The 130,000-nt window shown below is 40.1% G+C and overlaps 1 long non-coding RNA gene across 6 annotated transcripts; it reads right to left on the bottom strand.

The window, feature by feature from the left end:
* Positions 1-11,592: 11,592 nt before the first annotated feature.
* LOC128699366 (uncharacterized) lies at positions 11,593-110,242 on the bottom strand. 6 transcript variants are annotated; one of them, XR_011393701.1, is made up of 7 exons: positions 109,959-110,242; positions 104,618-104,772; positions 103,153-103,315; positions 49,673-49,785; positions 35,408-35,501; positions 14,090-14,178; positions 11,593-12,297 (listed from the first exon to the last, which is right to left on the bottom strand). It is a non-coding gene; the product is annotated as an uncharacterized lncRNA (long non-coding RNA). The 6 variants fall into 6 exon arrangements; XR_008408589.2 differs by lacking the exons at positions 35,408-35,501; positions 49,673-49,785 and having other exon boundaries at positions 103,153-103,362; positions 109,959-110,237; XR_008408590.2 differs by lacking the exons at positions 35,408-35,501; positions 49,673-49,785 and having other exon boundaries at positions 109,959-110,233.
* Between the last annotated feature and the right edge of the window lie 19,758 nt (positions 110,243-130,000).

Raw genomic sequence — 130,000 nt, forward strand, 5'->3', positions numbered from 1 at the left:
TATATTTTATTTTATATATTTTAATATATATATTATATAATATTTTATATGATATATATATTATATATAATATTTGATAATAATTAATAAAATATTTTAAAAATTTTAATAATTATATAATACATTTTTTAATTTACAAAAATTAATTATTACAATATAATTATAATTATTAATATTTACAAATTTTAAATTTTAATTAAATAATAAATTAAAATTAATTAATGATTAATTATTATAAAATAATAAAATTTATATATTATTAAAATTTTAAGATAAAAATAAAAGGGAGAAAACAGATATATAAAGGTTTTAAGAGATATTTTTACGGGAAATTTTTATTATTATATATATACATTATAAAGATTATTAAAGGGAAGAAAATGAGAAAAGGTAGTAAAGGGAATAATGATGAATTAATGATAGGGATAATATAATGGAATGGATACATAGCAAAAATGGATAAATTTATAAATATTGTAATAAAATTTTTATATGTGTTACATTATATATATATATGGGGTTTATAAGTATATTTTTATTATGTGATATATGTATATATTTTTATGTATATACATATATATATATGTGTATTTTGTAATTTATAATGTAAAAATGTATATATAATTTAATATATTGTATATATATATATGTTTTATATATGTATATATAATATGTATAAAATGTATATAATATTAGTATAAAATATGATATAATATTTTAATATATATGTATATATATATGTGTATATGTATTATATATATATGTGTATATATTTTAATATATATAAAAATTGTGTATATATATGTATATATATATATTGTATATATTTTGTATATATATATTTTGTGTTATATTGTATTATATATATAGGGAATATATATAAGGATATATATTTTAATTATTTTTAATATGGGATATATATGTATATATTTTTGTGTATATATAAATATATATGTGTATATATATGTATATAATATGTGTATATATATGTATATATATATATATATATAATGTTATATTTTGTGTATATATATGTATATATATATATATTTATATATATGTTTATATATATATTTATATTTTAATAAAGTATATATATATATATTGTGTATATATAGGGTTATATATATATATGTTTTTAAGTATGTATATATATATTGTATATATATGTATATATATATTTTGGTTATAATGTATATATATATATTATATATTGTTTATATATATATATGTGTATTATATATTATGTATAAAAGGTATATATATGTATATAATATAAATGTATATATTATATATATATATATGTGTATATAATATGTTTTGGATATATGTGTATATATAGGGTATATAATATAAAATGTGTATATATATGATATATATTTTGTGTATATATATTTTATATTTTATATGTGTATATATGTAAAATATATGAGTATTTTTAAAATTTAATTTTAATAATATATATATTGTATATATATTGTATATTTTGTATATATTTTGTATAATTTTATATAGTGTATATAATATGATATATATGTGTATATATATATATGTATATTTTGTGTATATATATTTTAAATATATGTAATATAAAATTTAAATTAATATGTATATATATTGAATATATATATGTTATTATAAAATGTATATATATATTATTTTTGTTTTATATATATGTGAAAATTTTATGTATGTATATGTTAAAATATATTGTATTTTTATGTATATATATATATTGTATAATATATATATATTATGATATATATATATATATATAAGGATATTATTTTATAAAGGGTATAATATATGTATATATATGTGTATATATATTTTGTATATGTGATATATATATGTATGTTAAAATATGTGTAAATAAAAGGGAAAAATTATATATGTATATATATGTGTATATATATGTGATAATAAGGTGGATATATATGTGTATATATATGTTATATTTTATTATGTATATATATGTAAAAAAAAATTTTAAAAGGGTAAATTACATTTTATATAATATGTATATTAGGCATATTACTATTTTGTAATATAATAATATGCAAAAACATGAGGGCATAAAATGATAAAATATGATGTAATAAAATTTGTATATATATATATATATATTTTGTTTTGTATATAATTTATATATATATGTATAAAATTTTATATATATTTTTATTTATATATATGTTAAAATAAAAATATTTTATATATATTTGTTTTATATAAAAAATGTATTTATATGGTATTTTTATATGTATGTATATATATGTGTATATATTTTATGAAAATGGTATTTTTATATTGTATGTAAAAAATTAGGGTTTTGGTATATATATGTGTATGTATATATGTATGTAATATAGTGTATGATATATGTATAAAATTGGGATATGTGTTTTAATATTGAAATGTATTATTTATGCAAACATTTTAAAATTATGTATATATATGGTATATTTTGGCTGTATTTTACATGTATGTATAAAAGTATGATATATATGTGATGTAATATGTATGTATAAAATTGATGAATATGTATGTATAATATATGTGGGGTTAAAATTTTTATGATGATATTATTTATGATGATAGTAGTATTTTTAAGGGTAGATGGGTAGGTTTTTAAGGGGGAGGGATGTAATATAGTGGTATGCATGTGTATGATATTATTGGTATGCATGTGAATATTTTGGTAGTAGAGATAAGAAAAAGGCTGTGGGGGGTATATATGGGGTTGTATGTATGATATTTTTAGGTAGCAGATATGTATGTTTTGTAGTTTTACATTTTGGTTTTTGATGTTTTAATATTTTATATATGATATAAAGGGAAGGGAATGAATACGTGTATATTTTAATTTTAATTATTTTTTAAAATTGTATAAAAAGTATCAAAATGTGTTTTAATGTATGATTTTATACGGATAATGTAGATATATTTTGTTATTTTGGTATTTTTACATATGATATATGCATGATATAATGTGGGAAAATATGTGTATATATGGTAGTAATATAGGGGTTATATAGGGGAAAAGTGTATAATTATGAATATATTGTATATAAAAAAGTTAATGTATAAAAGGAAATGAAATATAATGTATATATGTTTTAATACTTTGGTTATATTGAAAGATATATATGGGTATGTATATATGTTTTGATATATATTTTATGTAATAAAGGTATATATGTTTTTATTATGTATAATATATGTGAAATTTATATGTATATATATTTTATGTATATATGTATATATATGTTTTATATATTTTTTATGTATATAATGTTATATATATGTATATATATGTTATATATTTTATGTTGTAATATATGTGTATATAAAATTTTGTTTAAAATATGGGGTTATATAATGTATGTATATATATGTTATATATATTTAGTATATATATTTTAATATAATGTATGTATATATATGGGTATGTATATATGTGTATATATGTATGTATATATATGTGAAAAAAAATTATATATTTTTGTGTATATATATATGTATATTTTGTTATAAATGTTATAATGTTGATAAAAGTGATATTAGTATAATAGTGATATAGTGTAAAATTTGGATATAGTATTATACGTGTATATATGATAAATGGATAATATGATAATGGTTTTTATTTATTTTTATTAGTTTAATATATTTATATATTTGTATATATATTGTGTATATTTTGTTATATATATTGTATATATATGATATATATATGTATATATAGGTTGTATAATATTTTTGGGTATATATAGGGGTGTATATATTTTTTATATATGATATATATATTGTATATATTTGTATATATATTTAATTTTTAATATAAAATATTTATGTATATATATTTATATATAAAAATATGTAAAATTAAAGGGAACAATTGATATTTTTTAAATAATGAAATTGTGAATATATTTATATATATGTGTGTAAATAATGTGTAATATATTTATTTTTGTTTTTATATAAGGTTATTTTATATTTATATATATTTTATATATATGTGTAAAAACAAAAAGGGAAAATATATGTGTATATAAAATTTTTGTATATATATGTGTATATATTTTTATATATTTTGTTAATATGTTTATATATTGTATAATGTGTTTATATATTTTAAATAATGTATTTTAAATGGTAATATGATGTATAATAGTGATAATTTTTATTAATGTTTAATGATATATAGTGATAATGAAATAGTTAATATGTATAAATAGTGTTTTAAGATATATATGGTAATCAAAATTTGGATATAGTAATAAATGAAAAATGTGTAAATAGTGAAAATTTTAAATGAATGTGAAAAAGATAGATAATGGTAATATAGATGTATAAGGGTATATAATTGTATGTGATATAGTGTATAAGTATGATAAATATTAAGCATATTGTATATTATAGAATATGATATATTGGGGATATGGTAAAAAATGTGGGATTGGAATATGTTAATAAGGTATAAATATAAAGGGAAATGGAATATATGTGAAAAATTTTTAAATATATTGTGAAATATATATGTTAAAATTATTTTAATTTATAGTTTTTTTATATAAATAGGAAAAAAATGATAAATTTAAAATTTAAAATGTTTTTAAATATTTATATATAGAAATGTTTAAAAATATATATATATATATATATATATATATATATATATATATATATATATGTAATAAATTTTCAGCTGTATATATTTACATGCGGAAAGCTGTAAGAGAAAAATCTGTGTACATTTGTATGACTTAATGCTTTTTGTAAATACTTGTTAGCTCAATTATTGTTGGGAACTGACAAACACTTCAGTTCCCTGGGCTCCCTGGGAGAGTAAACAATAGTTTATGGTAGAGCTGAGGAGGAAGAGAAATTCTGTCTAGACTCGAGGAAGAACAGGGAATAAGAGGAAGCAAGAGGCAGTGTTGTGGCAGGAGACAGAAGCGAGCGGTACACAAAGGAGACGAAGTGAAAAAACAAAGCAGAAACTCGGCCCATATTAAAAAGCAAAAAAAAGAAGAAAATGAGATAGAGAATGAGCTTTTTCATCAACATTGCTATTGTAGTCGAATTTTGAAACATTTCTGGCTTTTGCGACCAAGGAGAGGATTTCCACTTTTTGTTGTAAAGAAATCTCAGATTATAATTTTCGTTTTGTCGAGCGAATAAACTTCACGTGTGTTACGTGTAATGAAACAAGTGAACAGGATTATAATGTTGGATAAAATCCCACGACAAAGATTTAACGTGTAATAGTAAAACAACGAATAGTATAAATAACGACGCATTACTGTAATAACGAGAAAAACATGGTGATAAAAACATCTTTACAGGTCACTGGAAATAGTTTTTTTTCAACTTTAATGAGATAGAAAGCGAATGAGAGATACTGCTAATGAAAGTAAACGACCTGGGTCTCGTGACCCGTGTGAGCAGCACGATATTACAAAATATAGGTAGGTGAAATAAGGTCTGAAAGTAAATTTATAAACTACATCTGGAGTCTGAGGTATTCTTGGAGACTAAGGTACGCACGGGGTCTGGGCAGAACCATCGAAAACCATCTCGTAGATAGGAAAGCCATTCAATTTTAACTCCTAACTAGTTTCATTTGCGCAGGCGAAAGTTCGAGGAAGGAACGAACCAAAACAAAGCCATTATCATTACTACGACGTTTGTGTGGGGTATTTCCTTTTTTCTTTTTTTCTTTCACTTCCTCTCTACATTCATAAATTTTAAATTTTACTTATGACACTGAATACTGAAGAATCCATGGCGATTTTCTCTCTCTCACACGCACGCGAGTTGTGAATCGACCCCTGCAGCAACACACAGGTGAGTAAACACACAAGGAATCTGGCAAAGTTCATTTCATTAGTCTCATTTCTAGCTGTTAGCGCCACATATTACCACTGTAACTTGCTCAGCTTTCAAAACTTTGCTGCCCAGTCCTTGAACGTTTTGTAATCTTTTGACTCCCACCCACAGGCTGGGTATGGGGTGCATAAAAATATATTAAACTCAAGACACACACGTGTGGCAGCGAATTATCAATTAAGGATTATGCAAGACAAGCCACGGGGGATGGAAATCTATATAATTGTAAACTCGTAGCTTTTGCAACATAAAACTTAAACTTGCATAGCACGTGGCGAGGGGGATACACGGTCATGTATTGCGTTCCAGATAGATGAGCAACCCTAGTCTAAGCTGCTCGAGATGCACCCAAAACGTGTATTATTAATTACCTTCTAATTTGCGTCCCGTCATATTCCAGGGCATGCACCATGTGTTCTGTAAATCCCTTGGGTGTACCTTATGAGTGTACCATAATATGCTCTGTACGCTGTTTAGGGTCATGTTTGTAGAGCGTGCTCAGCATGCTCTGCAGGATGTGAGGAAGGTAAGACACATAGGCAACAGTTAGGCAACTTTATTCCGAAACGTTTCGCCTACACAGTAGGCTTCTTCAGTCGAATACAGAAAGTAGGTAGGAACAGTAGAGATGTGAAGACGATGTAATCAGTCCATCACCCTTGAAGTCGTAGAATTTGAGGTCAGTCCCTCAGCCTGGAGAGGTTCAGTTCCATAGTCAGGAACTATCTGAAGATCAAGCGACAGTGCGGAGACTTAAATACTGTCGGAAGGAGAGGTGCAGAGTAGTAGTAGTAGTGAGAATGCCTAACTGTTGCCTATGTGTCTTACCTACCAACCTGCCGGTATTGTATACCATTTTGATGTTCATCTTGTCAGACACTGCAACACATGGCCTCTTGGTACAGAAAACACCTTGGACAACCCTTTCAAGTGAGAACTGTTGGATCTGAGAGGGACCTGACCTCTCAGTGGCTACATTCTCACTACTACTGCTACTATGCACCTCTCCTTCCGACAGTATTTAAGTCTCTGCACTGTCGCTTGATCTTCAGATAGTTCCTGACTATGGAACTGAACTTCTCCAGGCTGAGGGACTGACAACCTCAAATTCTACGACTTCAAGGGTGATGGACTGATTACATCGTCTTCACATCTCTACTGTTCCTGCCTACTCTCTGTATTAGACTGAAGAAGCCTACTGTGTAGGCGAAACGTTTCGGAATAAAGTTGCTTAACTGTTGCCTGTGTGTCTTACCTACCAACCTGTCGGTATTGTATACCATTTTGATGTTCAGGATGTGAGGAAGTTGAAGTGTGAGTGCCATAAACTTCAAACTGCTGAAGAGACTATCAGCACCCTCTGCACGACTTGAAAAATTGCTGCCAGTGTGCTTTAGGCAGATCGTGCGAGTCGCTCATACTTGTACTCAAGGTAGCGTAGATAAATTAGACACATGTGCAACTCTTGGGTATCTTTATTGAGGAAACGTTTCGCCACAGTGGCTTCATCAGTCCATACAAAGGAGAATCTTGAACAGGATGAGAATGAGGTAATCAGTCCCTCAACCTTGAGTCGATGTGGTCAGTCCATCAATCTTGAATAGAATACGGCATATGTGCAGAGAAGCAGCTTATAAAGCGTAGGCAGGAGAGATGCAGCAGTCGTGGGTGGTGTCACATTTACCCAATGTGGAAGTAGGTCGTGCCTGGTCATGGACCGGGCCGCGGGGGCGTTGATCTCCGGAATAACCTCCAGGCAAGGGCTAGGCAAGCGAAGAATTCCTAAGTATTAAGATCCCAAGAAGTTGCAGTGTCTGACAGGACTATAGATGAATGGTTCAGAGAACCGACACGTTGATAAATTAGACACATGTGCAAGAGTTGCACATGTGTCTAATTTATCAACGTGTCGGTTCTCTGAACCATTCATCTACAATCAAGGTAGCGTAAACGAGCTCTTCTAGTTCACTACTTCCTCCCACTCGCATCCACAACTACGTCCACACACTCAACCAAACCAAAGGTCATGGAAAAGATAACTGCGAGGGTAGACATTTGATTTTAAAATCTGAAGTTTAACAAGGAATACATCTTGTATGCTAGCTTTGAGGCAAAAAATTTTTATTATTGATAGTGTTAATCCATTTGTTAACCTTGAAATGTAGTTACGCTATGTATCTCATCTTAATAATGTTTGTTGATAAAAGATCTACATTATTTTTATATTAGATTGATAACATTTGTCAAGTAGAATTGTAAGGTCTCAGCGTAAGGCGCACCTTGTATGACAGATACGAGGCCTTGTCACTTTTGTATAAGAGTTAGCCGTTGTACGAGAGAATGTGTTATGAAGTACGTGTGACAAGTCGAAAACGGTTATTAGTACCTGTGTCAACAGGTATTTGCCTATTAGATAAAATGTGAATTAGATGCCACCCCCCGTGTGACTCGTCGAATTTGAATATACAGCCGTATGACAGGTCGTATCCGTATGGTAGGCTGCACACTGCAAGTCTAGATTAAATGAAAAGTCGCTCTCCTATAGAAGGCCGTTCCGGTATTGTGCATACCAAAAGCACCTTTTGAGAGTCACTCAACCCTAACATTACATATCTCTTCAAAGAGAATACATTAACTCCCAGATGACACTACCAGTGGCTGTTTCGGATCCTGTTACACCTACTCTCCTTCTCTTCCCGTTTCTCCTCTCCCTTCTCTTCCTCTACCTGCTCGGAAGCACTGGTTGGAGCCCGCTGGCAGCTCTCATGAGCTACTTTGTGTTGTGTAATTTAAGTAACTTGTATAGTGCATGCTCTTTTTAAATGTTTTTGTGTTGAAGGATCGAAGTTAGTAGTGGTCCATTACACCATAAAATTCATTGGCCCAGTCGGACAAGTGATTCAGTAGATCGGCTGTTACAGCTGGTACACTGAACAAGTCGATCCACTGACTTATTCAGCCCGCCGGGCTGGACTACTCACTCGGCTAGCTGGTCTACTGGGCCGAACGGTTCACTAACCATGTCAGCAGTCGGCCAATCAGGCGCGGCTTTACTGTTTGTGTACATTATACAAACACAACCGCCTCCTTGTTCCGTATGGAATCCATATTAAAGCATAATGTATATACAAGACCAGTAATTTATATATATATATATAAATTACAAGCTTCAATCTTATATAAATGGCTAACAATGTATATAAAACACTTAAGAATGGTTTGCATCGGAACTGTACTCTTGCAATTAACAAATTCCTTGAACATTTTCAGACATAAATTTCTATATCAAGTTCTCGGCTGTGTTGTAGCACAGACATCCTTAGGTTGATCTTGCTGATATAAGTAAATGCATATATGATATATATTTATATATGCACATATGTATTATATAAACATAGATAATAGTTGTGTGGAGGACGCTTGATGAGGACAATTGAAAGTCTTAAATCTGTAAATGAAGGGTAGGGAACTGATGTACTGCAGTGTCTGTGGTTATTAGCCAGTGTAGTGAGGACTGAACAATGGGTACAAGACCACTGGAGAGCTGTAAATGTAATCTTACTGAGTGTACTCTAAAAACCACCGGCAATCAGAAGTGTAAAACCAGAGATTAGATGTTAAAAGCCACAGGAGTCCAATATATGTAGTGGAAAAATCCACTGGAGATTGTGCAAATGTAGAGCCTAGTTCGAGGTTCTTTAAGAATTTTAACCTGTCCTCTCCTTGAGTCATATCTTAATGCCTGCAGTTCCCCTAGGCGTGGTATGAGCCCTTCGGGCTTGGCTCTCCAATGAATATCATGCATGTTTTGAAAACTACACTGTACCAGCATTTGTTTGTAGCTTGTATATTGAACCCCTGTGGATTTTATACGTGTGAAAACAGGAGCATCAGGTGTTAAAAAAAAAGTGACCAACATACGTTGGCCTCTGCTGTTTTACATATGTAATTGATCGCAGGTTGTGTAATAACGTACCAATCCAGTTTTGTAAAAAAAAAAAAAAAGTTCGAAACGTCCAGTAGACGTCACAGGTACAGTGAAGTTGTACGGTACGTGGTTATTGTACAACACTGACGAGCCCAGCAAAGCCTCATCTGCCTCGCCATCAGCTCGTAACCTCCAGTTTTTTTTTATGCACAGGACATTTAGAGGTTGAGTCTCACCCTGAACATTACACTAATATCTACGTGTTTTATGTGAAGTGTCATATATTTATATGTATTTTGACAATAAAACATGAAAAAGTGAGTGACATACTCATTTGTCCTAGATGTATATAATTTAACTGACATTTTGGAACCAGTGTTGCCTTTGTGATTAAAAATAATAGTTCCCCTTCAATTTTGTGCAAAAATCCCATTTTCTATAAGGTAAGTGCTGTATAGCCCTTGTGGCTTAGCGCTTTTTTTTTTTTTTATTATAATAATATGAGGTAAGTATTAGTTTCTCCTCCAAATATATTCGTTTTCTCTAATGCAAATTTTCCCATTTTCTGTTACAGAATACTAATATATTTGGAGGAGAAACTATAATATTTTTATCATAAAAAATGGGAAAAAAATGAAGGAACTATTATAATCATAGAAAATAGGAAAAATTTACATTACAGAAAACGAATATATTTCGAGGACAAACTAATATTTTTGATCACAGAAAATGGGAAATTTTTGCATCATAGAAAATGGGAAAAAATTGAAGGGGAACTATTATAATTTTAATCATAGAAAATGGGAAAATTTACATTACAGAAAACGAATATATTTCGAGGACAAACTAATATTTTTAATCACAGAAAATGGGAAATTTTTGCATCATAGAAAATGGGAAAATTTTCATTACAGAAAACGAATATATTTCGAGGACAAACTAATATTTTTAATCACAGAAAATGGGAAATTTTTGCATCATAGAAAATGGGAAAAAATTGAAGGGGAACAACTATAATTTTAATCATAGAAAATGGGAAAATTTTCATTACAGAAAACGAATATATTTCGAGGACAAACTAATATTTTTAATCACAGAAAATGGGAAAATTTTGCATCATAGAAAATGGGAAAAAATTGAAGGGGAACTATTATAATTTTAATCATAGAAAATGGGAAAATTTTCATTACAGAAAACGAATATATTTCGAGGACAAACTAATATTTTTAATCACAGAAAATGGGAAATTTTTGCATCATAGAAAATGGGAAAAAAATTGAAGGGGAACTATTATAATTTTAATCATAGAAAATGGGAAAATTTTCATTACAAAGGACAAACTTTTATTATAATTTTAATCATAGCATCATATATTTCGAAAAACTAATATTTTTAATCACAGAAAATGGGAAAATCATAGAAAATTGAAGGGGAACTATTATAATTTTAATCATAGAAAATGGGAAAATTTTCATTACAGAAAACGAATATATTTCGAGGACAAACTAATATTTTTAATCACAGAAAATGGGAAATTTTTGCATCATAGAAAATGGGAAAAAATTGAAGGGGAACTATTATAATTTTAATCATAGAAAATGGGAAAATTTTCATTACAGAAAACGAATATATTTCGAGGACAAACTAATATTTTTAATCACAGAAAATGGGAAATTTTTGCATCATAGAAAATGGGAAAAAATTGAAGGGGAACTATTATAATTTTAATCATAGAAAATGGATATTTTGCATCACAGACAATAAACAAATTTGCAAGGACATTCTTTTTAATCACAGAATATGGAAAATTCACAGAAAACCATCTGGAGGAGGAATTATTTTTATTGATAGAAATAGGAATTATTTGTATCAAAATTTTTATATTTGGATGATTATAATTAACTAAATACTTGGAGGAGGAACTAGCTTTCTCAGAAAATGGGGAACTTTTGCCTAACACTTACAAAAAGGAACTATTATATTTTCATAGAAAACGGTCCTTTTCACACGCTATCATGGAAAAAATTAAATAGGATTATATTTTGAACCTGAAAATTGGAACTTTTTAGAATTACAGAAAACATCGAGGGATAATTTTCTCTAGATTATAATTAAAATCAAGCAGTACACCCATAAGGGTACATATCAAATATTTTTTCATATTACAGAAAATGAAAAAAAACTGTATATACTTAAAGCATAACTACCGTATTAATAGAAATGGAAAAATAACTCTTCTTGAATCACAGAAAAATGCCAAAGATTTCAGCGTGAAATATAAATTTTAGTTTAAGGACTTGTAAGTCCGCTAGGTCCACCAGTTTCTTGGATCACCTTTAAGCCAGCAACATCCACCATTTATGGGACGAGGAATTCTATCAACAGCAGGAATTGACTCCAAACTTTCCAGTATTGTGTTGGAGCAGAGCTGCATTCTCGTGGAAGCTGGAACTTGTGTGATAGCTCATGTATGCCTGGAATATAGCGGAAGATGGTATAATGTCCTTGGGTAACCCATCCTAATTGTCAGTTTCACAGAGTTTGCTGCTCCTTTATTAGTTGGGCTAAGACGAAAAACTATAAATATAAGAGATAAAAAAAAAATCTGCCGAGCGAACTGAAAATTGCGACCAATCTCTGCGTGACTTATTTAACACAGTCATATTTCAACTGTGCGAGGCGCTATCAACAGCCACCCATTTGACAGTTTTCACAATGTCATGTCTGCCCCTACCCAGCCTAGTGACTTGTCCTACCTCATAACCATAATTTTTGAGGGGTGAACTGGTGCTAGGGAAGAGCTTCGGTCAGACTGACCATAAACTCCAGAAGCGGGTCATCATATGTTTAAGACCAGCGTCCTGTTTCCTGATAAATCTTACCTAACCGTAATAGCCAGTTCTCAGAACTATTCAGAAAACCTTATAAAAGTTCCCTTACACTTCATTAACGCTACCTTCCTTCCCATAGTCAGACACCATCCTATAACAATTTGCCCTCCCTCTCCACAACCAGTGATGCAACCACCCTTTACATTCTCCCTCCCCCCCAGTTTCCACAGAAAATTATCCACTTACGCTAATTAGCAACTGAGGTTACAACACCCCTCAGAACTGGCTGTTAGGACTGTGTTCCCGTCCGAGTGCCGTCACACAGTCTATATATATTCGCAGTTATACATATATGAAGCCTAGAACACAACTTTGCGAATATTTCTGGCATGGGAAAATTCTGTCTGTGCAAGCTACGAGCTGCTAATTAAGCTCCGAGTTCATTCATTTTGAAATATATCAATATATATATATATATATATATATATATATATATATATATATATAATATATATATATATTTCTTTTGGTTTATATAAATTGGATTCCTTATAATTAATAAAATTTGAGAAGAATTTGATACATTAGACAAGTAAAACATCTTAATGCTTGGGTAGAGTATCTGTTGTGTTTCACAGAGTCGAGTGTTGTAACGTGACTGAGGTGTAGTCTTGCCCTTTTATGCCTTCCTGTTGACGTTTTATTTGTATAGTTCCTTGATAATGTAAGAAGTCACGAAAACGCTCGGAATTTCACTATTTTATCACCTGTTTACTGTGATCTTTATATATATATATATATATATATATATATATATATATATATATATATATATATATATATATATATAATTAGTACTGCACGAGTATCAACGTTTCGGTGAAAATTCAGTTACCTTCAGGAATTCTCGGGAAACAAATACTAGCAACTTAAAGAAGATAAAGCAATTTACACTGACAGATTAAAATAAAAAATAGGCTTACCTCTCATAAGGTACCTGCTTTTACTAGGAGGAAAAATATAACAGTGAATTGTGCACCAGAACGTCAGGGGATGGAAGAACTATTTTAAGGCGAAGAAGATTGAAGGCAATAACACTGTCATGAAGTTCAGATTTAAATTTCCAGTTCCCTAAGAATCTCTCTAGAATGTCCTAGCTGTAATTTTTAAATTCCTCTTCCCCTATATTATGACTGATTTCTAAGAAATAAAGTGATTTTACTAGAGGCGAGAATGTTCTCGATACGAGTTCTCCAAGTTTACAAATTTTCAAATTTTAGCTCTAAAACTTAGGAGAGTTTTCCTGAGATTTTTTAAAGTTTTTTTTTAAAGTATGTGAACTAATATGCTATTAAAAACAGTGGAGATGCAATTGTATCTTAAAACCGGAAGTGATTACCTATCTAAAGTATTGTTTGCAAGTTTTATAACTTACGTAAACGTGAAAAGCAAGTGTGATGCGAAGGATGTCCTTAGGGACTGTAACCAGAGGTACTTGGTTTCTCATCTGAAGGAATTCAGCATCTGAAAGGCAACGGATAGAAATTTTAACATTTCCAGGAATTTTCACATTAAATAAACACCAATTAGGCCAAAATAAATAGAACCTATCTTTATGGTATTCCCCATTAATATACTTACAAAGAGAAAAAATGTAGACCTATTCCGGTGAATAAGAGTTTACGGAATACTGTACTAATAAACCTTTTAAATGTTCAATATTGACATCAATAACCCGTTTTCCCTTCCTACATTGAATACATTTTGTGCTTGAAATTTAAATATTCCATAATTCTCAAAACGCAGAATAAAGAACATTTTTTTTTTAATAATTAAAGACTTCGTCATCCAACCAGATTTCAAAGAGAAGCCCAGTTTATGCATTGTGAAAAAGTGAAAGATGAAGGGGGTATACTAATTCCTGACTGGTGTCCAGTTACAGTTTACTCGCATAACAGTAGCTGAGAGTTGCCTCAAAATCCAATTTGAGGTGAATGCGTGTCATGAAGTAATAATGCAGACGCTGCTGCTGTATTCTTCAGAGGAGCCTTGCCAGGAACTGCAGTTCGAGCTTCAATAATGCTCACTAGATAACCTGCCTCGCCTCTGGGGAAAGATTTCTTCTGAAAGAAATGTTTTAAAGAGTTAAAAAATCTGAATTTATTATGAAAATTCACAAATAACCCTCGCTTAGGAAACTTTTGACGACGTTTCGCACCGACTTAGACCCTCCAGGACCTGACAATGGTCCAGGGTGGAGTGAAACGTCGTAAAAAATTTCTCTCCTTGGCACGGGTTATTGGTGAATTGTTTCAGTCATGGTATTCTGACTTTCCTTCATTAAAATATTTAATCGAATTTCACATGCAGAATAAAATCCTCCATTAAGAATTCTTGCTAAACGTCTGTACAAGAGCTGAGCCCGTTAAGTGTCACATACAGCTTGGAAAGCACCCAAGTCCTGTCCAAAGGGAGGACAGGTTCAACTCCTTGGATGAAGAGCCTCTCACTGGCATGAAGGAAACTCCCTAGACGGTAATCCTCGCAAACGACATTGATAAACCGAGAAAATATATTGAAACATTGATCTATATTATATAATTACGAGATATATGCAAGATAAGCCACGGGGGGTGAAAAATCTTTAGCTCAAGTACCTTCGCACTTCTCAGTGCGTCATCAGGAGCTATGCAATGTTGCAAGGCAGCAACAGAAGGAAGGGAAGTTCTCAGAGTAGCGCAGTGCGGGTGTGTCACCGGCCGTAGTCTCTCACTCTCAGAATTCTGAGAGGCTGCGGCCGGTGACATACCCGCACTGCGCTACTCTGAGAACTTCCCCTCGTCCTGTTGCTGCCTTGCAACATAGCATAGCTCCTGATGGCGCACTGAGAAGTGCGAAAGTACTGGAGCTAAAGATTTCCACCCCCGTGGCTTGTCTTGCATAGTTAAGATCGCCTGTCTGCAATTGTTTGCATTTATATATATATATATATATATATATATATATATATATATATATCCTCCATGGGGAAGTGGAACAGAATTCTTCCTCCGTAAGCCATGCGTGTTGTAAGAGGCAACTAAAATGCCAGGGGCAAGGGGCTAGTAACCCCTTCTCCTGTATATATTACTAAATGTAAAAGGAGAAACTTTCGTTTTTCCTTTTGGGCCACCCTGCCTTGGTGGGATACGGCCGATGTGTTGAAAGAAAGATATATATATATATATATATATATATATATATATATATTATATATAATTGGTCAGTTAACAAGAACTCGTTTAAAATTAAGTCATTTCTAAAATTTTGTCTTATACGTTTAAAGATATATTTTTTCATTCATGTTAATGTAAAAATTAATAATTTTGTATCAAAAGAAGCTTAGAAAACTTAACCTTATTTTAACAAGCGCAATTTAATTTAGCCTAATCCAATTAAATATATTGTAGATAAGTTTACAATAATTTAATAAACACAATGAAATATTTTTTTTTTCACTAGGATCAGAATGATTAAAGAAATTATTGCATACACAAATTTTCGCTAGCCTTATTCGCCAACAAAAGCGTTGCTATTTAAGCCTATTCGGCACGACATGTGTGTGCGCGCGTGTGTGTGTGTGTTTGTTTCTCCCCTCTCCTATTTGCGTTTGCTATGGTCAAGTCTTGGCTCCAGACACAGCTTTCTTAACATTCTAACCTCTAAACTTGTGTCGTATCTCTTAGAACTATGCTATTTTTTTTTTTACTTTTATATCTAGTATATTTCACTGCCCTACTGCTCTTATAAAAAAAAGTACTTCGTAATGTCCCTTCGGGTCATTGTACGTTTGCGCGCTCTATTTGTACTCGCCTGTTTGTGGTTGATGTTGAGTCTCTGTTCCTTGCTCCGCTTGTCCGTTACTGGGCATACTGGTGTTGATCTGAGGATCATGTTTACTTTCTTAACGAGTTTTGCTTCCTTGATTAATTTTTGCTCGCTTCAGCTTGTCTCGTTAGTGTGGTTACTTTTATCTTCAATACTTTTGCTAGATCATTTTCGTTTCTCTGGACGTGTTTGGATTCACAAAATTTTTGACTGACTACTTTTACTCATCTTGGTATGTTGATCAACTGGACGTCTGAGTTCATTTCATTTTCTATTGTTTTAAGTTCAATTTCTGTATTTTTTCTCTGCCAGTTTGTCTCTCTAGATATCTATATTTTTCCTTCTCCACATTTTGATTTTAAATCCTCCTTCCCTTTCTATCTCTCTCTCTCTCTCTCTCTCTCCCTCTCAGCCAACGCATCTAAAGTGGCTTGTGACATTTCTCCACGATTTGATTCACTATAATTTAATTTGAGCGCTTCCAGCTACAAATGATTGGATTATCCGTCTGAGCTTCTAGTGTTCCATGGGCTGTTATGTAGGGAGGACGGAGAAACTGCTGCTGCTCATTATAGTCATTAAGAACCGAGTAAAATTGCAGGGGTCAAACAGCGCCTTGTGAAAGTGTAATGACTACGTTTGACGAAGAAGAGGTAGCTCCATTTTCTTGCATCAAGAGCCTTTAACCATTACTCAGACACCCCTCTTCAAGGGTACTCGTGCTCAGGTGATCTGCCTCAAGCGTTGCCAGTTTTCCCAATTAGTGGTTGTATACTTCACTTACTTATTGGGTTAAGACGCTGTATTAATTCTACAGATTCGGCGCTTTCTCTTTTTAATAAATGAAGACTAGAAACCACCTATTTGTTGCTATAGGAACATAACATATTCCACTTCGTACCAATAGGTTTTTACAAATGCGTAGATATACGAGCACAAACGCGAACGCATATGCACACGTGCGTAACACACACACACACACACACACACACACACACACACACACACCCTCCCACTAATGCGAAAATCCGTTAGGCAAGTCGCGGCTGAAGAATTTTTTCGAGCATTAGTGAGGTAACGACCTGAAACGACCTGTTGCTGGTCGTTATGTCCAATTACGATCTTTTGCTGGCCACTGTATTTATGGAACGACCTCTTATTGGCCGTTATATGAAGGCTATGTCTGTGTTGGACATTATATATAGTGTATCACAGAATGTAGTTTGCTAAAGTGTTTGAAGTCGATGTATTGTAGTCAGGTGAACCTTGACTCATGCTTCACTATATACCTCACTATGTACCTCACTATAACCTTAACCACACCCATCAATAAAGCCTTCACCACACCCCTTACTACACCCCATCACACCTAATTACAGGCCTGACCACACCCCTCACTATAGCCATCATACCCCTCACAAAACCCCTTCACGCCCCCTCACTATAGCCCTCATCACACCACTCCTAAAACCCCCTCACCACACCCCTCACTGTAGCCCTCATCACACCCCTCCCAAAACCCCTCACCACGCCCCTCACTATAGCCTTCATCACACCCCTCACTATAGCCCTCATCACACCCCTTCCAAAACCCCTCACCACACCCTCACTATAGCCCTCATCACACCCCTCCCAAAACCCCCTCACCACACCCTCACTATACCCCTCATCACACCCCTCACTATAGCCATCACACCCCTCCCAAACCCCCTCACCACACCCTCACGATAGCCCTCATCACACCCCTCCCAAAACCCCCTCACCACACCCTCACGATAGCCCTCATCACAGCCCTCATCACACCCCTCCCAAAAACCCCTCACCACACCCTCACTATACCCCTCATCACACCCCTCCCAAACCCCCTCACCACACCCCTCACTATAGCCCTCATCACACCCCTCCCAAACCCCCTCACCACACCCTCACGATAGCCCTCATCACACCCCTCCCAAAACCCCCTCACCACACCCTCACTATAGCCCTCATCACACCCCTCCCAAAACCCCCTCACCACACCCCTCACTATAGCCCTCATCACACCCCTCCCAAAACCCCCTCACCACACCCTCACTATACCCCTCATCACACCCCTCACTATAGCCATCACACCCCTCCCAAAACCCCCACACCACACCCTCACGATAGCCCTCATCACACCCCTCCCAAAACCCCCTCTCCACGCCCTCACGATAGCCCTCATCACACCCCTCCCAAAACCCCCTCACCACACCCTCACTATAGCCCTCATCACACCCCTCCCAAAACCCCCTCACCACACCCTCACTATACCCCTCATCACACCCCTCACTATAGCCATCACATCCCACCCAAAACCCCCTCACCACACCCTCACTACACCCCTCCCAAAACCCCCTCACCACACCCCACACTATAACCCACAACACACCCCTCCCAAAACCCCCTCACCACACCCCTCACTATAGCCCTCATCACACCCCTCCCAAAACTCCCTCACCACACCCTCACTATACCCCTCATCACACCCCTCACTATAGCCATCACACCCCTCCCAAAACCCCCTCACCACACCCTCACTATAGCCCTCATCACACCCCTCCCAAAACCCCCTCACCACACCCCTCACTATAGCCCTCATCACACCCCTCCCAAAACCCCCTCACCACACCCCTCCCAAAACCCCCTCACCACACCCTCACTATACCCCTCATCACACCCCTCACTATAGCCATCACACCCCACCCAAAACCCCCTCACCACACCCTCACAATAGCCCACATCACACCCCTCCCAAAACCCCCTCACCACACCCCTCACTATTGCCCTCATCACACCCCTCCCAAAACCCCCTCACCCCACCTTCGCTGTGGTGGGAGAGGCTTGACTGCACTAATGAACCTGTCTGTCTTGTCATCCCTGAGCACTCAAGATATTTCCTCTAAATGACACCTTCCTAACTCGCCTTCTCTCCATAACTTGTATATATGTCGTGCCGAATAAGTAAAACTGGTCAATCAGCAAGATTATATAATCATGGGGGAGCGCTAAACCCATAGGATTATATAGCGCATATGGGGGGGGGGGATGGAAGGTATTCAGACTCAATTCAGGTAACCGGAGCACAAATCCAATTCCCTTGATCAAGAGCCCCTCACCAGCGTCAAGGAACCCCCCTTGAGGGGTTAATTAGCAAAACTCATTTAAAATTAAGCCCTTTCTAAAATTCTCTAATTTTTTCATTTATGTTAATGTAAAAATTAATTTGTACCAAAAGAACCTTAGAAAACTTACCTAATTATAACAAGCGCAATTTAATTTAGCCTACTCCAACTAAATATTAAAGCCAAAATAGCAACTTTTGCCTATTCAGCACGACACACACACACAGACATATAATGTGTAAGGGACATATCTTTGATAGGTTGTATATAGAGATCTTAATGTGAATCTAGAACACAAAATATTTTGGGCTATGCAGAACTCAATAGGAGCACTGTTAGGCAGATTATTATTATAATCAAAGGAGAAGCGCTAAACCCGGAGGATTATACAGCGCCTGGGGGGGGGGATGTGGAAGGCATTCAGGCTTAATTCGGGGAACTGGAGCACAGATCCAATTCCCTAAATCAAGAGCCCCTCACCAACATCAAGGAACCTTCCATGAGGGGACTGTAAGGCTTTTAGCTCCCAGCGGGCGAAATGTAGCCTCAATATTTTAACGATGCAAATGTATTTACCTAAAGTGATTGTCTCTATATTTTTGTCATTTATGCTCTCAACCGACAGAAATCCAGACGACACACACTTTCGTTGTATACATAACATATATCTGTATTAAATTCTATACATTTGCCAAGATATTTACGACTATGGATTAAAAGCCAATTCTGGTAAAGTCAGGGTCCAGTGCTTATCTTTCCCCTCCAATGGACGTGGAATTTAAGGTCTGCAGTGCCAACTCGCTTGGTTATACTGCAGCTTATGCTAGACTCATACACATTGACTAAATATTAGTTTCCCCATTTACTGTTTCTGCCAAAATGCTTTACTTCTAAATTTTTCACAATAGGAATATGGAGAAGCACATCCTGACCAACAGTCGTTCAGCATCCCTTAGCTTACGTAGGTCACACAAGAAAAATAATAACCTGCTATACATGACAGTGAAAAACAAGAATGCACATATGTGAACTCCTTCGTTACTCTTCAGAGAATTGTTAAAAATGTACGAATACGTTGAAGCATTCTTTTCACAGTTTTTCTCTGTATATATATATATATATATATATATATACATTATATATATATATATACATTATATATATATATATACATTATATATATATATATACATTATATATATATATATATATACATTATATATATATATATACATTATATATATATATATACATTATATATATATATATACATTATATATATATATATATACATTATATATATATATATATACATTATATATATATATATATACATTATATATATATATATATACATTATATATATATATATATACATTATATATATATATATATATATATATATATATACATTATATATATATATATATATATATATATATATCGAGCCAAATAGGTAAAACATAGGATTTTGGCTTAAATAGCAATGGTCTTCTTGCCGAATAAGGTAAGCGAAAATTAATTTCGCAAAAATCATTCTGAACCTAACAAAAAAATTTATTTCATTGTTTATTAAATTATTGTAAACTTACTTTAAATATATTTGGATGGATTAGGCTAAATTAAACTGCGCTTGTTATAAGGCTAAGTATGTTTTCTAAGGTTCTTTTGGTACAAGATTATTAATTTTTGCATTAACATTAATGAAAAAATATCTTTAAATGTATAAGAGAAATCTTTAGAAAACTTAATTTTAAATGAGTTCATGCTAACTGACCAATTTTACCTATTCGGCACGATATATATATATATATATATATATATATATATATATATATATATATATATATATATATATATATATATATATGTCGTGCCGAATAGGCAGAACTTGCGATCTTGGCTTAAATAGCAACGCTCATCTTGCCATATAGGACAAGTGAAAATTTGTGTATGCAATAATTTCGCCAAAATCACTCTGAACCTAACGAAAGAAATATATTTCAGTGTGTTTTAGTATTAAATTACTGTAAACAAATCTAAAATATATTTAGTTGGGTTAGGCTAAAATAAATTGTTGTTATAATAAGGTTAGGTAAGTTTTCTAAGATTCTTTTGGTGCAAAATTAAATTTTTTTACATTAACATTAATGAAAAAAATACATCTTTGAACGTATAAGAGAAAATTTTAGAAAAGACTTAATTTTAAATGAGTTCTTGCTAATTGACCAGTTTTACATATTCGGCACTACATATATATATATATTTATATATATATATATATATATATATATATATATATATATATAGAATAGTTTGTGGGGTGAGTTGTGCCAAGGACCTTTCCAAGTTGGCTCGCCGCGCGTCACGTGTTTAAACAGTTGTGGGATCTGATAGTGAGGTGCCGACCAGACCCCTTATATAGCTTCCTTGGATGCTTTACTTTCATAGTTCCTTGATAATGTGAGTAGTCACGAAAGCGCTTGGAATTTTTCTATTCTTTCAGAGTGGTTGTTTTGCATATTCTGAAATCACCTGTTTACTGTGATCTTATTGCATATATATATATATATATATATATATATATACACAACAGAAGCAAATCAATCATTAAACTTACCCCTGTGGCTATTTGTGCGCGCGCGTACATGTATACACATACATACGTATACGTATATATTCTAGGATAGATCTTGTCTGGATGAGGGTGTATAACGCAGGTAAGATAAGAGACAACACAAGTCTCTGGTTCGATGCAATCTGCGGAGAGTACGAGAGTTTGTGTCCAGCGGCGGGGAAGACAGAGACAAGAACGAGGAGGGTGAAGGACGTACGAGGGAAAGATTGTGACAGATGAAGACAATATAATAAAGAAAGAATATCCAAGGGTGACTGGGTGATACCAGGAAACACTTTAATGAGCTAAGGACAATCGTTCATTCCCGGCATGTCACGTAATAAAGAACTAGTATCATTAGCAGTTAGTAATAGTAGAAATAGTAATAGAAATGTTAGTAACAAATAGTAATAGAAATAGTAATAATAGTAATAGTAGTAGTAATAATAGTAATAACAATAGTAATAATAATAGTAATAACGGAAGTAGTAATAGTAATAACAGTAATAACAGTAATAATAGCAGTAATAATAATAGTAATAGCAGTAGTAATAATAGTAATAGCAGTAGTAATAATAATAGTAAAATAGTTTCGAAAAACACAAATTTTAAACGGAAGGGAATGGAATGTAATTAGGTTGGAGCAAAAGATAGGGCAGCGCCCATTACTCAGATCAAGAGCACTTGACAACTTTCAACGAGCTCCTGTTAGAAGAGAAAAATTTAATAAAGGATCTGTGAAGATAATCTTTTAAAACGCGCCTAACACACGCCTCATACTCTCCAGTTAAACTTGTGAACACCTGAAGACTTCTTTCTAAGACCTCTTTGGTTTACTTCGCCCCCCCCCCAACCTTTCCTATGAGTGACCTCTATAACATTTGCAGTCCAAATGTGGGGGAGAAAAATAGAAAATCACGAAACAAGAATGTAGGGATTAAACTACAGTTCTTACATACGATACGAGCAAGGCATCATAATTATGTACAGCTCCCGAACGAGGACAAGGCATGCGAAATCGTATTAAATTTAATACATGTATCTTGGTGACGAACTGGTGAAGAAAAGACAGGTTGCAACACGAGCCTTTGCTTGAACAACTTTAATTTTGTGTCTTGCCTATGAATTAAGGCAAAAGTTGTCCCGGTGAAAGCTTATTCCGCAACCTGCGTCTTTTTTTCAATATTACTCAATACTAGGAACAAGAAGAAAAATTAAGCGTATAACGCTCCTTGAAGAGAGAACGGGAAAGTGGAAGGCAAGACCTGAGGGATCAATAACAGATGTCTCAGAGTCCCATGACCAAGTGATAAGCAGCAGAGAAACGGGAGACATATATGCCAGAGATGAAAGAAGCATCCATCGCATCCAAGTGTCTAGACAGACACAAAACATGGCAGGGTTTACAAACTCGTTTAGAAAATCTAAGACGGCACACACAAAGGAAACAAACAAATGTTCTAGGACTTAGACGCATACCGCACCAGTAGCAACAATCTCTCTCTCTCTCTCTTTCACACACACACACACACACACACACACACACACACACACAGTTCTTAAGCAAGCAGTGACGTAGGCTGAATAATCTTGTGGTTACATACGCTGGATGAAACTGCATTGGAAGAGACTCAAAGGCAAAAAATTCCTGTAAAAAAAGTAAAACACGAAAGGACTCGAGCAGTTTGTAATTAACAAACATAATTAAAGGTTTATATGAGAGGTATAACACAGTCACCACTAACACATTTAATTAAGAATTATTTTCAGGAAAATGAAATTTGAACTAGTGTTACATTGCTGGATTTGTTGCATTTTTTGTAATCAGAGAGAAATGCTACACCTGTAAAATGGAAGGGAATCACGTATTTCGCAGAGAGGACATTTCTAATTCCCTGAAACAATAGCCTTTTACCGATATCAGTGAATCCTCCATTAAGTGAGTGATACATATTTAATATAACTACAGAAGATATCGCCTGTTCATGATATATAATGGAAGAAATCACAATAAAACGCGAAATTGCAAATATGTAAAAATACAACAGTGAAAACAGTAAATAAAGCATGAGCGCTTTCATGTGCTTGCACATACGTCTTCAGCAATGTGTGTAAGCACATGAAATATATGAAGTGTGTCTCAGCACATGAAAGCGTTCAGGTTTTATTTCCTGTCGCTCTTTAAAAAGGTACATAAATGCTTGCGGTAAAAGAGACTACCACTCAGCTGCTCTTTGATGCACAAGCAACACAATCACTCCTTCAAAAAAAAAAAAAACGGCAGTGAGAATCATACAACAACAACAACAAAAATAAAACGTAACGTATCATATCCGGCCAAGAAGATACGAACAAGCATCACTTTGAATACAAATCCCTACGAGAGTTTATAAGAACAGCAAAAGAACCAGAGCAGAAGCATCGTTGAAAATAATGAGTGTGGGAGAGACTGAAAGGCTGGGCAGGGTGAAGAGAGGAGATGGGAAGGTGAGGAGTGGAGATGGGAGGGTTTAGAGAGGAGATGGGAAGGTGAGGAGTGGAGATGGGAGGGTTTAGAGAGGAGATGGGAAGGTAGAAAGGAGGAGGCACAAGGAGAAAATTGGGTATACCTAAACCCTTATCGCAGAGAAAATTTACATTTTTTGATTCATAACAGTAAATACAGTTTAACGAGAAAAAGTAAAAAATCTTAATGTAAAGAATAAAGCCAATAATAATAACAATTGCGTGATAGTTTCTCCTCCAAAACATCCAAAAAGACAAATTTCGAAATGTAAATATTATACAACAGTATAACGAGTATAAGTAAAAAAAAAAATTCATCAAGGCACTTCAAACCAGATTCTCATTTCATTACGCAATTATCAGTCATTGCGGGATTTGAAAAACTGACAAAACTAACAATAATTGGGCAAATTAAAATCGGAATAGGCTTTTGTTGCAGTAAAGAACTTAATAGACAGTAAAGAATCGCTTGAATCAACACTATTTTTGCTGTTGTTTGAAGTTACCACAACAGACCTCGCTCAATTAATGATCGTGTAGTTCATGTATTTTTTTTCCACTTGTCGCCTAATATTGCAATTATGAAAATAGGAGAGCTAGCAGAATAATTCTGATTATTGCTAGCAATGTTATAATACATAAACTCGCCAGACATGAATCATTTTAAGGAAAACATTTATATGGTGTAATGCTGGCAATAACGATGAAGCCTCATTGTAGGATACGTTTTTATTGGGACAACGTTTCGCTCTTTGTAGAGATTGATCATGTTCCACTCAACAAAGCTTTTATGCAATAAAAGCTTTCGCAGCGTGGGTCTTTCCTATAAAGTATGCCGGTAATACTCATAAAACACGCATTAAATTTCACCACAAAAGGCTTTGAAAGGTAAGTCCGGTATCAAAGAGGAGCTGAGAGGGCATTTTAAATAATCGCACCTCCAAATATCCTGAGGAAGCCAAGTGACACCCCTTGGTGATGATCACATACCACTTAGCAGAGGAACCCAATGATTTAAGTAACCTGAAATACACAGAGGAAACTGGTCTTCCCACGTCCATTCATTCAGAGAACTGGTATTCTCCGACGTCCTCCATTTCCGGTACCCAGAGGAAGCTGGCATTCTCTGATGTCCTCTCATCTCAGTATCAAGAGGGAGCTCAGTACACATTCTGCTGTTCTCACCCTCCAGATTCCCATGGAGAGACGGATAACACTCTTTCGTGTTCTCCCCTCCATAAAATTCTATTCATACAGAAATTCAGGTTCCGAATATGCCATGGAAAGAGCTCTTACGCTGGATACATTGCGAAAATGGAATAATGATTTCTACGATGTATATTTATATAACTAGGATATATATTTTTTTAAATTTCACAATGTTTTCATGTAGAATATCAACATATCAATAACCGCTTGTTCAAAAAAAAAAAAAAAAAAATCCATTTATTTGCGCAACCAAATAAATTATTTAAATTCAGAGCTTTATATATTATAAATATTACACACACACACACACACACACACACACACACACACACACACACACACACACACACACACACAACGTTCCAGAATTGATTTGCCTTTCATAGTGACCCAGATATTGTACATAAAATTTCAAATATGACTAAAAATAAAACGCCTCTAACATCTGAAACATCTCAATATTCAGTAAAAACAAGTCATTTGGTAATGTTGAATCTACTCTTCCCAAGCAGGAAGAAAAAGTTACTCACTTGCATAAAGGTCATCCCATGACACTGGGCTGTGAAATACGATGTGGATTGTAAGCAAAATGATGGTAAATACTGTATGTAGTAATGTCCGCAGTTAACTTAGTACAAAATGGCAACAATAAAATGCTACAGTAACATGGCCTGGGAAATATAAAGACCCGATACATACTTAATATTCGTGTATATCTGTAAAAATAAAAGCCTGGATAGAATATAGACGTCCGTGAACACCTGTATTTTAAGCATATTCCACATTCACAAAAGTTTCGAAGAACGTAAGTCTAAAAATACTGATCACATTTCTTTTTCACAGCAGAGAAGACAGTGATAATGTCCAAGACGTCTGCATGTGGGGACACAAGCTCGCGAGGTTTCCCAAAAGAAGGCTGCTTGAAATTGAGGCGTGAGGTGCGCATCTTGAATTTCTATTTTGATACAAAGATCTGGACAAGGAAGAGCTCGTGTGTTCGTACGATAGATGTTTGTAAAGCTGGCGTTGTGTCTAAGTTTCTTTACTATCATTTCCAAGGTTTGTGTTAAGACATTGCCCACAAAAGCCATTCTGTGACTTAGCACCCTCCAACATGACACATTCTGACAACAGTTATCTCAAATGTGAAGAGTCATTCTACAATACAGGCTGAAATTAAGACATGTGCAACATCTGAGTATCTTTATTGTAGACGTTTGGCTATCCAGTGGCTTTATCAATACAAATTCCAGGACATGAAAACAGTAGGACTATATACAGAAGATGAGGTAATCAGTCCCTCAACCTAGGAGTAGGTTCGAAGAGCACCGTAGTCGTGGAGATTCTGAAGCAGAAGCAAGGCGCTATTATTATTATTATAATCAAAAAGAAGCGCTAAGCCACAAGGGCTATACAGCGCTGCAGGGTAGGGAAGGAAGCAAGGGAATTGGATGGCAGAAGGGAGGGGGGATGATCAGCAGGTTACAGAAAACAGCGGGGCAGGGGATAGTACGGGGGTAGAGGGTAGCAAGAGATTCAAGTAGAAAGGGCTGAAAGTATCAGAATTTGTGAAGTAAGTCAGTCGTTGTCAAAAAGTCAATGAGAGAGTCCGGATGAAAGGTGGGTCCATCAGCGAGAAGGGAAGGTAAAGAGAGAGCAGCGGGGCGAAGACGACGACAGAGGTAAATTCTGCGTGCTCGTTGATAAAGTGGGCAGTCCAACAGAATGTGGCTGACTGATAATGGAGCTTGGCAATTCTCACAGAGAGGAGCAAGACGCCTCTCCATGAGATATCCATGAGTAAGACGAGTATGGCCAATGCGAAGACGGGAGAGAGTAGTCTCCCAACCTCGACACTGGTGATAAGAAGACGGCCAGTAACCTATACTCGGTTTAATAGACTGAAGTTTGTTGCCGAGCATAGTAGACCAACGTTGTTGCCAACGGGTGTGAAGGTGGGAAGATATTACAGCAAAATAGTCCGTACATGGAATACCTCTATAAGAAACTGGTAGGTCATGTACTGCTGACCGCGCAGCAGTGTCTGCCTGTTCATTGCCCTGTACGTCAACATGACCAGGGACCCAACAAAAAACAATATCTTTATGCTTAGTAAAGATGCGGCGTAGCCAAAGTTGGATACGGAGGACTAAGGGGTGAGGTGTATCAAATTTTTGTATAGCCTGTAAAGCACTAAGGGAGTCTGAGACAACCACAAATGATGACACAGGCATAGATGCAATACGGATAAGTGCTGTAAGGATGGCATATAATTCAGCAGTAAAAATACTAGCTGAAGATAGTAAATGCCCTTGTACGACGCTGTCCGGAAACACTGCTGCGAATCCTACGCCGTCAGAAGACTTAGAGCCATCTGTGTACACAGCAATGGCATGAGAATGAGAGTGAAAGTGGTCAAGAAAAAGAGAGCGGGAAGCGACCGTAGACAGTTGGGCTTTCGAGCAAGGGAGGGAGAAAGAACAGACTCGAACAGCTGGAACTTCCCAGGGGGGTAGGGAAAAGTGAGATGCTACATGTACATAGAAAGGTGGTAGTTGAAGAGAAGACAAGAGCGAATGAAGGCGAAGAGAGAAGGGACGGAGTAAGCAGGGGCGGCGAACAAATAAAGAATGTCTACTAATATCAGTGACCATTCTATAAATGGAAGGATTGCGGAGATCATGAGAGCGTACATAGTAGCGCAGGCAATGGGCATCACGGCGATCGGATAAGGATGGAACGTTCGCTTCTGCATAGAGGCTTTCGACAGGGGAAGAGCGAAAAGCACCAAGGCATAAACGTAATCCTTGGTGATGAATGGGGTTAAGGCTAGAGAGAGTAGCAGGAGATGCCGCTGAATAGATCTGGTCACCATAATCAAGTTTCGATAAAATAAGGGTGGAATGTAGGTGAAGGAGGGTTCGACGATCAGCTCCCCACGAAAGATGAGCAAGGGTTTTAAGAAGGTTCAGCCGGCTGTGACAAGTTGCCTTCAGAGAGGTAATGTGAGGTTTCCAGGATAACCTACGATCAAAGAGGAGGCCCAGAAACTTGACTGTATCACGTTCAGGGATACGTGAGCCATAGAGGTACAAAGGATGATCGGAGATGACAGAGCGTCTAGTGAAAGTGATTTGGTGGGTTTTAGTGCTGGAAAATTTAAACCCATGTGTGGTGGCCCAATTGGAAACACGGTCGACTGCATGCTGGAGAGAAACTGTAAGGAGGTGACAGTCAGCGCCTGCACAGGCAATAGCGAAGTCATCAACATAGAGTGATGACCAAATATTTGATGGAAGACTAGAGGCCAAATCATTAATAGCAAGGAGAAAAAGTGTTGTGCTCAGAACACATCCCTGGGGGACACCTTCAGCTTGGATAAAGTCCGGGGAGAGCACATTATTAACCCGAACACGGAAATGCCTGTCAGTTAAAAAGTTCTTAAGGAAGGATGGTAGATTGCCTCGAAGGCCTAAGGAGTGGGCTTGGGCTAAAATATTATACCTCCAAGTTGTGTCATATGCCTTCTCAAGGTCAAAAAATATGGCAATAACTGAGTGGTTATTCGCAAAGGCATTACGAACATACGTATCCAAGCGCAGTAAGGGGTCTATGGTAGAACGTCCCTTACGAAAGCCATATTGACGAGTGGAGAGACTGTTGTGTGTCTCTAAATACCACACTAAACGTCTATTTACTAGACGTTCCATTACTTTGCAAACTGCACTGGTAAGAGCAATGGGACGATAGTGGGAGGTTTCATGTCCCGTAGTGCCTGGTTTGCGGAAAGGGAGAACAATGGCGGATTTCCACAGCTGTGGAAGAACTCCTTGTGACCAAATAAGATTGTAAAGGCGTAATAGGACTGCAAGGGCTGACTGATGTAAATGTTGTAGCATACGAATATGAATGTCGTCGGGCCCAGCTGCCGATGATCGACAAGCTGAGAGTGTTGCCTCCAGTTCTTGAAGTGTAAAAGGCACATTATACTGTTCTTCTCTGAGAGAAGAAAAGTCCAAGGGTGCTAACTCTCTGGCAGACTTTGAGGAAAGAAATGAGGGGCATAGATGGAGTCCCTGAGAAATACGGACCAGATGATTGCCAATTTCATTGGCAACATCTAGTGGGTTTGCTATATCAACACCGGCAACCCGCAGAACAGGAGCCGGGTCAGGAGAATATTTACCACTCAGTTTTCGTACTTTTTTCCAGACTGCACTCATAGAGGAAGCAGAGGTGATGGTGGAGACATAATCTCGCCAGCAAGTGCGTTTAGCGTCACGGATGACACGGCGAGCGATCGCACGCTTCTGTTTAAAATCAAGGAGTCGCTCTGTGGTTCTATTGTACCGGTACCTGCCCCATGCAGCGCGTTTCAAACGTACTGCACGAGCACAAGCAGGAGACCACCAAGGCACGCATTTCTGAGAATGCCTGCCCGAAGTTTGGGGTATAGAATGAGAAGCTGCGGTGAAAACGGAGGACGAGAAGAGGTGTAAAAGCTCATCGATGGAGGACGAAGAAGGAACCTCTTTAAAAACAGTCAGGTGTGAGTAAAGGTTCCAATTTGCCCGATTAAATTGCCAGCGTGGGGTGCGAAGAGGTGGCGAATATGAAGGGGAAGTAAGAATGATTGGGAAATGATCACTGTCATGTAAGTCCGGGAGAACAGACCAAGTAAAGTCTAATGCGGCGGAGGAAGAGCAAACTGAGAGATCGATGCAAGAGAGAGTATGAGTCCGAGGATCAAAATGGGTGTGAGTACCTGTATTTAAAACATGGAGGGGGTGGGTGGCAAGAAAAGCCTCTAACTGAATTCCACGGGAATCACAGTGAGACCCTCCCCAGAGGAAATGGTGGGCATTAAAATCACCAAGTAACAGAATCGGTGGCGGTAATGACGAAACAAGGAAGGCAAAATCCGGAATAGATAATGCCCGAGAAGGAGAGAGATATAAAGAACAGAGCGTATACCACCTATGTAAGTGGATACGGGCTGCTGTGTAATGCAGCGAAGTATGAACAAATAGCTGATGGTACGGAATATCAGTGCGGAGAAGAAGGGCACTTTCATTAAAGGTCCCATCAGGAAAAGGATCTGAAGAATACAATAAATTATAGCCTGAGATGTGAGAAATAACAGCAGAGTGTAATTTTGGTTCCTGTAAGCAAACACCAACAGGGGCAAACTGGGAGAGTAACATCTGAAGCTCACCCCGATTACCCCTGAGGCCGCGTATATTCCACTGTAAAAAGGCCATGATTGGCAATGATAAAGATACTTGAAATCCGCAGGTAAGGGTTCCTACGGACTAGAAGGGTTAGAAAAGTCCACATGCGGAGGCAGTGGAAAATGTTCAAGCAGCGAAGGAACGGTGCGCTGTGAAGAAAGGAGTTGCGCAGATGGAGCAGAGGAGAGAGAAAGAGCGGAAGGTGGATCAGTGTCCATTGATGGTTTGGTCTCTGCAATATATTCAGAGATTGCTTCAAGTGTTTCGGAATTCAGAGATGTCGTATGGGAGACAATATTGGGAATGGTAGGGGGAGGATGAGTAAAGATTGGAACTGTATTGGACTGTACCAAGGTAGGGGGGGGCGAAAGGGTGGAGGGAACTGGAGAAGCGTGGCAGGGGACAGAAGAGACAGGAACCTGGGAGGTGGCAGAAGAGGAAGAAACTTGGGAGGGAACAGGGGAGGAAGGTACATTACGAGGAGGAGGGTGAACCTCTGCACTTGTAACTGAGCCAGTGAGAGGGGAAGAACTAGGGACAGAGACAGGGAGGGTAAAATGAGGAGGTGGAAGATGGGTAGGAGGTGTTACCGGACCTTTTTTTGACTTTTGAGAAGTAGAGGGACGATTGGGAAGAGGTGTCGTACGAGGTCTCGTCGATACTGAGGCTTGTAAGAGAGAACTCGAAGAAGCGAGATTAGACTGAGGCGTTGAAGTAGGGACGTCTGAGCCGAGGACAGCAAAAGGATTAGATACAGGAGTGATTATGGGAGAGGTAACCACAGAGGTGGGTGTAGAAGATGGGATACCAGAAGTGGGGGGACGTTTTGAAACACGGGAATAAGAAACACGTGGGAGTCTCCCTTGGAGGCGGAGATGAGAAACTGCCATGGCATAAGGGAGACCTTCTGTCTCTTTGAGGTAACGGATTTCCCGCTCGTTTAAATAGACCTGACAACGGCGAGAGTACGAAGGGTGAGCCTCATGACAGTTAAGGCAAGAGGGAGATCGATTGCAAGACGTATTAGAATGGTCATCGGCACCACAGACTGGGCATTCGGCGATAGATCTGCAATATTTCGCTGGATGGCCAAATCGCCAGCAATTTCTACACTGTTGTGGTGTAGGGATCACCTTTCGAACTTGTAACCGATGTCCTGCTATATAAACTGAGGATGGGAGTTCTCGGCTGTCAAAAGTTAAACGAGCCACATTGCTAGGGTATCGTCTCCGCCCACGGGCAGGAAGAACGTAAGTGTCTACCTTGAGGATTGGGAGATCTTGGAGTTCCAGCTGTTCTAGAATGTCGGTGCCACATGTCTGGAAATTTTGTTGAACTATGGTATGGGGCAGAATAACGGTACCACTACAAGAATTGAGGGAATGATGTTTTTCAAGGGTGACAGGAACAGTATCTATATGGGAAAGACGAGAGAGCTCACGAGCCTGGGTAGCATTCTGTACGGTAATGATGCGCGTACCGCTCTTAAGAGCATGAAAAGAAATATCTTTACCAACATGGCGTAGGAGTGCCTTGCCAATACTATGGTCAGAAAGATAGGCAGTAGAGGAAGTTGGTCGTAAAGTGAAGAATTTAGTCCACTGTTCAGTCTGAAACTGAGCGTGGAAAGGTAGTGAAGGACGTGTCGATCGTTTCTGAGAAGAACGAGAAGGTGAAGGTGGAGAAGTATCATCAGCAGGTAATTGTCGTTGACGTTTAGGCGTGGGACCAGAGTTGGTCCGACGTGGAACGGGTCGGCGATTTGAAAATTGCCGCACCGTAGAGGGAGAGGCCGGAAGCATAGTCAGAGGAGAGCGAAGGTCTGATAAATCGAAGGAGTCAGTCGAGGCCTCAGTACCTGAAGCAGGTGAGGAAACAGCACCGGCAATAGGTACAGAGGCATGAGGAATGTCTGAAGAGTGGTCCAAAGACGAGGCGGGGTCAGAACGGGGTGCGGTATCAAGAAGGGGCCCGGGGGTACCAGGTTCATGGACTAGGGCTGCCATGGTTAGGTTACTTCTTTCTTTTTGTTTTTAAGAAAAAAAAAGAAAGAAGAAAAGAAAATAAAAATAAAAAAAAGAAAAAAAAAAGGGGGGACCGGGGAGGGATAGTTCCTAGGAGGAATGAAAGGGCCAGAAATCTCCCTCCGCGCCCAAGAGGACTCGACACCGCTAGTAGCGCAGATGCAGCATGGAACCCGTGCCATACCCTACCCTTCATGCCAGTAAACCAGCAATCTGGGATAGCAACCTCACATCTGCCGAGCTACCTCGGTGGACAAAAGAGAGGGCGGCCGGATATCCGCCACAAAGCATACCTCCTTCAGCCACCACCCCCGGAATCCGAAAGGTGGCTTCCAGAGATACACCCGTCGCCCAAAAGACACCCAAAGCTACTCCGGGATACCGGAGAGGGATCGGGACATCCCTAGGCAATCCAGATTCCACGGCAAACTACGCCACCGCCAAGAAACCTCAACGGAATGGGATGGACCCCGGTGTCCTTTCCTCTACCTAGGAACTAGCGCGCCTGTGGGAGAAATCCCAAAGGACAAAAAGAGGAAGGGCAAAAGGGAGGAGTGGGGAGGAGGAGGAGGAAAGGAAAAAGGGGAGGATGGGGAGGATGGGATAGGGGAGGGGAGATTGGGGGGTAATTAGGTTCGGTCTGAGGAAGAAGACCGATAGGTCTAATTCCTCAGACCAAGAGCCTCTTCACCACGCCAAGGAGCCCCCCTTGAAGAGGAGTACGGAAATGCGAGGTAATCAGATTAGACTTAAGGGAAAGGTAACTAATTGTATGGATCAAAAAACCATCAACGGCACCTCTTGAAGGGTAAACGTTTAGGGAGTGAATGTATGTGGGGAAGAGGACGTCTTTATTACACCATCAATAGTTTTGCATTATTTACAGCGAGATTAAGTGAAACATGAATAGTCACGTCCGTAGTACGACTCATAGTATGATAGACAACTAACAGAGTTGTAAACAATGGCGACAGTGTTATGGGATATAAGTATAACGTAAATTTCTTTAATCAAATGTCCTTTGCTAACATAAATGCATCCCCTTAAAAGAAGGAAATTGAGAGATCACTTTGACCTGTGGCATCACTCGGCACTCTTAGAAATAAACAAATATCAAACAAATACCGTTACACCAAAGGTAAAGTACATAGATTTCCTTGAAGGATATAGCTGCGATATTACTTTGACCTATACGGGACTTAAGTATCAAGAGAGTGTTTCCATTATATTTCCTCTTGTCTGACGGTCTGGTGCCACAGTTGCAACGAAATAACGTCACTTATTACGCTAATACTATCAAAATATGTTTCCCAGATGTGCTTGATCTTCCCGGTGTGATGGAGCACACCAGGACCTCAGCAGTCCCATGGTAGATTAGATGATGGCTATACAGTCTCAGTGTTGGACTTGCAGCAGTGTTGCGTGTGAAGGAAAAAGTCAACAGAGTCAAGGTTACTGCCAAACAGAATAAGACGATTTAGAGCGGCAATGGTGCGTCTCGAGTTTCTGGTCAGGCGGTGAAATAATATTCATATTCATTCTCTCTCTTGCTTTTCTATATTGCAAAATTTTAGTTTATCTGAATATTCAAGTGTCTAATTTTCTCATCATTCATCTTCTCCCCGTTTCTGCAATCTCTTTTAGTCTGTTTCTCTCTATCACCGTCGGAGCAGTGAATGAGAAGGATTTACAGTGAAACCTCAGCACAGTTCTCCATTATTCCCCTTTCACTGGTTGAATCACAATTGTCTACGTTTTCATAGTTATTTTATTCGAAGTGGAAGCTGTAAACCCGTAAGGAGTCATATTATTAATCAAAAAGAAGCGCTAAATCTGCCAGGGTCATACAGTGCTGGTAAGGCGTCATAGAGCACCTGAGGAACAGTAGGTAATATGGTTTGATCAAAGGAAGGGATTGATTACCTCATCTCCTTGGATCAAGAGCCCTACATCCCCCTAGAAGGGCAGAGAGACTGTTTCCTCTCATAATAAACAAAATAGTATCCGACACAATTTGAATTCATATTAAATATATATAAATATATATAATATATATACTAATTTTTAATACATTTTGTAGATGTGGTAAATATATGCCATGAAAATTAACGCAGCAAATTTGTAGATTAAAAAATATTAGAAGCGAAGTATATTTACCCGGGATGTTGGTGCTCGTGATGCGTGAAGATCATTACATGCTCTGACAAATTCACATTTTTCCTCTTAATATTATGGTAACAGAGCAAAATATCTGAAATGGAGGAATGTTGAAGACAGGAAACGAACTCTTCATGGTGATACCCTCCTGTTATGAGCAATATAAAATATCTGTATATTGTACCAATGTATTCATGTTCGTGTGTTCTGTCAATGTATTCTATTAATAAAATTTCATATTGAATATAAAATATAGGGGGTGGTAGGAGAAGAAAATATTCAAACAGCTCCGGGGAGAACCTAGAGTTTTCCCTGAGGTACGTTTATTGTCTTCCCTGTGGATGAGGCTCCCCAGTAAAGTTCTAGAGGTGGTACTTCCCTATATTTTATTCATTATATATATATTATATATATATATATATATATATATATATATATATATATATATATATATAATTTGTGACGGTAACAATAAAAATCAGTGAAAGCGACTGGCCTCATCTCCATACAAATGACACACGCTATCACTATGGCATGACCAGGTATAATTATTGCAACTTCATGTTCTACTCATCCAACTCTAGTTTACGATAGCGCTGATGGATTTACAAAGTTTTTTAACCTATAGCATTATACCGCAGTCAAAAAATAGGAAATCACAATATATACGAAAATTAAGTCAAACAAAAAATCAGTAAAGCACCGACTAAAAATTAAAAGCACTACATTAACACAACTTCCAATTAGATCGTCATAGAATATCTTATTTTGTGCATAATTTTTTTAGTCAGCGATCTTTATTGTTCATGAACCTGGTAAGGATTTGTTGCGTGTGATTTATTGTTCATGAACCTGGTAAGGATTTGTTGCGTGTGATTTATTGTTCATGAACCTGGTAAGGATTTGTTGCGTGTGATTTATTGTTCATGAACCTGGTAAGGATTTGTTGCGTGAGATTTATTGTTCATGAACCTGGTAAGGATTTGTTGCGTGTGATTTATTGTTCATGAACCTGGTAAGGATTTGTTGCGTGTGATTTATTGTTCATGAACCTGGTAAGGATTTGTTGCGTGTGATTTATTGTTCATGAACCTGGTAAGGATTTGTTGCGTGTGATTTATTGTTCATGAACCTGGTAAGGATTTGTTGCGTGTGATTTATTGTTCATGAACATGGCAAGTATTTGTTGCGTGTGATTTATTGTTCATGAACCTGGTAAGGATTTGTTGCGTGTAATTTATTGTTCATGAACCTGGTAAGGATTTGTTGCGTGTGATTTATTGTTCATGAACCTGGTAAGGATTTGTTGCGTGTGATTTATTGTTCATGAACCTGGTAAGGATTTGTTGCGTGTGATTTATTGTTCATGAACCTGGTAAGGATTTGTTGCGTGAGATTTATTGTTCATGAACCTGGTAAGGATTTGTTGCGTGTGATTTATTGTTCATGAACCTGGTAAGGATTTGTTGCGTGTGATTTATTGTTCATGAACCTGGTAAGGATTTGTTGCGTGTGATTTATTGTTCATGAACCTGGTAAGGATTTGTTGCGTGTGATTTATTGTTCATGAACATGGCAAGTATTTGTTGCGTGTGATTTATTGTTCATGAACCTGGTAAGGATTTGTTGCGTGTAATTTATTGTTCATGAACCTGGTAAGGATTTGTTGCGTGTGATTTATTGTTCATGAACCTGGTAAGGATTTGTTGCGTGTGATTTATTGTTCATGAACCTGGTAAGGATTTGTTGCGTGAGATTTATTGTTCATGAACCTGGTAAGGATTTGTTGCGTGAGATTTATTGTTCATGAACCTGGTAAGGATTTGTTGCGTGTGATTTATTGTTCATGAACCTGGTAAGGATTTGTTGCGTGTGATTTATTGTTCATGAACCTGGTAAGGATTTGTTGCGTGTGATTTATTGTTCATGAACCTGGTAAGGATTTGTTGCGTGTGATTTATTGTTCATGAACCTGGTAAGGATTTGTTGCGTGTGATTTATTGTTCATGAACCTGGTAAGGATTTGTTGCGTGAGATTTATTGTTCATGAACCTGGTAAGGATTTGTTGCGTGTGATTTATTGTTCTTGAACCTGGTAAGGATTTGTTGCGTGTGATTTGTTCATGAACCTGGCAAGAATTTGTTGCGTGTGGTTTTTCCCCAAGTAAACCGTACCTGCAGTAATATTCCAGCATAAGTAAATATTAATTTACATTAGAAATTTAGCACGTAAAAAAAACAGAAAATAAAATTCAAATAAAAATCGCAATACTGTTTTTAATAACAGGACTTTTTTCATATTTTAAATTACATTAAAAATTTACAGCAGTTTGAAGGTGCGAACTGCAATGTAAAAAGTATATAAAATATTCTCAAACCGATAATTTACATTGCTAAAATATATTTCTAGAATTACAAGTCTTGAAATAAGGCAGATAATTACGGGTTAAAAAGAGCTTCTTCCTTCCTCGAGCAGAAATGAAGCAAGAAATAAACGTGGTTTGGAAAATATCAGCTTTAGAGAAAAGGAGAATTAGAGAAGGAAAGAAGAGAAACAGAGCAAGGATAAACACAAGCAGAATTAATCAACATCTACTTCCATCTCAGTTATCATAACTATCATGAATATTACACTCAACAATTACAGACACATACACACAAATATATATATATATATATATATATTATATATATATATCAAACAATTTCAGTCGATTTTCTGAGCTTTTAGTCGTATTCTCAAGGAACAGTAAAAGTGCTTCAGGGTTTCTTATATAAATTCGTGTTGCACTGTACGTAAGTACGTGATGCATCGAAGTTATATAACAAACCCTCATCTTATTTACTTTAGGATTTCTTAACAATGTGACAGAGATCACTGAATCCCTTGAAATTTTAGTACCATTTACTGTGGTTAGATTGTATATATTTTGTCAGGCGTTTCATGTGATTTGAGTTAAAAAGTATTAATCGGAAGGCAGAGGCGAGATTTCAGGCGGTGTTTTGGATACAGTGAAAAAATATAGGAGATCGTATAAATGTGGGGACCTGAGTCAAGCTTTTTTTATGATTAAACGTGCTGTTCGAGTGTGAGCAAAGTAATATTTACGAAGGAATTCAGGGAAGCTGATTAGCTGGACTTGAGTCCTGGAGGCGGGAAGTACAGGGCCTGCCCTCTGAGGGAGAGGTGGAGATGATGATGATGGAGAGTCATCTGAACTGTTATGTCAGCGGCAGAGAGAGAGAGAAATGTTCAACTTTTTATATAAGCAAAAGTAATGAATCAATGACAACGAAGTCAAAGAATGATGACAAGGAGAAGGATAGTTCAGTGACGAGATCCCTCGAGTTAATTTTCAGTCCAGAAACCATGAAATAAATTCAATATCACTCTTCCAATTCTGTACTTTACTCCAGTCCTGCTTTACATCATCTTTCTGCTGTCCTTTATTTCCTGTTACCCTTCCTCCCTCCCTCCCTCCCTCTCTGTCTCTCTCTCTCTCTCTCTCTCTCTCTCTCTCTCTCTCTCTCTCTCTCTGCATACAAGTCAATCCCGTGCGAATGTATTTCGATAATTAAATCGCATAACATTTCATCATTTTTACTTTAACAAAAAAGCCCAGTCAAGCGTGTATCCCCCATGAAACTAATCCTTGCTTCCTCAATTAACTTTTTTTTACACGTAGATAAAGTTTGGACGAGTACATTACGGGATTCACTGAACACAGCCAACCAATCCTGCAAACAAAAAAATATGGCTCGAAGCAAACATATTGTTGATTGCTGTAGCGAGGCAGATCATTCATGTGTTGCTAAATAGGACTTATCATTTTTTCAATTACGTATGAAAAATATTTTTAACTGCATGAATGCATATATATATATATATATATATATTTTTTTTTTTTTCAACAAGTCGGCCGTCTCCCACCGAGGCAGGGTGACCCAAAAAAGAAAGAAAATCCCCAAAAAGAAAATACTTTCATCATCATTCAACACTTTCACCACACTCGCACATTATCACTGTTTTTGCAGAGGTGCTCAGAATACAACAGTCTAGAAGCATACACATATGAAGATACACAACATATCCCTCCAAACTGCCAATATCCCAAAACCCCTCCTTTAAAGTGCAATCATTGTACTTCCCATTTCCAGGACTCAAGTCCGACTATATGAAAATAACCGGTTTCCCTGAATCCCTTCACTAAATATTACCCTGCTCACACTCCAACAGATCGTCAGGTCCCAAGTACCATTCGTCTCCATTCACTCCTATCTAACACGCTCACGCACGCTTGCTGGAAGTCCAAGCCCCTTGCCCACAAAACCTCCTTTACCCCCTCTCTCCAACCCTTTCGAGGACGACCCCTACCCCGCCTTCCTTCCCCTATAGATTTATATGCTTTCCATGTCATTCTACTTTGATCCATTCTCTCTAAATGACCAAACCACCTCAACAACCCCTCTTCTGCCCTCTGACTAATACTTTTATTAACTCCACACCTTCTCCTAATTTCCACACTCCGAATTTTCTGTAAAATATTTACACCACACATTGCCCTTAAACAGGACATCTCCACTGCCTCCAACCGTCTCCTCGCTACTGCATTTACCACCCAAGCTTCACACCCATATAAGAGTGTTGGTACTACTATACTTTCATACATTCCCTTCTTTGCCTCCATAGATAACGTTTTTTGACTCCACATATACCTCAAAGCACCACTCACCTTTTTTCCCTCATCAATTCTATGATTAACCTCATCCTTCATAAATCCATCCGCCGACACGTCAACTCCCAAGTATCTGAAAACATTCACTTCTTCCATACTCCTCCTCCCCAATTTGATATCCAATTTTTCTTTATCTAAATCATTTGACACCCTCATCACCTTACTCTTTTCTATGTTCACTTTCAACTTTCTACCTTTACACACATTCCCAAACTCATCCACTAACCTTTGCAATTTTTCTTTAGAATCTCCCATAAGCACAGTATCATCAGCAAAAAGTAACTGTGTCAATTCCCATTTTGAATTTGATTCCCCAAAATTTAATCCCACCCCTCTCCCGAACACCCTAGCATTTACTTCCTTTACAACCCCATCTATAAATATATTAAACAACCATGGTGACATTACACATCCCTGTCTAAGACCTACTTTTACCGAGAAGTAGTCTCCCTCTCTTCTACACACCCTAACCTGAGCCTCACTATCCTCATAAAAACTCTTTACAGCATTTAATAACTTACCACCTATTCCATATACTTGCAACATCTGCCACATTGCTCCTCTATCCACTCTATCATATGCCTTTTCTAAATCCATAAATGCAATAAAAACTTCCCTACCTTTATCTAAATACTGTTCACATATATGCTTCAATGTAAACACTTGATCTACACATCCCCTACCCACTCTGAAACCTCCTTGCTCATCCGCAATTCTACATTCTGTCTTACCTCTAATTCTTTCAATTATAACCCTACCATACACTTTTCCTGGTATACTCAATAAGCTTATTCCTCTATAATTTTTACAGTCTCTTTTGTCCCCTTTCCCTTTATATAAAGGGACTATACATGCTCTCCGCCAATCCCTAGGTACCTTCCCCTCTTTCATACATTTATTAAACAAAAGTACCAACCACTCCAACACTATATCCCCCCCTGCTTTTAACATTTCTGTCATGATCCCATCAGTTCCAGCTGCTTTACCCCCTTTCATTTTACGTAATGCCTCACGTACCTCCCCCACACTTACATTCTGCTCTTCTTCACTCCTAAAAGATGGTATACCTCCCTGACCAGTGCATGAAATTACTGCCTCTGTTTCTTCCTTAACATTTAAAAGTTCCTCAAAATATTCTCGCCATCTACCCAATACCTCCATCTCCCCATCTACTAACTCCCCTACTCTGTTTTTAACTGACAAATCCATATTTTCCCTTGGCTTTCTTAACTTGTTTAACTCACTCCAAAATTTTTTCTTATTTTCATTAAAATTTCTTGACAGTGCCTCTCCCACTCTATCATCTGCTCTCCTTTTGCACTCTCTCACCACTCTCTTTACCTTTCTTTTACTCTCCATATACTCTGCTCTTCTTATAACACTTCTGCTTTGTAAAAACCTCTCATAAGCTACCTTTTTCTCTTTTATCACACCCTTTACTTCATCATTCCACCAATCACTCCTCTTTCCTCCTGCGCCCACCCTCCTATAACCACAAACTTCTGCCCCACATTCTAATACTGCATTTTTAAAACTATTCCAACCCTCTTCAACCCCCCCACTACTCATCTTTGCACTAGCCCACCTTTCTGCCAATAGTCGCTTATATCTCACCCGAACTTCCTCCTCCCTTAGTTTATACACTTTCACCTCCCTCTTACTTGTTGTTGCCACCTTCCTCTTTTCCCATCTACCTCTTACTCTAACTGTAGCTACAACTAAATAATGATCCGATATATCAGTTGCCCCTCTATAAACATGTACATCCTGGAGCCTACCCATCAACCTTTTATCCACCAATACATAATCTAATAAACTACTTTCATTACGTGCTACATCATACCTTGTATATTTATTTATCCTCTTTTTCATAAAATATGTATTACTTATTACCAAATTTCTTTCTACACATAGCTCAATTAAAGGCTCCCCATTTACATTTACCCCTGGCACCCCAAATTTACCTACTACTCCCTCCATAACATTTTTACCCACTTTAGCATTGAAATCCCCAACCACCATTACTCTCACACTTGATTCAAAACTCCCCACGCATTCACTCAACATTTCCCAAAATCTCTCTCTCTCCTCTACACTTCTCTCTTCTCCAGGTGCATACACACTTATTATAACCCACTTTTCACATCCAATCTTTATTTTACTCCACATAATCCTTGAATTTATACATTTGTAGTCCCTCTTTTCCTGCCATAGCTTATCCTTCAACATTATTGCTACTCCTTCTTTAGCTCTAACTCTATTTGAAACCCCTGACCTAATCCCATTTATTCCTCTCCACTGAAACTCTCCCACCCCCTTCAGCTTTGTTTCACTTAAAGCCAGGACATCCAGCTTCTTCTCATTCATAACATCCACAATCATCTCTTTCTTATCATCTGCACAACATCCACGCACATTCAGACTTCCCACTTTGACAATTTTCTTCTTCTTATTCTTTTTAGTAATCTTTACAGGAAAAGGGGTTACTAGCCCATTGTTCCCGGCATTTTAGTTGACTTTTACAACACGCATGGCTTACGGAGGAAAGATTCTTATTCCACTTCCCCATGGATATAAAAGGAAAATTAATAAGACCAAGAACTATTAAGATAAAAATCAAAGAAAACTCAGATGAGTGTGTATAAATAAATGTGTACATGTATGTATAGTGTGACCTAAGTGTAAGTAGAAGTATATATATATATATATATATATATATATATATGTATATATATATATATATATATTCTTTCTTTCTTTCAACACACCAGCCGTATCCCACCGAGGCGGGGTGGCCCAAAAGAAAAAACCAAAGTTTCTCCTTTCAAATTTAGTAATATATACAGGAGAAGGGGTTACTAGCCCCTTGCTCCCGGCATTTTAGTCGCCTCTTACAACACGCATGGCCTACGGAGGAAGAATTCTGTTCCACTTCCCCATGGAGATATATATATATATATAATATATATACATACGTGTGTGCGCGCGCGCGCGTGCGTGCGTGCATACATGCATTTATGAATGTGTATATATATATTACAGAATGAACGCAAATGCGCTGGAAAATATACAGAGAAAGAACGTTGATCTCATGTTTCAGAAAATTTTCGTACGATAAGCTAAATGTACTGAATTGTGTGTCAATGGAACGACGCAGAATTAGGGGAAAGAATATGACTAAGGTGTACAAATGAAAGCAGGAATAAAATAAATATAAATAACCATCAAATTTAACCAAGATTGGACTCGCAGTAATGGATTCGAGTTGGAAAAAATTCAGATTTAGAAACGTTATCGTTAAGTACTGGTTTGGTGACGGTTGTCGATGAGTAGAATACACATAAATTGCATCAGTGGACGGGTTTTCCAGAGTGGGTGTGGTTGAGTGAGTTGGCCTTGCGTATCATGGCCCAATAGGCCTACTGCAGTGTTCATTCGTGCATTCTTGTGTACTTATTTATGTATGAATGTATGCATGTTCGTGCACACAGTTGTAAATTTATGTTTTAATGTATGCAGTAAACAAATATATTTTTTCTATATTATTATAATCAAGGGGGAAGCGCTAAACCCGGAGGATTATACAGCTCCTCGGGGGGGGGGATGTGGAAGGCATTCAGGCTTAATTCGGGGAACTGGAGCACAGATCCAATTCCCTAAATCAAGAGCCCCTCACCAACATCAAGGAACCTTCCTTGAGGGGATTTTTTCTATAGATCTTTCACATTGGACCTCTGTCAAAAGTTTTCGCGATATCAAGTAAACTACTGAGATCAAAACCCAGTTTTGGGTATGAAGACAGAATATACACGATGAACTTTTATTGGGACGACGATTCACGCAGGGCAGAGTTTTATGAAGTTTTGACCTGACTAGTTAATGACTTTATGAAGCTTTTTCCCCTCAGAGGGCTAAAGCCCCACTGAAATCTTATTCAGACAGAACCCTGTTAACCATTTTCTTACAAATAATCCCTTGACTCGTAAAAGAATGAGGTATTATTTTATAGTCAATGTATACTTGTCATTTTCTAAGGCCATTTTCATGTACCCGATGTAGCGTGTGGGTTTTTTAAAGGTTAAATTTGAATTAGACTCCCTGATCATACTCTATGGATAACACTGATTTACATAAACAGTGAAAACAAGAAATAATTTCTACGAATGTACAAGGAATAAATCTCATAAAAAACACGTATCTTAATTTCAGTGAGACATTTCAAATGAATTTTTATAACGATAATATTTAATATTTATTTACTCAAAATAATTTCCGATATTAAGTTATTAGATTACATGAATTTTAACAAATGAATACATTATCAGGGATATTGTAACAATGAGAATTTAGTTTGCATATTAATGGGTAATCTGCATAATTGTTGATAATTCGATGGAAAAAAAACTGGCTCACCCACTTTAGTTTTGTCTAAAAGACATTCGACTTCAGTTCACCCAACAGAACCTTTCCCTCCTCTTTATTCTGCAACATATTTCACAAAGAACTAAACTTCAGCGAGAGCAGTGATGGAGGCTCGTTCCTAAGTATGATAATTTGATCTCTGGCCAGTTATGTTTTTAGGGATGCAGAACCTGTTTCCACTTAGAGAAGTTGTCTCCCACAGCTCTCTGAAGCCTTCAAGGTGTTTTATTGACTTCGGAAGAACCGTATCAAGGTTGCGCTTAGTAGACGGTGGATCGAGCCTCCAACACTTCTAGCGAAGAATGGCCCACATGGGTTTTGCGATTCTCAGAAATATAGTAAAAGTAATGAACACTTCAAGCATCTTCAGACTCTTCAGTCTCCTTCAAATTCAACTGTTATACAGATGGACCCAACTTACAAACGCCCCACTTACAGGCCATTTTAAAATGGGGCACTTTTAAACAAAGCACTTACAAGTGGGGGCACTTACAAGGTAGGCGATTCACAAAGGCACTTACAAAGCCGGGCATCTTTTCACTAAAGCTTTACAACTGATGAGCAGCAGCACAAGAAAGTGTGAAATATAACCGTTGCTTACATACTATTATTTTCAATACAAATAACTTGTTTGTAAGACCTTGTGAAGTTCATGTCTGAATGAAATATCAAAAATAAAAGCTTCCACTGCATTACGTGTCGATAATTAAAACAATAAGCACCTGGAGAAGTGTAAATTTGTAGGAAAAACCTGTATACTCTCCACGGTAATGCTAAGTTGACATAATCCAATAACACAGAACTCAGTTCTAGCTAAGAAGGAAGTTTAAGTCACTAAATCCTTTTAAACTCATTTCCTGAGTTTAATCCAATTCCTAGAAGCGTATAGAAGTTCAACAGGTTTTTAATTATACAACCAATTTAGAAAGACATATTTGCCTCTTTCAACTGCCCAGTAGCAGTGTTTCCAAACCCCATCAAAGGAAGGACTTGGTAATAACGGAGACCGACAATAATTCATGGTTACATTTCACGAACGTGGGATTAAATTTTAAGCAAGTGCAACAAAGATCTAAGCTTGGTAAAACAAAATTAAACTCATAATTTTTATTTTGCGCAAATCTTTATTTTTACTACGAAAGGAGTTGATATAGCTGGAAAAATATATTGTTCTGTCACGCAAATTTTTTTTTTTTAAACGCAAGTAGACAGCTGAAAAAATTTGCGTTATTAGCTCTATAATTTCCGTCCACTAATTAGTTGCATTATAAATATATTTAATTAGAAGCAAAATACCCAATTTGTCACGCATGACTGCCGATGGCAGATTTATATTTGAATTTTTTTTTTTTTTTACCAGCTTGATATCCTATAAGCGACACAAAAAATGCTTTATGACAAATTTTCATTTAAGATTTTTATATATTTTCATTAAAAAACTTGCGAGCGATTAACAGAGTTATAATAAGGTGTTAATTGTAATTATCATAATTAGTGATCTCAACATAATAGTAGGTTCGCCAGGGCGTGATAAGTATATTGTTAAATTTCTAAGTTAACGTTGATCGATAAGTTGTATATAACTCTTGAGATTTGGGAAGTATGGTGGTTTTTATCTGGGGGGGGGGGAGAGTAGCTCCATGGCCTTGGATCAACACTCCATCAGTATCGAGGCCTTTGTTCATGGGATTGATAAATAGTGCGTGTTCATGTGGGATCACACGAAACATCTTGATATTCACTTTTTTTTATATTCTTTGGAAAAAAAAGCAGTTTGAAAAAGCTGTAAATTTTTATTCTTTTTATTATTCAGTGGCGCGACACTTTACTCTGATTTGACAGTGGTTAGGATGACCCGAAACGTCTTTGGTGAATTGTTCCAGCCACGGTATTGTAAATTTTTATTCTCTTATAAGAAGACCCTGATGGGCGAAACTTATCTTTAATGCCTTAATATCCTCATACGTGTATTTCTCGTAGAGAAACATCAATTTTCTTAACGTGAATCTTAGACTTACTGGTTAAATTTGATGTCTGTTCCATCTACTACCGTCGGTAATTACTGTTTATTCTCTTGCATCCGAGGGATTGCCTTGATGCTGGTGAGAGAGACTGATGTAAGAAATTGGAATCATACTCCCCTTCGTCAGATTAAACCTCACTGCCTCCCAGACTCCGCTTGCTGAATGAACCATGTGCGTTTAGCGTTTCCAATGAATGTGATGTGTGTTCCCTTCCATTGGCTCATCCCAAAACCATCTTTTTTTTTTATCATTCCATCCGTTATCTAAATACCTAATCCATGCGTTAACTTCACATCCACAATCTACTTTCCTACCCACTGTTATTCTTGTGTCGTTCATGGTTGAATTCTCGTCTACTGTTCTGCCAGTCATAGCATACAGTAACCAACACAAAACGAATATCAAAAACTTACGGTCATAACAATCCACATTTCACTTACCTGGAAGTTAGTCGACTGGTGTGGGTCACATCCTAGGACAAAACTGACCTAATTTGCCCGAAATTCTCTGCACAAGAAGCGGCTTCCTGTACAGTAGTATGTCATTGATGTCAGCCAGGCCTGTATACCTTGTTCATGTACTTGTAGAAATAAAGATATATAAAACAAAAAACATCAAGCAACCATTCTGTCATCACTACCCACATTTCACTTATCTCTACATAAAGCAAGGAAATTCAGAGAGGTGGGGGGGGGGGGAAGAGGTTCTAAAACAATCTTACCAGACGTATTCCACATCATTTATACAGCAACCCTCAACACAACAATACTCGCCCGAGGTAGCATCAGCGTCGCCACCACCATTAGTGACGCCATCCAAAACCTCGCCTAAACTAAAAATCTCTCACCCAGAAATAGTTCATGTAGTTATTTATGCCATATCCTGGAGGATGGTATAGGGAAAGCTATGTGAGAAACAAACTTCTCAACGAACGCATTTATGGCAGGAGATTTGACAGACTAAACAACGATTATTCAGCATTGGAGCGCCACTAATCACCTTCAGATGGCACATTGCTTGTCTGTCTGTACCAGAACAGAGGCGTAAATACTTAGAGTCAGCAATGATATGTTACATGAAACTATGGCAGTGATATAATATTTGTTACTGATATAATATTTGTGATGCATGAGAATGCGAAAATAGGTGACCAGTGAAGTGTTGAGTAATTTTCCAGGGTAGCTATAATTAATGGGTCGCATGCAATTACTACACTGGTGACTAATGAGGTGTAGGGTAATGTGGCACCCGAGATAACATGTCGCTCAGTGCGTTCAGAATGTCGCCCGGAGAAATAAATCCGCTATTAAAAAATATTTTGTGTTTGAATAATTTATTCAATGTAATATGTCTTCTTTCGTACACCCAACGAAGCATCTACTGTCCATTTTCAATCGAGGTCTTTGCGTGAGCCCGATTTACCTCTCACACGCGCGCACTCCAATATCAGAGTAGTGATCTATAACAGCATTATAAACAAACTCGTTGGCAAATATATTATGCATGTGGAAATCTAGAATTTATACACAGGCGTATTATATTTTAACAGTTTCGGTATCTACAGAAAATTCTCTTTCCATATGTTGTATTATAAAGGATTTAATAATAATAATTATATATATATATATATATATATATATATATATATATATATATATATATATATATATAAAGTAAAATCATAATATACTTTTAGGATTTTCTTAGTATGTTTGTCTTTCATTTTCGTAAATGCTTACGTTAATTAAATTGTCTCTCCAACAGTTTTCACGAGATCTGAATAAACAAGGGTGCAGCTATGCATGTCTTGCATCAGTGTAGCGTGAGGCACAGGTACACACGATTACAAAGACGTTTCATACAGCTGTGTACCAGTTACAAGACATGCAGACGTTCAGCAGCAGCAGAGGGTAGTTTACGATTATTAATTATTATTAGGGAAGCACGAAACTAGTAGTGGGGATAATCAGGCTTTATCCGAGTTAGACGAGAAAAGCCACAATTTCGTGGAGAGAGAACTCATCACTACACAAACACGCGCGCGCGCGCGCACACACTCGTTTTAACCTAAAACAGAAAGGGTTAAATTCCGAGAAACTAAAACGTGCATGAGTAACAAAAATTCCACGCAAAATTATGGAAACAATAGTTGCTCTGCCAACTTTTTCTCGTGTCCCCTGTAAATTACATTGACGATTTAATAAAATACAAATCTGATAGTCATTTTTGAGGCCTCTTTCTAGGAGGCGACTGGACTCCGCATATACATCTCCCGATATAATTTATAATTTGAAATGGGTTATCCAACGTCTGGAAATGGGGGGTAATCATGGGTGATCCAGAGCCCCTAATTTCTTGCTTAAAAGGCTCTTCACCAGCATGAATGCTTCTGTTACCTTCAAAGGAGGTTGATAATAAAACCTCTATACCTTTGGGGGTCTGTGGTACATCAAGACATTTTTCCTTCCCTTCGCGTTTGTATCAATACATCCTTCAAAGAGTGTTTGGATGCTGGTGAAAGGTGTGTGATCCAGTGAACTATCTCCTCTCCTACTTGATTTGTATCAAGCCTCATTAACTACCCATCTCCAAGTGATTTATGATCCTAAAAAGACTGGGGCCTTCCCTTGATAATAATTACCCAGTACACTAACTCCCACAGTACACTTCTATCAGGTTTAACCTAACCTTATGGTACTGGATCCTGTTTTTTGTCCTTGAGATGCTCCTGTTTTTCCAAGTGTAATACTGAGGCGCCGATGGCGTCCACATACCAGTTGTGTAGTTTATGTTAGGAGCGTGATCTTAATTTATGTTACAGCTTTGGAAAGGGACTCGCTTAAGCGATATTGCCTCCAACAGTGCTAATCTTCATAGTGTAATACCATAAACTGCTTTGCAATTTGAGAGCCGAACGCAGTTGGACTCTAGTACGTTATCAGAGTACAGATGCTTGTTGCGCTCTATGACACTACATAATAACATAACACATAACAGAATAACTTAAATAATGAACACACTGTGTATGTGTATTTGTGCTGGTATTTATAAAGCCTCATAATGTTATAAAACAATGAATATACCTTGATGTCGTGCCGAATAGGAAACATTTGCTGGTTTGGCTTAAATAGTTACGCTCTTCTTGCCGAATAAGCCTAGCGAAAATTTTTGTATGCAATATTTCGCAAAAGTCATTCTGAAAGTAACGAAAAATATATATATTTCATTGTGTTTATTATTAAATTAGAATAAACTTATCTAAAATGTATTACGAAGGATTAGGCTAAATTAAATTGTTATATTAAGGTTAGGCAAGTTCTCTAATGTTCCTTTGGTACAAAATTATTAATTTTTACATTAACAAATAAAAGAAAACATATCTTTAAGCGTACAAGACAATTTTATTAAGTACTTAATCTTAAAAGAGTTCTTGCTAATTGCCATTTTACCTATTTGTCACGGCATATATATATATATATATATATATATATATATATATATATATATATATATATATATATATATATATATATATATATATATATATATATATATATATATATATATATATGGAGGGGTGCTAATGTTGCAGTTTAAAAACTGTAGTGTAAAGCACCCTTCTGGCAAGACAGTGATGGAGTGAATGATGGTGAAAGTTTCTCTTTTTTGGGCCACCCTGCCTTGGTGGGAATCGGCCAGTGTGATAATAATAATAATAAATAATATATATATATATATATATATATATATATATATATATATATATGTGTGTGTGTGTGTGTGTGTGTGTGTGTGTGTGTGTGTGTGTGTGTGTGTGTGTGTGTGTGTGTGTGTGTTTGTTTGCGTGTATGTGTACGAAATGTCATTAATGGATTAACTATCAAACGATACAATAATGATTAATAAATGAGATGATAAACTTATTGATCATAACACGATCCATTAATAGAATATGGTCAAGTATAGATAATCATAAGATTAAATCATCCATGAATAGACTAAATAATTTATTAATATTAAATGATTCACTAACAAATTATATGATCCATTAATAAATTATATGGTAGATTAAATAATCCAAAGTGGATTATATGAGCCTTTGACGGAATGAGCCATTAATTGATCTTATGTATTTAAAAAAATATACGATTCTTGAACTTATCACATTGTCTATTAACATATTTAATTATGGTCCACTGAGATAATACAATAAAAACTTCAATGATTTGTCATTGTAAGTGACTGGCGACAAAGTAGTTCCAAAAATGAACGCAAATTGTTTAAAACAAAAAATAAAAATGTGTGAGACAATCACCATAAGATGTTATAGCCTATAAAATAAGAGGAAAATGAGCAGAGTCGTGATTTATTCCTAATATACGAGAATGAGTAATTTGGGGAAAAGGCAGGAGAAGATTAACGTACCAGTGATGCAGTTATTTTTAGGGATTAAGTTTTAGTCCTATCACCTGAAAACTATGGTAATTATGTTTTTAATAAAATTAAAATTTGCTTAAGTAACTTTTTAATTTCTACACTAAATGGTTAATGAGATTTGTCTAATATATATATATATATATATATATATATATATATATATATATATATATATATATATATATTACTCTCAATATAACATCTTGGAATATAATATAAAAAAAATCATGAAATATGAAAAAAACATTAGGTAGTAGATTGGCAGACAGCAACCGCCCAGGGAGGTACTACCGTCCTGCCAAGTGAATGTAAAACGAAAGCCTGTAATTGTTTTACATGATGGTAGGATTGCTGGTGTCCATTTTTCTGTCTCATAAATATGCAAGGTTTCAGATACGTCTTGCTACTTCTACTTACACTTAGGTCACACTACACATACATGTACAGGCATATATATATATACACACATCCCTCTGGGTTTTCTTTTATTTTCTTTCTAGTTCTTATTCTTGTTTATTTCCTCTTATCTCCATGGGGAAGTGGAATAGAATTCTTCCTCCGTAAGCCATGCGTATTGTAAGAGGCGACTAAAATGCCGGGAGCAAGGGGCTAGTAACCTCTTCTCCTGTATGTATTACTAAATGTAAAAGGAGGAACTTTCGTTTTTCCTTTTGGGCCACCCCGCCTCGGTGGGATACGGCCGGTGTGTTGAAAGAAAGAAAGATATATATATATATATATATTACTCTCAATATAACATCTTGGAATATAATATAAAAAAAATCATGAAATATGAAAAAAACATTAGTAATCTAAAAAACATCCATATAAACCAATTTATTTCTTTATCGGATAGGAAAAATACAGTTACGAAATGTCTTTGTACAGCTTGAACGCTATTAAGAAAAATAACTGGAAGACCAGGCTTGGTTTTTCCAGCTACACCTATTCAGTATTTAAATCACTTAAGTGTCTTAGCTACACAAATCGTCGGTATTTAATACCTCTTTATGCCTTTTAATCTCTAAGAATTAATACACCACTACAGCAGAAGAATTATACAGTTTGATAAATAAATCTCTACAAATTAACGATTACATTTGCACTCAAGGGAAAATAATAAGTTTGCAAGAGCCATAAAGCATTTGAGAAATGTGAGGTAATCATGTGTTAGGTAAAGTGACACATGTGAAACCAATGCGACATTTTCTTGTGGCAACGCTTCGCTCTCCTGAAGCTTTGTTAAGCTGGTAATCATGTTTAAAAGGGACGGCAGCTCTAATTCCATGAATCAAGAGCCTGACGCTTGCATCAAGGCACCCCCCCCACCCTCTCTTGCAAGGGTTTAGAATTATAAAATATGTCTAGAAAAGGGATAAAATGAAGACACGATAGGAAAGAACACACTAGTGCAATAGTAATGACAATGTTTCGCCCGCACAGGACTTATCAAGTCATAGGTCACAGTATGGGCGAAACGCTCTCAATAAAGGACCATATTATAGTGCATTTGTATCATCAAAGTGGTAACCATCAGCTAGCCAGCTAGTGCTGGCTTGTAGGAAGATGCACACACTTTACAGATGCACTTTATCAGAACAGCTTTACGACCTGCGTTTTTATGAAGAGTCGATAAAACTTTACGAGGACTCAATAAGCTCTGAGGTGGTCAAAACATTGTCTCAACAAAAGCTTGTGTGCAAATTCTCCCTTTTCATCCCTGTTCTCAAGACCACTCCAACCAAATGCAACCAGAGTTGTCTTAAACAGGATCTCGTTTTATTTTAGTGATGCCATATCTTCCCCATTTTCCTCCTGTTTTGAGAATCTACAATCACTCGCGATACAGAAAAAAAAAACAGGTCTGTATATGATTTACGTTTGTCCCTAGATGACAAAGTAGAATAAATTTTAATAACCATGTTTAAAGTGTAAATGTCATACATGAAAATGGACACGTTTTATGTTTAAAAATATGTTTATACACGCTAATGTCTTTTCCTTGGTATATTCAGTTATGTAAACGTGCACGGGTTTTTTTTACTTAAGTAAATATAAACATTATTCAAACAAATTGCAGCCATGGGTATGTTTTCCCTGCAAATATGTACACATTAGAATCCATAATGTGTTCTCCATTGCAGGCGAGCTCTCATCTACGAGAGCAATCTTCATAACAATGTTTTTTCATTATTTTAACGTAAAAATAAGTATAAATCTTCGAACTCGTTAATGGAATTTTTTTTTTGGCTGTAACAAGGCCTGAAACACCAATACAAGAGCTTGTATTAAAGCGCCATGAGCAATGATGGGCGAGGAAATTTAAACAAGGTGTGAACAGGTGTGAAAAAGACAAAATGAATAAAAAAAACGTCACAGTTTCGAGGGTGGAACATTAAACAAACAACCCGCACCTAGGAGACAAACTTAGACGACTTTTCGGTTCGACCTGGACCATTAACAGGTCAAAGTCTTGTAATGTCTGGAAGGTTTACAGAAGAACCTCTAGCATGATGTGGGTAAAAAGAGCCGATAAGATGACAAGGTCATATGAAGCAGCCTTTATTATAACGTTTCGACTCCTTGAGCGAAAAGTTCCGATAATGGAACGTTGTCATCCAGCATAAATATATTTACGTCATGGACCTCAAGTATTCCCCCTCTATTATCAAACACAAACTAATGAAGCAATTGGGGAGAAAAATGAAGAAATTAAAGAAGCCTGGATCGTGCACACACTTCCTTACACTGGAGTAAACACTTCGTTGAACACTGTTACACCATAACACCCGGTGATCCTCACACGCTAAGGCATAACACACACACACACACACACAGCTACCCTTGCTAACCTCTCCATAACACGTACGCTAGATAAAGGAAAAACAGAACGAAGCATTTTAACAGTTTCATTTCTTAAGTACGAGGGAGATATTAGCGACCTTTCTGTCTGCCTTCCCCAGCCTAATTCCACCACGTTATGTCCACTCTCGTTATGAAGCAAGCTTTGCAGCAATTAAATTCATTATTATTATTGATTACTGTTATATTAATGATATTATATTATTGATACTATTATATTGATACTATTATATTGATACTATTACTGGTATTATTATTATACTTATGAAGTTAACCTGTAGGGGTAATAGAGCACCTAGGAAATAGGACAGTCAGGGCTTATCCGAGGTTCGAAGGTCAGCTTCTGTTTCTTACATTAAGAACCCTTCGTCGACATCACAGTGCTCCCCTTTGAAGGGAAATCTGTGTATTTACCAGACATATTATTCATGACAAAGTTACGATCGTGAGAGTGACAATATCCCTTCGCCACAATTCATCAGTATAGTGCGCTTTGATGACAGTGAAGGGCTCTTGATCGAAGGAAGGTCAGTTATCCCTTTCCCTGCCGAATTAAATCTCATTACCTCCCATTTCTCCCTGATGTTGCACGAGACTACGCGTCTACCAGTTTTCAATGAATGTAATATTTAATCAGCAAAACGGAAATAGTTTGCGATAAGGTACCTGAAGGTGGTTTTCGGGGATTAACGCCACCCGCGACCCGGACCAAGAACAACAAAACTAAAGGATAAAATGAGTTGTCTGAACTAACGCCTAACTACCAAGTGATAATTACAATATACGACAACCTCAGTAACGAGATTCTAGAGCTCCACAATCAAGAATCCATTTTCCTAGATACGTTTCCTAGAGAGGTAGACAAAACGAGAGACAAAGACAAAGAAAGAAATAATAAAACCGAGTGTGTTGCAGGAAAAATATTTAGCTTCCATGGCGTTTCGGAAGAATATTAGCGAAGAATGACGGGAACTTTCTAATAAAATCGTCAGGGGATTTTTTTCAAAATCACATAAGTTATCCGAGGGAAGTCTGGAGGAAAGTCAGAATCTAATTAGAAAGTTAGGCTGCTAAGGCCCAGCCGGATGACCTTCAACCTTGTAAACTCTCACTTATGTGTCTTAAAGTCGGCGCGCACGCACGCACACACACACACACACACACACACACACACACACACACACACACACACACACACACACACACACACACACAGTAACAGAAGACACGAGAGACAGGGGTGGGTTGATAGCATCTTCTTGGACTGCAAGAAGGCCTTTGACAGTTCCTCACAGGAGACTGGTGCAGAAACTAGAGGATCAGGCGCGTATAACAGGAAGGGCACTACACTGGATCAGAGAATACCTGACAGGGAGGCAACAACGAGTCATGGTACGTGATGAGGTATCACAGTGGACACCTGTAACGAGCGTGGTCCCACAAGGGTCGGTCCTAGGACCAGTGCTATTTCTGGTATATGTGAATGACATGATGGAAGGGATAGACTCAGAAGTGTCCCTGTTCGCAGACGATGTGAAGTTAATGAGGAGAATTAAATCAAATGAGGATCAGGTAGGACTTCAAAGAGACCTGGACTTCTTGGACACCTGGTCCAGCAACTGGCTTCTCGAATTTAACCCCGCCAAATGCAAAGTCATGCAGATCGGGGAAGGGCAAAGAAGACCGCAGACGGAGTATAGGCTAGGTGGCCAAAGACTGCAAACATCGCTCAAGGAGAAAGATCTTGGGGTGAATATAACACCGAGCACGTCTCCTGAAGCACACATCAACCAGATAACTGCTGCAGCATATGGGCGTCTGGCAAACCTGAGAATAGCGTTCCGATACCTTAGTAAGGAATCACTCATGACATTGTACACCGTGTACGTCAGGCCCATACCGGAGTATGCAGCACCAGTTTGGAACCCACACTTGATCAAGCACGTCAAGAAATTCGAGAAAGTGCAAAGGTTTGCGACAAGGTTAGTTCCACAGCTAATGGGAATGTCCTACGAAGAAAGGTTAAGGGAAATTGGCCTGATGACACTGAAGGACAGGAGGGTTAGGGGAGACATGATTACGACATACAAAATACTGCGTGGAATGGACAAGGTGGACAGAGCAGGATGTTCCAGAGAGGGGACACAAACATGGCGTCACAATTGGAAGCTGAAGACCCAGATGAGTCAAAGGGATGTTAGGAAGTATTTCTTCAGTCAGAGTAGTCCGGAAGTGGAAGAGACTAGCAAGCGAGATAGTGGAGGCAGAAACCATACATAGCTTTAAGATGGGGTATGATAAACTACTACTCTCCTTACACCTTTCTACTTTGTATTGGACTGATGAAGCCACTGTGTGGCGAAACGTTTCCTAAACAAAGATTCCCATATATTGCATAAGTGTCTCAATCTTCAACTTGTCGGTTTTCACAACCATTCATCATATGATAAAACTCATGGAGCAGGGAGGACCTAGTAGCACTAAGTGAAGAGGCGGGGCCAGGAGCAGTCTCTCGACCCCTGCAACCACAATTAGGTGAGTACAATTAGGTGAGTATACACACAACACACACGCCAGGCCCCCACCCTAGACTGTAAATTAAGAAAAGAGAAGACGTGGCCTACCAAGCCTACTGGGCCGAATACTCTAAATTATGAGGCAGTGTTCCAAGATAATGGACAACAGTTTAACAAATTTAGATGCAAATGTATAAAGTTTTTTCTTGAAATATCTTTGCCTTTTTTTTTAATACTAGTGATGACCAAGGATACTGTCTGCAATTTATAATTCTATGAAAAAAATACCACAGTGAAAACAGAAAATAAAACCTGAGCGATTTCATGTACTTACAGACATCTTCAGTGGAATATTCCCCTGAAAATGTGTTTAAGCACATGAAAGCGCTAAGATTTTATTTTTCATTTTCACTGGTATTTTTTTCATATTTGTAATCACACGTTTTATTATTTCTTCCATAATTATATGACATTTTTCATCCTTCATTCACACACAATTGTGTGTGATGACGGACCGATGCTAAAGGTAACAAGTCTCAAGGGTGAATATTTCCCAAATCTTCATCATTTAACAATAAGGTCAGGCTAGCACAAGACTAGAGTTTCCCAGTGTAGCATCGCTATTAAGCACGAAAGACTGACCAATGCCTTTGGTTTCCACGTGACAATGGTCGACAATTTTTGGTTTCCCCGTGACAATGGTCGACAATTCCTGGCAAAGGTTCCGGAAATTGGCTGTGGGTCCTCGCCTGCCTGATTACGTATTGTGGGGAGACGGTTTTGTCTGCTCATCGGCTTTTTCTAACAAGCAGGTGTAGCAATTTTATTTTTAACATTATGTAATTTATCAAAGGGAACGTATTTCACATTATCTTTTATTAAGGTAACAGTGAAGTAACTATGGATCAGAATACGGTTTGTACACTGTGGGTCACAATCGGGATTAAACAGTACGGGTCAGTTTGTGCAATACGGGTCACATTACTTTCAACGATTCTGCAATGCTATATATGTCTTGTATTAAAGATTAATACGAAATAAGATGAGATACAGGATATAATCGTTTGAAATACAAGCTTAGTGAGGGCCTGTGCACTGTCAAAGAAGAGTTTCGATTTGTATAGAGAAAATTAGTAGAAAGGTTCAATTCGCACAGAGGTTCAAATGCACGATAACGTTGAACGAGTGCAGAGGTCTTACCCGTGTTGGTTCAGTTCATACCTACGTTAAATTCGAACAGATACTTAATTTACACGGGTTTGGTTCCTGCTGAGATTCAATTCGAACATTGTTTCAACTCGTAAAAAGGCTAAATTCTGGCAAAAATAGTTCAGCTCGTACAAATGTTCAATTCTTACGGAGATTTATCTCGTACAACCCAAATAAAGTATTTACCTTTAGTATCGTAACTAGCAGCTTCGTCGTTTATTGCAGTACATAATATTGCACAGTATCTATACACTAGTGTGTTGTGTAAATGTAGCAATACATACAATTTACAGGCGTTTTTAATTGAAAAGTATCCTCACAATATAATGCTTCACTTCTTGTTACTATGGCCATTATAATTGATTTCTGGATTAATTTTATGTTCACTGGATAAACGCTAAAGCTGTACCTGAAGGGAAGGCGAAGTCAATTCCGGGGAGGTCATCATCCTCGCAATTTCCCTACATAGGTACCACAGCCTGGCTGATCAGGAACCTGAAGAAATTATCAAGCTCCCTCTTGAAGACTACCAGGGCCTGTCGGTAATTTACCTTGTGGACGAAAGGAGAGTGCCAAGTCTTGGGCCCCTTACACTTTACTATCTCTTGGTGTGCTCATTGCGCGATTAAGTTTTCGTTTGATGTATTTTGTCGTCGTTTTCCAAGCCTCTTGCTCTTGTAGGGAATAATTTCAGTGTGTATATTTGGGATTAACTCCTCAAAAACTTTTAAGGTTAAAATTATGACGTATCTCTCTCTCTCTCTCTCTCTCTCTCTCTCTCTCTCTCTCTCTCTCTCTCTCTCTCTCTCTCTCTCTCTCCTACGTTCCCTTTACCTCCCATTTCTAGGGAATTGGAGGTAAACAGGTTCGATCTATTGAAGAGACAGCTCGAATTCCCTGGCGTCAAATCGCATTTATACCAGTGATGGAACACCAACTGACTCAAAAAGTGTAATTCCAATGGCATAAGGGACGTAGTACGAAAAATGTCAAGGAAGGAGGGTTCAATAACACCAGGAGTTGAGCAATGATACAAGCTGCGGAACACCAATACGAGCAGGAGTGGAGTACCAATGGTACCTGGGGGAAGGGAAGCGGTCCAAGTGGTGGAACACCAATACAATCAAGGGCTGGAATTTCAATAAGGCCAGGGATGAAGTTCCAATGTCATGCAGACTTGCAAACCATGTACATGACAGTGGCGGCACTGCTCCACAGATTCAAACCCATCGTACATCTACGGTAACGAACCCAGCGTACCATCCACACATCTACGGTAACGAACCCAGCGTACCATCCACACATGTACGGTAACGAACCCAGCGTACCATCCACACATCTACGGTAACGAACCCAGCGTACCATCCACACATCTACAGGTACAGGATATATAATGTGGCTCTCTCAGTGCCCCGATCCAGATGACGTTTGTCATCACTGACATGATCCCCACACATTACTACGAGACGGTGAAACACAAAATACCGTGATGGGGGGTCACATGACTCATGGGGAAAAGGAAGGGAATAAGGATTCGATCCCCGGGAAAGGTGACAGTGAGAGATGGTTGTCAGAGCTGTTTCATGCATACAGTTACAGAGTTTGCTGCCTCGCCATCAGTAATCACTTTTTTTTTTTACACTTCGGAGACACGATAAATATTTCATGATATATACGTGCTTAATTAATTCATGGAATATACATACGTTACATGGTGTATATATTTTTAATCACTTGCCAGAACACGTATACTTCATTATGTATGCATACAAGCTCACTTCAATACATCAGAGAGAGAGAGAGAGAGAGAGAGAGAGAGAGAGAGAGAGAGAGAGAGAGAGAGAGAGAGAGAGAGAGAGAGAGAGAGAGAGAGAGAGAGAGAGAGAGAGAATGAATTACATATGCGTGCGAAGTAAAAGAAAACTATTGTTTTTGGACCAGGTTGGAATCGCTATGAAGAATTTTTTTTCAGCATTTGTAGCAGAAGAAAGTGTGAAACTTGATCCAAAGTAGATACTTGGTATTTGAAGATTTGGGAGATATTAGACCAGCCTGAATTAAAATGTATTATGTGACGTACCATATCGACTACTGGAGAGTAAATGCAAATAAAAGATAGGTAACGTTATATATTTTAGCTGCCCGTTGGAGCTTCAGATGTTCGTTCAGCAAACAACTGCAGTTACTCATCAATACGATTCTTCAGTTTCGGAGTATTTGTTTCTGTCAGTGTCAGTCTTTGTATCTGTTAGACTGTGTCTGACAGACAATCTGTCTACCTGTCCGTCCCACCATCACTGATTCTCTTTGTACTCTTTTCTCTCTCCGAATCCCTTTCAAGTGATAACTGAAGATTCCATACACCTAAGATTAGGCCCGAGGACCCAGGAGCAGTGAATGACAGTTCCTGGGAGAGGGAGGGAGGGTGGGGAAAAGAGAGAGAGAGAAAGAGAGAGAGAGAAAGAAAGAGAAAGAGAGAAAGAAAGAAAGAGAGAAAGAAAGAAAGAGAGAGAAAGAAAGAGAGAGAGAGAGAGAAAGAGAGAAAGAGAAAGTGAGAAAGAAAGAGAAAGAGAAAGAGAGAAAGAGAGAGAGAAAGAGAGAGAGAGAAAGAGAAAGGTAGATTGGAGCGGTCAGGAGCAGAGACTCGACCTACCTCAGCCACAACTAAGAGACAGGGGTGCGAACAGAGGTGCTCACAAGGGTACTCACAGAGTTTTCGACCGACATAAACAGTCATCATTAACAATTTATATTCTTTAAAAAATTTATGCATAAAAAATAACTCGTCCCATATTGAATCTGGCGTTTATTTTCTGAATACTTAATTTTAAAATATGAAACTTGCTACATTTTCAATAAGGACACACATATATATATATATATATATATATATATATATATATATATATATATATATATATATATATATATATATATATATATATATAACGAATATTTAGTTAAGCATGGAATTAAATTAATGGATAGTAAATGAGCAAAATACGTTTCTCTCAAATTAACTCTATTCACAGTTCCAGCCTCATTTTAGACATGAAGAGGGAATCATCTTACATACGACTGAACTATCAAAGCTGACATGATTATCTCTACTCCCTGGAGTAGCTTTCTACACATCAGAAACATATCTAACAGTCTTTCTTGATTTATGCTAGTTACATTGTCGGTAGTACAGTACTTGTGTACAACCACAATGAGCTTGTAATGCAAAGAGGTTACTTTATTAGCAAGCTAACGCAAAGTGGCTGGAAGTCTGCCAAGACCCTGGGTCCCAGAAGTGGAAATCGGAGTCAGCCGTCACTTCGTAATGTAGCTTCGTCTTATTTCAGAGTCCGGGAAATAATATTTCACGGCAAAGGAGATACGTTAAAACCACCTGTCTAGGGGGTAAGGAAAAATACCACCTACTATATAAACCCTCAGGGAAGATTTCTGGAAACAGTCATACTAAGTAAGATCTTCCCCAAAGTCTCGTGGTTTTACGAATACATCGTAAGACTTGCCCTTCTAATTCAAGGTCCATTTTCTTTCCCCTTTATTTGTGATAATACTTCCCTCTGGGCCCAGGGCATCGAATTTTATAAATGGTGGTTGATCCAAAAGAGCTGATTTTGTACATGTATTGCTGCCCCAGTTAGTAGATTAATACGAAGATTGTTGCTTCTGGAGCGCTGATTTATGCAAGTATTGTAGTTCCAGAGCGCCGATTTGTACATGCATTGTTGCTTCCAGAGCGCTGCTTCATGCAAGTATTGTCTCCAGAGCGCTAATTTGTAGAAAGCGATGGTCAGAAAAGTTTTAGGAGCGCCTGTCTTGTACTTAGCTCTCTCGCCGTCATGTCTCAACAACATGGCTAACTATAGCCTAAGGTTGTTCATTATCATAACTTTAGTCAACATACTAACGAGCTGGGCGGACGAACCTAGTTGGAAAGTTCCATTTTTTCCGACGCCATTTTTACGTCTCCGCAATATCGCTTGGCTCTAATATTGTGTAGTTTCCTGCCTTTTAGAATTTAGACCCTGAAGAAGGCACCTGCCAAAATCGAAAGGGCTTATTGCCCCCACATCCTTGTGGCTGATTACGTATTGTTAGTTGACAGTGCAGTATGACTTAACTACAGTGAAATGGTAGATTATTATTATTATAATCAAGGGGGAAGCGCTAAACCCGGAGGATTATACAGCGCCTGGGGGGGGATGTGGAAGGCATTCAGGCTTAATTCGGGGAACTGGAGCACAGATCCAATTCCCTAAATCAAGAGCCCCTCACCAACATCAAGGAAGTGAAATGGTAGAGCGATGCGATACATTGTAGGAAAGCTGCGAAATGAATATAATTTGGTGACCAAGAGAGTAATATGATGTGCGTTGTGCTTATGTAGGTTTAAGTAGAGGAGGTTGGGGGTTAAGGAACATGGGTTAAACCTTTCTTGGATTGCCCAGCAACCGAAGGTAATATTTTTCTCTCTTTTCCTTCCCTCCTTCCTTTCTACGGAGAATTTTATGTCAAAGTCAATTGTGAAGACGAAGGCGGATGAAAAATTTCTTCTCATAAGTAGAAACGATAAAGAAATTCATCTGTTTCAAGAGGGAGGAGGGGCGCCTTGATGCCAATGAAAGGCTTTTCATCCAAGGAATTGGAACTACCCTACCCTATCATGGATCAAACTTGGTTACTTCCCATTCCTCAACTGCTGAATGACCCCTTCTCTATGTGCATAATTTGCTTCAAAAAGAGCATCAGCTAGTCGACTATTTTCCTGTATTCATTCCATGCGCCTCGGACACAACAGCTGACACAGCTGGCACCAGACACCAGTGTGATGCTGCAGTGTTGATATGACATGATAGGACAACAAACTGGCTCTGTCACAAGCAGCCTTTGAGGGAAACACGGGAACACTGTTAGTAGGGACAGTCAGCGGGTACACCATATATATATATATATATATATATATATATATATAATATATATATATATATATATATATATATATATATATATATATATATATATATATATATATATATATATATATATATATATATATATATATATATATACATTTCTTCATTGGAGGTGATTTATTCGTCACGATATACTCGTTACCTGACGGCCTTTAATTCAATAACCCTAATCTGGTATAACATTCCATGACTTACCTTAGGTGGGTTTTACATAGCATTTAATAACAAGGATCCTTACCCACAAGTGCCTTAAGATGTCTGTTGTAGGCGTCATCGTCTGCTGGACGATGACGCCTACACAGTTCAGCAACCTCTTACTGACCGCTGTGTTCATAATTATTTACCAGCTGGTGTACAGGAGCTATCGCCTTTCCCCATTTACTATGAAAACCGTTTGTGTCTTCTGTAACATATAGCATTGTAGAGTTTGTATGCATCGTCATTTATGTAAAATAATAAGAGAAGAATGTGTAGATTTCTTATTTATTGGATAGAGTCATCCTGTAGGAGTCTAACAACGTCTGGGGAACTGGAGGAAGATTCATTCTACAATGGTGAAATAAGTTCCAAACCCTTTTATCACAAGTCAGTCACCGACAGCAAAGAAAATCCCCCCCACGAAAACAGCTTACGTATTTTAAACACAAAGAAATTAATCATTTTTTTATGGGAAACAATTTTTTCAGTATTTTCTCTAGTGTCTTCGCACCTAACACTCTCAGAGCTGTTAGTAAGAACGAAGTCTGGCGAACCAGACTAAATTCATTCAACCCAATTTTCAATACAGTTTTCTCCGCACTATCTGTAATCACATTTGCTGGCTCATTGATTTTAAATTTTCGGAAGATGATCAGAATCTTACTTCAGATTTGTTCTTTTTATCTCTGCCTCGCAGGAACTACAGGTTTCTTGAAATTTTGGCGAATTATAATACAAATCAGTTGAAGCTCAAAAACTATTTCTATAAACAATATTCCGTAATTTATCTTTAAAATGAATTACTGTATTTATTCTTACTTTGGCTACATTCATTTTTTTCCATAGTTTTGTTCCTTTAAATTATTTTCCCTTTCTTTTATGGGAATTATCATTACGACAATCAAAACCAGGCGTTAAACTCACAAGGGTCAGAGCGCTGCAGGACAGGATGTGCTAAGGATGTGATGTACTAGATCGGAGATCAGCGAGGGTGAAGAGTACGTCAGAGGCAGTCAGTCAGAGGCAGTCAGTCAGAGGCAGTCAGTCAGGGCGGTATAATGCGCTAAAGGAAAAGTTTAATCATAGTCGGTATAGTAGTTTGTGGCAATGGTCTTAGTACAACATGCATTGTTACGCTGCTGTTTCTAATCTTAGTAATTCCTTAAGCAAAGTACCTCTGTATCATGTAAATGTTGAGAATGAAATACTTAAGCAACATTTTTTAATGTTTATTGAGGAAACGTTTCGTCAGCCAGATTCTTCTTCAGTTCAACAGAGTGAAAACCGGTGAAAGATGAGGAGAATGACGTAATCGATTCCAGGCTGAGGGAGTGATTACCTCACTCTCATCATTCACCATTCTTCTCTATACTGGACTGAAGAAACCACTGGCTGGCGAAACGTTTCCGCAGTGAAGATTCCCAAATGTTGCTCAAGTGCCTCGTTCTTCAACTTGTAAAGTAAAAAGACACAAGTGCAACTAATGTGACATTTTATTGTGGCAACGTTTCGCTCTCCAGGAGCTTTGTCAAGCCATTACAGACAATACATGGACACAGAGGGTAATGACCTGATAAAGCTCCTGGAGAGCGAAACGTTGCCACAATAAAATTTCACACTAGTTGCACTTGTGTCCTTTTACTTTACATATTGTCGGTAATTCTACCAACTTTATTACGTTCTTCAACTTGGCGGTTTTATAACCTATCACACTATGTAAATATAAATGACTATAAAGCATCTTGCTAATGGGTGGTTGGTCAACCTTGTAAAATGCTGGAGATTAACTTGATGGGTTGCTGGTTGCCCATGTGATATCCCTTCCTAAAGTGAATGCTGTTATTTGCTGGTTGTGACACGGTCAACCTACAATAATGAATAATAATAATGAATTTGACTTTAAAAAATGGGTTTAGAAAAAACACTTTCATTAAAAGAAATCGCTCTCTTAACATATTTAAATTAATGGCTTCATGAGGGTAATACTGTTAGATCGTACCTTTTCCCATGTTCCTATTAAAAATATTAATTTATTTTGCTCAAATTGCAAGGATCATAAACATTTTTGGCATTAACAAGAAGTGTATATTAATATTAATCCGAGTATCAAAATAATGCCATAAACCTTGAGAGAGACAGATGCAGTACGAACGAGGGTAAGGGATTTTGACCAACGAAATCATGGAATACTGAAAGACGCTAACCTCCAATAATTTAAATGAAAAAAAATACAGTACAGTACTTTAAAAAAAAATGAAAAAGCACTTTGTACACGAGCCAAATGTGATAATTTTCATATTTCTTTCAAAAGTTGATGAAATATTAGCATGCATGCATATATATATATATATATATATATATATATATATATATATATATATATATATATATATATATATATATATATATATATATATAGGGAGGTACCACCTTTAGAACTGTAATAGGGACCCTCATCCTCAGAGAAAAGAATAAACTTGCTTCCATTCGTATTTCGACTTTTTTCAGCGTGATTTGCAGCGTTTTTAGCCATGCTGAGCATATTCCCATTGCAATTTTCACAGTGGTCACACAAAATAATTCATGATGAGTTAGTTCAATGGGTATAAAGCCACAAAGGCCATTAAGGATTAAAATATACTTTCGACATTGTATGTGTGTGTGTATATATATATATATATATATGTATATATATATATATATATATATATATATATATATATATATATATATATATATATATATATATATATACACACACATCATTGTATATATAGACACTGGATTCCATGTATTACCTGAAGTAACTGTTGAGCCTATATAACTGTCTGCTTGTTTATCATGGGTCATGGGTTAGATGGTGGGATCTCCTATGATGGTAGATGGCTGAGAGTGTTTCTATTTATACTTGCCAGTGGGAGGGAATCTGACTACCATCTTGACCACGGTGATCATGACGCTGAACTAGAGACTGCGCATCAGAATAGTCTCAGAATTAGTATTTTCAAGATGAACACGTGAATAGGTAGAACAGTATATGAAGAAGCAGAAAACAGTAGCAACAGAAGTAGCAGGAGCATCAGTAACTTCAACAGAAGCAGCAGCAGAAACATGTTACGGATAAACGCCAAAAACCTCCGTGTTACTGATAATATACTCAGGAAACTTCCACGTTACTGATGGCGAACACTACAGAAGTGTTTAGCTTCACTCCTCTGAGCAAGAAAAGTATTCCCAGCCATATTTGTTTGATGAAGGACGCAGGCTATCCGATATACGTTCCTTGTGGACCTCTGGGCTCCTGCATCAAGGTGCTCTTTCGAATGGCATTCATTTTAATAATAATGCAGAACTATCGCACTTGTAACTAATGCGGAAGGGCCTTTGACCAATCAACAGACTGACTGGTCAAAAACCCTGCCGCGTTAGCGGATGGAAACCAAACCTACACCAATCCTCACGGCGAAGTACGAGGAAAAACTAACTGTACTGGCACGCCTGGGAAACACCAAATCTGACACACGGAAAGTGTGAACATCAACCCACTTCAAGGCCCATAATGATCAATAGGGGAGAGCAATGAATGAACACTGTGTTAATTCTGGGAGTAAACTGGTGGTAGGGAAGTGTTATCACGCACTTCACTGTTAATTCAACGCGTAATCTAGCCAGGCAATACAACCATCGCCACCAACCTCAATATAAAAGTTTTGGGCTTTATTTAATTTAATTTTAATTGTTCAATGTTTTACCTTTCTCTTGAGTGTGTGTGGGGGGTTCTGTGTGTGGGTGATTTTGCATGTATGAGGTGGTTGTGTGTGAGGGGGTTGTGTGTGTGTGTGTGAGGGGGTTGTGTGTGTGTGAGAGGTCGTTGTGTGTGGGAGGAGGTCGTGTGTGTGGGAGGAGGTCGTGTGTGGGGGTGAGGAGGTCGTGTGTGGGGGAGGAGGTCGTGTGTGGGGGAGGAGGTCGTGTGTGGGGGAGGAGGTCGTGTGTGGGGGAGGAGGTCGTGTGTGGGGGAGGAGGTCGTGTGTGGGGGAGGAGGTCGTGTGTGGGGGAGGAGGTCGTGTGTGGGGGAGGAGGTCGTGTGTGGGGGAGGAGGTCGTGTGGGGGGTTGCGTGTGTGGGGGGAATGGTTGTGGGGGTTGTGTGTAAGGGAGTTGTGTGGGGGCATGTGTGTGGGGGCATGTGTGTGGGGGCATGTGTGTGGGGGCATGTGTGGGGGGACGTGTGGGGGGACACGTGTGGGGGGACATGTGTGTGGGGGCATGTGTGGGGGCATGTGTGTGGGGGCATGTGTGGGGGGACGTGTGGGGGGACATGTGTGGGGGCATGTGGGGGCATGTGGGGGGGCATGTGGGGGGGCATGTGTGTGGGGCATGTGTGTGGGGCCTGTGTGTGGGGCATGTGTGTGGGGCATGTGTGTGGGGCATGTGTGTGGGGCATGTGTGTGGGGCATGTGTGTGGGGCATGTGTGTGGGGCATGTGTGTGGGGCATGTGTAGGGGGCATGTGTAGGGGGCATGTGTGTGGGGCATGTGTAGGGGGCATGTGTAGGGGGGGTTGCGTGTGGCACGCGCGTTTCAGAAAAAATCAAGTTTTCTAAACGTTTCGCTCTGTAAATACTGTCGTAGCAACATGTCTTGCCTCTCAAGGATGTTGATCCCTAACTTGCTGGAGTCAGCAAGACCTACTTCGTCAGAGTTCTTTACAGCAGTTAACAATAGAACGGCCAGTTTCACCGATATATCACAGATCGTCAGGGAACAGACAAATACCTAGTATCAGTGACACGAAGATAACGTATGAACAACTTCGTACTTCACTAACACACACAAGCATTAGTGTCACTAATACATATTGAATTTTGGTAACGATCGGAGCGCGAGCACTCACACCCACCTCCAATACCTGCGATCGATTAATGCCGGAAGCAGGGATTAAGTGGGGCCTCCACAAACTGCCACTTACCCTGGGTGGAGGTTCACTTCTCTCATTCCCTTAGGCGATGTGTGAGCGCCCCTCTGATGTAGTATATGTTGTGTAGCAGTGAATAGGGGAGTGACTCGTTGTCGAGAAATGGTGAAATGAATAGTGAATTGATTCGTCCAGTGAAGCTGTCGATTCACTGATGGATTGACCCGCTGTCCAGTGACGATGATGTACTGACTGGCTGCATGGATTTTTTTTTTCAGTGTATTTTCTGGAAAATATCCCCTTTAGCGTCTATAATGCAGTAGTTCCATGTTTCTTTTCCCGCATCTAATATATATGTAGGAATGCGAAGAGCAGCTGCCTCCACGAAGTAAGTTTGGAACACTCTGGGTGACTGTAGCTTATCTGACTACATCTCTCTCTTCAGAGGATCTGGATGATCCAGATGAGGTTTACCTCTCAATGGAATATAATAATAAAGGTATTATACGTTACTGTCAGTCTAACGTGATTACTTGGTACAAGTTGGTCGAGTTAGGCTTTGTTGACTTGGCATTTACGCGAAGTCAGATAATTACGTTCATTCAAGTTTCATTTATATACTGATGCTTAAAAATCTGTCAATTACGTTCCAGAATTCTGACCTTTTATTATATCAATTCCATCCTCGTAGGCTGCCCAGTATAGTTTTTTTATAGTTAAAATGACCAATTACATTAACTTTCTTAGTATCTTAGTCATTTTTTAATAATTACATTATTACGCAAGCTCTCTTTCATCTCATCAAATTCATTCCTCTTAAATTTAGATTGTTGCCACTGAAGTTTCACCCTTAATTTAATTTAAATTGCAAATCATGTATAGTTTCTTTTACCAATATTGCCTCTCTTCTTTCTTCGTATCTTTTCCATACTGGAGAAGTTTCTATCAAATGCAACTTCATTCTAAATTTTTTTCAGTTTAGCTTCAGCTAGACTATGTTAATGTCAGGTTTCTTCTCATGTACACTGTCCCCAGCTCTAGTTTTTTTTCTGAATTTACTCATTCTGTTAGTTACGTTTTACAAGTATTCTGAGAACTTCTTAAATCTACTCAAATTTTTAGTTTCTTAATTTATTTGATAAGGAGTTCTTCCTACCCTGCTGAAGGTAGAAACTTTAATAATAAGTAGATAAAGATAATATGCTTAGCGACCCTCAACCTCGTCCTCACCCTAATGTCTGTTTCCTTAAATGATTCTCTGTTACAATGTATAACACTATCCTTATGATATCTTGAGAAAATGTATCGCATCAACATTGTCAATATTTCCTGCAGAGTACAACTCTCACGCTAACTAGAACTATGTAACGAAATAAAGCTATGTAAACAAACTATGCATAATTCTCAAAATCTTAATAAAACTATTGCAAAACAAATCACAGAACATATGGGTTATATAAATATGTCTAGCTAAAATAATGTTAGATTAGAGCCAGCTGGCTTCGCACTTAGCACATTGGGGGTGTGAGTTTTAAGACTACTGTTACTGGTTCGAGCCCCACATGTTTCATCTTATTTTTTATCTATGCATGTAATTATATCACCTTAGGTATGTAGCGAGTATCAGCTATGAAGCGAGACCCCACTTATGTATTTTATTGGAATCGTGATAGGCTATAAATAAATAAATAAATAAATAAAATAAATAAATATATAAATATATCTTGCAAATAGTAAAGGCATATTATATTAGTGTTCAATAGTACATTAGTTTCCATTTGAAGTACTTTTTTTCCCATTATACTCTGCAACCCGCCCAGTGATGTAGTACTGGAGAGTTGGGCAGTTGCCCAGCTGCTATTTTAACATTATAAGCATTTTACAGCGGTGCAACCCAGGGCAGAATCAAGCTCTCGTCCCTCCACTTATGTATGAAGCAAAATTGAACCGTTAAAAAAAGTTGTGAAAAATAGCTTCTTGACCCCAAGCACCCAGTCACCCATTTAGTTCAATGGAAGAAGAATAAAGCTTGCTGAAGAATATATCATACGGAAGCAGGAATTACGAGCAATTAACGCATAGTCTTCGTAGTTAGGGAGACGGAAGGCTGTTAGAACAACCACTGAATAAACAAAGGAATGCGATTTTAAACGTCTGATATTTTAATTTAATTAAATCCCAAGAAAGGTTTTTTTTTTAATTAGGAATGTGCGTTTCTTTTACAATAATGTGTGTGCTGTTTCTTGTACTTACACCTACACGAGTATGGTGTGATAATTCCATGTGCTTTTCTTATATATACTGATAGGAAGCTTGAGTGATATATAGTGCGCTTGATGCTCTTTTCTTTTTTTTGTTCTTGTCTGTGACGGGTTGCTTCTCCTGTGTCCAACAACGTGTGCGTGTGATAATTAATGTATATACTTATTGTTCTCCACAGTGTTATACTATATATATATGTATTTTGTCTGTACAAGATGTGCTCTCAATAAAATATAAAATTCCTTTGATATCGAGCGCCTCTTGATGCCTTTTATATTAGGTTCGAACTCACGACCATGATATACCAGAGACGTCTCGTCTCCACGATGAACCCCGAGTAGTGTGTTTTGATAGGTAGAGACATCTACCTGGAGTCTACGTGGAGATGTTCCGGGGGTCAACGCCTCCACGGCCTAGTCCTTAAGCAGGCCTCCCGGTGGATGAGGGCCTGATCAACCAGGCTATTTACTACTGGCCGCAAGTAGTCCAACGAAAGACTCACAGCCCGGCTGATCGAGTAATATTATATAATACAGCCACTTATAGCACAAGCTCTTGCTTACACAACGTAAAATGTGTACGCGCACAAACAGTAAATCCGCGTGAGCGATAACAGTGTACAAATAAAGGCTTTCTGCTCTATATTTAACTTTTTTAACTAAATTGCTCTCGTCATATTTAACACTTAATTATTTTTTTTCTTTCTTTCTTTATCATTGATGACTGGTTCTAAAAGAATATTTTGTGAAGTGAAAACAAAATGCTGGCATAAGAGAGACGAATACTTAATGAATATACATCTGTTTCCAATATCCGATGCGGGGACCTCAAAGGCTAGTGGAGGTGCCACAGCCGCCCAGCACAAACCCGATAAGACTGTTCTTTCTCTATAAACTGTTCACGTTTGAGTGTGTGGGCTTCTATCAGTTACCTAACTATATCTATTCCAGTGTGTACCTGGCGGCCAGCTACAAAACTTCCAGTGTGAGTACGTACTGGGCCACCATAAACAAAATTATACATATAGGTATCTAGAATTGCTAAGCGAACTAGATACCTATATGTATAATTTTGTTTATGGTGGCCCAGTACGCGCTCACATAGGAACTTTTGTAGCTGGCCGCCAGATACACACTGGAATAGATATAGTTAGGTAACTGATAGAAGCCCACACACTCAAACGTGAACAGTTTATAAAGAACAGTCTTATCGGGTTTGTGCAGTATATCCAGCACTTGTTGGTGTACCCTGCCATCCCAGTTTGCTTGAAGCTTTCTTGTCTTCACTGAAAATATCTCCCTAAATCTCGTGTTGAGCTGTCCAGCGTGTGCTGGGCTACTTACCAGGGTGCTGCTGAGACATTATGTATATGGGGTGCGCGAGCGTTCGCACGTCCCCAAAATTATGACAGTAATATTACGTTATACTTTGATGTGAAATGTGCAACTGTGCTGAAAAAAAAGGACTAATGTGATACCTGCAACTTTGCCACAAAATACTTTGATGAGATACATGTAACTATTCCAGTAAAAAGTCCTTGTGTGACAGGAGTAGCTACGTTTGCTTGGGGAGTCGCAACATTTGCTTGCATGTTGATACGAGCAAATGGAAAATCAACACAGGTGGAGAAAGGCGGCAAAAGTAGGTGTTATTCATGAGCTTGTTAGAATTATTATGGTTGGTAGCTCTGTCTGTGTGTGTATTCACCTATTTGTGGTTGCAGGGGTTAAATCGTAGCTCCTGGCCCCGCCTCTTCGCTGGTCTCCACTATGTCCACTCTCCCTGCTCCATGAGTTTTATCGAACCTCTTCTTAAAGTTATGTGTGAATCCTGCCTCCACTACATCACTTTAGATTGTTGCACTTCCTGACAACTCTATGACTGAAGAAATACTTCCTAACATCCCAGTGACTCATCCGAGTCTTCATCTTCCAGTTGGGACCCATAGTTGCTGTGTCACATCTCTGAAAAATCCTGCCTCTATCCACCTTGACAATTCCTCTCAGTAGTTTATATGTCGTTATCATGTCGTCCCTATCCCTCCTGTCCTCCAGTGTCGTCAGGTCGATTTTCCTTAACCTCTCTTCGTAGGACCCTTAGCTCCGTGACTAGTCTTGTTGCAAACGCGTTCTCTATTTTCTTGACGTGCTTGATCATGTGTGGGTTCCAAATTGGTGCTGGGAGATTTTGTGAATGAAAGCATGAAACAATCGTAAGTTACACTGATAAACTATAAAAAAAGGAAGCCTTCAGATAAATGAACGAGGAAATATAAAACCACTGAAGGCGCATATTTCTTTTTCCAAAATCACAACATTCACAAGTAGTGTGGTGTCACCTAAAAGCAACACGTAGACAAGTACTATAGAAAACGGCGGAGTTAACCATGAAAACGTTTTCCTACGACGAACAGCTAAAGACACGAAGGAAGTTCTCGGTGTCTGACAGGAGGAAGAGAGATGATGCCCACATAATCGTGAGATTTTAAACGATTCGACAAAAAAGGTTTTTATAGCTCCTCCGACAGGGTGAATAGACGGCCCTAGTTGTAAATTGAGAAAGAAAATTAGTACTGAAAGATACTAATTTTTTTTGTCACAGTATGGTAGAACGATGGAATGGGTTGCAAGAGGAGGCAAGCCAAACAAAAACCAAATTTAGAAATTGGAAAAAAAGTTGTTTGACAGATTAATTACTGATTGGTAAGCCAGTGGTTGATCGAAAGCTCTAGCTGTAGGTCATCATACAACTAAGGCCCGCGTCAGGAAACACTTGCGTTGTTTCCTGACAAACCTAATACCTACCTACCTACTGCTCGTGTGCAACAATATACAATTATACACAGCAATTTAACCTAGATGAGAACTCGCTCGCGCACACAGCCTTACATGTCGCTCCTAATCTTGCTACGTCAGGAGCTACAGACAAATTAAATATGTCGGGTTGAAATCTCATGTGTCAGTAGAGGGTGAGTAAGCCGGCTGGTGGCTTCACCTCTCCAGGCGCTGTAGTTGAATTTCCACAAGGGCTTTCAAGTGTCTGGCTCATGGGCTTCGAGTGCCATCCGGCTCTCTAGTTACAATGAGAAGCTTTAGTTCATGGCTCGCAGTGCCAGCAGGCTCCATCGTTACAATGGGACCTTTCCGACGAAGGACGAGTTTATAGTGCAGAGTCCAAACATATCTGGGTGTTATTATTCTCGTATTAACCTTCAACACTTAACACTTCCTAGGCATTGTATGACCCGTGAGAGTTTAACTCTTCCCCATGAGTGTAATAAAGCTGAACTGAACGCACAACATCGAGCTTTACTTCCTTCTTCAGGCTTTACAGTAAAGCTGATCATTTTACTCTGAAAAGCATACGAAGACGATTAAATAACATCCTGGAGTTGTCACATCCATCATTAAATGTCGACTGAGCTTCGGTACTTCAAAGTTTACACTAATAAACTCACTTTGGGGAGGAAACATCAGGAGACGTTTCGGTCTTTTCTGAACCATTATCAAAACAAAATTCTCAGAGCTGTGACTTCATAATGGGCCAGAAAAGACCGAAACCTCGTTTTATGGTGACAAATCCGAAGTGTGGTCAATTTACCCATTGTTCCAGACACAGAATTGTAAATCTCTCTCTACTTCCGTATTTTCCGGCATATAAGGCGCACATTTTACATCATAAAAAGTCTTGGAAGAATCACCCTGCGTCTTACATGCTCACGGGTAGGCTTTGGGTTACGCTTGAGCAGTTGCTCACTAACGTTACGTTAAAAATGCTTCAAAACATCGTTTTATCTGTCTTGTATGCGCCTTATATGACGGAAAATACGGTAATTAAGATTACCTTCATAAAATATTTCGAAGATTTTTGCAAATTTTCTCAGCTACGCCACGAGAGCTTCAATAATAAAAAAAATAATATACATATGACAAAAGCTGACTAATGAAAGGTTATATTTCATATAATTACGTGAATTAATGAATACATTGCCTCCCCTAGGGGGAGGGGAGGACTTTCAAGCCAGTGGAAGGCCTCGGTCGTGTTACCAACAGCTCCGCTGGCGGGAGCCACTGGATAGGTCGTGGTATCTAGTCGTCCGACTAGCGGCGGGTCATGTGACAGACGCTAAGTTGAGAAACATTTGTCCTTTATTCCTGACGACTCTCTCCTGATCAAACCTAACCACTCCGGGATGTAACAGAAAATGGTTCAACAAGAGTTTTCCCATAGCACAAAATTTTGAGAGTAATCTAAAAAGAGCATTGATCCCATATGTTGTTCTATGTATTGTTGATCATGGAACCATATAAACATTCACGGGGATGAAGGTGTTTTTTTCGTGAGATACACAAGTTTTCGCAAGTCATCTCTGGCTAAGCGTTACATCACGTCCGTAAATCATACAGCGCCTAGAGAATGCCATGTAATCAAGTTTGATACTTTGAAAAGGAGCATTAGCTCCAATTATTTGGATCAAGAGCCCTTCATCGAGGCAATTCCTTTGAAAGCATTTACAAGAGCTATCTTTGATATGCCTTTCGGAACGAAATATACAGAATGTTCATCAACTTCAGCTAGTGTGTGAGATAGCAAGAGAGATAGCTAGAGGGAGATATAGCAAGAGCGAGAGCAAGAGAGAGAGAGCGAGAGAGAAATTGTACGCGTGAAGCTAAAGTTAAAAATGTGAAATATCCAAAATAAAATCTAATATATTCATGGGAAAGCGCTACACCCATAGGGGATCATACAGAGCTTGAGGTATGGTTGGTTATCAGGGTTCGATCTAAGCAAAGGGAGGATGCCTTCAATGGCCTCAAGATACTATCCCTTCGATGGTAAAAGGCCTGAGTATAAGCCTCCACTAACCTCTTTCAAAGGCCTGAATATTAATCTTCCCCCTTTAAAAGGCCTGAATTCAAGCCTCCTCCAATCCCTTTAACAGTAAAAGGCCCGAAAATTAAACCTTTTAAATGCAGGACGATACGAAATGAATTTGTCGGGGAAGATTATGCAAGATAAGAATATATTTTTTTTTCAGTAATAGTGAAAGCAGAGTCAAGAAGCCAGAGGCACTATCACGGGAGTCAAATAATAGTAGTAGTATTGTGAACATGTTTGACACACGAAGGAGACTGGATGTGTCCTGAAGTAGGCGCTTGTAAATTGTACACAAGATGAGTTGTTGGCAGGTAGGTTGAGGAGGGCGAATTGCCTGTATACATAGCGCTCGAGGACGCGTGTATACGCAGCGTTCGAGAACGCGTGTATACGCAGCGTTCGAGGACGCGTGTATACACAGCGTTCGAGGACGTGTATACACAGCGTTCGAGGACACGTGTATACACAGCGTTCGAGGACACGTGTATACACAGCGTTCGAGGACACGTGTATACACAGGGTTCGAGTGTATACACAGCACTTGAGGACGCGTGTATACATCGTCCATGAGACATGCCTACATACACATCGTTTAAGGATATGTTTATATATACTGTTCGAGAACGCGCGTATAACACACACACACAAACACACACACACACACACACACACACACACACACACACACACAAACACACACAAACACACACAAACACACACAAACACACAAACACACACAAACACACACAAACACACAAACACACACAAACACACAAACACACACAAACACACACAAACACACACAAACACACACAAACACACACAAACACACACAGAGGTTAAGGGAAATCAACCTGACGACACTGGAGGACAGGAGAGATAGGGGGGACATGATAACGACATACAAAATACTGAGAGGAATTGACAAGGTGGACAAAGACAGGATGTTCCAGAGATTGGACACAGTAACAAGGGGACACAGTTGGAAGTTGAAGACGCAGATGAATCACGGGGATGTTAGGAAGTATTTCTTCAGCCACAGAGTAGTCAGTAAGTGGAATAGTTTGGGAAGCGATGTAGTGGAGGCAGGATCCATACATAGCTTTAAGCAGAGGTATGATAAAGCTCACGGTTCAGAGAGAGTGACCTAGTAGCGATCAGTGAAGAGGCGGGGCCAGGAGCTCGGACTCGACCCCCGCAACCTCAACTGAGTACACACACACACACACACACACACACACTACATATACACCAAAATACAATACGTATCACAATGCATTCTAACAAAAGGAAAAAAAAAACATTACACGATAATCTAATATTACAGTGGTGTGTATGATCTTTGGCTACCGTTAGAAGGAATACTCTGGCTACCGACGATGGGTTGGGGGTGAAGGAGAATGACTATGTCAGTGTGTGGTAGGGAAGGTTTGGCTCCTGCATCAAGGAACATTCATCTTCTCTGATAGCAGATATTACCCTCTCCTGGCACAAGACAAATGCCTTCCTGAGCAGAGTGCGGCAACTTGCCGCCGTGGAGTGCTGTGGGGATTGTCGTGGGCGTGGGGACTGTGGTGCTTGTGGATACGAGGGGAAGGAGGGGGGGTTGTGAGCGCCCGCATGCGTGTTGGGGTGACTGACAGAAAGGAGTATTTACAGTGCAGCACTTAGTCTGTTGTAGATCGCTGCCTACCCACACCCACTCACCTGCCTACCCACACCCACTCACCTGCCTACCCACACCCACTCACCTGCCTTCCATACCCACCTACCATCACTCCCTCACACAAGTCCAAAGCGTCGGAGAGTAAATTATTCTTGAGTGCCGGATCTCTTGTCCGGTTAACGTCTCGCAGCAGCGTGCACGTCCAATCCCAGACAATTTGGGAAGTCGTCCTCTTGTCCGTGTGTATACTATCTTACTCTTTCATCTTTACTGTTGCACGGGACGCGAAGTGTGTGATGACTGGCAGACAAATATCACGATTTTTGGTGCCGTACCGTTACAACTGCTTGGAAACAGTCTTGTATGCCTTGTATATTCGTGCGCCTTATATGCCGGAAAAAAGGCATTACGGTGCGCTGAGTAGGTTACTCAACGCTCACAGTCATAAAACAATACACACTACCCAATAAAAACAAGGATAAATTTAACAATAAAACCTACGATCAAAAACACTCAACAAATGATTATTCTCATACCAAGTTAAGAGTTCCAGCATCATTTAACATGTACTTCCTCGTGCTAGGTATGAAAAGTGACCTTTCGGTCTGCTTCCTGCTACTTATCTGCTACTTGCTGCTTCACTACGCCCTGCAATGATCAGCGGGATCGGTGCTACATATATAATGCTCAATATTATCTTTAGTTCAGCACAGAATATGCGCGTTTGATCCCCACTAAGCAAAAAGTTCTTAGGAATAGTGTTTGTGTTCTAATAGCAGTTACGATAGCCACTCGTATGCTAATAGCAGTTACGATAGCCACTCGTATGCTAATAGCAGTTACGATAGCCACTCGTATGCTAACAGCAGTTACGATAGCCACTCGTATGCTAATAGCAGTTACGATAGCCACTCGTATGCTAATAGCAGTTACGATAGCCACTCGTATGCTAATAGCAGTTACGATAGCCACTCGTATGCTAATAGCAGTTACGATAGCCACTCGTATGCTAATAGCAGTTACGATAGCCACTCGTATGCTAATAGTTTCTACTGCCAGAAACTGTTTAGCTAACAGTGAGCAATGCACAGTTACTGTCACCAACAAACATCCCACCTCCGCCACCAACACATTCATCCACTTCGCTGTCACAAACATCCCACCGCTGCTTCCACCAACATCGCACCCACTACCACCAACAAACATCCCACAGCTGTCACCAGTATAGATCACCAGCCTCCGAGGCCGCCAATAACACATCCAGAGACAGACTTCTCTACACCTTCAGTGCGGGCGAGGCAATCAATACTGTATCCTCAAGCTGGTCCCGAACCCAATTTATATATATATATATATATATATATATATATATATATATATATATAATGTATAGAAAGTGCCCCCAGGCACACCAGTGCCTGTACCCTTTCTCTCTCTCTCTCCCTCTAGTGAAGACTTCCTTTGGGAACGTACTTGCTTGGACATCATCCTCTTTTTTTGCAATTTTGCAAGCTCCTGATGTGTTGATTGCAACACGAAAGGCCTAGAGCTATCATTCTACTCCCCCCGTAGTTGTTTTGCATCCTGTATCGCTTGGTTTGCAATACTTGCATAATAATATATATATATATATATATATATATATATATATATATATATATATATATATATATATATATATATATATATATATATATAGCGAAGCACTCAAAAGCATTGTCTCTTAGTATGGTAAAAAAGAAAATAGTCTAGAAGAGTTTCAAATTGTATTGACGGAAGTAGAAAATAAAATTAGGAATCTGTCTCTTACTTACACTGGCGAACCTAATAACTAGTTGAAAGCTAAAACCTGTGCCAGTGTACCGTGACGATATCTGAGGCAGTTTCAGAATTGTGCTGGAGCAGCTGGGATATGGACATTGTATGTTAATCGACCTTCAACACATTTCAATACCTGACTTCCCTGAAACAATATAATTCGGCGGTGCTGGCAAACATAAGTCACATAGCTTGTCGGAGGATTAGTTTCTGCCATTAGAAACAAAGGAATTAACTAGAGAAGAGCACAAAAATCTGAGGGATTGTAATGATACGAACTTATTGCCTCAGTCTCCAATATATAGACAGAATGAGACGGTCTCTTTCAAGCGCTATGTGACTCCTATGGATTTAACGCATCTCATAACAGTAATAAAATGTTAAGTCCTACGAATTCCCAGCCCTGATGAATTATTCGTGTCCAGCTACGACCTCTAACAGGGTCAGATGTCTTAATGATTCCACGAAGTATTGATGCCACTAGGTACTCGAAATGAAGTCTGATACAACGAATAAAGAGAATAAAGTTGGCTTACATAGTGCGTCTGGTACCGAGTTTCAAAAATGCATCTCTCTTCTGATACAGGGCGCCGGTAATTACAGCTAGTTAGCGAGTCTCGCTATTAGCGGAAGGGGAATCGAGCCTCCATTTCCTGTGCTGAATGATTCACTGCATCCAACTCTTCAGATAAATACAACCTTCTGATATGGAATTTTCATTGGTTTAACTATATTTTCTCTGAAAGTTTTCATTATTCTCCGTCAGTAAATGACGGAACACACGAGTACAGTAAAACGAACTTCACTAATTACACACTGTAAGAGTGTTATTAATGTCTTTATCTTCAGCGAGTTTAAGCACTGCGCAAAGAGTGATGGCCTTTGACCAAGCAGACTCTTGGTGATCACATTATTACTCTTACAACTTTTATTCCTACCTGCAGGGTTTCCATGGGGGCTTCTGGGCAGTCCTTCGAACTGGGGTCCTTGGGGCAGTCCTAGGAGCTGGGCTTCAGAGAAAACTACGAGCTGGGACCCTGGGACAGTCCTACAAGCTGTGGCCTTGAGGCAGTCCTACGAGCAACACAAGGACTCACCTCAGTAAGCCCGGGGGAACAGAGAGGATTTCTGTGTTGTGGAAGTGGTGGTGCTGCTCCTTGTAGTTAAGTATTTGTGTGTGTGTGTGTGTGTGTGTGTGTGTGTGTGTGTGTGAGAGAGAGAGAGAGAGAGACGGAGGGAGAGACAGTGAGACAGAGAGAGAGAGAAATAGAGAGACGGAGGGAGAGAGGGAGAGACAGTGAGAGAGACAGAGAGACAGAGACAGAGAGAGAGAGAGACAGAGAGACAGACAGACACAGACATACAGAAAGCGCGCGCATTCATTTCCCAAACAAGCGAGTCACTTAAAACACCACCTCATTAAGACGACCCAGTATCAAGGACATAAACCCCACCACCTCATTAAGTTGACCCAGTATCAGGTAGTACAAGACCCCCACCACCTCGTTAAGGTGACCCAGTGTAGAGGGATGGAACAAACTCCACCACTTTCGTTAAGATGACCCGGAGTTTGAGGAAGTAAAGTGAAGGGGTCCACTAGAAATGCAATCTACCTTTTTTGTCTTCCCGATGCAATTGAAAGACCTTTTACAATTCTGTGTCATTCTAGCTTTACCTTCGGCTATAACTTGGACGTATATTTCTTATATACGTCATATATATTCTTGATTCACATTTTCTCTATAAATGTTCATTAATCTGTAAATTTGAGGAAAATCTAGTTTTTCGTTTTATTAACTGCTGACTCTTTACTGACAGATTTCCTTAAAATCAAATATTCATCTATCCCACAGAGTGTTCTCTATTTTTAGTATTATCTTGCATCAGTAGCATAAAAGTATATATCCGGCCTGGAGTTTTTAATCGACTCTAGATCACCGAGAAAGTTTTAACGTTCCAAATATTCTATCATCGTAACTTCTCGTTTTACAGTTTCTTAACGAGGTAGATCGTTTTTCTTCTGCAGTGTCTGTCTTCCTGCTTCCTAAGGCAAATGATATAGTCGGCTGCGATGGAAGGGGCGGGGTTATGAGTTTTGGTGTGACTGCGTCTTTGCGAGTATATGTGTAGTTTTAAATGGGTATACACACCTTTGGAAGCATATGCACACTTTAGTGAGTTCATCTGTACCCTTGAGTGTACGTGTGCATTTGGGTCAACATTTGTGTACATTTGGGAATGCGTGTGTTTACACTTTGGGTGTGTGTGTGTGTGTGTGTGTGTGTACAGTATATCTAGGTAAGAATGTGCATCTATTATGGAAGTACCTGCCTATCGCATTGCTCTGACTTTCCCCGAGGTACCATGAGACATACACCTGTCACTCCGAGGAACATGGCACTTGACTTTCCAATATAATCCAATCCTAGTAATGGACACTGCTTGTCCCCTGGGAGGCAGTGAAGACGAGTGAACCAGGAGAGAACACAGGATGCGTCTTTTGAGGAGACTTCTAGCTGTTCTGGATTCAGTTAGTCAATGACTGCATCAGTCTATGGTACCTGGTGTAATATCTTGAGGTACCTTCGTCACAACACAGATAGGATATAACTATGTATATACCGAGAGGTGTATGTCTATTTTTTACTGGTGGTGGACTGATGACATGCAGTCTTAACCCTCGTGAAGTAGAGAAATTAACCAACACTAAAGTCTCCGATACTATTTTACTCTAACGTCCTACCCACCTCCTATCCACCTCCCTCTAACCTCCTATCCAGCCACCTACTTCCCTCGCCAGAATCTCGGTTACATTCCTGCTCTTCCAGTATTCTCAGTACTGAGCCACCAACCAACGCACCATATTTTCACATTCTCGACATCTACTCCCATTCTAGACTGGGCCACCATCCATTCCCATTCCCGGCGTTGTCGCAACCTACTCCCATTCCCAGGCTTTCAGCCATTCCCTTAGCTCTTGTCCAGCATGTTTCTATTTCTTACTGTTTCAACAACAGTCCACAGTATTATTTTTGGTTGAAGGTGAGAAGCCAGTAGAGGACCATACAACGCCTGAGTTATGAAAGACAACTAATTTTGATCTGAGGAAGTACGTAGCTCAGTCCCTTGAATCAAGAGCTCTTTACATCCCTTCGATCTTCGAATAGGAGAGCTAGAGGCTAGTAAAAGGGCTCTTGATTAGAGGAGATGAAGCCTTCCTTCCTATGAAAAACTTACCATGTCCCTGGCGCTTTTTAACCCATACAGGTTTAGCATTTGTCAGCAAAAATATTAATTACAAATTCCAAGTATCTTTGTTATTCCTACAACATACGTATCCCCCTTACATCTCTTTCCTCAGCATCTTTCATCTCAAACCGCTTCTGAACCAGCCATCTCTCTCTCCCATCTCAGCGCGTCACATTTAATCTTCCACCTGGCGATTCCCATCCCTCTTTACCCCCATTCCTCAAATCACTCCAGTTTCTGTCTATTCTAATCCCTCTTAATCCCAGTTCTTTCACACCTCTTAATTCATATTCCTTTACATTTCTCTTAATATGCCTTCACGCATCTATACGTCAGAATTCTAGTTGTGTACCCTCGGTGACCAATTTCAAATCCCATTAACACCATAATTTAATTTAGTATAATCCCTCAATCCTCCACATTCTGCATTTGCTTGCCCTCACGCCCACGCCCGTCAGTACCCACCCACGCTGCCTCATACCCTACCTCGCTATAGTCTACTCAATTTAATGGCCATAGGCTCGAATACTTGGTTAGTCGATACGCAGGAGCAAGTGTTTTAACACCTGCCCCTTTTTACGTCGCTTTAAATAGGTACCAGAGTGTTAGTTGTTTTCTGCTTATCGCTCCATAGGGGAAAAAGCTTGGTTATTAGGTTTTTAAACCTAAGCGGCAGCAAGTGTGTCTAAGATCACCTGTTATATGCACACTAGGTAGGAGTACGCACCTGTGACTCGGGGCCAGGAGCTGTGACTCGACCCCTGCAACCACAAATAGGTGAGTACATCCTCTTTACGGTATCGTTGTAGGTAAATGTGGTAGTAGGGGATTGTGATTATGATTGGTGGGGTGGTGGTGGGGGTGATAGTGGTGGGGTGGTGGTGGGGGTGATAGTGGTGGGGGGTGGTGGGGGTGATAGTGGGGTGGTGGGGGTCATAGTGGGGTGGTGGGGGTCATAGTGGAGGGGTGGTGGGGGTCATAGTGGGGTGGTGGGGGTCATAGTGGAGGGGTGGTGGGGGTCATAGTGGAGGGGTGGTGGGGGTCATAGTGGAGGGGTGGTGGGGGTCATAGTGGGGTGGTGGGGGTCATAGTGGAGGGGTGGTGGGGGTCATAGTGGAGGGGTGGTGGGGGTCATAGTGGAGGGGTGGTGGGGGTCATAGTGGAGGGGTGGTGGGGGTGATAGTTAGGGTAATAGTGGTGGGTGGTGGTGGTAATGGAGAACTGATAAGACTTCGTGTAACATTCCTAGTACTTATCCGACAAAGCTCGACCCATCCCGGGCTCTCGCACCGCGCCTCAGAAGCGAGAAGGAACTTGATTCGATCCACCGGGGAGAGTAGATCCAATTCCCTTCAATCAAGAGCCCTCCACCGGCATCAAGGCACCTTCCCCCTCCCTAAACTTACGTCATGTACAAGGCCACCAATACATCACTGCCTAGGAACACCGAATATATAAACCCTTCTTCTGTGTCATCTGAAGAACCACTGACTCAGGCAAGCACTGTCAAGCACTGACACGGTCAAACTTCAAGCTGTTGTACACGGCTCAAGCGGCACAGAGAGGCCTACAAAGACGAAAAATGGTGGTATTTGTTTCGTACTTGTTGACTTTCGCTCCAGTCTCCATTGACGTTACTGTTTTTGTTATGCAAATTTACGGCGGTGTTGTTGTTGCGGACAACATTGTGGTGAGGCGAGTTATGGATGTTCCGTCTCACTTTGACTTTGTAAGTGATAGCGATGTAAATGTTGTGTGGAGGTGGGAGGGAGGGTGGGAGGGAGGGAGGGTGGGAGTTAGAGGGAGGGAGAGAGAAAGAGGGAGAGAGATTAGCAGGTACCTTCCTCTCTACCAATAAAAGACGCTTTCCCCTATCATAGATAACTTTAATAATTAGTTAATAATTTAAATATTAAATCAACTAATTATTCAAGTGGCTTAATCAACAAATTACTGAAATCTTGTTAGCCGGACTTGAGTCCTGGAGGTGGGAAGTACAGTGCCTGTACTCTGGAGGACGGGTGGGGATATTTGCAGTTCGGAGGGGCATCTGAACTGTAGGTATCACTGCGTCTCTGTCAAGACGGTGACAGTGTGAGTGATGGTGAACGTGTTTCTTCTTTTCCAGGTCGTCCTACCTATAGGTGGTAGACGACCAGAGTTATATAAAGGCATTACATATATTACTTAACTTTGTTAAATGTAACTTATTAGATAAGTTACACCTTCTCGTAACTTGATTTAAATTTTGACAAGGTTGCAACAAGCAACTTAAATCATTATAGTCATTATAGGGGTGCTTTAAAACCGTAAGGGCTATACAGCGCCTGGGGAACAGGTGGCCATCAGATTCAATCCACTGCAGGTAACGCCACCTCCTTGAATCAAGAGCCGTACGCAGGCATCAAATCATTTTAAATCAAAAAGGAGGAGCCCTCTGCCGTCACGGTGTAAATTCTGTCAGGCAACAACTGTGACAACTCAAATTTTCATATATATTGCGTAGCTAACCTGGAGTTCCCGCGGAACTTTTTCCATAAAAAAGAGAATGATTTCATCAGTTATTTTTTTTTTTTGGGGGGGGGGGAGGGGGGAAAGTGTGTGGAGAATAAATAAGTTAAAAGTTCTCAGTGTTCTTTTCCACTTCAGGGTTGAAATAAATGGTGTAAAATATCGACACAATGGACTTGGTAAAGCTTGTCTGTGCCATCATTTAGCTCAGTGGGCGAAACGTTGTCGATGAAGGATCACATTATACTGCATGTGTGTTTATATTTCCACTTCAGGGTTGTTACTGGAGGTTGTTGGTCGCCACAGTTAACCCAGGTCACCACTACACGATTTCGACGCCTTCAATTACGTTATTATTATACATTATATAAGAACATAAGAATGAAGGAACACTGCAGAAGGCCTACTGGCCCATACAAGGCCATATATATACATTATATATATATATATATATATATATATATATATATATATATATATATATATTATAATATATATATATATATATATATATTATATAATATATCAAGAATCGCGAACACGCGATAAAAGATGCAAACAACCAAAGGGGAAGTTGAATAACAGCTCTAGGCCTTTCATGTTGCAATCAACACATCAGGAGCTTGCAAAGTTGCAGAAATGAGTAAGAAATCTCGAGAGTTGATTACTAATTCTCTCTATTATTATAATAAAAAAGAAGCTAATTCTCTCTAAAACAAACAAACACACACACACACACACACACACACACACACACACACACACACACACACACACACACACACATTTCTTCAATCATGGGGACAGAAAGTGCCTTAAAACGTCTCCGGGTTGGAGCAGAATGCGAGTTTGATCACTACTTCCCAATTACACGGCGCTTTTGATGACATCACTAGCCTGTACCTGGACCAAGTGGGTCCAGGTCCACAAGGTGCGGCCGTCCATGAAAATTCTCCCACGAGACCTGCTGGAATTCCAGACCAGGACCAGTCGGGTTGAGACCGACATCTCTGGATATGCAGCTACTGTACAACGGACATGCTAAAATGCCTGTTTTTTTTTTAGTTGGCAGCTCTAAATCCGTAGGGTAAAAGAGCGCCCGAGAGGTAATCGGGATTAACAGGGTCTTTTACCCCAGATCAACGTTTTGCACAAAAAGGGCAGTGGGGGGGGGTAATTCTGGAGCAAGGAATGACTGAAGGCTCGATCCTCCGTCCGCTAGGCACGAGACAGCCAAGCTCTCCCTAATCACCTTTAAATGAAAATTAATCAATACCCTCCCCCCCCCCAAAAAAAAAAAAATTACATATTTCAATATTGGTTTTCTATTTTCCCGAGTGCCACCCATCTCCATTTTTTTTTTTTTACACGGTTGAATGGGCAATGGGCAGGTTAAGAGCTGTTATCGCATCTCTGCTTATTTCAAAGCTTCTAAATTATGCTAGCACTTCACTGGATGCCACCCACAACAGTCTAATAACACTAAGATACTTTCATTACTGTTAGGTGAACATGTGTAGTGGATGTAAAAGACTTCCCCATAAGTCTCATCCTTTCAGGGAATCAAACCAGGGTTCCTTTGCTTGCTAGCCGAGCGCTCGGCCACTAAACTACACGTCCAAGAATTACTACATCCAAAATATTCACTTAAATAAAAGAAAGGTTACACGTTATTCCACAAATATGCTTTAAAATAGGACCCGGTGGTATAGCACCTTAATTCTGGCCCTTAATGAACACCTCTGAAGGACTATTATGACTCGCATTTTTGTATTACGGTTCTCTTACTTTGCTGAAAGACCTTATTACCGAGTATTCAGAATAAAAAATAACAGTGCCCACCTGTAGCCTTCATCTTCCAAAATTAAGACAGTTCGTTTTCAGTAGCCTCATCAGCAGATGAAATTTGTAAAATTGTGTTTGTATGTGTGTGATGTAAAGCGCGAACACAAGCCTACGCAATTTCAGAGCAGCATTTAGGATCCTAAAAAAATCAGTTGTGTGCACGACATTTATCAGACGAATCATCGAGCGTGGATATTTTCGTTCTCTGCACTTTACCAAACTGAGTTGCATCTGCCACTCACTGGACCAGTGTGGAGCTCGCATGTGGACTCTTGTAGAAGCTAGAGAAGGTTCGTAAGTCAGCATCAAAGCTACTCACAGAAATGTAAGTAATGCGCTATGAGGAGTTCAAGGAATTTCACCTGAACACTTGAGAGAGAGATTGAGGTCTCAGGGTTAAGAGGCAGATAAGGGATCGACTGTTTGAATTAAAAAGACTGACTAGGGCCCACAGGCGGAAGCTGAAGACGCTTATGGGGCATAAAGATATAAGCAAGTACTTTTTGTGTGCGTGTTTCAGGGTGGTTGAAAGGTAAACCGAGTCGGATGAAAAAGTAGACGAAATAAATGAAGCCCTTTGTGCTGGTGGTTACAGATTCCTGTACTTCCACTATCTGCTGGGAGTGAATAAGAGAAAAACAGACAGATGTGGGGGTTAAAGAAACAATTAAATTTCAGATAGGGAGAGACGAGAGACAGAGTCTGGTGGAAAAGTAAATAGAGGGGAAAACAAACAAGGCTGAATACCCAATAGGCATGTTGGAGCATGAAGAGACCCTCATACCCATAATAAAGCGAGCCATCGTGGCTTACCCTACAAGACGAGAAACCCTGGAACATGTAAAAACTACAGAAAGCAGAGATAACGGTAATAAAAAAGGGGGAGTGGTGTAGCAGCTGGAGATGACTGGCTTCATAAACTATAATCATCAAGGATTTAGACCCGATAAATCCTGTCTCACGAACCTACTTGAGTTTTACGACAGGGAAACAGTGATAAAGCAGCAGAAGAGAGGGGGTAACGAACTACATACTTCGGGATAGCAAAAAAAAGGACATTTGCTCCTGTGATACCCAAGAGTCAGAGCCACAAACTTGAAAGGCAAGCGGGAATTACGGGGGAACATGAACCACGATACTTCAGAAAACGTAAGAACGTGAAGCCGTAAGTGGCTTCACTAAAGACTCGTTAATATTAAATATATGTTCCTGATATACCTAAATGACGACAATGACAACGGCCTATAAAAAACTTACGGAGAGTGAAGCACGAAAACGACAGGGAAAAGCCATACGACTTTCACAGTCTGCAGGGAGGATCAGTCAAGTACCCGCTGGAATTTACAACCATTAAACGCAGCACCATTAAAACCAGATAAGGAAAAAAAAAAACAGGCTGAAAACAAAGAGCAGACTAAGAAGACAGGCTGTAAATCTCAAAGAACTACCTCGTGGTAGTGTACCGAGCGTACCGTCACCAGAGGAGAGTATCGTACATATGAATTTGGCATACGGTGGAAGGACTTGGGTGGGGATGTGGAGGACAGACTCCATACACAGCTTTAAGAACTGGTATGATAGGGCCTACGAGACTGGAAATTAGTGTTCTTATTCGGTGTGTCTCTGTGTGTCTCTGTGTGTGTGTCTGTGTGTGTGTGTGTGTGTGTGTGTCTGTGTGTGTGTGTCTCTGTGTCTCTGTGTGTGTGTGTGTGTCTCTGTGTGTGTGTCTCTGTGTGTGTGTGTGTGTGTGTGTGTGTGTGTGTGTGTGTCTGTGCGTGTGTGTGTGTCTGTGCGTGTGTGTGTGTCTGTGCGTGTGTATGTGTCTGTGCGTGTGTACTCACCTATTTGTACTCACCTATTTGTGGTTGCAGGGGTCGAGTCCTAGCTCCTGGCCCCGCCTCTTCACCGGTTGCTACTGGGCCCTCTCTCTCCCCGCTCCATGAGCTTTATCAAACCTCGTCTTAAAACTGTGTATGGTTCCTGCCTCCACTACGTCATTTTCTAGGCTATTCCACTGCCTTACAACTCTATGACTGAAGAAATACTTCCTACTATCTCTCTGACTCATTTGTGTCTTCAACTTCCAATTGTGGCCTCTGGTTTCTGTGTCCCCTCCCTGGAACATCCTGTCTTTGTCCACCTTGTCTATTCCATGCAGTATTTTATATGTCGTTATCATGTCTCCCCTGACCCTCCTGTCCTCCAGTGTCGTCAGGCCGATTTCCCTCTTTCTTCATAGGACATTCCCCTTAGCTCTGGAACTAACCTTGTCTGTCTCTGTGTGTGTCTGTCTCTGTGTGTGTCTGTCTCTGTGTGTGTCTGTCTCTGTGTGTGTGTGTCTGTCTGTCTCTCTCTCTCTCTCTCTCTCTCTCTAATACACACACAACCCTACCTGAAGTATAAAACGAGAGTTCAATCCACCTGAAAGAGGGGAAGTAGCAAGGTGTAATGTACCAGGGAAGTTTATTAACTGGCTCGCACACACTGCTGGGGTTGCTGTACACTTTGTTCCAACATTTCTCCTGCACAAGAAACCAAGTACAAGAAAAGCAGGGAAAACTAACTGAACATTACTTATTAACTATCCCTCCAAAGTGAATACCTATAGTGTTTGTCGGATTATCATATTTTAATTACAAGAATTCAATTAAAGGTCAAACTATTCACGGGTCAAACAAGACAAGGTCACATTTTCAAAATCAAAAAAGTCGAACTTCCAAGATTTTTTTTTTTTGATCCCGAGCACCAAAACTTAAAACATTTTAATAATTCCTTGATAAAAATACACTGCTCATATGTTAACTTTTTCTCTCTAACTACTCTAACTCATTCCACTAATCGTTCTTCTTCCCTCCCTCACCCACTAAGTGATACAAGGAGGGAGGAGTATACGGAGAGAAAGAGAGGTTAAGAGTGTGGTGAGAGAATGTAAAAGAAGAGCGAATGAGTGGGCGAGATGCTATTAACAAATTTTGCTGAGAATATGAAAAAAAATTTGGAGTGAGATTAATAAGTTGAGACAGCCTAGGTAACAAATTGCCTTGACAGTTAAAAATAGGAGAGGAGAGTTATTAGATGGAGAGTTGGAGGTATCTGGAAAATTGAGGGAATATTTTGAGGATCTGCTAAATGTCGAAGACAGGGAAGCTGTGATTTCCTGCATTGGGCAGGGAGGTATAACATCTGGTAGGAGGGAGGCACAGCATTTGCGAGTGTGGTGGAGGTGCTTCAGGCAGTGGGTAGAATGAAAGGGGGTAAACCAGCTATGATTGACGGGATAAAGACAGAAATGTCAAAGGCAGGTGGAGATACAGTTTTGGAACGGTTGGTGCATTTATTTAATAAAGGTATGGAAGAGAGGAAGGTACCTAGGGATTGGCAGAGAGCATGTCTAGTTCCTTCTTATAAAGGCAAAGGGGACAAAAAGGATAAAAACTTATAGGGAAATAAGCCTGTTGAGTATACCTGGTAAAGTGTATGGTAGATGTAATTAGTGAAAGAATTAAGAGAAACTCGATTCTATCATCAGTGCCCTACTGAAGTCTCCCAGCTCAAACTGACAGATGAAACCCTTTCTGCCTGTCGGAATAGAACAGGGAAGACATAGCTAGCTTTTGTTTTCACTCTGTAACGCGTGTGCAATAGGACTGCGGCGCAGCGCTGATGAATTAAATTATAATAAGGAAAAATACTATACCCACCTAACTCACTCACACACACACACACACACACACACACACACACACACACACACAAATATATCTTGAAGTCTCCTCTATTTTCTCTGATATTTATTTACCCATCTATTCTTCGCTCAGAAACAACGGAACCAGGCTCGCACCTCACGTCAAGTACAGTACTTTACAACCCTTGTAGAGAGAGGGAGAGAGCGTTTGTGTGTTAGTGTGAGAGTGTGATAGTGTGTGTGGGAGGGGGGTCTCAAGAATAAATCATATCCATAACAGCTACAAAACACAAACGCCACACAGAGAACACACTGCGCTAAGACCACAGTGTAGTTCACGTAACTCCCAAGAGGAGGTGCAACGCTACCAAATATTGACTCGCATATGCTACAATATTATATGACTTAATACAACGTAGCACCCCCCCCCCCCACACACACACACACACAGCTTACTGCTCAGAGACCGCAAGGTTCACGTTGACTATGAACTTGCTAATGCGCACTGTATACTATTTGGCCACGAGTTTAAAAGAATGTTTTATAATCAGAATGGGCTAAATCCGTAGGTTAGGTTAGGTAAGGTTTGTCAAGAAACAGGAGAAGTGTTTCCCGACTCGGGTCTTAGTCATGACCCACAGCTGAAGCTTTTGGCCATCTGACCGACTCCTTCAGCTGGCTTACAGGTTCACCCATTTAAAAAATTAAGGTATTTCTTGTGTGCTCTAAATCCGTAGGGATCATACAGCGCTTAGGGAATGACAGGCATTGAGGTACGATCCAGAGAGAGGACAGATCCACCTGGATCATAATTCACCATGACCAGTTGCAGGGTGCATAAAAACACCACGTATCTTGTGCATATTGTACAGCGAAAAGATCTAAAATTTAATACTCCAGGCTGGCCACAAAGTGTACACGGACGAGACTGCATGAGCAATTACTGCACTTCCGCCCCAAAGTGTACACAAAATGTACGCCCGCCACAGATATATTAAACTACGTTAGAGTGGCAAAATGCTCTCCGTCACTCTTCGTTCTCAGGGGGAGGGGTACGAAGGGGGAGGGGTACGAAGGGAGAGAGGGCTGTCAAGTAAACAGGACACTAGAGTGCATGTTCCTGCCTTTTCTTGCATTATGGAGCACCGGCTAGCAAGCTGCCCGTCCGCTAACTTGCAATTATTTCTATACTAGTGCTGCCAAGAGCTGGTATTTTTTCTCGCTTAGATTTCATTCGCATCCCATACTCAAGACTAGGAATTCATAATGCGGAGTCTGGAACAATTTACCTGAAAAATAGTCTTTAGGAGAGGAAGCTCCTGATGATGTTTCGGTTCGTCTTGAATCATTATCAACTAAGGCGAGAAAAGGGTAGAAGGCGTCAATAAGATACGGTAGCGGTAATGATGGTGGTAGTGGTAATGGTGGTGGTGGTGTAATGGCGGTGGTGGTAATGGCGGTAGTGGTAATGGTGGTTAGTAGTGATAATGGTGGTTAGTAGTGATAATGGTGGTTAGTAGTGATAATGGTGGTTAGTAGTGATAATGGTGGTTAGTAGTGATGGTGGTTAGTAGTGATGGTGGTTAGTAGTGATGGTGGTTAGTAGTGATGGTAGTAGTAGTGATGGTAGTAGTAGTAATGGTAGTGGTGGCATTGATAGTAGTAGTGATGGTAGTAGTGGTGGTAGTAGTGGTGGTAGTGGTGGTAGTAGTGGTGGTAGTGATGGTAGTAGTGGTGGTAGTGATGGTGGTAGTGGTAGTGGTGGTAGTGATGGTAGTAGTGATGGTAGTAGTGATGGTAGTAGTGGTGGTAGTGATGGTAGTAGTGATGGTAGTAGTGATGGTAGTAGTGATGGTAGTAGTGATGGTAGTAGTGGTGGTAGTAGTGGTGGTAGTAGTGGTGGTAGTAGTGGTGGTAGTGATGGTAGTAGTGGTGGTAGTAGTGATGGTAGTAGTGGTGGTAGTAGTGGTGGTAGTAGTGGTGGTAGTAGTGGTGGTAGTAGTGATGGTAGTAGTGATGGTAGTAGTGATGGTAGTAGTGATGGTAGTAGTGATGGTAGTAGTGGTGGTAGTAGTGATGGTAGTAGTGATGGTAGTAGTGATGGTGGTAGTGATGGTGGTAGTGATGGTGGTAGTGATGGTGGTAGTGATGGTGGTAGTGATGGTGGTAGTGATGGTGGTAGTGATGGTGGTAGTGATGGTAGTAGTGATGGTAGTAGTGATGGTGGTAGTAGTAACATGATCGTAACATTAAATAATAGTGTGACTGGGACACACAAACCACCACGAGCACACAATGCTAGTGATGCATAATACTGACAAGCCCATAATTATTTAATAAGAGTAAATGATATAATACAACACTTTTATTTACAAGTTTCTCTCAGGATAAACATATATGAAGAACGAAACTTTGAAATTAACAAGGCTTGCTCTACGCATTATTTTTTCCCCATATATCCACTCTTCGCTGAGAAGGTAGAGCAAAATACCACATTAAGAAAATCAAAGAAAAGAGTATTTAACTGAATATTTCCACTTTATATAACAGAGATACTTTTATGGGAAAATTTTTTGATACATTGCGATTTCAAGACTTGGAATCATAAGGAGAAAATCGCGTGTTCTAACCTACCACTGAATAAATACGTTCACCGAGTCTAATATACAGAATTTAAAACCACCACTTTCAGTTATAATTATTACATCTATTACTTTTTTGGCGAACCTGAAAATATAACACAGGTATAATTCAGGAGTAAATCAGCGCAATCTGGCGAACAGTGTACGTTAACGACAGTGCTACTACGTTGAGAGGGCAGTGAAATACAACGAAGGAAGTTAATATCCTGTCGTTGTCTCCCTCACCTCGTCAAAGTGCGTTACACACGCACTCCTCCCTTCCCCTTACCTCGCTTGCTTTGATCTCATCAACGCAGTTATTTTCCAATAAATGAACAAAAGAATTCTCTGTCCTGCTTTTGATGAAGCTTCGGCGTTGAAAACTAGTGGTGAGTGCTGGCCTGATGTACAGGTGCTGGCGGTGAAACCTGACCTCGTACAGGTGCTGGCGGTGAAACCTGACCTCGTACAGGTGCTGGCGGTGAAACCTAGCCTGGTAAAAGTGCTGGTGGTGAAACTTGACCTGGTACAAGTGCTGGCGGTCCCTCAGAACGAATCTGCTAAAATCTCTTACTCATTTCTGCAATTTTGCAAGCTCCTGATGTGTTGATTGCAACACGAAAGGCCTAGAGCTATTATTCAACTCCTCCTGTAGTTGCTTTGCATATATATACGTAGTCCCGAATAGGTAAAACTGGTCAGTTAACAAATTTCTAAAATATTTTCTTATACGCTAGAAGATATATTTTTTCATTTATGATAATGTAAAAATTAATAATTTTATACCAAAAGAACCTTAGAAAACTTACCTAATGTTATTATAAGCGCAATTTAATTTACCCTAATCCAACTGAACATATTTTAGACAAGTTTACAATAATTTAATAATAAACACAATGAAGTACATTTATTCGTTAGATTCAGGATGATTCCTGTGAAATTATTGCATACACAAATTTTCGCTTGCCTTATTCGGCAAGAAGAACGTTGCTATTTAAGCCAAAAACGAAAGTTTTACCTATTCGGCACGACACAGAAGTGTATGTATTTAAGGATTTTTGCTTGAATGTCTCATATTTTGGGTAGCAATAGTTATAGCAACTAAAATAAGAGCAGCAGAAATAGCAGCAATAGGAGCAGCGACGTTAACAGAGCACCTTGACCGGGTAGGTCACTCACCACTCTTAGCAATCAAAAGAATACAAAACACCTACCGAAAACAAAAATAATAAATGAATCCATCGAGCATTAATAAAACACAACACTAATACCATCAATCCAAGTTAAAACAGCCAGCATCATTTAGAAATCCCATTAATCAATATCAAAAGACAATCCTGAAAGTTTCCCCGAGATGCCTACAGGCACCTCGGTAATTATAAAGATCTCGACGAAGGCGGAAAGACCTCAGCCGAGAGAAAACTATTAAAATGAATTCCACAATCAGCGGCACGAGACAAGCTTCCCAGGTGGCTATGGGTGAAATGTGTTGGCCGGTATACTCATGTGACAGAGGTTACTTTCAAAGCGAAGATTCCTTTTGCAGGAAAAGAGCCAGACATTCAGCTCCTGCATTACCCTGTATGACTTGCTGGGAAGGCAAGGGAGGAGCAGGGAGGAGCAGGGAGGAGCAGGGAAGAATAGGGGAGAAGAGGCAGAGCTAATGGAAGAGGTTATTGTGAGAAACAAGAGCAAGGGATGAAGGAAAATGCGATGGAGAGAGAGAGAGAGAGAGAGAGAGAGAGAGAGAGAGAGAGAGAGAGCTTGTGAGCGAGGGAGAGTGGTCATATGTCAAGATAAGGGAGGCTGGATGTGATAAGTAGAGCTCGCTCCTCCGTGAGAGGAAATTGTGCGAGGCTCTGAATGTTGGTGTGAAAAGTGGCGAGGGTTACTGTGTTGGAGGTGGTGGTGGTCGTGTTGGAGGTATCTTTAAGGTGTTGTAGATTGCCATGAACACCTTAATTTACAGAATAATTATCATTAACTCGCTTAACTCTCTCTCAAAAAAAATCAGCATAGATGCTAATATAAGCAGGAAAAAATAAGGAATATTATAACGGAAGACACTGCAGAAATTAGCATTGAACAGATTCCTATAGCAAAATTGCCATAGTTATGCTTTATCCGATATACAATCCGGATATGATGAATGGTGGATAGGAGCGTTCTGAGAACGGAGTGAAATTAACTAAGTACTGACAGAAGATACCGAAGAGTTTTAGGTTATGTGAAACAGAGAATTTGGCAGAATTTGCTATGCAGTAAGGTATTTCAAGCGGGAAAAATAACTTTCAATGTACACGAGTTGGCAAACTGAAAAAAAAAAAAGGGATTACTAAATAAAGAGATGAAACGTCAGAGAGAGAGAGAGGGCGAGAGAACGACAGAGAGAACGACAGAGAGAAAAAAAAACAAAGAATGTAAGAAAGACAGAAGCCAAAACATGGTAAAGAATAAAATGGTGTGTAGGAGTGAAAATGCAGGAAAAGGTTAAACTTTGCACCCCGCTGCTGAGGGGTTACTGCTTTAATGGGTATAGAAAAAAACTGGTGATGTGTGCACTGGACAGTGTGTTCCAGGGACATACATAGTGATACAAACTATGGTCATGTAGTTCAACAGACAGGTTTGTGTACTAATAATTGGACATTCCTGATACTATAAATCCTCCCTCCCCGTTCCTTCCCATCACTGCGCATTTTTCTCGTATCGTTTGCGGCACGCAGATCGCAAGAACCGCATCAGAGAGACGGGGAAAGAGAGAGAGATAGAGAGAGAGATAGAGAGATAGAGATAGAGAGATAGAGATAGAGAGATAGAGAGAGAGATAGAGAGAGTGATAGAGAGATAAAGCTCCTGGAGAGCGAAACGTTGCCACAATAAATGTCACATTAGTTGCACTTGTGTCCTTTTACTTTACATATTGTCGGTAATTCTACCAACTTTATTACAGAGAGATAGAGAGAGAGAGATAGAGAGAGAGATAGAGAGAGAGATAGAGAGAGAGATAGAGAGAGAGATAGAGAGAGAGAGAGAGAGATAGAGAGAGATAGAGAGAGAGACTGAGACTACTTGTATGTCTCATAACAATAAAAATGCTTTCAAATGAGCTGATGTAGGTAACAGCTCTTAGCTTCCCAATAAAGTTAGGAATCCTTAACCTGTAAATAGCTTGTCAATAAAGCTAGGGATGCTTAACCTTGCCAAACCCTGTGTAAAAAAAGAGACGGAGAGAGACGGAGAGAGACGGAGACAGAGAGAGAGACGGAGAGAGACGGAGACGGAGAGAGACGGAGAGAGACGGAGAGAGAGGCGGAGAGAGACGGAGAGAGAGAGACGGAGAGAGACGGAGAGAGAGAGAGACGGAGAGAGAGACGGAGAGAGAGAGACGGAGAGAGAGAGACGGAGAGAGAGAGACGGAGAGAGAGAGACGGAGAGAGAGAGACGGAGAGAGACGGAGAGAGACGGAGAGAGAGAGACGGAGAGAGACGGAGAGAGACGGAGAGAGACGGAGAGAGACGGAGAGAGACGGAGAGAGACGGAGAGAGAGAGACGGAGAGAGACGGAGAGAGACGGAGAGAGACGGAGAGAGACGGAGAGAGACGGAGAGAGACGGAGAGAGACGGAGAGAGAGAGTGGTAACTAAATAAAACTAACCCTTCATAACCAAACATCCGCAATTGTCAGCTCAGAAGAAAAGAGGGGAGAGAGAGATGAGAGGGGAGAGAGAGATGAGAGGGGAGAGAGAGATGAGAGGGGAGAGACAGATGAGAGGAAAGTGTCGCCTACTGTTTGCAACCAATTTGCAGTGTTGATTGAAACTGTAATCCTCAGACTTCATCACGGCAGAAGACTCGTTTATTTTTGCCAGCGCAAGCCACCAGCTTCCCAGACAACACAGTGAATGCTGGTAGTGGTCACTGTGCGTGTGTCTGGCTACAGAGATTTTATTATATTGACTGGGAAGCGATAAATTTGGGAAATGGGAGGTAATCAGGTTCGATCTAACGAGGAGAGGGCGCTCATGAAGACTACATCAATCTTTTCCCCTGGCAAAGGGTTAAAAACCAATAAGGAACAGAAAGGGACAATACCGCGATTGGAACAATACACAAATAACCACGTTTCAATTTACAAAGTCTCATTGTGACTTTGTAAATAGTCCAAGTCGGATAGAAACAACGTCGTAAGCTCCTATGTGCAGGTTATTTATATACACAATATTAAACTAATTTTATGAGCTTATTTTTTTAAAGCCAGGTTAAAGCAATGTTATAAATTTCGTACTAAAGTGTTTATAAGCCACCCAGTTTTTAATATCTAATATTTAGTCGTAGACGTTATAACGAAGAACCTAGAACCACAGATCCATGAAGGTTCTCGCCCTTACAAAACTATCCGTGGTATAAACCTTGGTAATAAATACCGACAAGTTGGTTTAGAAAGACACGTAAGCAAACACTAACATATTTTTTAGAAAACGTTTCGGTCCTGGGACCTTGATCACTTCTGAAGTGATCAAGGTCCCAGGACCTTGTTATAGTGTTTGCTTACGTGTCTTTCTAAACCAAAACTATCCGTATGCGAAACTTAAGCAACACACAAATATTGCTATAAGAGTGGATATATTTTGAGAATTAACAAGTAAAAAATATTTTGATTAATAAAAACGAATAAAAAATTGCATCAGATGAAAGAATTGGGGTAAATTTTCTCTTCCACATTTTTCATCCACAAACGAACTACATTTGCATCTTACATTTGCATCCGCAGAATATCCGAACAATTTCTTGCATCCGCAAAATAAGCGTGACATCCTCATACACATCCGCGGATATCTAAATTTTCACAGCCGATACATCTCTAGAGGGGATAGTTTTCCTATCAAACCCCTCCAGCAGTTAACGTGTTCAATTTGCTATATTCTATCATACACAGAAAAGTCAGCATTGTTCTCACCACCACGAATCATTCTGCCACAATGCAGCAATCTCCCTCGCTCGAGCCAGCAGTCTGGAGGTTTTAGTCATGGGAAAACGTTAAGTCCGTAGGGGTCATACAGTACTTGGTGAATGGGGGAAAACAGATCCAAGAAAGGGGAGGATTAGCTCTATTTTTATCGAATCGAGAGACTTTCCCTAGCATCACGTAACGCTATCAAGGGCACAACAGGCAGTCACTCTTGCACTGGCCGCCACTAGGTTCACTGAGGAGGCACTCCTCTCCTCCACCTCTCACGTCAACATTACTCTTGTTTAGAGAAAATTTCTTCCTTGTACGGCGTCTAGTTTCTTATCCAGAACACTTCACCACTTTTCCAGCGAGTCTTTCCCTGCCATCCTTGCTTGTATCGAAGGACAAGTAAGAGTTGTGAGCATGAAGATCAAGTTGACCGAAGCTCCAGATTTGATGGTTGATGACTTAAATACATTGTTTTATTTTATGCAATTCAGAAGAGCTCAGTCGCAGCTTTCCCGGCTTTCATACAGATGGACAGAGGGCGGGAAGAGATACTGCCACCAACTGCCCTCTCCACACCTACAAACTAATTTCTTGACATGCTTTGGAGAGGTCAACAGGCATTTCCACTCACCCTCACCACAGACTATCACTTTTCTCCGTCATCATCACAAGTCATTTCTTGTCACCTTGAAAGATGACCTCAGCCAACAAGCAGTGAGTAAAACCATTAACAGTGAAACCTTTATATAAAAAAAAGGTATTCACTGCAGTCTCTCTCACTGCACTCGCCCTCACCACAGACATTTCCGCTGACAACCAGCAACCTCAAAACACGATAATTTTCAATGTCACTTAGTCTTGCCGCAACTATCATTGCCTCTCCCATTGTCAGGACATAAATGACCTTCACAGTACATTAGGCCAACTGTCAGTCAAACAACTTGATATTAATTAGATCTACCAGCGTGCTGCGTCCTTCAAATAATATGCAAACTCGGTGGCGTCACCCGCTGATATTAAAGTCGGGAGAGTGGAAAACATGCTGCTAATGGAATTTGAATGCGAGTTATGTTTTTATGATTTTTTTGCATCTGATGCTAGGAAAATATTTATATTAGTGCAGCAGTCAAAGTAAAAAAAATAATCGGGGGAAGAGATAGTATTGGCAAACAACTGACAACAGTAGGAAAATAGTAATAATCCAGCAGCAGCCAACATTCACAGCAGCAGCCTGTGAAAAAACTCTAGATTAAACGGAAAGAAAATTAGCGAGAGCTGAAGCAGCACAAGCTGACACCGGGCAAGAAGCTTAAAGAACAGTAACTCAAGCGTAAGTAGCACTAGAAGCAGAAACAGCAGAAGCAAAAGCTAAAACGAAGAGTGAACTCCGACAGACAGCAATGAGATTACTTCGATAACACAAACACCAGCAGTGCTTAAAACTACACCGCAGAAACTGGAGCAGAAGCACTACCCACCACCATCACCACTATGTACCAGCACTGGAATGCTGCACGATATTCCCATCGCCCTAGAGACTCTAAGTCTCCCAGCTCAGCCTGACAGATTTCATTAGTTTATGTATGAAACCCATCCTTTGTGGGGGGGGAAATGTAACAAGGGAAACACCGTCAGCATTTGTACCCACCACTGTAGCCAGACACTGCGGCGACTCCCACGTGCAGAAATTCGTACAGAACAAGGTAACCGCAAATAACGTAATTCATAAAGACTAAGATACCAGTACATTTCTGAAGCCCGCATCAAGTAACTGATACACAATAGGCTACCCACACACTGCGGGTACTCTATACAGCGTTAAACCAATGCATAAAATATTAACATTGCCTTTATATAAATAAGCCAGAGGGCCGAAATGAGACAGTTATAAATAAAGTGTTGAATTAAGCACAATTTATCCCCGAGATTAAATTCAGGGTGATGGATGTACTGCAGAAATTTTAAAGTGGAATTACGTGATGAATTTTGGTGTAAATTTCCAGCTGAGTCGAAAATTACACGGTCAGTAAGAGTTGTTCTTGTGTTCTCTCTAGTTTTTCCTTTTACGTAGTATTAAGTGTTTTTCTTGTGTTCCTTGTAAAGTGCTGTTGCACTCCTGTTCAGTGTTTTCTGTAAAGTGCTGTTGCTTTCGTGTGCAGTGTTCTCTGTAAAGTGCTGGTGTTCTCTGGTAGCAATGATTATAGCATTAATAAAATCAGGTAATATTCGTTACTATCACTTTTTAAACAATCGCAAGTTAAGAGATGTTACGTGAGGTGTTGATGTTTCTGGTTCTCACACCAACACAAGAAACACACACACGCGCTCACACACGCGCAAACTCACACACACGCGCGCGCGCACACACAAACACACACGCGCAAACACACGCGCAAACACACGCGCAAACACACGCGCAAACACACGTGCAAACACACACGCGCGCAAACACACACGCGCGCAAACACACACGCGCGCAAACACACACGCGCGCAAACACACACGCGCGCAAACACACACACGCGCAAACACACACACGCGCAAACACACACACGCGCAAACACACACACGCGCAAACACACACACGCGCAAACACACACACGCGCAAACACACACACGCGCAAACACACACACGCGCAAACACACACACGCGCAAACACACACACGCGCAAACACACACACGCGCAAACACACACACGCGCAAACACACACACGCGCAAACACACACACGCGCAAACACACACACGCGCAAACACACACGCGCAAACACACACACGCGCAAACACACACACGCGCAAACACACACACGCGCAAACACACACACACATCAGAAGAGTGGTGGAACACCTAGAAAGGAACGATCTCATCAACAGCAGCCAACATGGTTTCAGGGACGGGAAATCCTGTGTCACAAACCTACTGGAGTTCTATGACATGGTGACAGCAGTAAGACGAGAGAGAGGGGTGGGTGGATTGCATTTTCTTGGACTGCAAGAAGGCGTTTGATACAGTTCCACACAAGAGATTGGTGCAAAAACTGGAGGACCAAGCAGGGATAACAGGGAAGGCACTACAATGGATCAGGGAATACTTGTCAGGAAGACAGCAGCGAGTCATGGTACGTGGCGAGGTGTCAGAGTGGGCACCTGTGACCAGCGGGGTCCCGCAGGGGTCAGTCCTAGGACCAGTGCTGTTTCTGGTATTTGTGAACGACATAACGGAAGGAATAGACTCTTGAGGTTTCCCTGTTTGCAGATGACGTGAAGTTGATGAGAAGAATTCACTCGATCGAAGACCAGGCAGAACTACAAAGGGATCTGGACAGGCTGCAGACCTGGTCCAGCAATTGGCTCCTGGAGTTCAATCCCACCAAGTGCAAAATCATGAAGATTGGGGAAGGGCAAAGAAGACCGCAGACGGAGTACAGTCTAGGGGGCCAGAGACTACAAACCTCACTCAAGGAAAAAGATCTTGGGGTGAGTATAACACCAGGCACATCTCCTGAAGCGCACATTAACCAAATAACTGCTGCAGCATATGGGCGCCTAGCAAACCTCAGAACAGCATTCCGACATCTTAATAAGGAATCATTCAGGACCCTGTACACCGTGTACGTTAGGCCCATATTGGAGTATGCGGCACCAGTTTGGAACCCACACCTAGCCAAGCACGTGAAGAAACTAGAGAAAGTGCAAAGGTTTGCAACAAGACTAGTCCCAGAGCTAAGAGGTATGTCCTACGAGGAGAGGTTAAGGGAAATCAACCTGACGACACTGGAGGACAGGAGAGATAGGGGGGACATGATAACGACATACAAAATACTGGGAGGAATTGACAAGGTGGACAAAGACAGGATGTTCCAGAGATTGGACACAGTAACAAGGGGACACAGTTGGAAGCTGAAGACACAGATGAATCACAGGGATGTTAGGAAGTATTTCTTCAGCCACAGAGTAGTCAGTAAGTGGAATAGTTTGGGAAGCGATGTAGTGGAGGCAGGATCCATACATAACTTTAAGCAGAGGTATGATAAAGCTCACGGCTCAGGGAGAGTGACCTAGTAGCGATCAGTGAAGAGGCGGGGCCAGGAGCTCGGACTCGACCCCCGCAACCTCAACTAGGTGAGTACAACTAGGTGAGTACACGCGCGCGCGCGCACACACCCACACACACGCTCGCGCGCGCACACACACGCACACAGACACACACAGACACACACGCACACAGACACACACACACACACACACACACACACACACGCACACACACACACACGCACGCGCGCACACACACACACACACACACACGCGCGCGCGCACGCACACACGCGCAAACACACACACGCGCAAACACACACGCGCGCAAACACACACGCGCAAACACACACACGCGCAAACACACACACGCGCAAACACACACACGCGCAAACACACACACGCGCAAACACACACACGCGCAAACACACACACGCGCAAACACACACACGCGCAAACACACACACGCGCAAACACACACACGCGCAAACACACACACGCGCAAACACACACGCGCGCAAACACACACACGCGCAAACACACACACGCGCAAACACACACACTATTGTTGCTCCAAACCTCTCAACAAATTCCGTTGCCTCTGCCTCTCAGGCCAACAAACTCTTCTGTTGCTCGTAGAGGCACAGACTAAAAAAAAAAAAAACCGCACTTCCGTTGCCTCTGCCTCTCAGGCCAACACACAAAACAAATTATGCAAATAACTAATAATTTTAAGAAAGCATTTCCGTGCTGGAATCATTTCAAGCAACTTCATGGCTCAACTGGCAGAGAATTAGCCTAGTAAATACCACACAGCCTAGCTCAATTAAACTAATTATCTAGCTTATTATGCAAAAATGGATAAGCCAGCGTATTGCATTATGAACAGCCTATATAAAATGAAGAATCTAGGTTGCAGTGAGTATATAACGAATAATCTTATACGAATAATCAGTTTTGTTCAATAATCCAGCTTAGAATATGAACTTTAAAAAATTAATAATAATGGCTTATAAAATGAATAATAGTATATAAAATATTTTATATATCAAAAATAATGACAAAACTAATAATTTTGTCAGACTATGCAACTAATAATCTAGTAACTGATACAGACTAGGTTACCCCCACACAAATGCATTAAACAAATGCATAAAATATTAACATCGCCTTTATATAAAGAAGCCAGAGGGCCGAAATGAGACAGTTGTAAATAAAGTGTTGAATTAAGCACAGCTAATAATCTAGCCTAATTAACAATGAATAATAAAATTAAAATTTAATAATCTAGTTTAATTTTAAAAAATGAATCTAACGTACTTAAAAATGAATAATCTAACCTACATAAAAAAGAATAAGCCTAAAAATGAATAATCTAGCCTAAAAATGAATAATCTAGCCTAAAAATGAATAATTTAGCCTAAAAATGAATAAGCTATCCCAATTAAAAATGAATAATTTAAACTAATTAAAAATTAATTAGCTTAATTAGCTAAAAATTTAAAATTAACAACTAGCCTAATTAAGCAATGACTGATGTAATTATAAAATGCCTGGCAGTATTAGAATACATAAATTTCCCCGTATCTTAATGAATCTACGAACCACCAGGGCTTTAATGGTAGGCTAATGATGCTGATGAAAGGCTCTTGATCCAAGGGGCTAGAGTTAGTCGTCCTGGGTCAAACCATATCATCCATGGTACCCCAGACGCTGTAGGACTCTGCAGGCGAGGGCGATGGTTGTGTCCAATGGGAAGAGCTAAACCCGTAGGGGATCATAGTGTCTGGAGAATGAGGTGGAGGGGAGGGGGGTAAACCAGGTCAGAGTCTAGGGTAGTAGTTCAATTTCCTTGGATCAAGAGCAGCCTTCATTAGCAACGGATTTCAGAAAAAGTGATAAAATCTTACCTTGGAATATTTTTTAGGTGAACACAACTTAAACTGTGTCCCTGAATACATTTCCCATTTGTCTTCCAAATTTTTCAAATTTTCTGTCGCTCACAACTCGAGAACCCCTCATCATACCGGATTCAAATTTCGAACGCTCGTGTACGGCAACAAGGACCAGATTCTAGGAACAGAGCCATCCATCTGTCAGCTACAGCTTCCTCACACCATCTAAGATTTTAGTTTTAAATTTCAGAACGTCTCATCTCGTCGGCTACAAATATTAAGCTGTGGTCAAGTATTACTGTGCTCAAAATTGCATATACTATTATTAACACTGATTTCCACGAGACTGCTTTAAAGATCCCTATTTAATTGGCTGCTCAATTTCAGGTATTTTTAATACCAGGGGTATTAAAACTCCTTTTACCAGGGGTATTAAAACTGCTAGAACCAGGAGCATTAAAACTGCTAATACCAGGGGCATTAAAACTGCTAATACCAGGGGTATTAAAACTCATAATGCCAGGGGTATTAAAACTCAATGCCAGGGGCGTTAAAACTCATAATGCCAGGGGCGTTAAAACTCAATGCCAGGGGCGTTAAAACTCATAATGCCAGGGGCGTTAAAACTCATAATGCCAGGGGCGTTAAAACTCATAATGCCAGGGGCGTTAAAACTCATAATGCCAGGGGCGTTAAAACTCATAATGCCAGGGGCATTAAAACTAATACCAGGGGCACTAAAACTCCTAATACCAGGGGTATTAAAACTCCTAATACCAGGGGTATTAAAACTCCTAATACCAGGGGTATTAAAACTCCTAATACCAGGGGTATTAAAACTCCTAATACCAGGGGTATTAAAACTCCTAATACCAGGGGTATTAAAACTCCTAATACTAGGGGTATTAAAACTCCTAATACCAGGGGTATTAAAACTCCTAATACCAGGGGTATTAAAACTACTAATACCAGGGGTATTAAAACTACTAATACCAGGGGTATTAAAACTACTAATACCAGGGGTATTAAAACTCCTAATACCAGGGGTATTAAAACTCCTAATACCAGGGGTAATAAAACTGCTATTACAAGGGGTAATAAATCTATTACCAGGGGTATTAAAACTCCTAATACCAGGGGTAATAAAACTGCTAATACCAGTGGTATTAAAACTCCTAATACCAGTGGTATTAAAACTGCTAATACCAGGGGTAATAAAACTGCTAATACCAGGGGTAATAAAACTGCTAATACCAGGGGTAATAAAACTCCTAATACCAGGGGTAATAAAACTGCTATTACCAGGGGTAATAAAATTGCTAATACCAGGGGTATTAAAATCTTAATACAAGGGTGCTAGAAATCGTAATACCCCGGTATTAAAATATTTTAGTGCCTCCCATTCACCATGAAGGTGCAAGACACTTACGGATTTAGCGCTTCTTCATCAATGCAACTGAGCTAAAAACAAAATCCTTACCTCGTGGTAGGCAGAAAACTTAATTTCCAGGAAAAAATGAAAACCTCCTTTTCTTATTTCTTCTCTTCCCTTTCTTGATTCTTCTTCCTGCTGTTTTCCCCGTTTTCTTGCCTTTTCACCATTTTTAAGTTTCTGGTGCAGCAGAAACGTCTAACCTGTGAATGTGCGAAACTGCAGTCAGGATACATGTTAAATTAACACACAACAGTTAATAACACTGTTCGATTTTTAACCAAGTCTGAGACAAGTCTGAGACAAGTCTGATGAAACACACAAGTCGAGAACACGAAATATAAAAAAAGAAATACTTTGAAAAATATATATATATTCTACGCCTTCCCCCACATGGAAAAGAAAAAAAATATATTAATAAAAGCTTCCCAGGAAAAGACAACTTCTGTAAAATTTTGGGAAGTAACGTGGAAATCCGCGTCACGAATGTTACTGTGTGAAGGAAGTAGAGAGAAAGTTGTCTGGGAAATAGGGTTTTTTGATTTGTCAATGTGAGAGGCACGTGATGATCCTTCTTCCCTTTGTACACGCAGGTGGTAACTGCGTGCTAGTGTACACTGAGGAGGGTGTACACACAGGTGGTAACTGCGTGCTAGTGTACACCGAGGAGGGTGTACACACGGGTGGTAACTGCGTGCTAGTGTACACCGAGGAGGGTGTACACACAGGTGGTAACTGCGTGCTAGTGTACACTGAGGGTGTACACACAGGTGGTAACTGCGTGCTAGTGTACACTGAGGAGGGTGTACACACAGGTGGTAATTGCGTGCTAGTGTACACTGAGGGTGTACACGCAGGTGGTAACTGCGTGTTAGTGTACACTGAGGAGGGTGTACACACAGGTGGTAACTGCGTGCTAGTGTACACTGAGGAGGGTGTACACAGGTGGTAACTGCGTGCTAGTGTACACTGAGGAGGGTGTACACACAGGTGGTAACTGCGTGCTAGTGTACACCGAGGAGGGTGTACACACAGGTGGTAACTGCGTGCTAGTGTACACCGAGGAGGGTGTACACACAGGTAACTGCGTGCTAGTGTACACCGAGGAGGGTGTACACACAGGTGGTAACTGCGTGCTAGTGTACACCGAGGAGGGTGTACACACAGGTGGTAACTGCGTGTTAGTGTACACCGAGGAGGGTGTACACACAGGTGGTAACTGCGTGCTAGTGTACACCGAGGAGGGTGTACACACAGGTGGTAACTGCGTGCTAGTGTACACCGAGGAGGGTGTACACACAGGTGGTAACTGCGTGCTAGTGTACACCGAGGAGGGTGTACACACAGGTGGTAACTGCGTGCTAGTGTACACCGAGGAGGGTGTACACACAGGTGGTAACTGCGTGCTAGTGTACACCGAGGAGGGTGTACACACAGGTGGTAACTGCGTGCTAGTGTACACCGAGGAGGGTGTACACACAGGTGGTAACTGCGTGCTAGTGTACACCGAGGAGGGTGTACACACAGGTGGTAACTGCGTGCTAGTGTACACCGAGGAGGGTGTACACACAGGTGGTAACTGCGTGCTAGTGTACACCGAGGAGGATGTACACACAGGTGGTAACTGCGTGCTAGTGTACACCGAGGAGGGTGTACACACAGGTGGTAACTGCGTGTTAGTGTACACCGAGGAGGGTGTACATACAGGTGGTAACTGCGTGCTAGTGTACACTGAGTAAGGTGTACACACAGGTGGTAATTGCGTGCTAGTGTACACTGAGGAGGGTGTACACAGGTGGTAACTGCGTGCTAGTGTACACTGAGGAAGGTGTGCACACAGGTGGTAATTGCGTGCTAGTGTACACTGAGGAGGGTGTACACAGGTGGTAACTGCGTGCTAGTGTACACTGAGGAAGGTGTACACACAGGTGGTAACTGCGTGCTAGTGTACACTGAGGAAGGTGTACACACAGGTGGTAACTGCGTGCTAGTGTACACTGAGGAGGGTGTACACACAGGTGGTCACTGCGTGCTAGTGTACACTGAGGAGGGTGTACACACAGGTGGTAACTGCGTGCTAGTGTACACTGAGGAGGGTGTACACACAGGTGGTAACTGCGTGCTAGTGTACACTGAGGAGGGTGTACACACAGGTGGTCACTGCGTGCTAGTGTACACTGAGGAGGGTGTACACACAGGTGGTAACTGCGTGCTAGTGTACACTGAGGAGGGTGTACACACAGGTGGTAACTGCGTGCTAGTGTACACTGAGGAGGGTGTACACACAGGTGGTAACTGCGTGCTAGTGTACACTGAGGAGGGTGTACACACAGGTGGTAACTGCGTGCTAGTGTACACTGAGGAGGGTGTACACACAGGTGGTCACTGCGTGCTTGTGTACACTGAGGAGGGTGTACACACAGGTGGTAACTGCGTGCTAGTGTACACTGAGGAGGGTGTACACACAGGTGGTAACTGCGTGCTAGTGTACACTGAGGAGGGTGTACACACAGGTGGTCACTGCGTGCTTGTGTACACTGAGGAGGGTGTACACACAGGTGGTAACTGCGTGCTAGTGTACACTGAGGAGGGTGTACACACAGGTGGTCACTGCGTGCTAGTGTACACTGAGGAGGGTGTACACACAGGTGGTCACTGCGTGCTAGTGTACACTGAGGAGGGTGTACACACAGGTGGTAACTGCGTGCTAGTGTACACTGAGGAGGGTGTACACACAGGTGGTAACTGCGTGCTAGTGTACACTGACGAGGGTGTACACACAGGTGGTAACTGCGTGCTAGTGTACACTGAGGAGGGTGTACACACAGGTGGTAACTGCGTGCTAGTGTACACTGAGGGTGTACACACAGGTGGTAACTGCGTGCTAGTGTACACTGAGGAGGGTGTACACACAGGTGGTAACTGCGTGCTAATGTACACTGAGGAGGGTGTACACACAGGTGGTAACTGCGTGCTAATGTACACTGAGGAGGGTGTACACACAGGTGGTAACTGCGTGCTAGTGTACACTGACGAGGGTGTACACACAGGTGGTAACTGCGTGCTAGTGTACACTGAGGAGGGTGTACACACAGGTGGTAACTGCGTGCTAGTGTACACTGAGGAGGGTGTACACAGGTGGTAACTGCGTGCTAGTGTACACTGAGGAGGGTGTACACACAGGTGGTAACTGCGTGCTAGTGTACACTGAGGAGGGTGTACACACAGGTGGTAACTGCGTGCTAGTGTACACCGAGGAGGGTGTACACACAGGTGGTAACTGCGTGCTAGTGTACACTGAGGAGGGTGTACACTGAGGAGGGTGTACACAGGTGGTAACTGCGTGCTAGTGTACACTGAGAAGGGTGTACACAGGTGGTAACTGCGTGCTAGTGTACACTGAGGAGGGTGTACACAGGTGGTACCCAGGTACAACAGGTTGTATTACCACTCAGCCTTGCAACACACCAAGGTGTACACCATCACTCACCACAACCTATTATCATTATAACAATCAAAAGCAAGCGCTAAACCCATTAAGATCATAAAGCGACACCACAAGCTAGGCCTATAAATTTAACATTTCGTCCCTCTTAGATAACAAAAGTAGGCGTGGCTTCATAGTTATTCATAGTATCATTATATCATTATTAATATAGTATTAGTTGTTTTGTCATTATTAATTCGACATTGTTACATTATTAGTAAATTATTTTTAATTATTTAAATTACTTTTATAATTATTTTTATTTTTATTAATTCAGTATTATTATTATCAAAGGGTAGCGCTACACCAGTCAGGTTAGATAAATGGGGAGAGTAGCTACAAGTTCTCGGATCAAAAGCCCTTCCCCAGCGTGGCTTACTCCCGCGGGAGTGAGAGTTGTGTACATCTGTTGATTCCTCCTCAAAATATGCCGTCCCTTTTCTAACGAGTTAACGTGCGTCTGTTTCTGAACGATTTAAGCAAGTATTAATTATCTGAAGAGGGCCTCAACTAGAGGTCGAGAAAAGCACAATGTCCTCAGTGTTTTCATTTTATATCATGTCTGGTTACTCTACATTCTTAGGTTAAATGTGCGAGTTACTAACCATCATTAATTAAACAACGAAGAGAGATAACGTTATTTAATTAATGTAAAGCTTTCGTTCCATACGCTGCAAAGAGGAAGCAACACCGGGCAAACAGTTTAGATCCGCGAAAAAGGAAGATACTGTAGGTCAAACGCCTGTGTTCCAGAGCCTCTCACTATCATCACCATCGTGGAGGCTCACCGGCACTACGTTCATCATACCTGTCTACTATACGAGCCACTTACGCCCGTACTTGTCCCAGGAAATCAATCAACTAATCATCATTCATCTCTATCATCCTTATCATAACCCCCTTCCCTTTTCGGAGAGAGAGGGGGTTATGTCAGAATCTTCCACCCTACCCCCCCACCCCCACCAAGTAACAGTTCTAGTTGGGCGTACAAGGAGTGGCTAGAACTGTACCCCAAAGTATATCATTGGTGGTGAGCAGGGACATGCAGTCTCAAATGACCCCATTTAGAGTCAATAGGCTTTAAATTCAATTAACAAGACCAACCTTTGGCCAGTAATAATAAAAAGTTATCACCTTTATTTCTACTTCAATCGTGAAACGTAGGAAGAGGAAAGTATTTACAATTACGTTGATCAATAGCCCTTCACCTGTATCAAGATGCCCCCCCCCTTCCCCGTCACTCCTTGAAGGGATCTCACAGCTAGGGTAAGCTGCATCCTCATTGCCCATCATATATAAGTACGAGTTAAACCCACAACATACATCGTTGAGGCGGGGGTTAAAACAGCTCAACAGGCAGCTACTTCTGCCCCCACACTAAGTACTGGTTAAGGATACAATTCATGTGCGCATAACACGAGCCACTAAAGATACAATTTGTGCGTATACTGCACTAGTCATTAAAGATACAATTCATGTGCACATAGCACGTGTCATTAAACGTACAATTCATGTGTACACTGCACGAATCATTAAACAATTTGTGTGTACATTGCACGAGTCATTAGATGCAATTCACGTGTACACTGCACTAGATATTACGGATACCTCTCATATACAATACACGAGTAACCAAAAATAACTTATGTACCCGACAAATTTAACTCTTCCTTAAAAATATAATTAATAAGGGGAAAACGAGGTGTGCCTTTTCTCCTCGTCCTCGTTACTAGAACTCGCATGCACCTCATCCAGTCTAAGTTACCGTAACTATTTTTATATTAAAAATCAAGCGTTAGAGCCAAATGGGTGATAGAGCGCTGCTGTTACCATAAAAATGCGCTGGCAACTCCTCAGTCATCACATCCATCAACAATAAACAAATACAAAGTTTCCACCTACTGCATTTATGTCGCCTGGCTTATCGTGTAGTCAGTAACCACTAGCTTCACCCGTGCGTAAATTACCCTCTTCTTGCTGTCTCTTTCTCGTTTTCTCTTCGCAATGTCCACCTGCGGGTCGTACGAAGAAATGACAATAAGATATGCAGAAGTAACAGGTAAATGGGAGCAAGTGTAATTAAAGTTGCGAGACACACCCCAGGACGAGTCCACTGACAGCTGTTAGTAAACTTAGTGAAAACAATATAAATCCGGTAAAGTACAATAGACGATCGAAAGAAAAGAAAAGACAGTCTGGAGAATGTCTCAATAGCAATTAGGAGATTCGAGTCGTCACCCCGAGACATCGTCTCAAACAACGCTTCACGAACCAGTTCTCTACGTCACTGCTCAATATTTTTTTGTATGGACGGTAAACGTTCGTTAAACCTTAGTTGAAATATACTCTACACTAATATGAAAGCGAGTGTTATCATGAGATAATAATATATGCATAAAGTAATGTTAAATAAAGATTCTGAATCAGTTAAAATATCATTTTGATATTTTCTCGTTGAATCACGTGTTATTTACATGACTACGAGATAAAGTACTAAAGTAAATGATTACGTTACTTATGTGATTTGTTATGTAAGAGAAGAGGAGTGCGTTATTTGCTAGGCACCTTACTTAAGAGTGAATGAGTGAGTTTAGTAACTTGGCAAATTAATTCATTACAAGCGAGTCTTGCCTGAAGTGCGCGAACATCGCAGTTCATATGAACCTCTGAATCGCGACGACGTCTCCAGCAAGAGCGAAAATAGTGTTGAATCTTGAGTTATTCGCGCGCCACAACAAACAAACACACACACACACACACACACACACACACACACACACACACACACACACAGGATGTATAGGCTTTAACAGGGTACACAGGAACACGCAAGACACACACACAGACACACATGATACACAAGATGTACACACAAACACACAAAATATAAATGATACTCTCACGAGATACGTACATGGAATATACAAGCGAAATACACAGCTAGGGTACGCTCTGTATAACCCATAAGACTTCAGCGCTATTTACGAATTCACAAACAACAATTAATAATAATAATACGTAATAATACATAAAAATAATAAGCATGAATAAGGGACACTCACAGGATATAAACACAGGATACAAGCACAGGATGCACGCAAAGGATACAAGCACTGGATACACACACACGGACACCGCGTGCCTGAGTCACAACTTTAGTGCTCTATGAACGTAAGTGTTTTTGAGGGCTACCCAATGGTACTGCAGGGGTCATTAAGTGTGTCAGGGTAGTGAACAATCCTTGTAGTGATTTACAAGTTGCCCTGAGCCACATAAGTAAGGGGAGAGCCACAATTTTATAAGTGAACTAGAGAGTGATATTTGGTGGCACAAGTCTGAGTGGGCAGACCTAGAGTGGTGCAGGCGACGATGCCACGTGTCACCCAAGAAAGATAAAGTGAAATAAATGTGTGACCAGTAAAAAAAAATACAGTGAATAGGTTATGTGTGTGTGTGAACAATAAAATGGTATAAAATACCGACAGGTTGTTAGGTAAGACACATATGCAACAGTTAGGTATCTTTATTTCGAAACGTTTCGCCTACACAGTAGGCTTCTTCAGTCGAGTACAGAAAAGTTGATAGAAGCAGAAGAGACTTGAAGACGATATAATCAGTCCATCACCCTTGAAGTTTTGAGGTGGTCAGTCCCTCAGTCTGGAGAAGAGTATTGTTCCATAGTCTGAAACAATATTATATACCGACAAGAAACGGAAGTGGATATACGCCAAGACATCATATCGGGTTGGACAATCTAAAGGCTGCATCGTAAGTATTTCACCTAGGCGCCAATTAGCTGCCAAGCTGTCTGTCAACGGTCTAACTCTCCTAGTACTATAGGATATCAGGTACTCAATAACGAATAGCAACTGTTAATTTATAGTAGAACAGGGTGAGCAGACAGGTGAAGAATAGAAGACAAACTAGTAGGTGGGTGTGGGTCAGGTCAGGTAGAGCACTGTAGACTATGTGTCACATGCAAACTCCACATACACACTCATATACCATAACACACAATCCCGCCCACTACTTTTAATACAATATAGTTCCACACACACACACACGTTCACACCCGCACTTGATAAAGCACGTCAAGAAACTAGAGAAAGTACAAAGGTTTGCGACAAGGTTAGTTCCAGAGCTAAGGGGAATGTCCTATGAAGAAAGATTAAGGGAAATCGGCCTGACGACACTGGAGGACAGGAGGGTCAGGGGAGACATGATAACGACATATAAAATATTGCGTGGAATAGACAAGGTGGACAAAGACAGGATGTTCCAGGGAGGGGACACAGAAACAAGAGGCCACAATTGGAAGTTGAAGACACAAATGAGTCAGAGAGATAGTAGGAAGTATTTCTTCAGTCATAGAGTTGTAAGGCAGTGGAATAGCCTAGAAAATGACGTAGTGGAGGCAGGAACCATACACAGTTTTAAGACGAGGTTTGATAAAGCTCATGGAGCGGGGAGAGAGAGGGCCTAGTAGCAACCGGTGAAGAGGCGGGGCCAGGAGCTAGGACTCGACCCCTGCAACCACAAATAGGTGAGTACCCACACATTCCCACATATACAGACCCACCCGCACACTCTCCCCTACCTCTCTCCCACTCCCTCCCCTGATTCCCCTGCTCTCTCACCCTCCTCCTTCCCCTCTGTCTCTTTCTCCCTCCTCCTCTCTCTCCCCATAGCCTCCCCTCTTTCCCCCTCCCTACCTCTCTCCCATTTCACCACTCTCCAGCTTCCTCCTCTCCCTCTCTCTGCCCCCCCCCCCACATACTCAGACAAACACAACACAAAACAATCACACAGAAATACATAGTGTTTCATTCTGTGGCAACCAAAAATATGGGTTGCCAGAGACCAGGATAGAAAATTAGGGGACTGGAAGATGAGTCTGCAAAGGAAGATTGGGTAGCAGAGCTCATGAAAAGGGAACGTGGGTCGGAAAGAAAGCTAGAAGAGCTTAGCATGAAAATGGAGGAGAGGATAACTGCAGAGGGCAGGAAGTGGGAGATGCAAGTCACAGCAGCAGAGGGTAAGATACATAGATAAGATAAGATAAGATAAGATTTCGTTCGGATTTTTAACCCCGGAGGGTTAGCCACCCAGGATAACCCAAGAAAGTCAGTGCGTCATCGAGGACTGTCTAACTTATTTCCATTGGGGTCCTTAATCTTGTCCCCCAGGATGTGACCCACACCAGTCGACTAACACCCAGGTACCTATTTGCTGCTAGGTGAACAGGACAACAGGTGTAAGGAAACGTGTCGGAATGTTTCCACCCGCCGGGAATCGAACCCGGGCCCTCCGTGTGTGAAGCGGGAGCTTTAGCCACCAGGCCACCGGGCCAGAATAGGAACTAAAAAATCTGAAACAGCCTAAAGAACTAAAGAAGAACATGGGCATGACATCAGAAACTGCTACCTCAGTCACAAACAAGGGGACTGTAAGGAAAAAATTAGTGAAACTGTATGCAGAGGCCCTATCAGACCATCATGGAGCCCGAGAGAAAAAGAGGATCACATCAGGAACAATCGAGGGACTGTAGAAAATGAATGAGCTAAGCTATACATGGAGGCCCTAACAGACCACAGCAGAGCCCAAGAAAAACTGAAATGGGAAAATGACAGACCACTGGGCCCAGGAACAGCAGATAGTGGAGAGATTGAAGAAAGGAAAGCTGAAATGGAGGCAACTAAATCGAATCAGGGGATACATAGGGATATCAAATCCTCAGGAAAGACAGAGGGAGCAGAGGGGAAGGAGGAGTTGCACTGCTCATTAAAAACTGGTGGGGATATGAGGTAACGGAATGAATGGTTGGAATAGGCAAAAGGGACCACATAGTAGGAACAATCCAGTCTGAGGGCCATAAGGTGGTACTTGCAGTAATGTATAACCCACCACAGAACTGCAGGAGGCCAAGAGAAGAATACGACGAGAGCAACAGAGCAATGGTAGGCACACTAACCGAGGTGGCCGAGGTGGGGAGAGCAAAGTTACTAGTTATGGGTGATTTCAATCACAAGGAAATTGACTGGCTCTCCATGTTTTGGGGTCCCAAAACATGGAGAGCCAAGATGATGGAAGTGGTACTGGAAAACCTCATGCATCATCATGTTAGAGACACTACCAGAGAGAGAGGTAAGGATGATCCAGCAAGACTGGACCTAGTATTCACCTTGAGTAGTTCGGACATCGAGGATATCACATACGAAAGGCCCCTTGGAGCTAGTGATCATGTGGTTCTGTGCTTTAATTACATAGTTGAAATACAAGTGGAGAGGGTAGCAGGAATAGGACAGGAAAACCAAACTACAAAAGGGGGGACTACACAGGCATGAGGAACTTCCTGCAAGACATTCAGTGGGAAAGAGAACTGGCAGGAAAACCAGTAAAAGAAACAATGGCCTATGTGACAACAAAATACAGGAAGGCAGAGGAGAGGTTTGTTTCCAAAGGAAACAGAAATAACAGGAAGACCAGAATGAGTCCTTGGTTCACCCAAAGGTGTAGGGAGGTAAAAACGAAGTGCACTAGAGAATGGAAAAAGTACAGAAGACAAAGGACCCAGAAAAGAGATTATCTGAAGAGCCAGAAACGAATATGTACAGATAAGAAGGGAGGCTCAGCGACGATACGAAAATGACATAGCATCGAAAGTTAAGTTTGACCCGAAGCTGTTGTATAGCCATATTAGGAGGAAAACAACGATCAAGGACCAGGTAATCAGGCTGAGGAAGGAAGGCAGGGAGTTCACAAGAAACGATCAAGAGGTAGGTGAGGAGCTCAACATGAGATTTAAAGAAGTATTTACAGTGGAGACACTAAGGACTCCAGGACTTCAGAATAGGGAGGTACACCACCAAGTGCTGGATGAAATATACACATCCGAGGAGGTAAAGAAGCTGATACGTGAACTTGATACTTCAAAGGCGGTGGGACCAGACATCTCTCCGTGTGTCCTTAGAGAGGGAGCTGTGATGCTGTGTGTGCCATTAACAAAAATCTTCAGCACATCCAGTGAAATTGAGTAACTACCTGAGGTATGAAAGATGGCAAATGCAGTCCCAGTTTTTAAGAAAGGAGACAGATATGAGGCATTAAACTACTGACGTGTATAGTATGCAAAGTCATGGAGAAGATCATCAGGAGGAGAGTAGTGGAGCTCCTAGAAAGACACAAGCTTGTAGACGACAACCAACACGGTTGCAGGGAAGGAAAATCTTGTGCCACAAACCTACTGGAGTTTTACAAGGTAACAGAAGTAAGACACGAGAGAGGGGTGGATAGACCACATTTTCTTGGGCTGCAAGAAGGCCTTCGACACAGTTCTTCACAAGAGGTTAATGCAAAAGCTAGATCAGGCACGCATAGCAGGAATGGCAAGTAGGCAACAACGAGTCATGGTACGTGACGTGACAAAGTGTCAGAGTGGGAGCCTGTGACGAGCAGGGTTCCACAGGGGTCAGTCCTAGGACATGTACTGTTTTTAGTATTTGTGAATGACGTAACGGAAGGGATAGACTCAGAATTGTCCCTGTTTGCAGATGATGTGAAGTAATGAGAATTAAATCGGTCGAGGTTCAGGCAGGACTACAAAGATACCTGGACAGGCTACAATCCTGGTCCAGCAATTGGCTCCTTGAATTTAACCCCGCCAAATGCAGTCATGAGGATCGGGGAAGGGCAAAGAAGACTGCAGACAGAGTATAGTCTAGGTGGCCAAAGACTGTAAACCTCACTCAAAGAAAAATATCTTGGGGTGAGTATAATACCGAGCACATCTCCTGAGGCACACATTAATCAGATAACTGCTGCAGCATACGGGCATCTGACAAACTTAAGAATAGCGTTCCGATACCTTAGTAAGAAATCGTTCAAGACTGTACACCATACATGTCAGGCCCAAACTGGCGTATGCAGCACCAGTTTGGAATCCACACCTGGTCAAGCACTTCAAGAAATTAGAGAAAGTGCAAAGGTTTGCAACAAGACTAGTCTCAGAGCTAAGGGAAATCGGCCTGACGACACTAGAGGACAGGAGGGTCAGGGGAGACTTGATAACGACATATAAAATACTGCGAGGAATTGACAAGCTGGACAGATACAGGATGTTCCAGAGATGGGACACAGAAACAAGGGGTCACAATTGGAAGTTGAAGACTCAGATGAGTCCAAGGAATGTTAGGAAGTATTTCGTCAGTCACAGAGTTCTCATGAAGTGGAATAGCCTAGAAAGTGGGGTAGTGGAGGCAGGAACCATACATAGTTTTAAGACTAGGTTTGATAAAGCTCATAGAGCAGAGAGAGAGAGAGGACCTAGTAGCAATCAGTGAAGAGAAAGAGCCAGGAGCTATGACTCGACCCCTGCAACCACAATTAGTGAGTAAATAGGTGAGTACACACACACACGATACATATAGGATATACAAGTATAATACATACTCAGGATACACAATAAGATTCCCAAGGACACCAGTGACTCCAGTTCCTGAACCTCCTATTGTTGATCACACTGGAATTGCTAACTAAATATTCATGGGTTTTAGATAACCCTTGTTTAGCCGTATTTGTCACTGAGCAGCAGGAGAGTGAGAGTGAGAGATGGAGTGAGAGAGTGAGAGTGAGAGATGGAGTGAGAGAGTGAGAGTGAGAGATGGAGTGAGAGAGTGAGAGTGAGAGATGGAGTGAGAGATGGAATGAGAGAGAGATTGGCAGAGGTGTGGGCACGGAGGGCAAGAACAAGAGGAAGAGTGACGGAAAAGAGAGAGAGAGAGAGAGAGAGAGAGAGAGAGAGAGAGAGATCAGCAGAATAATGACCTCCTTCACTGGAGGTTCCTTGATGCATGTGAGGGGCTCTTGATCTAGGGTCTTGGATATGTGCTCCAGTTCCTTGAATTGAGCCAAAATGCCTTTCATCCCCCCCTCCCACAGGCACTGTATAATCTCTACGAGTTTAGCGCTCCTCCATAATAATAGAATAATGAAGAGAGAATAAACAGAAAGGAAAGAGGATAAGTGGAATGGAAAGAGAAGAACCGGAAGGGAGAGAAAGGAGAAACATGAACGAAATAGAACAAGAGGGGAGAATGGGAAAAAGGAGGAACAGGAGGGGAGAATGGGAAAGAGGAGAAACAGGTAGGATTGCGATTGCAAGAGCATATATGGAAAGGTGAGAGACGTGAGACAGGCAGTGAGAAAGATTAAAGGTGAGAGGAAGGGAGTGAAAGAAAGTGGGTGGAGAGAAGGATGGGATGTGCCGAATAGGCAGAACTTGCGATCTTGGCTTAAAAAGCAACGTTCATTTTGCCATATAGGACAAGTGAAAATTTGTGTATGCAATAATTTCGCCAAAATCATTCTGAACCTAACGAAAAAAATATATTTGATTGTGTTTGTTTAGTATTAAATTATTGTAAACGTATTTAAAATATATTTAGTTGGGTTAGGCTAAAATAAATTGTTCTCGTTATAATAAGGTTAGGTAAGTTTTCTAAGATTCTTTTGGTGCAAAATTAATTTTTTTTACATTAACATTAATGAAAAAAATATATCTTTAAACGTATAAGAGAAAATTTCAGAAAGGACTTAATTTTAAATGAGTTCTTGCTAATTGACCAGTTTTACATATTCGGCACGATATATATATATTATATATATATATATATATATATATATATATATATATATATATATATATATATATATATATATACACTAATACATTTGCAAACGCTTACATGCAAAAATTGTATATATAAATACACAAATACACACATACATAAATACATACACAAATATTCGACGGAGATATAAAAATACATTGCAAATTTATACAGTAATGTACACTTAATGTGTAATTAGCCCATCATCAGTCTTGACTGATAGATTAATTACATCGACCCCAGGCTGAAAGACTGATTACTTCATTCTTCTTCTGATCTTCACTATCCTTCTTTGTATTGGACTGATGAAGTCACTGTGGCGAAACGTTTCCACAATAAAGATACCCAAGTGTTGCACGTGTGTCTAATTTATCTACTTTAGCAATAAGGTTATCGTCGTTGTCCATGCTGCTGACGTTACTCTTCTCGGAGAGAAACACAGGATGCAGTCACTAGGACATGTTTATCGGGCACATTTCGATCCTGGGACCTTGGTCACTCCAAATGCCACTCTATAGGTTCCAGGACCGAAACCTTTCCGATAAACGTGTCCCAGTAATTGCATTTTGTGTCTTTCTCCACTGTATATCGTCACTCACCTTTACATCCACTATTCCTCTTCCAGTCCACTGCCTACTGACCCTTGCTGAGTTTAACATATACCAGATTAATGTATATTGATATATCTGTGTCCATCAAGACTAAGAGATCGGACAATGTACAAAGAAGGCTTTAATCTTAATGAAGGCGGAGTGAATCCCTTAAATTTACATCTCCACAAGGAAGTTCCTCCCACGCTGATGCCACCGCTGTTACTGCTTCATTGCTTCGCTACTTTGAACTCAATGGGTCAACTAAGTCTCCTTTTCTCATGTTCCTGTGTTAAAATAATGAAGCCAAAAGTGAGCGTCTCGTCTCTTGAAGATACCCAGGTGTTGCATATGTCTTATGGTGTTGCACATGTGTCTTATGGTGCTGCATTATGTGTTTATGGTGTTGCATTTGTGTCTTGTTTATCAACTCCCCGGTATATTATGCCTTTGATCTGAATTCTATTAATAAGCAAGAGTGGTAGTGTGTGTTCAAGGATAGCAGTGTTGAGTGCAGGTGTTAGTTTTGAGTGCTAGAAATACCCTGAAACCTGAGTGCTAGTGGTATTGAGTGCTAGCAACACCCTGAAACCAGAGTGCTAGTGGTGAGTGCTAGCAACTCTAAAACCTGGGTACTAGTGGTGTTGAGTGCTAGCAACACCCTGTTTCCTGTGTGCTAGTGGTGTTGAGTGCTAGCAACTCCCTGAAACCTGAGCGCTAATGGTGTTGGGTGCTAGCAACACCCTGAAACCTGAGCGCTAGTGGTGTTCAGTGCTAGCAACACCCTGAAACCTGAGCGCTAGTGGTGTTGGGTGCTAGCAACATCCTGAAACCTGAGCGCTAGTGGTGTTGAGTGCTAGCAACTCCCTGAAACCTATGTGCTATTGGTGTTGAGTGCTAGCAACACCCTGAAACCTGAGTGCGAGTGGTATTGAGTGCTAGCAACACCCTGAAACCCGAGTGCTAGTGGTGTTGAGTGCTAACAACACCCTGAAACCTGAGTGCTAGTGGTGTTGAGTGCTAGCAACACCCTGAAACTTGAGTTCTAGTAGTGAGTGCTAGCAATTCCCTGAAGCCTGAGTGCTAGTGGTGTTGAGTGCTAACAACACCCTGAAACCTGAGTGCTAGTGGTGTTGAGTGCTAGCAACACCCTGTTTCCTCTGTGCTAGTGGTGTTGAGTGCTAGCAACACCCTGAAACCTGAGTGCTAGTGGTGTTGACTGCTAGCAACACCCTGAGACCTGAGTGCTAGTACTGTTGAGTACTAGCAACACGATGAAACCCGAGTGCTAGTGGTGTTCAGCGCTGGAAACACAGATGAGTTATACATCCCTACCTCCAGGGTCCCAACATCTGGGCAAGAGCGTCGATACTCCATTATAATAATTGATAGGAGAATGACGCTTTGCCAGCTGGTGAGAAGGACCCAGCAGCTGGTTATACATCACTTATCACAATTATCTCACTGTTTACATGTTGCTATATTATCAATATTATTATTATTATTGATGTTATTATTGTTGTTGCTATTATTATTATTATTATTATTATTATTATTATTATTATTATTTTAAACTCTGGCCAGCTCCCATCAAAGCAGGGCGACCCCTCCCCCCCCCCCGAAAAAAAGAGGAAACCACATTCACAGTCATTTATACAATCGCTGTCTGGCCAGAAGCGTGGTGACATCACACTTCAGACGACCCCTCCCAACACCGACATCCTCACCCTTCCTTCAGAGTGCAGGCACTGTACTTTCCACCTCCAGGACTCAAGTCCGGCTAACCAATTTTCCATCAATCCCTTCGTAATTATTATTATTATTATTATTATTATTATTATTATTATTATTATATTATTATTAATTTTATTATTGACATACGAGAATCTTTAACGTATAGAGTGATATCACTATCTTAAAAATGCAAAAATTTATTCAACAGAAACAGAGAAAATTTTATTTTATTCATAATAATAATAATAATAATAATAATAATAATAATAATAATAATAATAATACTAATAATAATAATCTTCATTTCTGCATGTATACAGGCCTAGTTGACATCAATGACATACTACTATATACAAAGCCCTTTGTTATGCTGAGCATTTCCCGCAAATTAGGTCAATTTTTGTCCCAGGATGCGACCCACACCCAGGTACCTATTTTACTGATAAGTGAACAAGGACAGCAGGTGTCCTAAGGAAACTCGTCCTAAAGTAAAAGGAAACAGTAATGGCAATCTAGAAACAATAAATAATTTCCATTATGTATTGAATTTGACTTTACTAGGCGGATAAATTCATATTTTATTACAATTATATTTTTTCTAAATCTGTGATATTAATAAAAATATGGAAAATGATAATTACGGTTTTGCAAATCTTGTGTATTAATTATATTCTTAAATATAATCATAATAAGTGAACAGCTGCTATAGACATCATAAGTAATCTTCAATCATAATTATGTCAGAAATTATCATCATCATCATCTGTCATCATTAGGTAAATAAATGTGACAACAAAAATCAACGATATTGGAGAGAGAGAGAGAGAGAGAGAGAGAGAGAGAGAGAGAGAGAGAGAGAGAGAGAGAGAGAGAGAGAGAGAGAGAGAGAGAGAGAGACTTCAACAGGACTCATCTGATCCACTCATTACCAATTCAGCTCAAGCGGAACTATCAATTAAGAGACGGCTGACGACCGTAACCCTTGATTGTCGCCAGCGAGGTCACTCGTGAAGTGTTGTTGTATAGAGAATGTTGATTAGTTCCTAGTTGACCCCTAGTGTGTATGTTACCCCTGCTGGCTTAGTGTGCTTGTTACCCCTGCTGGCTTAGTGTGCTTGTTACCCCTGCTGGCTTAGTGTGTATGTTACCCCTGCTGGCTTAGTGTGTATGTGACCTCTGCTGGCTTAGTGTGTATGTGACCTCTGCTGGCTTAGTGTGTATGTGACCTCTGCTGGCTTAGTGTGTATGTGACCTCTGCTGGCTTAGTGTGTATGTGACCCCTGCTGGCTTAGTGTGTATGTGACCTCTGCTGGCTTAGTGTGTATGTGACCTCTGCTGGCTTAGTGTGTATGTGACCCCTGCTGGCTTAGTGTGTATGTTACACCTGCTGGCTTAGTGTGTATGTTACCCCTGCTGGGTTAGTGCGTATGTTACCCCTGCTGGCTTAGTGTGTATGTTACACCTGCTCGCTTAGTGTGTATGTTACCCCTGCTGGCTTAGTGTGTATGTTACCCCTGCTGGCTTAGTGTGTATGTTACACCTGCTGGCTTAGTGCGTATGTTACCCCTGCAGGGTTAGTGCGTATGTTACCCCTGCTGGCTTAGTGTGTATGTTATCCCTGCTGGCTTAGTGTGTATGTGACCCCTGCTGGCTTAGTGTGTATGTGACCCCTGCTGGCTTAGTGTGTATGTGACCTCTGCTGGCTTAGTGTGTATGTGACCCCTGCTGGCTTAGTGTGTATGTGACCCCTGCTGGCTTAGTGTATGTTACCCCTGCTGGCTTAGTGTGTATGTTACCCCTGCTGGCTTAGTGTGTACGTTACCTCTGCTGGCTTAGTGTGTATGTTGCCCCTGCTGTCTTAGTATGTATGTTACCCCTGCTGGCTTAGTGTGTACGTTACCTCTGCTGGCTTAGTGTGTATGTTGCCCCTGCTGTCTTAGTATGTATGTTACCCCTGCTGGCTTAGTGTGTATGTTACCCCTGCTGGCTTAGTGTGTATGTTACCCCTGCTGGCTTAGTGTGTACGTTACCTCTGCTGGCTTAGTGTGTATGTTGCCCCTGCTGTCTTAGTATGTATGTTACCCCTGCTGGCTTAGTGTGTATGTTACCCCTGCTGGCTTAGTGTGTATGTTACCCCTGCTGGGTTAGTGTGTATGTGACCTATACTGGCTTAGTGTGTATTTGACAAGTGTTGGTTAGTGCGTAGTTGACAAATGTTGGTTATCTAATACAAATCAGTATTACTATAATTATTATTTTTAATAATTATAATAATAATGATTTATTGGAAAACGCTAAAACTGTAAGGGTGCTAGTATGATCGAAAATTTTGAAAGTGGCAAAAAATTTTGGTTTTTCAAAGTCCGCCACTGTGTCCAGCAACTTACACATTAATTGGCTCTTATACAAGAAATAACATTAATTGTTGCAGTGTTCGCTGTAATTCCCATTGAAATTTTCAGAAGAAAAGATGATATATGTTCCGATGATTCGTTTTTGCAGAAAAAATTGACTGTGAAAGTGCTGAAGAGGTTTTTTTTTTCCCTTTTATATTTTGAAATTTTGTGATTGGGAATTTTTTTTTTTTTTGGGGGGGGGGAATTTTGTGGTGAGAAATATTTAGGGGAAATTTCTTTTTTTAGTAAAGTTTTTGAAGGGAAATTTGAAGGTCAGGGAAACTTTTCTTAGAGTGGATAATTTTGTGGAAAGTTTTTTTTTTTTTGGTTGTGACGAAAGTTTTTTGGAGTAAAATTTTTTTGTGACAAAAGTTCTATGTCGTGAGGAAAATTTGCTCTAGAGAAAAAAAAAATTTGAGAGGAAATTGTTTGCAGTCAAAACTGTTTTGTCTTTTGTGAAGAAAATTTTGTTTGCGACGATAGATTTTGACAGGAATTTTGTGGAGAACAAAATATCTGAAAAAAAAAAAAAAATATGGTCAGGAAAATGTTTCTGGGAGAAAAATATGTGGCCAGGGATATTTTTTTTACCTTTTAATTATCATTGAAAATTTTAGCAAATTTAATAATAATAATAATAATAATAATAATATAATTAGTAATCAGCTTATTCCCCATAACATGATTTATGTGAATATAAATAAGAGAGTAATAACATATATAACATCATATAACACCATATAACACCATATAACATCATATAACATCATATAACATCACAATGAAGCTTAAAAGTAAACTGGATATACAGGTGTAACGCAGACAGGTGTGGGTATGATAATGTACATAATGAAAATTAGACACATGTGCAACATCTGGATATCTTTATTGTAGACGTTTCGCCATCCAGTGGCTTTATCAATACAAATTCTTGGACATAATTTAAAGACAGTATTGTATACCACTGCAACATTATGGTATCTTCTTCACGGCCACTACAACTACTATTACCACTAACCTATCCCTTGGGTATGACCTATTTCCACTGGGATATCCCACCTACCAGTGACTATGCCCTCGTCTGCTACCCGTCGCCGGTATATATGCTCCAAAATCTTCACACCAACTCCAAAGCTGAGGGACTGATTACCTCATCTTCTGTATATAGTTCTACTGTTTTCAAATTATGTCCTGGAATTTATATTGATAAAGCCACTGGATGGCGAAACGTCTACAATAAAGATACCCAGATGTTGCACTTGTGTCTAATTTTCATCTTGCCGGTATTGTATACCATTCTTGTACAACATGAATCTGAAGCACAGGAAAAGTACCGCATGTGTATCACGTACATGATACACAGACAGAACAAGCTTTATTCGAGTCAGCATCTCGCTCAGGGTAGAGCTCCATTAGATAAAGCTCTATACAACAAAATTCTACCTTCAGAGAAACGTTTACCCCATCAAAGCTTCACTGTCAACTGGCTCTAGTGACCAGGAGTGTGTAGGCCACTGCCTCACAACTCCCATTTAAATTCCACCACAAGTGGGTAAAGGCGACTCACGGAAAAACCAGCGAAGTGCTTTTGACGAGGAATTTGAAGTCGTACAAGAGGGAGAGTTTTTTCCCCTAAGCTAGAGGAATGTTGACGGTGGAGGTGGAGAAGCAAGGGAACTCGCTGAGGTTAGTTGTGGCTACAGGAGGAGAAGGAACTGTTGGCGAGTGACTGGTTGAGTGAATGGAGGAACGCTGCAGCTTCTATCAACTTTTCTGTACTCGACTGAAGAAGCCTGATGTGTAGGCGAAACGTTTCGAAATAAAGATACCTAACTGTTGCATATGTGTCTTACCTAACAACACTGCAGCAGGCCTACTGGCCCATATAAAGAAGGTCCTTATCAAAACCACCATTCCCACCCACATATTTGCCCAACCTTTTCTCCAAGCCCCCCAAGAATTTGCTTCAGGTACTAAATCAAACCCAGCCCATTTCAATCTCATTTGTCCAATCTCTTTTTAAAGCCACCCTCTCTATTTAAAGCTAGAGTGCTGAATACTAACTACAGGAGTAAGTGGTAGTAACTGGCTGACAGTGCCGAATACTACGCAAACAAAACGTTTAGTCTAATCAGGTATAAATTAAAATGCACCATTATTTTACTGGTGGTATTAGTGGCTGGGGACCTGTTGCACTGTGCCATCCATGACCGTAAACACACCCACCGTGATGCAATTGTGTAAAACGTTAAAGGCTCGATCCTCCGATTTCCTAGACGGGTGTATTAGTGTCTTGGTTTAGAAAGACACGTAAGCAAACGCTGTGACATATCAGAAAACGTTTGGGTCCTGGGACCTTGATCACTTCTAACATACAGAGGTGTCTTGATACGCCATGATGCATGTTATGATTAAAATTCCATGAAGTGTTTAGAAATTTTATTTGTTATCAAAAAACTTCCTGGAGAGATCGGTCGACATGTTTATATATATATATATATATATATATATATATATATATATATATATATATATATATATATATATATATATATATATATATATATATATATGCAAAACAACCACTCTGAAAGAATAGAGAAATTCCAAGCGCTTTCGTGACTACTCACATTATCAAGGAACTATGAAAGTGAAGCATCCAAGGAAGCTATATAAGGGGTCGGCCAGCACCTCACTATCAGATCTCACAACGGTTAAACACGTGACGCGCGGCGAGCCAACTTGGATAGGTCCTTTGCAAAACTCACCCCCAAGCTATTTATTTGTCCAGTGTATTATTAAATTCTTCCCAAATTCTATTAATTATAAATGGATATATATATATATATATATATATATATATATATATATATATATATATATATATATATATATATATATATATATATATATATTGCTGTGATAGTGGTGGAAATATTTGAATCAAAGAATTGAAGCAACTCTTCCCATCCTTGACTCATAACTGATAGCCTGTCATTCCTCAAGGTGTTGTCTGACCCCCTGGGATGATCGATCACGACAAACATTGACAGAGGACAAAATGGATGAGAAACAAAGTAAGATGGATAATGACAGACTTCGACAGGGAAGAGAGTGCATGATAAACACAATGACAGGGAACAGAATGGATGACAAACACGATGATAACTCTGTAAACAGAGCGAGAGGTTTTCAAGATGATACCAAAAGGGAAAAATAAGAGAGGCACAGACAAATAGATATTGAAAGAGAGAAATAAAATGACGAGAGAAAGTGAGAGGGAACGCGAAAGTGAAAAAGAAATGAAAAGTGATAGGTAGGAAAGTGAGTGAGTGGTACAATGCAACATAGTGATTTGTGTAACATTTTCCATTAGTGGAAAAGTGGATAGCATAAACAGTGTTTATTAAGTGATAGTGAGAAGGCAACACTTCCAGCTCGTCGACCACTGCCTGCCCTCACTACCCACCCCGCTATAAACACCCCCACCCACGATACTCCACCTCACCCACGATGCCACCACCCACCCTCTCTCTCCTGTGAACTTAATTGCAAACCTACAAGTCTCCTCTGGGATGACTTCACATCGCAAAATAGCAAGAATATCTATGCTATCTGGCTATTGTCCCAGTAGTTACTGCAGTGTTTGTGGGTATACCACAAGGGACAAAATTTTTCTTAGATGTAAGGAACCTACTTGTTTCAACTACTGCCACACAGATTGCATTCCAGAAGAAGAATTTTGTTGCAGCCAGGTTGAAAATTTCAGAAAATTGAAGGATATCCATAATCCTGTGGTATATGTGGATACAAGCCTGGAGCTACAGGAGGAAGGTTCAGAAGTCCTACCTCAGGGACTTCTGTCCAAAGATCAAGACTGCCCTCTTGGGCTGTGTTGTAAAGTTGCAGCTAAGATAATCCATCACAGGGAAGCACTTCATGAGCTCCTCAAATCATTAGATAACCTCCAAGCTATTGTAGAAGGTCAGTGCAAGCCTGCATCAAGTGACGTAAGCTGCTCAGCTGATGGTGACACTATTGACAAAGACTGGAAGTCCCACACTGAGCTTAACTCAGGGGTAAATAACTGGTGGAATTCTGTCATCGCTAAGGTCCCACAGACTGACAGAGTTCAAAACACTACCTTTGGGAATTCTAACACAATTCCTCTGACCACCACAGAGGGAACAAATCCTCTTCCCAGCAACGAAGGAAACCTTGGATCTGTTAATTCTCCTACACCTGACATCTCTGCTTCAGCCACTGCCAGTCCACTTGACAGTGCACATACCATCTCTGATCCTACACCTGTCAGCACACCTGCCGACACTATTCCAGAATCTGGCAGCAGTGCTTCATCAGCAAGTTCTGAGTCAGGAGTTTCTCCACCAGAGATTGGTGCAGTTAATAATCAGGGAACTATCACTTCACCTGATCACCTACTGCGCCAAAGTACGAACAGCAGGGACACATCTGTCAGAACTGGTAGAGGACGGGGCAGAGGACGTGGAAGAGGACGTGGAGGAGGAAGACATCTACAGTTGTCTCACCCTCCACTAACACAGTTCCAGCGGCAGAACCTGAGGACAAATCTGCAAAACACAGGAGGTGCAACAAATCATAGTCCACCCTCCCAGGCACCTAGGCTGTGCTCTCGCTGTCACCGGAAGGGGCACACAGCCAGCAACTGCCTGCGAGATACCAGGTGTAATTACTGCTACAAGAAAGGACATCAGGAGGACCAGTGTCGGAAGAAAAAGGAACTTGACAGACAGGACCACCTGTTTAGAGACCTGTTCTCAGAACAAACCAGCAGGATCTCTGAATTGGTGAACACTCTCACACGTCACCCACTCAGCTACTCCTATCCCAGCCCAGCAGGTGGTATTGTGCCTTATACAAGACCACAGACCTACATCCCTGCAGCTGCCTCAGTACCCTACCTCTCTCAAGGGCAGGCACCTTACATGCCCTACACACCCACCACCTCAAGCTGACCACATCATCATGAGGAGCCAGTCTATCAGCATCCTGTCGGCCAACATTAGAGGTTTCATTACTAATGTTGGAGAGCTCACACAGTTTTGTGAACACTCGACGTCCCGACATGATAGCTGTTGTTGAAACATTTTTGGATGACAGGACTCCAGAAAATTTTGCAAGAATTGCTGGCTACACCTCATGGATGAGAAGAGACAGGCAAGGACAAGGAGGAGGTGTTGCTGTGTGCTTCTCTAAAAGTGTTCATGCCCAGCACATTGATGTTGCCACCCCTACACATCTTGAAATGTTCTTCAAGCTCTGTATCAACACTAGTACCTCTGTACTAGCATGTGCAATGTACAGACCTCAGTGGCAACATGCAGATCCCATCAACTTCCTAATGGAAAATATTGACTCCCTTCTGCTACAACACAACTGTCAACATATCATAATTGTTGGTGACCTCAACCAGCACCTTATACAGAGTGACTTTGATGACCTTCTTGCAGTGTTTGACATGAGAAACTTTGTTGATTTCCCTACTCACATCTCTGGCTCCTCCCTTGACCCAGTAGTGAGTGATCTGGCAGAAGGCATAGTCACTTGTCAACCCCTCGGCTATGTTGGATCGTCTGACCACAAGGCTGTTTTTACGACACTTAAGATCCCAACAGAACGAGGTGAGGAGTCCACACGCACAACCTGGCTATGGGAAAGAGGTAATTGGCCAGCCCTTTGCTCTGAGCTCGCCACCACCGATTGGAATGCTCTTCTCCAAGGGGATGTTGACAACCAAGTGAAAGCCTTCACTGGACACATCCTTAATCTACAACAAGAACACATTCCTCACCGGCAATATGTGACGAAGCCTACGGATCAGCCTTGGTTTGGCTTTCGTTGTAGAGAGGCTGCTACTGCTAAGTACAAAGCATGGCGAAGGTATAAGAGACATCCTACCACCTATAACAGGAACTTGCACAGGCAAGCCTGTAGACATATGGGTGACGTTCAAAAGTGGGCCATTGCTAAATGGGAGGTGGACACTAAAAGAAAGCTAGCATCAGGTAAGGTAGGCTCCAAAATCTGGTGGTCCCTGGTCAAGGACAGACAAGGTTATCTGCCTGATGAACTCATTCCACCTCTAAATCGACAGGATGGGACCACCTCTACTAGTAGTCAAGAGAAGGCGGACCTCTTTGCTGAACACTTTGCTACCAAAATGCAAGTTCCTGATCCAGCAAGGGACCCTCCTTGGCTAGCTGCAAGAACTGTGTCAAAACTGTCAGTGGTGACAATAAGGCAGGAGGAGGTGCATTTCCTTCTTAAATCGCTTGACCAAGAAAAGGCTGTGGGCCCAGACAAGTTGAGCCCAAGATTGCTGAGAAGATGTGCAGACCAGCTAGCAGCACCTCTAACTCGCATCTTTCAGCACTGCCTAGTACAGTGTAAATGGCCCTCTCTATGGAAAGAGGCAAGTGTAGTCCCTGTTCACAAAAAGAAGAGCAGAGCAGAAATCAACAACTACAGACCAGTGTCACTCCTGTCAATCACTGGTAAGATCCTTGAGACAATAATCTCAAGACAAATGACAGAGTTTTTTGACTATCACTCACTACTTTGTGATCGTCAATATGGCTTCAGGAAAGGTTACTCTGCTGCTGATCTGTTGTTAAACCTCTCCACTAAGTGGCACCAGTCACTGGATGAATCCAAAGTCAGCTGTGTGGTAGCACTGGACATTGCTGGCGCTTTCGACCGGGTGTGGCACCAGGGCCTCTTAGCAAAACTTCAAGCACTGGGAATTGCAGGCTCTACGCTATGTCTCCTCAGTGATTACCTTCAGGGTAGATCTCTAAGTGTAGTTCTCAATGGAACGGAATCAGCAAGACATCCTATTGGGGCAAGTGTTCCACAAGGAAGCGTGCTGGGACCATTGTTATGGAATGTCTACTTCAACGACCTTCTTCATCTCATCCCAGAATCACATGCATATGCAGACGACTGCACACTGACATTCACTTATCCAAGAGAAGAAATGCCAGCTGCTCTAAGCTACATCAATCACCAGCTGAGAGCTATATCAGCTTGGGGAAACAGATGGCAAGTAACATTTGCACCTGAGAAAACGCAAATGATGATCGTCTCTAGGCACCATGATGGTAATGCTGGTGCAGTAGTAAGGATGAATGGGAGGGTGTTGGCACCTGGAGAAGAAGTTGATATCCTTGGGGTGAAATTTGACTCCAAACTAACCATGAAGAACCATGTTGTAAATCTTGCAAACAAGGCAGCCAGGAAGCTTACAGCACTTCGCCGTATCTCGCATCTACTTGACAGTAGGGGTTGCAAGATTCTGTACGAGGCACAAGTACGCTCGCACCTTGAGTATGCTCCACTTTCTTGGTTTGCCTGCCCCCCCTCTCATCTGCGACTGCTTGACAGAGTAGAGAACAGAGCAAGACGTCTCATCTCTCGCCTGGACCCATCCTGGATAGATCTGTCATTTCAGCAGAGCCTTCAACATAGGAGGGATGTGGGTGGCCTTACTGTTATGTACAAGGCCAATATTGTCA

Source organism: Cherax quadricarinatus, chromosome 61 (genome assembly GCF_038502225.1).
Source record: "Cherax quadricarinatus isolate ZL_2023a chromosome 61, ASM3850222v1, whole genome shotgun sequence".
Classification (NCBI taxonomy): Eukaryota; Metazoa; Arthropoda; class Malacostraca; order Decapoda; family Parastacidae; genus Cherax; species Cherax quadricarinatus.